General features: G+C 46.7%; 4 protein-coding genes and 1 long non-coding RNA gene across 10 annotated transcripts; 1 reads left to right on the top strand and 4 right to left on the bottom strand.

Moving 5' to 3' along the window:
• Positions 1 to 11,868: 11,868 nt before the first annotated feature.
• Positions 11,869 to 13,384, bottom strand: Inafm1 (InaF motif containing 1). Its single transcript, XM_048431695.3, has one exon. It carries the CDS (start codon positions 13,214 to 13,216, stop codon positions 12,827 to 12,829), a length of 390 nt encoding a protein of 129 aa, XP_048287652.1. The 5' UTR covers positions 13,217 to 13,384; the 3' UTR covers positions 11,869 to 12,826.
• Positions 13,385 to 13,533: 149 nt separating this feature from the next.
• Ccdc9 (coiled-coil domain containing 9) lies at positions 13,534 to 24,773 on the bottom strand. 5 transcript variants are annotated; one of them, XM_087908754.1, is made up of 15 exons: positions 24,646 to 24,773; positions 22,588 to 22,640; positions 22,379 to 22,483; positions 20,981 to 21,079; positions 20,590 to 20,838; positions 19,692 to 19,775; positions 19,431 to 19,604; positions 18,692 to 18,873; positions 16,975 to 17,021; positions 16,735 to 16,870; positions 16,434 to 16,527; positions 15,962 to 16,343; positions 15,423 to 15,539; positions 14,552 to 14,601; positions 13,534 to 14,071 (listed from the first exon to the last, which is right to left on the bottom strand). In XM_087908754.1, exons 2-15 carry the CDS (start codon positions 22,588 to 22,590, stop codon positions 14,054 to 14,056), a joined length of 1,740 nt encoding a protein of 579 aa, XP_087764880.1. In that variant the 5' UTR covers positions 22,591 to 22,640; positions 24,646 to 24,773; the 3' UTR covers positions 13,534 to 14,053. The 5 variants fall into 5 exon arrangements, with proteins under 5 accessions (XP_087764880.1, XP_087764888.1, XP_087764886.1 ...); XM_087908762.1 differs by having other exon boundaries at positions 15,447 to 15,539; XM_087908760.1 differs by having other exon boundaries at positions 15,962 to 16,340; positions 24,646 to 24,772.
• Positions 24,774 to 35,621: 10,848 nt separating this feature from the next.
• Positions 35,622 to 43,703, bottom strand: LOC146895965 (uncharacterized). The gene is made up of 4 exons (XR_015002995.2): positions 43,248 to 43,703; positions 41,811 to 41,870; positions 36,914 to 36,955; positions 35,622 to 36,083 (listed from the first exon to the last, which is right to left on the bottom strand). It is a non-coding gene; the product is annotated as an uncharacterized LOC146895965 (long non-coding RNA).
• Bbc3 (BCL2 binding component 3) lies at positions 42,948 to 51,195 on the top strand. Of its 2 annotated transcripts, none has more exons than XM_085692790.2 (4): positions 42,948 to 43,235; positions 45,426 to 45,714; positions 46,947 to 47,137; positions 50,122 to 51,195. In XM_085692790.2, the coding sequence occupies exons 2-4, from the start codon at positions 45,441 to 45,443 to the stop codon at positions 50,236 to 50,238; spliced, it is 582 nt and encodes a 193-aa protein (XP_085548916.1). In that variant the 5' UTR covers positions 42,948 to 43,235; positions 45,426 to 45,440; the 3' UTR covers positions 50,239 to 51,195. The 2 variants fall into 2 exon arrangements, with proteins under 2 accessions (XP_085548916.1, XP_087764877.1); XM_087908751.1 differs by lacking the exon at positions 42,948 to 43,235 and adding an exon at positions 43,776 to 43,907.
• A 5,602-nt stretch (positions 51,196 to 56,797) lies between these two features.
• On the bottom strand, positions 56,798 to 112,228 carry Sae1 (SUMO1 activating enzyme subunit 1). The gene is made up of 9 exons (XM_048431688.3): positions 112,051 to 112,228; positions 100,877 to 100,988; positions 95,040 to 95,213; positions 93,150 to 93,292; positions 91,274 to 91,373; positions 83,368 to 83,473; positions 65,793 to 65,937; positions 60,294 to 60,363; positions 56,798 to 57,710 (listed from the first exon to the last, which is right to left on the bottom strand). The coding sequence occupies exons 1-9, from the start codon at positions 112,149 to 112,151 to the stop codon at positions 57,618 to 57,620; spliced, it is 1,044 nt and encodes a 347-aa protein (XP_048287645.2). The 5' UTR covers positions 112,152 to 112,228; the 3' UTR covers positions 56,798 to 57,617.
• Between the last annotated feature and the right edge of the window lie 2,506 nt (positions 112,229 to 114,734).

Genomic DNA, 114,734 nt, shown 5'->3' with positions numbered 1-114,734 from the left:
TAGATAGAATGAACCTCCAGAATGGGAACCAAAAAACTGATACCTTAGTGAAATTACTAGAAACATGGGTAGGTCAGGAGATTCAGGATTTAAGGGATACAATGATAAAAAGATTAGAAATGATTGAAGAAACTATTGGAGCTGGTGAACAGAGTAAGAAGGCACAAGGACAGGATACAATGCCACCACCAGCTGTTAGAACTGGCTTACCCAGGGTCCTAACAACATACCCTGTAATTTATTCTGACAAAGGGTTAACTTCCAAAGGCTCAAAGGGAGTTAAAGAAGCTAGATGGACACCAATAGCAATGAATGATTTAAAAGAAATTAAGCAAGCTGTCGTTAATTTTGGCTTGCACTCTGCATTTGTTAAGGAAATGATAAGGACTTGGGCTTCTAATGTCAGAGCTACCCCCCATGATTTCTCTCAGCTAGTGTCTGCAGTTTTAGATGATGGGCCTTCCTTGATGTTTGGAATTTATTTCAGAGAAGAATCCAAACATATGGAACAGCAAGGAAGAGCAAAAGGTGTGGAGGTTTCCCAAGATCAAATTCTTGGTGTAGGAGCATATGCTGATCCACAGGTCCAAGCTCTTTATGATGAAGAAGTGCTGTCCTTATGTCACAAAGCAGCCTTGAATGCTTTGAATAGAATACAAGATCCAGCAAAAAGGGTCGAATCATATACCAGGGTTAGGCAGGGACAGAGAGAACCCTTTACTGACTTTGTGCAAAGATTAATTAAGGCTCTGGACATAGGGGTAACAGACCCAGAAGCTAGACGAATACTTCTTGAATCTCTAGCTTTTGAAAATGCAAATACTGAATGTAAAAAGATAATTGGGCCTTTAAGATCTAGATCAGCACCAATGGAAGAATGGATACAGCATACAATGAATGTTGAGATGTTTAGCTATAATGATGAATCTTGGGTAGGAGAAGCGATTTCCAAAGCTATGAGGAGACATCAAACTACCAGGTGTTTTAATTGTGGTAAATTAGGACATCTGAAAAGGGATTGCAGGCAAAGAAATCCTAGGAATAATATCTCCTCTGGGAATGACAAAAGTAGGAGATCTCAGCCTTCAGGTATATGCAGGAGATGCGGTAAAGGCCGACATTGGTCCAACGAATGCAGGTCAACAACAGACAGACAAGGCAACCCGATACCATCGGGAAACTCCTTGAGGGGCCTCTCGCAGGCCCCCAAGCCAAAAGTGGCCCAGTCATTCCCAGTTACAGTCGAAAATGTGTCTCACCAAGAAAATTAAAAACTCCAATGTCTGCCGTAAAAGGTAATACTGGTCTAAATGATGAATTACATGTGGAGAATGAGTCAAAAAATTCAAGAGGACAGAGTAAACGTATATTTTGGCAAACGTATATTAACGATCAAAGGCCAAAGCTAAGAGTCTGTATAAATGGCATTTTTATTGAAGGCTTATTAGACACAGGTGCGGATGTAAGTATAATTACTCCAGAATCCTGGCATCCGAATTGGCCTCTTCATGAGGTAGATGTTCAGTTCCTGGGAATTGGAACCCTATCTCGTGTAAAACAAAGCACAAGATGGGTGGAATGCATAGGGCCTGAAGGGCAAATAGGAAGATTAAGGCCATATATAGCAAATATTGCAATAAATTTATGGGGCCGTGACCTGCTACAGCAATGGAATACCCAGATTAACATTCCTGTAGTTCCAGGAACTCACAATTCTGGGAAGGATATAATGAGGTATTATGGAAAAAGGTCACCAGCCATTCAGGCTGTACAAGAACACACAGCCAATAGCAAACCTTTAGAGGTACCAACAGCCCTACCTTTAAAATGGCTAACTGAGAAGCCAATATGGATCAAGCAGTGGCCTCTAGCTGAAGTTAAGTTACAGGCTTTGGAACAGCTGGTACAAGAGCAACTAGATGCTAACCATATTGAAGAATCAACCAGCCCTTGGAATTCTCCTGTGTTTGTTGTAAAAAAGAAATCTGGTAAATGGAGAATGGTGACAGATCTAAGAGCTGTCAACAAGGTAATTCAGCCTATGGGTCCGCTACAATCTGGAATTCCTTTGCCTTCTCTATTACCAAGAGGATGGCCTCTTATAGTTATTGATTTGAAAGATTGTTTTTTCACTATACCTTTGCAAAAAATGGATAGAGAAAAGTTTGCCTTCACAGTGCCTACCTATAATAACTCTCAGCCTGCAAGGAGGTACCAGTGGACCGTCCTCCCACAGGGAATGTTGAACTCTCCCACCCTGTGCCAATATTTTGTAAGCCAACCATTGAAAATTATACGCAAACAATTTCCTAAGTCCATAATATACCACTATATGGATGATATCCTGATATCTGATCAAAACAAAGATACCTTAGAAAGGCTGTTTGAAGAAGTAAAACTAGTATTACCTAAATGGGGATTGCAAATTGCTCCTGAAAATATTCAGAGAGGAGATTCTGTTAATTATTTAGGTTATAAAATAGGCTTACAAAGAATTAAGACTCAAAAGGCACAAATCAGGAGAGACCGGTTACGAACGCTTAACGACTTTCAAAGATTATTAGGAGACATTTCCAGTCTACGACCAGCTGTTGGGATAACACCTGATCTAATAATTCATTTAAACAAAACCTTAGATGGTGACAAAGATTTGAATAGTCCCAGAGAGTTAACAGCTGAAGCAGAAAAGGAACTGATGATGGTTGAGGAAAAATTACAGGAGGCACATGTAGATAGGGTGGATCCAAATTTTAGTTGCGTTCTAGTTATATTGCCTTCCAGAATTTCTCCTACAGGAATTTTAATGCAGAGGGAAGATACTATTTTAGAATGGATTTTTTTACCACACAAACCAAGTAAAAAATTAAAAACTTATGTGGAAAAAGTCTCTGAATTGATTATAAAAGGAAAATTGAGACTTCGTCAATTTGCAGGTATAGACCCATCAGAAATTATAGTGCCTTTCACTGCTGATGAGATAAAAAAGTTGTGGGAAGACAATGAACCATGGCAAAGAGCTTGTGCTAATTTTTTGGGAGAAATCAATAACAATTACCCAAAAAGCAAGAGACTTAACTTTATAAAGAGAACTTCTTGGATCCTCCCTCGAATTGTCCGTGATGCTCCAATAACCGGAGCCCATACATTTTATACCGATGCTAATAAATCAGAGAAAGCAGGTTACAAATCAGAAGAATTGAGTAAAGTGGAACAAAGTCCTTATGATTCTGTCCAGAAAGCAGAATTATATGCCATCCTTATGGTGCTTAGGGATTTTAAAGAACCTCTTAATATAATTACTGACTCACAATATGCAGAAAGAGTTATTTTGCATATTGAAACTGCTGAATTTATACCTGATGATACAGAACTGACCTCATTGTTTATCCAGGTACAAGACATGATCAGAAACAGGCTCTGCCCTATGTATATAACGCATATCCGATCCCATACAGGTCTGCCAGGTCCTCTAGCACAAGGTAATGCAGATATTGATCAATTATTGATTGGTAGTGTGCTGGAGGCATCTGAATTTCATAAAAAACATCATGTCAATAGCAAAGGCTTGAAAAAAGAGTTTTCTATTACATGGCAACAAGCTAAGGAGATTGTAAAGAAATGCCCTACCTGCTCTTTTTATAACCAAACACCATTGCCTGCAGGGACTAATCCAAAGGGTATTAAAAGGAATGAAATTTGGCAGATGGATGTGTTTCACTTTCCAGAATTTGGCAAGTTAAAATATGTACATCACACCATTGACACTTATTCAGGCTTTCAGTGGGCAACCGCTTTAAGCTCAGAAAAAGCTGACTCAGTAATCACACATTTATTAGAAGTTATGGCCATTATGGGTATACCTGCACAAATAAAAACAGATAATGGTCCAGCTTATGTATCTAAGAAAATGAAACGCTTCTTTGCTTATTATAATATAAAACACGTTACAGGTATACCAAATAATCCTACAGGTCAGGCAGTTATAGAAAGATCAAATCGTACTATAAAGGATATGCTAAACAAACAGAAAGGGACGAAAGATACCCCCAGAAATAGATTGCATAATGCTTTATTAACCTTGAATTTTCTTAATGCTAATGAGAAAGGAACAACAGCAGCAGAGAGGCATTGGATAATGGAAAAAACTTCTGAACTAAACCAACCTGTTTATTTCAAAGACGTGCTGACCTCTCAATGGAAGCCAGGAGATGTGCTACGTTGGGGAAGGGGTTTTGCTCTTGTTTCCACAGGAGAAGAAAAATTGTGGATACCATCAAAATTAATAAAGGTTCGATTTGAAGAGGAGAAACCTCTTGGAAAGGAGAAATGACAGCATCTACAATGATGATAACCATACAGGTGGTAAGAAAAGCATATAGAATGGGGGCAGGGTTCTGTTCTTATCTCCACAGGAAAACACTGATCTTTGAAAAGTTCAAGGGACCCTGGATATTTGAATACTGACAGATGGAAAATAACGGCCCAATAGGGACTATCAAGAAAACTGAATAGGTTCTGTAAGTACCATACTAAATTATATTTCTAAATTTATAGAGCTGGTTTTAGAGTTGGACTCTGGCTCAGTCCCTCTCTAATTCCAAGCCTGTTGTTTAAAGAAAAACCCAGAGTTTCTGGAGTTTCTGTCTCATGTCAAGAGCCATGATATGGGACAGAAAGAAATATGAGTTTAGAAAACATCTTTACTTTTCTTCATATCTATCATACCTTCATTAAATATATCTATCATGTCTCTCATTGAATATAGGTATTCATGTATATGTCTATATAATTAATGTTTAATTTTTCCACAATGAACAATAAGTTTTTCCTGCAGTGACATTTGAAGTTTCCAGGAAGAAGATGGGGCCCCATAACAACAACTCCACCTGGTTGATATGACATCATGATACTGATAGCGCTACTACAAGACCTGTTTTGGGTACCAGCTGCACAAGACGATGCCAACGTGGTTAGCTGAAATGATGCACATCTTGTACAACATTCTGGCCAGACCTCCACAAAATACTCAGAGACTATTTGCAATTTTAAAAGACATTGATCTTGAAATTTAACCATCATTTTACTTTCACAGGATCCCCCAGAAAGAACGTCGCCCCCATGACAGCTGGAAGTAATTCTAGAGAACGACGTCCCCTCTCCCAGTAAAGTTTGTCCTTGGGTTTAGGGACATCATTTAGGGGTTGGTTATAATTAGTATAGGGTTGAGGGCTGGGGGAGGAATTTTATAAGCGCAGGAATCAAAAAAAAAAAAAGAGGGATAATTGGATTATGGGATAATAGCTTTGTACTTGTGAGTTATTGTTTTTGACAAATATATTGGTATTGATTCTTATATATTGATACAAAGTTAAATTATGTTGACTATTTTATGCATACATGCTTCTACCTCTGTTTAAAACATTTTTATGTATTGACATATATATATTGTATTGATATATGTATATTTTACCATATTGCATTGTACACTTCTACCTCTGATTAAGATACTTATATATTGTTTATGTATTAATATATATTTACCATATTGTAATGTATACTTGCACATTGTTTATATTTGGAGGTCACATTGTCCTCATTTATTGCACAGTTGTTTATTATCTCAGTCTTTAAGTTAGACAGATATTGAGAATTATATAGATCAACAGTCATCTAAGTTTGTCATTTATAATTAGACTAATCAGGTTCTTTAGATATATAGAGATTATATTCAGTATAGATAGATAATCTTCAACCTCTTCAAAGAGCTGTAGAAAATGGCCTTTAATCTAATTCAGAGTTCTATGGTAGGGAGACACAATCACTCCTGGCAACACTGATCTATGCCCGAGAGAATGTTGAGCACCAAAGACACTCCACCTGGAGCCTTTCTTCTTGGCAGAACTGGCCTTTGGGTAAAGAAATGCTCATACCTCAATTACTGACAGAGTTACAGAATATCCGTAAATGGATAAAACAAGACTGTCATATCCTGCCAAGACAGGGTAAGATAGTTTTGAAGTTTCTTGCCTTTGAAAATGGTATGTCAGTTACATCAGGCCTTAGCCAAAGTTGGTTGCTTCAACGCTGCAAATGTGACTTTGGGTGTTTGTCCAGGTAGCCAGTCGTCTCTGCGATTTGTTATATGTTCTGGAAGTTGTTTGATTGCACTTCCTAATTACTCAGATAACATTATTTCCCTTCTCAGATCTTCGATGGGATTGAAGATTATATAAATGTAGTTACTTTCCTTTCATGACTTGGCCAAGTTATTTGTTATACAAGACTTAAGCTAGTTAGAATAGGATATTTGTATTTATTGTATATAATTTCGTAGGTTTGTACTTATTGTATATAATTGCGTAGTAGGCTTAGAACTCTCTTACTTAAACAAAAGGGGGAGATGCTGTGGGAGTTCCTTCAGCTCCTTCAGCCAATTGCCGCTGAGTTACCAGCCCATTGGGGCGTGGTCTCTCTCCCTTTAAAAAAAGCAGCGGCTGTCCTCCACTCTGTCTTTGTCTTCCGGCTCCGTTTCCGGCTCCTGGACTCCTTTCCTGTTCGCGTGGAGGGGCTGTTGTCTGGGACGGTAATCTGTAAGTTTTTTCCCCTTTGAATAAATAACCATTCTATTAATCATAATTCCAAACTGGTGTGGGATTGTCTGTGACTTACGCCTTCATTTAGCATTTGTGTTTGTGTGAGTATAACTACACACATGCCACATCATGCATAGAGGACACTGAAGATTGTCAGTTCTCTCCTTCCATCGTGTGGGTAACTGACTCTTTAATAACAGATTTATGGCTGGGTAGTGGTGGTGCACACCTTTAATCCCAGTACCTGGGAGGCAGAGACAGGTGGATCTCTGTAAGTTCAAGGCCAGCATGGTCTACAGAGAGAGTTCCAGAACAGACAGGGCTACAAAAAGAAACCCTCTCTTCAAAAAAAATTTAAGTATTTATTTTTCAATTATGTATATTTATGTATGCCTCTCCTTGTGTGTATATGACAAGTGTGCGCAGTGCCCAAAGAAGCCAGAAGAGGGCGTCAGATCTCCTGGAACTACAGGCAATTGTGAGTCACCTGAGTTGATTGACTTTCCTCAGCGAGGGAACTGTGATCGGGACTCATAAACCAAATAAACCTTTTCTTCCTCAAGTTGATTCTGCTCGTGGTGTTTGTCACAGCAATAGGGAGCAAACTAGTACGGGCAATGTGGAGTCTCACTACACAGCCCCGGGTGGCCTTGAGCTCAGGGATTCTGTTGTGCCTGCCTTGCAAGTGGCAAGGCGTCTGCTGCCATAACTAGCTTCTGGATACCATTTTGGAGGAGATAAACATTCAAATCCTGGAGGCCTCCAATGAGGGTTTTTTTATCCCCAACACAGGGCCGATCTGTGCAGCTCCGGCTGTCCTGGAACTCACTCTATAGACCAGAGATCCACCTGCCTCTGCCTACAGAGTGCTGGGATTAAAGGTGTGTGCCACCACCACCCAGTTTCCCAATCCAGATTTAAGCAGCATGGGCTACAGCCATTCCCAGAAAGATTCCGCTAGCCTTAATTAAATAGCATCCTCTTTGCAGGAGGAAGATTTTTCTGGTATCATTTTCATATTTACTTATTGAAATTAAGATGGCATTTTCCCCTTTTTTAAATTATTCAAGTGGTTTAAAAACATCTCTTGTGAACAATTTCAACAATGCAGAGTTGAAAGACTAATTTTGTTCTGTCTTGGTCTGAGTTTTGAGACAAGGTCTTACATAATCTAAGATGGCCTCAAAACTCAGCAGTGTATGCTGGATGGTGGTGGCACATGCCTTTGATCCCAGCACTACAGAGGCAGAGACGGGTAGATCTCTGGGAGTTCGAGGCACAGCCTGGTCCCACCTGTGCCCACGGATATTCAGTCCCAAAGAAACACACAGAGGCTCACATTAATTATAAACTGTTTGACCTATTAGTTGAGGTTTATTATTAAGTAACTCTTACAACTTAAATTCCATAATTCTTATCTATATTTAGCTATGTGGCATGGTACCTTTTCTCAGTAAGACTTTCTCATCTTGCTTCCTCTGTATCTGTCTAGTAAACAACTCTCTGCCTTTCCTCTTCCCAGAATTCTCTTAGTCTGGTTGCCACACCTATACTTCTTGCCTGGGTACTGGCCAATCAGCATTTTATTAAACAAAAATGAGTGACAAATCTTTACAGTCTACAGAGTTAGCTCCAGGACAGCCAGGGCTTCACAGAGAAACCCTGTCTCAAAAAACAAAGACGAAGCCGGGTGTGGCTCACGCCTTTAATTTCAGTACTTGGGCAACTTGAAGAAGGAAGAGTTAACTGGAGAACAGTCCATCGGGGCCGCAGGAGCTTGAGGCAGCTGATCACACCGTGTTCCCATTCAGGTTGTTGAGATGAATGACGCGTTCAGCTTGCTTTCTCCTTCATGTTCAGTCCAGGATCCCACACCATGGGATGGTGTCCCCCACAGTGTGAGGGTCTTCCCACCTCAGGTCATCTAGATGATCCCCCACATATATGCCCAGGGCTTGTCTCTTAGGCAACTCCAGATCTCATCAAGCTGAGTTACGGAAATGAACACCGCGGTTGTGTGCGTGCTAGGTGAGCGCTGAGTTACGGCAGCCCTGCTTTGTTGTTTGCTTTTCCTTTACAGACAAAGTCTCCTCTGTAAGCCAGTCTGTCCTGTCCCATTGGATTAACCCTCACAGGATGAGGCAAGGACACTCACTTCTCCACCTAGACATAGCTTCCATTCTTTATGGCATGGGGTGGCGGTGTGTCTCCTTGCCAAAAGTGGTGGTCTTATGATCCCAGACGGTTGACAGGCTACGGAACCAAGGCGGAAAATCCCATGGTGGCTGTTTTTTCTTAACGTGGTATGAAGAGGCGTCCTGAATGGATGAGTGGTGTCCACTGCCTGAGGATGAAGTCACCGAACGTGGCTGTAGGAACAGGCTTAGCCTAAACCACTATGGCCATTGTGTGACCACGTTAGCCCCTGACTTGGCAGGTGGGCTAGCCTCTGATACGTCAGAGTAAACCTGATACAAGAGACAGGATGAGATGAAGGAGCTGGGATGCCATGTTTTCTGGCTAGAGCAGCAAACGTGTACAGGTGAGATGGGTGCTTAGGGTTGCTGGAACTGGGAACGCATCAAAAGAAACAAGAATGGGAAAGAGGGCAAAGGCAGTAACAGGAGCCAGCCCCTGAGCCCAGCGTTTAATAGAGAGAAACAGAATCTGGGATTCAACACATAAGAATGGACGATCCAAGGGGACGACAGGCAGGGAACACTCTGCACTCTAAACAAACTGGCAAAGACTTAAACATGCAAGGAAAGAGCCTATCACTGCTAGCGCTAGCTTGTGAGACTGTGAGACGTGGGGGCGTGCGGACTCAGTCTGGCTGCTGTGGAGGCAGAAAAAAAAACTGAGCAATGGAGCTATCCATCCCTCTTCCAGACAAAGGCTGCATAAGCTGAGCATCCTGTGAGGCTGGCTTCTATTGGGACATTAGGGACACATGTCCTCATGGGCATCAGAGACCGAGGAATGGTTGGTACTGATGAGAGAACGTGGCATGAGAAGAGCAACATCTGATGCTCAGTTCTCCAGGCCAGAGAACTATAGGAGACTTAAGAAAGATGAGCCTGGGGCTGGAGAGATGGCTCAGTGGTTGAGAGCACTGGTTGCTCTTCCAGAGGTCCCGGGTTCAATTCCCAGCAACCACATGACAGCTCACAACTGTCTGTAACTCCAGTTCCAGCAGACCTGGCACCCTCACACTGACACACATGCAGGCAAAACACCAATGCACATAAAGTAAATAAATAAATGTAAAAAAAGAAAGAATAAAAGAGAGAAAGAAAAATGATCCTGCCAGCTCGAAAGGAAACTCCACCTCCCTAAATTCTGGTGGTTAGACAAAGGCCATCATTCCTCAGGAACTTATGAAGCAGGTTTCCAAAAGAAATCATTTTCCATATCACTAGCAAAAGGGACAAATGGCTATCTGTGGTGCCTGTTAGACACCAAAGCACATGCTGGCCTCCAGGTTCCTCGGTACCACAAACGCCTGCTCCACATTTCAGAGTTCATGCTAGCATGCTGACTCTGATCGTCTCACCTCCTCTCCTACCCTAAACTCCCTCTGCTCATGAGCTTCCTTCCCCCAGCTACTCACTCTCCTTATAGCCCTATTTTGATTATTGCCCTCTCTCTTGTCTGAACTGTCTTCCTCTCCTGCTCTCCTCCCCCACCTCATCTCTTTGCCCTGCACTGGCCTGGCTTCCTGCTTCTCTCATGGCCAGGTCCAGTCAGCTGGCCATGTTCAGTCTTATTCTCTCTGCTCTGGACTCTTCCAGAGGCCTCTGGCTATGTTCCCCACCACCACCTATCTAAAAAACCTCCTTCCCCCTTAATCACACCATGGAGCAATCATGACATCATGGCATTTATACAGATCCAGGACATGGCTCACTGAGTAAAGAGGTCTGTGGCATAAACCCGAGGGCCTGAGTTCAATGCCTGGGTACCATAGTGGCAGGAGAAAAAAACTTGCTAAAAGGCATCCTCTAACTCCCACACGCTGTGCACACACGATCACTAATAAACAGCAAGAGAGTGATTCCCCACGGGTCTTGGGACGATACAGGTCCTAAGCGCCTCTCTGAGGCCCATGGTATGATCTTCAAGGCATGAGCAGCTCTGGAAAATCTGAATGACCTTGACCAGCATGTGAATTGGGCTCAAAGTGTGGCAACATGAGACTGGCCTGCTCAGCTGCTGTGGGCCATCCAGAGGGGCTCCAGAACTCCCCTCATGAACTGTCAGTCACCCGCCAGAATGGGCTTTTCAGTGGGGTAGCTGCCTTTAAGTCACCCACTCTCCTGTACTTGAGGCCCCCTCCCCCAAAATTCACTTGACAGTGCCCTGTTTGGGGTGAGTAGACATGTGCTCGTTAAGTAATCCCTCTGCTACACAGCAAGTTCAAGAACAACTTGGGCTGTATGAGACCAAAAAAAAAAAAAATGGAAAATTAGGGTTTTTTTTCCAAAACCATTAAATAAATGTTGAACTAGTAATTAAGATAAATACAGATTTGACAGTATGCCAAACTGCAGGTCACCAGTCCCTTAGCTGAGGTCTTCAGGGACAGATGCATTTCAGAACTCAAGGTTGATCCAATTTTAGAGAGGCTGTTCTCCACCTATCATGCAAACCTCCAGGGGCCTGAGGCAGGCACTGTCCATGCCCTCCATCAGACATGGTAATATTTTTTTGCAGCAAATGTGTGAACACACTAGAAGGGATAAATTTTTAAAAAAACACAAAAAGCTTGGCATGAGTTATTTGTGACCATGTGAGAGTGAGGTAAAACACTACCCCCCCACACACACAAAATGTTTAAATTCATCAAAGTTGGTCAGAATTCAAAATCCACAAGCTGGACATAGTGGCACACATCTGTAATTCCAGAACTTAGAAGGAGAACTGCTGAGAACACAAGGACAGCTGGAGCTACAGCAGTGAGAGCTTGCCTCACATCCAAGGGTTAAGTCACGAGACAACAGAAGCACAATGACAATATATGGAGACCCTCTGGAAACAGAAAAAAGGGAAAAGCAGGGAGAAGATAGTGGAGGGAGACAAGAAGAAAGGCTCAGGAGCATGGAGTTGGAAGAAGAAATTGGAAAACAGAAAAGGAAGTACAGAGGGACAGAAAGGAGGGCCTCTCCTCCCAACTCACGACTTACTGGTGTGTGGCACTTTGGGCTGAAATGTAAGCGGTGACTCTGAGAGGGCTGAAGGACGAGGTGGAGACAGGGAGCAAGTCAAAACACTGTCCTCAGGTTTGGATCACTAGTTTAATTCTCTGAGCAACATTGGGCTATCTTCATTTTACAAGACCAGAGAGGTTAAGTACATCGCTGTACATCATCGTCCTGAAGGGAATGCTGGTGGAACAGAAGGGAACCCGTAGGGCAGATGACATACTCCCAGCTGACACCAGGCTCGGTTCCTGGGATGCTGTCCAGCTCAAGGGGAAAGAAGGTCATACAGGAAAACCCCTTCTTGCAGCAGGGTATCCCAGCCTGCCTAAGGCCAGGCTGCAGTAACAGGTAAAGGAAAATGGACTCAATCGCCTGACTTCTTTATCAGACGCTATACCAGCTTTTCAGTCAAAGCACCAGCAGCAGTGTAGCCCAGAGGCTGTACCCACATCTTTTTTTTGGTTCAGTTATATACTCTACACTTCCCAAAGCAGCAAATGTGTCCTGTCACCACCCAAACCCCAGGTTCATCTCTCTGACCCCAGGAAAAACAACTACAGCATCAATGGCTGGGGCCTAAGAACACAAGTGACAGCTTCTATTCTTGCCACTGCAAACTATACCAACAGCAGTTCCCAGCACGCATGATTGTCTCCAACACAAGGGCCCAGGTCCCTGACACCAAAAACTGATAAGGCCTTCACAGTATCTGACCTTCAACAGCCCTGAAACTGCCAAGCCGCTTTCCCCCCATTCCAACCTAAAATTTACATGTTAGCAATGAAGAGAAAAGCCTCTAAGGCTGAGAGACTACAGGGTTAGAGAGGGGACCAGCGCGCGCTGCAGACGACCACAGACCACAGAAGCGCAGCTGTGGCTGGAGTTCATTGCGGATGAACGCTGAGTCCTGGGGAAGAACGTGGTGGGTGGAAGTCGGGCTGGATCAGGACCACGGCCAGGGGAGAGGAGGCCGCAGGCGAGGCCCAGTGGTGCAGAGGGAGCTGGCGCAAGCCGCGGTGGGGGCGGGCCAAGTTATCCAGGCGCTCGGTGCATGGTCTCGGGCGTCGCTCCCGGCGCTGGGCGGCGGCTGTGGCGGCGGCTCCGTGGCAGTCCCGGCGGCTGTAGTCTTGGCCCGCCGGAGGCTCCGAGCAAGCAGGAGGCGGCAGGAGGTGGGGCGGGTGGCGCTGCACGGGCACAAGGAGCGGCAGGCGCACTGGGCAGGGGGTCGGAGGGGCCGGCGGGCGGCCGCGTGGGTACCCAGATAAGCCCGTAGTACACGGCAAGCAGCACGGCGGCCAAGGACACACACAGGAAGTAGGCGCAGACAGGAGCAAGGCGCAGCCATCGGCCGCGGGGAGCCTCGCTCAATCCCGCGCTGCCCGGGCTCTCGCCACCGCCGCCCACACAGCTCGAGCCCCGCATCGCGCTGCCCACTCCGCCCGCGCTGGCCCCGCCCCCACCCCCGTATCGCCCCACGGAGGTTCTGGCCCCGCCTTAGACCACATCATGCAAACCACGCCCCTTCTAGGACCACACTCCATAAGAGCTTCCCACCTGCTCTAAAACATCACCCCAGGCCCCGACCAAGTCTGGCCACACCCTAGACACGCCCCTACCGCCTTTGGCCAACCACTATCAAGAAAACTCTTAGCCACACCCCCTCTCAGCCACACCCGCTTATTCGTCTAGCGCCCTGAGACTCCTGTTCCCCACTCTGAGCTCCTCACCGCTCATCGGAACCCTGTCCCCCATTTTTTTTTTTTTTGGTTTTTCGAGACAAGGTTTCTCTGTGGCTTTGGTGCCTGTCCTAGAACTAGCTCATGTAGACCAGGCTGGCCTCGAACTCACAAAGATCTGCCTGCCTCTGCCTCCCGAGTGCTGGGATTAAAGGCATGCGCCACCACCGCCCGGCGGAACCCTCCCTTCTTGCGTCGATTGCAACTCCCCGCACATAAGTCACCCTCCGCCTGTCGGAGGTCAGGTTCCCAGTCTTTTGGAGCAGAAGGCCGCCTAAAGAGCGCTAGAACCGCCAACCGAGCCTCAGCCCCGCCCCTCCCTGTTTTACAGCACTGGGCCGCCTACACCAGTTTGGAGGACCCAGCTCAGGCCCTTCCCAGCTGGCCCCTACCCCAGTAACTTCGCACCAGTGTAACTTCTCCCGCTCCCTAGAGGCGCAGGGTCCAGAGTGGGCTGCAGGGACGAAAGCAGCCAGCTCGGGAGCCAGGCAAACCTGCGCTGCCGCCCCTCCCAGCAGCGTCTTCAGGATTGAGGGATAGCCTGTGGGGTGGGAGGGGAGAGGTGTCAGGATGGCGGAGAAACCCTCGTCCCGCCTCTTCCGCCACAGCAAAGCCCGCCAAGCACAGCAGCCCAGCCTGTCCTGCCAGCAGCACAGTTCAAAGGTTGGCGAGAGCACGCATTTAATTCAAGTCTTCCAGGGAGCCTCAGGCCCTAGCTGCAGAGTCCTGCACAGCCAGCCTCACAAGGGCTGACTCAGTGGCTTCCACCAGCCAGATATCATAGGCATTCAGGTCGCCTAGACCAGTCCTCAGAGAATTTAGAAGACTCCCCGGGTCCCGGCCGTCCACCTGGCTCCTCCCACCCCCCCTACGTTTAACCCTGTCCTGGCCGGAGTGTAGCAGAAGCAAAGGAGCGAAGTAGCTGGAGGTTAGTGCAGAGCGCCAAGACCCCTGTTTGCTGGCGCTGTCAGCAGGCAGCCCCCGGCGGCGGAGCGGCCGCCACCACCTTGCAGAAACGCACCCTCTGGAAGTCTGTGATCTCCGCTGTCTCCTGGCCCTCCGGGCCTACCTCTGAGGAAATAAAAAGTGGTAAATGGAAGACCAGCCTGCCCGACCCGCCCTGTCCTGCACCTCAGTTGCAGCTTGGCCTTCAGTTTACTCAAATCTCAGGAGGCCCACGAAGCAGAGGCCCTTCCAACCCAGCCCCATCGACTACTGAGAAGCGCTGGTATAATGAAATAACCATCACCTTCCTAGGGCCACAAACTGTTTTCTAGCCCGGTCCCTCGGTCTCCATCTCCACCACTCATTTGACTGTCAGTTTCTAGGCTCTGCTCCACAGACCCCCTATCTCGCTGCAGGGGAACGGAAAGAGGTGCACAGGCAAGAAACCTAGTCCACCACGTTAAGGCGCTAAGATCAGCCTCTTGCTTCTACTCTGTGGGGTCCAAAATTCCACTCCGGTCTGCTCCAAAATGCTAACCCTGACCTCAGTAAATCTAACAGTTGACCCCGTTCATTCGTTCGTTCCTAGCTTTTGCTTTTACAAAAGTAGTCTCGAGCTCAAGATTGTAGGGAATCAGCCTCTTCCCTCTGGGTATGTTCAGACTTTGAATCCCGCCTTTAGCTCCCTCCCTAAACCTAGCCTCAACCCTTTACCTTAATGAGCTTCCCCATTCCAGCTTCCTGGTCCAGCTATTCACAATTTCTATCGGCTGGAGCCTTACAGCCCACCCTCTGCACCGACCTAGGCCTGACTCCAGGCCCACTGGAGTAGGCATGGAACAGCATCTGACTCACTTCATGCCCTGTCCCCCCCCACCATCCCACAGGTCCCACTCACTTTGTCCCCAAGCCCTTCCCAGCCCCCAGAAGGCAAGAAGACCACCCACCTCCACCAGCTTCATGCACCCCACCTGGAGATGCCTCAGGCCCCTCTTCTTCAGACTTCGGGGCTCTTGCCAAGGTTGGCCCACTCTCCAAGGAGGCAAGGGCTGGCTGGTCACCTCCTGGAGAAGGGGAGGCTCAGTCAAGCCCCTCCTTTTCCAAACACCTCCCAGCGTGAGGGGAACAAGGGAGGGGGCTCAAGGACACAGTGGGGGGTGTGTCATTTAAGGAAATGAACTTTTTATTGGAGAGAGGCTCTGAACCAGCAAGAGCAGGCTCTAGGAAATGGGCTAATGGGCTAAGGCATGGAGTAGCCACCAATTGCCCTTCCCTGCCACAGAGCTTAAGGGAGGTGTGAGCACAGCCACACCCTTGTGAGCTCACAGAAGCATGAGCACACACATGTGCGCGCTCGCACGCGCACACACACACACACACACACAGCACAGCTGGTTTCACGCATTCCCAAAAGGCCAGGCCTCACCCGCAGAGTGGGCACCAGGAGAGTGGGCAGTGCTGGGAGAATTCAATTCCATCTCCTCACCCCAGTCAGACACGGGCTGGTGGTCCCCAGTGGGCGACAAGGGGCTGGGAGGTTCAACAGGGACTGGGGACAATGACTCCTGGGGCCTGGCAGGTGCAGGGTCCGCCTGCTCACAGGTGGGCTTCTGAGCTGGCTCAGCCTCTCCAGGCTGGTGATCAGGAACAGCTGGGGCCTCCTGCTCCTTAGGACACTCTTCCTCCTCCTCAAACTCCTCTTCTTCCTCTTCCTCTTCCTCCTCCTCCTCAGTGATATCTTCACTCACATCCTCCCATTCTTCATCCTCATCATCTTCCCTCTCCTCTTCTCCCTCCTCTTCCCCCTCATCTTCCTCACCATCCTCTTCAGGAGGCCGGTGGGCTGGCGCTGGGGTCTCTGGAGTCTGCTGGGAACACAGGCAGATCAGGGAAAAGCTTGGGGCTGAACCCCCACCCCACCCATACACACACCCTACCTTCTCCCTGCTCTGCCTTACCTGTGTGGGTGTCTCCTCCAGGGACAAGGATTGAGAGGACTCAGGGGCTGAGGACACAGCTTCCTCTTTTGTCTCCCAGCGATTATCATGGTCACTGGGGAGGAGAGAGCACAGGGGTAGGGCCTAGGTGAGGGGATGGACTTCTCAGAGAGCATCTGTTCTGCTGCATTGATGGCAAAGAAGACAGCAGACACAAACAGAGCCGAGACAGATCAGTGTGTCCTCAAACTCAAGCCACAGAGAAGGACTTCACACACCCAAACACAACAAGAAAGAATTTCCCATGGGAGGGGCACCCCACCTATAGGCATGAGGGGCCACCTTGGCCTGGGGCCGGCTGTTCTTTCTCCTCCTGCGACTCTTGACTTCTGCTTTGTGCTGAGAAAGGAACTCTCCAAAGGTGGGGGGCTTAGGGGGCCTTGCCCAAGTTTGGTCATCTACAATAGAAGCCCAGATCCAAAAACTTAGGGGATGGAGACACAGCACATGTCACACTCAAACCCCACTGCTTAACCCTAACCCCTTCCAAGATACTACTTACCATAGCGGTGGGACAGTTCGTGGGTAGGAGCTGGCTCATCCTTGAACCTAAAAAAAGAGAGCAGAGCAAGCAATAGCTGAGGAAAGTAGGGAGAGGCAAGAGAAAGCAGGGGAGATGGAGGCAGGGCCAGATCAAACTGAAGAGGCCCCCCAAGGAGGCCACAGGTTAGAATGGGATCAGACAGAATGAGGGATGAGAGGCAAACCCAACTTCCTAGTTTCAAAAGCAGACAAAGAAACAAATAAAGCCTCTGAAATAAAAATGTGGGGGCTAGAGAAATTGTTCACTTCCCCACTGACGTCTGCACCTTGTGAATGGAGCAGCACAAGATAGGCAAGTCCCTTGGGGTTGCTGCCCTCAGTTTGCACCCCAGAATGAACACTCAAGTACATGTTCAAAACAGAGGAAGGACGTAACTGTGGGTCAGGCATGGTACCACATATCTGGGATCCTAGCATTGAAGAGATGGAGGCAGAAGACTCAGGGTCAGGCTGTCCTTGACTCCACAGGAAATTCAAGATCAGCCTTGGTTATATGAGGTCTTGTCTCAAATAAACACAAAGTAAACAAGGAAACTCTGTCACTACCAACAACTCCAATCTATAGGTAAGCAGAAGGTTCTGAATGAGTCCAAGTCAGCCAGCCACTTGGGATGGGCAGTTGTGGGTTTTTCCTATCCCTTAGCCTTTGCTGGCTGAGCAGGGAGATACAGAGCCTGAGTGGCTGAGAGTTTTATGCTAGTCTAGGTTAACATAGCCCAGGAGGCCTGTAAGCAAATGACAAAGAGTTTCCTATACAAAAAAAAAAAGTTTTTCCTGGGCATTCTGTGAGGCTCAATTTCATGCCCATTGGAGCTGCACACCCAGGTCTACATGGTAGAACTGAGAAGTTGTCCTCTCTGGCCTCTCTCAATAAAAGGATAGATATGGATATAGACATAGATACAGATATAGATGTATGTATACACACAGACACACACACACACACACATATATATATATGTGTATATATATATATATATATATACACATATATATATATGGAGACATAGACATGGCTCAGAGGACCCACTATCCACATGGCAGTTCACAACTGTCTGTTAACTCCAGGATCCAACAGGCAGGAAGACAAAAATAAAGCCACCCCAGGTAACATTGTCACAAAAAGGAAAAAGAGGTGAAAGGGCAAAAGAGACGGCTCTGTCAGCTCTGGCTGCTCTTCCAGAGGACCCAGGTTCATTTCCCAGTGCCAACATTGTAGCTCACAAACCTTTGTAACTCCAGTTCCAGGGGATCTGACACCCTCTTATAGCATTCATGGGCACCATGCAGACAAAACACTCAATACACATAAATGTTTTTAAAAATTTTAAAGGTGGGGAATGGGAGCTACGGAGATGGCTCAGTGGTAGAACACCTCAGGAATCCGCCAGTGAGGGGCTGGGGAGTGTGGCTGAGTGGTAGAGCCCCACTAGAATCCACCAGTGAAAGGCTGGGGTGTGGCTGAGTGGTAGAGCACCTCTAAAATCTACTAGTGAAGGGCTGGGGTGTGGCTCTAAGGTACAGCACCTGTCTAGAATCCCCCGACATGCAAAAAGCCATAGGTTCAATCCCCAGTACCACAGGGAGAAAAGGAAGACAAGTTCCCATACACCACTGAGACCCGGCATGCTGTGGACAGCACCTGGAGCCAAGACCCAGCAGGAAGATCAACTCACATGCCATCGGTCTTCTCGGCATCCCATTCCCGCCGCCACTGCCCAGTCGGCTTGCGGTGTCGCTGCAGGCGCTCTTGGTCGATCTTCTCCCTCTCCTGCTTCCAGCGCAGGTACTCTGACCGCTCTCGGCCGGTCATGGACATTGTCATGTCGCCCCCACAGCCCAGGCCAGCCCTGCGGCCCTACAGGCACCACAGGCAATCAGACCCCAGTTCTACACCCTCTCGCCCCAGACACAAATAGGGCTACTGTTCAGGGCACACAGGGCAGAACTGACAAGCAGCAAGCAAGTGGGTGGCTGAGGCTCTATGTCCTATTTATTTTTGGTTTCAGACAAGGTCTCAGGCCAGGGTGACTGCCTCAAAGTCACTGTAACACTAAGGATAAACTGGGTGATGACAGCGCACACCTATAATCCAGCACTCAGGAGGCAGAGGCAGGCGGGTCTCTGTGAGTTTGAGGCCAGTCTGGTCTATAAGAGCTAGTTCCAGGACAGGCTCCAAAGCTACAGAGAAACGCTGTCTCGAAAAACCAAAAAAGAAAAAGAAGAGAAAACACTGACCAGGCATGGTGACCTAAATGCTTGAACTACATAGTGAGATCCAAACCAGCCTGAGTCCCTATCTCAAAAGCCCCTAAATCAAGCAAGGGCTAACAACTCCACACAGAAAGCAGCACCTGCTCAGTCCATCCCCACCAGCCCAAAGCACAATTCCTGAGAAGCTGTAGCAGCACCCACCTGTCTCTCATGTTCCAAGCCAGAGCGTACCCTGTCGAAGTCGGAACCTCCCCAGTTGCGGCCGTGCCGGCGGCTGCCCTCCCGGCGATCCCTCTCAGGCTCCTCCAGGGGTCCACCCCGACGCCGGGGATCATCCAGGAAGTTGCGTACTGGGTTGGGCTCCAGTACTCCTTCCTGCAGCAGAAGAGCGGACAGGTGGGCAGGCTAGGAAGCACAGGGTATCTATCCACTCAGCCCATCCCCAGGCAACCCAGTGCTGACCCGCTGGTTGCGCTCGTACTCAGCGATCTTCTCCATCTCCTCATTCATCTTCTCAATGTTCTGCCTGCGCCGCTCCTCCCACTCCTGGGGAAACAAGATGTGACATGACTGTCAGAGAGAACCACATAACCAGCTGTGCAGAAATCACAGGGCAGCCCAAACTCTCCAAGGACAAGCAGGTGACAAGGGGTGCCTGGCCTGGAACTTGTTTGGATGTAGGAAATCCTGGCATACCTCAGTCACCATACAAATGATGCACGGAGATAGTAACTCGGCAAGCAACTAATAACTACCACAATCTTTACCCATCCCATCTGCAACACTAAGCGTTTACAAAGAACAGCCAAGTGGACAGAACTCTCATTCTCCAGCCTCCACTGCTGGTGGGATGGCCAAGTGCTTCCCAACAAAAATGAAAGAAAATGTGTTTTCTCTGTCAGTGTCCCACTAGTCACCTTGTGGAAACAATCCACACAGAGAGGCAGGCGGATCTCTGTGAGTTTTAGGCCAGCCTAGTCTACAAGAGCTAGTTCCAGGATATGCTCCAAAACTACAGAGAAACCCTGTCTCAGGGGAAAGGAAAAAAAAAAACCAACAACAAAAAGAATGGAAAAAAGGCAAAGGGAAAGAAATGAACTAGCTGGACACAGCAGTGCAGTCTGTTTTCCCAACCACCGAGGAGGCTAAGGAGAAAAACACCAAGTCCAAGGCCAGCCTGAGCAACCTAGTTGATGAGATCCTGTCTCAGAGTAAAAGCTAAGGGCTGAGAATGTAGTTCAATGCTAAAGCACTCATCTAATATACACAAGGCCCAAGACCAGAAAAAAGAATGAATGAATGAATGAAAACCAGGGAACAGAAACCTTGGCGCAAGCTTCATGGCCTGCTTGCTGTCTACCTTGGACTTGCGATCAGAGGTTGAGTTGTCTCCTGCCACTAGGAGATGAGGGGATCCCCGGCCCCGGCCTCTCCGGCCCCGGCTTCCAGTTCCTCCTCGAAGTTGTTCCCCAGCACCATTCTCCCAGCCTCGGGATGCCCGGCTTACTCCTGCCCGGCCTCCCTGCTGGGGGTGGGTCCGGCCCCCTCTGTTGGCTCCTGAGGGCCGGGGGGTCCCAGGAGTCCTCCGAGAGGGACCCAGGCTCTTCTCCTGAAAAGGGGAAGGAGGGGAAGTCAGCCAAAGGAAAGGCAGACTGGGGCAGCCTAGGCCCAGAGCAGGCAGTTCTGGGTCCCGGGCCTCAGCCCTCTCCCTCCTCTCCATCCTGAGAATTCAGACATGCTGGACTCTCCACCTCCACTGCCACATTCTCCTTCTCCATGGAACGGCTTTTCCGGGGAGCTGTCACTGCCACACCCTCTAATTCAGCTTTTTTCCGGTCTTCCTCGATCTCCTAGGAGCAAATATCCAGGGCAATGGAGTGTTAGGGTCCTGTCCACCAGTTGGACTCCCACAGTCCTCTACAGTCTCCCTGTACTTCCAACTCAGGCTTCTCTCCAGAGCTTCAGACAGTGGTCACAGCATCTTCCATCAAACCCCGTATGTTGCTCTGCTGCTCTAAAGCCCCCACTGTAAGCCCATCTGTAAGAGCCAAATCCCGCCACACCATGGGGCTCTCTCCTGCACGCACTCTGGTCTTCCTGCTCTTCCCCAGGGCTCAGACGTGCCCTGGGCTCCGACCCCAGGGTTTCTATACCAGCTGCTCCTCTGCTAGAGTAACCCTGGAAGTCCTCACCACCTACCTGCCACTCTCTCTGTTCTCATCCCCTGCTTGGTAAAACATGGGGATACCTGTTAAACTGTTCGCTGATGCACCCACACACACACTTCCCAGCCTACAGGGCCGCCTGGCAAACAATCAAACCCAGTTATTTTTTTTAATAAATGAATGCATGAAGAATGAATCAATGAGGACCACCCTCCTCCCAGGTCCCTTCATAAAGACAGCCCCACTGTTTCCTCTTGGGCCCTGCTCTGGACCCTTCCTCCCCCTCCCATTCTAGCCCCAACAACCCAGCCCTGAGCCAGGCCTGTCCTCTCCAACTAGGCCCTGCCCCAGCTTTCCCTACTACCTGGACCTCCTCTCCCTCTCATCTAGCACCACTGTCAAGAGCTATTCTGACCAGGTCTCACTCCATTCAACATCCTCCATGGCTCCCTAGTGCTCTTAGGCATTTTTCAGCCTACATGAGTGGCCCCTGATTGATTCCCAGATCAATTCTTCACCAACTTTCCAAGCCCTCTCCACATCCAAACAATTGCCCGAGCTGTTTGTCTTGTGAGAAACATAACCCATCTCCTTCCCAATTAGCTAATGTCTAGACATCCTTCAGTTCTCAGAATCCCCTCTACCAGAAAGCTCTCACTAATGTCCTCAGATTAATTCCCCCATCCCAACCTTGTCTAATCTGGGCCATCACAGAGGACAACCATGTCCCAAACTGGACTGTGAACCCTAAGAACAGGGACTAAGAGCAGGCACATCCCTAGCACCACACCACTTAGATGAGCACAATGTGAATAAATGATGAATGAATGAATGATGGATGGATGGAGGAAGGAAGGCCAGACTAAGGCCTTTGGCTTTTGTCCTGTGAGTGAAGGGGAAACATGAGAAAGCTTGAAGGGAGAGGTGGGAAAAACTCACTGCGGGGGAGAGGGGATGGGGTCTCCCAGGGCAGGGCTAGGGCACCTGGTAGCGCCGGATGAGAGCCTCATTCTTCCGACGCAGAGCCTCGATCCTCTTGTCCAACTCAGCATCTTTCTCCTCCTTTGACTTCAAATCTAGTGTGGTAGCCTGCAGTGGGGAGACAGTTGAGGGGGAAAGAATGATCTTTCTGCCAAGGGCATTTTACCCAGGATCCCACCTTCCTCACTCCCTTCCCCCACTCTGCAGCTCACCATCTCATCAGCTGTGATCTCCTCACAGAAAAGGAATGGAGCACTGGGGGTTCCTGGGGGAAGAGAACAGTTCTAAAATGCTGGCTCCTCTCCTTTACTGAGGGTTCTGAAAACAGAGACTCACAGAAAAATACACTTGTACTTCATCAAGGGAATTCTCAAGACTGGCCTCGCCTTTCCTGAAGAAATAGAAACCCTGCCCTTCAGTTTTAGATCCACCCATGCAATTAGTCAGACCCACCTTGGGAAAAGTCTGGCCCCACCCTTATACCTAATACTAATTCCTCCAAAGATGCCAGTCCAGGTTCCACAGCCTATTATTTTAGCCAGGACCGGGATCTCAGACGGCTGGCTACAATCAGCAAAAGTAACTTCTAGAGGGCCAGCGGGAAGGCTTGGAAGATAAAAGTGCTTGCCGCCAAGCCTGTGAACCTGAGATCAATTCCCAGGACCCATAAAATGGAAGGAGAAAAACGATTCCCACCAGTTGTGCTCTGACCTCCGTGTGATCACACATACATGCACAAAGTAAATAAAACATAATGAAAAACAGTCCCAACTCTCCGAGAACTTTAATCCATGTCTTCCCATGTCAGCCCAGGCCCCAGCATTCTGAAAAGGCACTTGTCATTTCCTACCAAGCCAGAAACGATTCTGCAAGCAGGCCCAGGATCCACTTCCGCGGGCTTCCTAGACCGGACTTGACCTCCATAGTGATACTCAGTCCAAAAGACTACGGATGCTTACAAGAAAAAACTGCCAGCGCACCCACGCCCCTAACCTCCACAAAACTCACTGGTCCCGCCCTGACCGGGATAAAACTTCAGGCCTCACCTTTCCCCACAAGACTTTTGGCCCCTCCCATTCAAAAAATTATACAATCAAGCTGGCTCCGCCTCCAACTTAACCCTGCTCCCCACGCGCCGGGAAACATTCTGGCCACGCCTCTGAGTCCTGCCCCATCTTCCCTCCCCCCCCCCCCCCCCGGCTTCGGATGCATTTATGTTTAAGAAAAAAACTTTTTGGCTCCACCCGCACCGTTCTTCCCTCCCCTTCGCCCCCCCCCCACAGCACCCCAACTCCACCGGCAAAATCCCTGACATTTTGGCCCCGCCTCTACCCAGTTTACCCAGTTTAAGAGAGTCTCTGGAGCCTCCCCTAGCTTCTGAGCAACGACCAGGACCGACTTCCAAAACCAAGAAACTTTACTGGCTTGCCCAGGGCGTCTCCGCCCCAAACCCTGGCCCCACCCCCTAAATACTACGCCCTAACAAAACTATCAACGCGAAAACCCGCCCCCTACGGAGAGCATCACTCTGGCCCGCCCCCAGCTTCTTAGCCACACGCAGCACAAACTCCAGCTCAGTCACCGCCTCTTCACCCAACCAACGCCCAAACCCTGCCCCTTTCCCCACACCCCTTTCCCCACGCCCCTCAAAACCTTGGCTCCGCCCCTAGCTCTCATGGACACGCCCCCACGACACTCCTCACAACTTAGACCCTGACCTTTGAAATACCCTGGCTCTGCCTCCAGACGCTCCGCCCTCCTTTATCCCGCCCCGTTGCGTCTTGGCCCTGCCCCCTGTTTTCCCGCCCACAGCCCAAACCCCATCCCCTTCGGCCCCGGCAATACTCTAGCCCCGCCCCCACCTCCTCCGGCACCCCCCCATTCTGACCTTTATCCCCGCCCCACGCTAGTTTGTCCCGCCCCCAAGATCCCCTCCCAACGTCCCGGGCCTGCCCACTAGTACTCCAGCCAAGACTCCGGCCCCGCCCCAGCCCGGACCCAACTCTAACGCCCCGCCCCGTCATGGCAGCTACACGGACTCAGGACCCGCCCGCACCCGCCCGGCCGGCCCTGCCCACATGCTCACGGCCCACCCCACAGCGCCCCTCCGGAGACCCATGTGGGCGTCGTGTCCCCGCCCCCCGCAGAGTAGCCTGACCCCGCCCCCGCCGGCCGCTCGCCTCCCCGCCCGCGCGCGCTCCCGCACCCCTCACGTGGGCGAACAGGCCCCGCCCTCTCCGGGCGCGCTCCCAGCCCCCTCCCCCGGTCACCTGTCCCGGAGACCCCGAGCCTTCTGCGACTCCGACTCCGTCCGCCTCCTCGTCCGCAGCTCCCGGGCCTCACACGTCACTTCTGGTCCGCTCCACGTGAGAAGAGGAAATAAAGAGGGATACTTCCGGTCCGGACAGCCCATTTCCGGACGCCTTAAAGGGGCCGCACCCCCTAAGGCTCTGAAGAACGTGGCCGGAGTATGTTTCTTCCGGAAATGGACCTATATAGCCCTCAATCTCTGTACTCCAGTCCTTTTTCGCTCAGACCATTTAGCCACTGATTCTCTATTTTAGTAAGTAAAAGCCAGATATCATACAGTAACCCCTGGAAACGTAAATTAAATCAGTTTACGTCTTGCCAATGAAACCTTAGTTTTAGAAACTAACCAATTCATAAAAATATATTTAAAACCTTTAGGAAACAACTGTATAACCAAAGCTGGGCATGGTGGCACGTCTCTAATTTCAGTACATGGGAGGCTGAGGCAGGAGAATTGCCTCAAAGCCAAGAACAGCGTGAAATATATATCTATATCTATCTATATAGATATATACAATTCCAGGCCAGCCAGGACTATGTAGACCCTGACTCAAAAAAAAAAAAAAAAAAAAAAAAAAGAAAAGAAAAGAAACGCACTTGCTGGGGCTGGAGAGATGGCTCAAAGGTTAAGAGCATTGCCTGCTCTTCCAGAGATCCTGAGTTCAATTCCCAGCAACCACATGGTGGCTCACAACCATCTGTGGTGGGGTCTGGTGCCCTCTTCTGGCCTGCAGGCACGCACACAGACAGAATGTTATATACATAATAAATAAATAAATATTTTTAAAAAAAACGCACTTGCTGCCAATCATGATGACCTCAGTGTGACCCCAGGACTATCAGGTGCACCAGCTCCTTTACCTGTTAAGCAACTTGCTGGCACTTTGTTTTGTTTTGTTTTGTTTTTACGATCTCATGTGAGATTGGCTAAAACTCCTGGTTCTGCTTCAGCCTCTTCAGGACTGAGGTGGATTCCAGACCTGCAGGGGCTATGACCACCAAATTGGCCATCTCAAACTGCTGTGAGGTATTCCGTCTGGGGATGGCCACAATTCGTCCAACTGGGTCTCATGGATGCTAGGATTATTTCAGTTTCAGTTAGCAGGAATTGTCAACAGTATTTCACTGAACTTCCACAGGGACGTGTGTGTGTGTGTGTGTGTGTGTGTGTGTGTGTGTGTGTGTGGTGTAGAAGACGCAGGCTTGTGCCCAGGTTTTGTCACTTTGTTGTTTGCTTTAAATTGAAAAAATTTGCCTGCTGGGTGATGGTGGCACACGCCTTTAATCCCAGCACTCAGGAGGCAGAGGCAGACAGATCTCTGTTAGTTTGAGGCTAGCCTGGTCTACAAGAGCTAGTTCCAGAACAGGCTCCAAAAGCTACAGAGAAACCCTGTCTCAAAAAACCAAAAGAAAAAAAAAAAAGAAAGAAAAAATATGCCAGCCTAGGCAGTGGTGGCACATGCCTTTAATCCCAGCACTCAGAAAGGTTTACACAGATCAATCTCTGTGAGTTCAAGGTCATTGTAGTCTACATAGTAAGTTCCAAGACAGCCATAACTACATTATGAGACCCTGTCTCAAAAAATAAAAATTAACATATTAATTTTTATATATTATATATATACATACATACACACACACACACACATATATATATATATATATATATATAATTTTATGTGTACAGGGTTTTTGCCTGCATGTAGTCCTGTGTATGGCATGACTGCCTGAAGACTTCAGAAACCAAAGGGCAGATGGTCCCCAAAACTGGAATTACATGCAATTGTGAGCCTCTATGTAGGTGCTGGGAGCTAAACCTGGTTTCTCTGCAAAAGTATTAAGCACTCTTAACCACTAAGCTAATATGTACACTTTTTTAAGTTTTTTGAGACAGTCTCTTCCTGTGTATCTAAGCTGTCCCAAACCCCTGGTGATTCTCCAGTCTCTGTCTCCTGAATGCTGGGGTTTACAGATGTGAACTATTCTGTCATTCCAGCTTTTTCACTGGTCCAGTTTTGGGGAGGGAAGGGAGCATGCACGCTGTGACACACATGTGGAGCCCAGAGAAGAACCTGCAGAAACTGGTCACCTCAGCCAAGGCAGTGGTGGCGCACGCCTTTAATCCCAGCACTCAGGAGGCAGAGGCAGGTAGATCTCTGTAAATTTGAGGCCAGCCTGGTCTACAGAGAGAGTTCCAGGACAGGCTCCAAAGCTACAGAGACACTCTGTCTCAAAAATAAAAAAGAAGAAAAAATTTGTTATCTGCTACCACATAAGTTAGAGGGATTAAACGGGTACAGAGGCTTGCCAGAAGACTCATGTACCTACCAAGTCATTTGGAAGTGGGATATAAAACATTTTAATTATTTTTGACATCTAGTCTCCACAGTGTAGCACTGACTGACCTGGAACTCTCTATTGTAAGCCAGTCTGTCCTCAAATCTATCCATTGAGAGATTCACCTGCCTCTGCCTTCTGCATGCTGGGATTTTGCTATTGTTGTTTTGCTTTGCTTTGTTTTGTTTTTTGAGACAGGATTTCTCTGTGTAGCTTTGGAGACTGTCCTGGAACTCACTCTGCAGACCAGGCTGGCATCAAACTCAGGGAGCTGCCTGCCTCTGCCTTCTAAGTACTGGGATTAAAGGTATCACCACCATGGGGTCACTTTCTTTGTGTCACGAATATTCACATTTTTCTCTATTAAATACCTGAAAAATGCAATGTTTTTATTAGAGACACATGTAGGCAGGGCATAGTGGCAATTACCTATAATCCCAACACACAGGTGGCAGAAGCAGGTAGATTTCTGTGAGTTCAAGGCCAACCTGGTCTACACAGAGAGTTTCAGGTCAGCCAGGGCTACATAGTGAGACACTGGCTCAATTAAAAAAAAAAAAAGAAAAGTCAAAGGCAAATTCTCAACGGCTGAACACCATTATTATTACTTCCAAGCATACAAATTTCTGGATTGTTTACTTGACAGTAAAATGACCCAACGCAGACCCAGGCAGATTACTGGGAGCCAGGAATTGACACCAATTTTAAAAGGGAAAGGAAAATGTTAAATATAAAAAAGTCACAAAGTGGGCTGGAGAGATGGCATAATGGTTAAGAGCACTGACTACTCTTCCAGAGGACCAGGGTTCAATTCCCAGCACCCACATGGTGGCTCACAATATAATGCGATCTGATGCCCTGTTCTGTCATGCAAGCACACATGCAGGTAAAGCACTCACATAAGTAAATAAATTTAAAAAGAAAAGAAAATGAAAACAACCAGGCAGTGGTGGTGCACACCTTTAATCCCAGCATTGGGGAGGCTGAGACAGGCAAATCTCTGTGAGTTCAAGGCCAGCCTGGTCTACAAATAAAGTTCCAGGACTGCTAGGGCTGTTACACAGAGAAGCCCTGTCTCAAAAACTAAAAACAAGCCAGGTAGTGGTGGTGCACGCCTGTAATCCCAGCACTTGGGAGGCCGAGGCAGGCAGATCTCTGTGAGTTTGAGGCCAGACTGGTGTACAAGAGCTAGTTCCAGGACAGGTTCCAAAACTACATAGAAACCCTGTCTCAAAAAACCAAACAAACAAATAAAAAGTCACAAAGTATAACAGGACAGGGTAGTACTGTGATCCCAGACACTGAGAGTGAGCCAAGAGGATTGAAATTTCAAGGATGCCCTGCTATTTAAAAAAAAAAAAAAAAGTAAAAAAGTGAGCTGAGATGTAACTTAGTACTAAGAGTTCATGATCTACGTTCTAATACTGCAGAGACACACACACTCACACACACCACACATAAAAAATGTTCAAGAACAATCAGAGAATTCTTTGTGGAAGGCTTAGTTGTTTACTGAGTTGCCAACAGGTTGACAAGATGTATGGGGAACTTGAGAACCTTGCAAGTGTTGCCTCTCACTCACCACCAGGGGGCGATGCCTGTAGTTAGAAACCTGACTCCATTCTGCTAGTCATTACTCTGGAAGGCTGGCAGGGTCCCAGATCGACAGACAGGAGGTGCTGAGCTTCAAGACTAGCTTTTGTCTATGTAACAAGTTCAAGGTCAACCTGAGTTACATGAGACCCTGTCTGGCTCTTGTTTCTCCTATCCCTCTATCAGTCTGCCTACCTCTTTCATGTTCCCAATCTGACATACTGACATGGCCTTTTGCTCTTTCACTCTCTCCCTCTGCCTCCTTACACTAGCTCTAAAAAAAAAAAAAAAAAAAAAAAAAAAAAAAAAACAGGGCTGGAGAGATGGCTCAGTGGTTAAGAGCTTTGCCTGCTTTTCTAAAAAGGTCCTGAGTTCAGTTCCCAGCAACCACATGGTGGTTTACAACCATCTGTAATGAGATCTGGTGCTCCCTTCTGGCCTGCAGGCATGCAAGCAGGCAGGATGCTATATACACAATAAATAGATCTTTAAATAAATAAATAAAAATTAAAAAGCAAAGTGGGGGGGGGGGGAGTCTGGCTGGGCAGTGATGGCCCACACCTTTAATCCCAGCACTCTGAAGGCAATAGCAGGCGGATGTCTGTAAATTCAAGGCAAGTTCCAGGATAGCCAGGGCTGTTACACATAGAAACCGTGTCTCAAAAAACAAGCAAAAACAAAAACTAGGGGCCTACAGGATGGATCAATCAGTAAAGTTAAGATTCCCCCCACACTAGGACCCTGGTAAAAGCCAAACATTACATCACACATCTCTAATCCCCAAACTAGAAAGGCAAAGACAGGTAGGTCCTGGAGGTGATCTCTAGATTCTTGAAAAGACCCTGATGAAAAAGTTAGGTAGAGGGCCAGGAAAGTTGCTCCATGAGCAAAAGTGCTGTCACCAAGACTGGTAACTTGAGTCAGAGCCCTGCAACACACGTGGTGGGAAGTGGAAAACCTAGAAATTGTTCTTGAACCCCCCCCCACACACATCTTGACATTCACAAGTGTTATTGTGTGACCACACACATAAATGTAGGACTAAGGTGGAAAGCAATTGAGGTAGGAAGATGGCAAATTCAAGGCCTGCTGGGCTACGCGGTGAATTCACGGTGGTTCCCAGCACCCACAAAGAGCAGCTCACCACAGCCTGTACCTCCAGTTCCAGGGGATACAACTACCTCGCATGGCCATATGCACAGAGACACACATACATACACACACGAGACTTTTTTTAAGTTTTAAAAAGCGTTTTATTATTTTATGTATGTGGTTTTGCCTGCACATATGTCTTGTATGCAGTGCCTGAACAGGCCAGAAGTGGGAGTCAGATCCCCAGGACTAAAGTTATAAATGAGCTCCCTTGAGGGTCCTAGAAAGCCAACCCTGAAAGATCAGTCAGTACTCTTACCCACTAAGCCATATCTCCAACCTTTACAAACAATTTTACTTTATTTTTATTTTTAATGGGCTAGGATTTATCCAGATGTGTGAAGTCCTAAATACACACACACACACACACCCTCAACCACACCACATAGTCAATTCAGGACCAGTAGTGCATTTCAGTGGTAGGAGTTCTGGGTTCTAGACCCAGCACGCAGAACCAAGTCTAAATCCCAAGGTTGTGAGGACTCAGGTTCCCCGGCGCGGTCAGGAGGCCCTTGTGCTTTCACCTTACGCCGCTAGGTGGCAGCAGACGCACGATGGATTCGCGGCTCAGGACCAGCGCGGGGGCAACTCAGGCAGAGGAAGCTGATGAAATCCTAGCCAACTTGCAGTGAGCTCATCCCGCCCGGGCGCCTCCGGAAGCCACGGGGCCGCCTGGCCGGACCGATAACGCTCTGGTTTGGAACCAGGGCGGGAAGTCCTTCCTGAAGTCTGCCTTGTATAGGACCTGTTGCCAGAAGCCTGGGCATGCGGGGAGGGGAGGGGGAAAGGTGGGGAAAGGTACCCGCTGGCTGTCTCTACACAATAAAAAAGAAAGTGAATTCTGAGCCTAGCGGTGGGATGGAGAGCAAGACGGGAGGGAAGGAAGAAAAGGAGGAGAAGAGAGATGGATGCGTATGGGAGAGACTTTTGGGAGCGACAAAGATAGGGAAACTGAGGTAGAGGTGGGGGAGACAGAGGCAGGCTCAAGGAAAAGCAAAGATAGAAAAAAGGCGGGACGTGCGAGACAGAACTAGGGAGAGACCCCCGGCAACAGGGACCAAGAGAGTGGCAGGAATACTGAGGCAGAACGGGCTGTTATCACATTGGAGACGGGAGGGACCAGGCCCTGCGGGATGGGGCGCATTGTGGGCCCGCCCAGCCCCCCAGCCCCGCGGCAGCGCGGGCCAGTTACCAAGTTACCAAATTACCGCAGGATTCCGGAGCTTCTGACTGGCGAGGCCGCAACCAATCAGCGAGCAGCGCCGCTGTTCTCGGGCAGGAGGCCTGGAGACACGCGCACCTTCCCACACCCAGGAAGCCGCTGACACAGGCTCGGTGGCGCGCGCCTCCACTGTCCCGCGGCCACGCGGTGTTCCTCTCCACTGTAACACACACACGGAGACCATACACAGACACACACGCGCGCGTGCACATGTATACGCATTCGTACATGTACACACATTCACACGTGCACACACAGACAACACAGATAGGCATATGCACACATGCACATACATATAAACGCACAAGTGCATACATTCTCTTATACACATGCACATACACAAATGCACACATGCACATACACACAAACATACACCATACATGCATATATACACAATCACACACACTACAGGCATGCACAATCCCCAAAACACAGACATGCACGACCTGGGATACTCAGCACTACACAGCATTCTGAGGTCAGTAGAGCAATGCACAGTCCACACACACCTCTTCACTGACACACAATGGCCTTGTCACAGGTAACAGTGACACAGCCATAAGCCCCTACCCGCACTATCACAACCATACACAAGAGTGAGACATAATAATCTACACAATCTCACTAATGTGTACACAGTTCCAGGGACAAACCCCCCAACCTGAAGGTGTAACCATAGTGACATAATCAATGACACGTGGCATTGTATAGATAACATATATGTGTACCATGTAAACACGCCTCATCACTATGACACACATACAGTCGTACTGGTGCTTTGCATGACGGACACCATCAGAGGGACACACAACCACACTGACATCAGTACAGGGATACAACATGTCCACAAACCTTCCACACACACGTGGCTGTGACACAATTCCAGTGTTACCCAAACACAACCCCACACCGGTACCATTACATTAACATATATATGCTGGCCCCACTGCCTATATCTGCACACTTGTCACATGAGAGCATCCCATAGTAGCTCAAGGACTCACAACTATTTTGTCACAACAGCCTGTAAATACATATCACCATACTTAGCATGCTGACAGGAACCATCACACTGACACACTAACCCCCTGACATAACTTCCTGACACACTGGCCACACACCTAGAGAAAACTGTCACTCACACAAACACACACATCATCCCTGTCCTGGTCCCTGGAAGCTAAATGCACGTGGGATGCTGGGAGAGAGATGCAGGGAGGACGTGTGTTTGTGTATTTGTGTGCAGTTCCTCCCTCTTCCTGCACTTCCTGGGGGCGGGGCCAAGCGGCTGCCGCTGTTACCGGGTAAACTTCCCCGCCTCCCCGCAGTGAGGCCATTAGTCACCCCCCCCAGGATGATGTCATCGCCTCATTCTGGAGGCTGAGTAATCCTAGTCCCCGCCCCCTCCCCCCAGGTACCAGGGAAGGGGTGGACCGCACCTGGGCTCCGCGGAGGACTGGAGCTGGGGTCCGGAGCTAAAGGCTCGCGCCTTGGCTGTCCCTGGGGTGGGGACTGAGGAATCTGGGTCTCTCTAAAGTGACTTAAGAACGCGTATTAGGGTCCCTGGAGACTGGGCTTCCAGCCCTGGATCGGGCCTAGCAGACCCCTGGATCTTCTTTTTCTTAATGCTCACTCATTTGCTTTGTGTTTGATGTGGGGTTTGCTTTTTATTTATTTATTTATTTATTTATTTAGCAGTGCTGGGGCTTCACCCATGCTAGGCAAGGTATCCACCAATGAGCTACATCCACATCCCAATTCCCTCCCCCCCCCGCGCACGCCTTTTTGTGAGACAGAGTGACAGAGTTGCCACCTAAGGACAGAATTGTCACTAAGTCAGCAGGCTGGCCTTGAAGTCATTCTGTAGTCTATGCACACTATAAACTTTCTATCCTCCTGCCTCAGCTTCCCAAGTAGCAGGGAATACAGGCCTGTATCAGTGTGCTCTGCTTATTTGTGTTCTTATGAAAATAGAATCTTGCTGGAAGTTGTTGGAGCAAGCCTTTAATTCCAGCACTCGAGAGACAGAGGCAAGTGGATCTCTATGAGTTCGAGGCCTGCCTGGACTATAAGAGCTAGTTCCAGGACAGGCTCCAAAGCTACAGAGAAACCCTGTCTTGAAAAATCAAAAACGAAAAAAGAAAGGAAAACAGAGTCTTACACTGTAGCCTAGTGTGACCTGGAACTCTTAGCAATCCTCCTGCCTCAGCCTCCTGGATGTTAGAATGGCAGGCATGAGCCATCACATCTGTTTGGTGCTAAAGTCTTGATTACTCCAAGATACTCCCCACATCCACTTTAAGGGTTGGATTTGCTCTCTCTCACCCATGTTTGGGGGTGAGCCTGCTCAGGGTGTGTGATGTTCTGAGGTCTGGGACCCTAGCACCGGATGGATCGGGTGCTAAGGAATATACTAAGCTGTGAGGGCAGAAATCCCGCTGCTGGGAGATCAACAAGATGGACCCTCGGAACAAGTGTTCACAGGAGAGAGCAAACAGGCAGACTTTGAGGGTGGGCACGAGATTAAATGGATGGAACTAGATACCTGGCAGTCTGGTGATCCATGTGAGCTAACTGTGGCATCACAGGGTCTGTTTCCCAAATGCCTGAGTCTCTATGCCCTGTGGAGTGAGACATGAGTCCTTATTTTCAAAGGATCATTCAGATGTGTCTGGCTCCCCCTCCCTCCCCAGTTTTTCCTGACAGGGTCTCATATAGTCCAGGCTGGCCCCCAAAACTTACTGTGTAGCCTTGAACTCATAACTGTCCTGACTCTACCTCCCTATATTTGGTATTACAAGGATGGATCTCTATCCTCAACTTTACAGGGTGCTGTGGATGGACCTCTGGACTTCATGGACACCTGGCAAGCTCTTGACAAACTGAACCTCATCCCCAGCCTGGCAGCCTTTTCAAGAGGACACAAGGCCTTGTCTCCTGGGCTAGTTTTCCCTGGGAAGAAGGGATTATATACTTGTCTTGTAGCCCAAGCTATGCTTAAACTTCCCACTTAGCCCATGCTGGCCTTGAATCTCTGATCCTCCTGCCCCCTCCTTCCAGATACTGGGATAAGCTGGGATAAAGGGGTGCACCACCATTTCTGACTCGTGTCCTTTTTTTCTTTTTTCTCTGTGTTGTTTGTTTTTGTTTTTGAGAAAGGGTCTCACTATGCAGCTCAGGCCATCCTGAAACTCTCAATGCAGACCATGCTGGCCTTGAATGTACAGAGACTCGTCCTGCCTCTGCCTCATCTTGCCAAGGGTTGAACTAAAAATATCCACCACCATGCCGGTCAATGTCCTTGTTTTTATGATTCCAGACATAGCTGAGTTCATTGTGTGTGTTTGGAGGGAGGGTGTTGCCTGTCTGTTTTTGAGAGTTTTGATATGTGATCCAGGGTGGCCTCAAACTCCTGGCAATCCTCCTGCCTCAGCCTCTGAAGTGCTGGGATGACAGACCAGCATTGCCATATCTTGTGTACCAGTGTTTTTGTGAGAACACAGATGCGTTTCTTTTCTGGAAAATCTTCCAACTTATTTTCCACGGCCAGGACTCTGAATTCTGTTACGAGTGTGGGTTGAGTCACTCCCTGCCTCCGTGGGGTCACCACGAAAAGGTCTCTTTATGGAAGGGACATACTTGGTGACTGTTTTCCTAAGACCAACTCCATGGGACTCTCCAGCAATGCGTGTGGCGGGGGGGGGGGGGGGCGACTTTGAACATCTGCCGTCCCCACTCCATCTTAACTGCACATCCTTGCTCTGTAAAGGTGCAGGACAGTATGGAGAGCAGAGGACTCACCCCAACCGGTCCGAGCAGACCGCTGCTCCCCGGGGCCCGGCTCCTCCACACTCCCACCCAGCACCGAGGGCTCCCCCAGATCCGGGAGGACTTTGGCGGCGACCAATGAGCGCTCTCGCCGTCTCCGGGAGCCGGGCCGGCTCTGCCCGCCTGGCATTGGGCACGCGATGGGCAGCGGCGGGCGGGGCCTGGGGGCTCCTCGCGCCTGGTTGGGCCAGGCTTGTTGCTGGGTAACGGGGCGGCGAGTTTCCCCTGGCAACGGCGGCGGGTACCGCTCACTGGCTGGCCGAGATGGAGGCAGGGCACAGGCAGGCAGGCCCCGCAGACCCCAGCAACAGCGCGGCCCCCGCCCCGCGCTGAGCTGTAACCTTCACACGCACAGCTCGGACCCTGCGGACGCTGGGACGCCCCGCCGCCCCCTGCATCCTGGCCCCATTTGGGGACCCAGGATATCACTCCCCATCCGGACCAGGGTCCTTCGGTGGAAAGTTAAGTCCTTCCCAACTCCTGAGCTGCAGTTTCCTGCTTTAATTTTTTTTTTTCTCCCTTATATTTTAGACAAGCTCTTACTATGGAGCCCAGGGTCGCCTCCAACACACAACAATCCTCTAGCCGCAGTCTTTCAAGTACTGGGATGACAAGTGTGTACCACACTGAGCTAACAACTGCTTATCTTATTCTTTTTTGTTGTTGTTGTTTTTGTGAGACAGGCTCACAACATACCCCTGCCAGACCTGAACCTCACTATGTAAACCAGGTTGCCCTCAAACTCACAGAGATCTGCTCACCTCTGCCGCCTGAGTGTTGAGATTAAAGACCTTCATCATCACGTCCGACTTGTTTAACTTTATTCTTGAAACAGTCTCATACAACCCAAGGCTGGCCTCTAACTTACAGCAATTCTCCTGCCTCAGCCTCTCGAGTGCTGGGATGACAGGGATGAACCGCCATACGGGGCTGACATCTGTTTATTTATTTCATTTAAAATATTTTTTTTCTTGAGACAGAGTGGTCTAAGACTTGCTACATAAATCCAGATGACCTTGAACTTCTGACCCTATTTTCTCCATTTCCCAGTTCAGGGACTACAGGCCGGCACCACAACATCCAGTCATACAGGGTACTTGGGACCGAACTCAGTGCCTTGTAAATGCTTAGCAGACACTACAACAGAGTTGCATCCTCGGCGCTGACATCTGAATTTTGGAGCCAGCATCTTCCTGGGAAAGTGTGACTCCTGGAGCAGTCCTCAATCTCAACATGCTGCTGCACTCCATCCAGACCTTTGTTCAGCTTTGGGACAGATGGGGAAAGAGAGACAAAGAGAGGCAGAAATACTTCATTGAGTGTTTTGGAAAGCTGACTTCAGAGTCTGGGGCCTTATCCACTGCACTATGCAGGAGGCCCTTGAAGGAGCTTTAACATTCAGAATGAGAAACACAACGGATGTGTGGAACACAGTTGGAAACATAGCATTTGGGAGACTGGGGCAGAAAGAGGTCTCAAGTTCTTGGCCAACCTGGACTACATAGTAAAACTCTTTCTCAAAGAAAAAAATAAATAAATAAACTTTAAAAATCTATGCATGGGGAACTGGAGAGATAGCTTAGCAGTTAAGAGCACTACAAGCCAGGTGTGATGATGAGCACCCTTATCCCAGCACTCAGGAAGCAGAGGCTGCAGAATCTCTGAGAAAAGGCTGATTGGCCGGTAGGCAGGTGGGACAACCAAACTAGGAGAGTGATGGGAAGAAGGGCGGAGTCAAAGGAGACAGCCTGCTACCGAGGAGAAAATGAGGTAACAAGGCATGAGCCACATGACAAAGCATAGATGAGAAATATGGGTAATTTAAATGTAAGAGTTAGCTAGTAACAAGCCTGAGCTCTCAGCTGAGCATTTATAATTCATATTAAGGCTCTGAGTGATTATTTGAGAGTGGCTACGGCACAGGAAAACTCTGCCTACAGATGTCTGTCATTTCGAGGCCAGCCTGATCTACGTTCCAGGACAGCCAGGATTGTCATACAAAAAAACCCTGTCACATTAAAAAATAAATTAAAAATGCACTTGGATGCTCTTCCAGAGAAGCAGGTTCAATTCCTTGTACCCACTTTGCAGCTCACCTCACAACTGTAACTCCAGTTCTGAGAATCCAAAGTGAGACCCTGTATCAGAAAATGAAAACCTAATGAACAAAAAGTTTTAATAAAGACTGGGGGTATAACTGAGCAACACTATGTCTGTCTAGACTAGTCTACACACAGCCCTAAGTTCGGTACCCAACGGAACAAAAAGGGAGGTCAGCCTAACATCTGAGCTTCTTGCCTCAGCCTCCATAGTGTTGGAATTGCAGAGGTGCACCGGGGACTGCACTAACTTTTCAGTTTAACTCACTGGGAGATTCTAGGCAGCGTCTCTACCACTGAGCCACACCCCAGCCCCTCACTGGGGGATTCTAGGCAAGGGTTCTACCATTGAGTCACACCCTAGCCCCTCTCTGGGGGATTCTAGGCAGGGGTTCTACCACTGAGCCACACCTCCACTCACTCTAGGGAACATTCTGCCTTGTTGGAAAGGTACTGTGGCATCCTGTGGACAAAGAGGTCAGATGTTACTCAGTATGCTAAAATGGCTGACAACAAAAACTTATTTAGTCCTAAATGCCAATGGAGCTGAGGAGAAGAAATCTGGGTCTAGAATGACTCTCTGCCCTACCACTATATTCCCACCCCTCATGGCCACTCTATCCCCACCCCTCATGGCCACTCTATCCCCACCCCTCATGGCCACTCTATCCCCACCCCTCAGGACCACTCTATCCCCACCCCTCAGGACCACTCTATCCCCATCCCTCATGGCCACTCTATCCCCACCCCTCATGACCACTCTATCCCCACCCCTCAATTCTTCCCATTTGGCCTCTTGTGTTCCCTACACTTCCATGACATTGGACTCTGCCAGTCAGCTGTGTGGGTGCCTCACCTCTGTCTCTCATCTATGACTCCTTCAAGCTTCAGAGCCTCCCCAAAGATGGTTTCAGGAGCTTAGGCAGGGAGTCCTGCCAGAATGTCTGAAGACAATATCAACATGAAAATGGAGGTGGGGTCTATACAATCTCTGTCACCCTAGAGCAGTGGTCCTCAACCTTCCTACTGCCGTGACCCTTCTATACGTTTTCTCATATTGTGGTGACTCCCAACCATAAAATGATCTTCATAGCTACTTTAAAATGCAATTTTGATGCCAGGCGGAGGTGGCACAGGCCTTTAATCCCAGCACTTGGGAGACAGAGGCAGGTGGATCTTTGTGAGTTCAAGGCCTAGTCTACAAGAGCTAGTTCCAGGACAGGCTCCAAAGCTACAGAGAAACCCCATCTCAAAAAAACCCAAAATGCAATTTTGATATTGTTATGAATGTAATGTAAACATCTGTGTTTTCTGATGGTCTTAGGTAACCCCTGTGAAAGGGTCATTCAACCCCCAAAGGGGTTGCGATCCACAGGCTGATAGTCACTGCCCTAGATTAAAGGGGTCTCAAAACACAGTCCTTCCTAGCTGGGGAGATGGTTCAGTGGGTAAAGTATTTGTCACATGAGGATGACGACCCAAGTTCAGTCCCAGCACCTGCGAATAAAGCTAGGCATTGTGGTGTGGGTCTGTAACTCAGGCGTTGAGAGGCAGAGACAAGAGGACCCCAGGCTCACTAACCAGCTACTGTAGCCAATACCTGAGCTTCAGGTTCAGTGTGAGCTCTTGACCCTCGGGTTTGGGGTGACAGGAGGGTAGACTTTAGAGGTGCCTTTGAGAGATGCTGAAGCCTGGCTCTACACAGCATCTCCACCCACAGATTCCCACGCCTTCATACTTAATTCCAGTCAGTCAGGTTGCTGCTGGGTCTTATGTTGGTGCCTGAGGTCACTGGATGGTGACAGGGACCCAGGCTGACCAACAGGCAGAAGGCAAGAGCCTGTCCCCTTCCCAGTTACTTCACTGTGAGGCCCAGAGCAAACACTGTTCCTAATTAGTCCCACTAATGACAACAGCAAATACTGATTAGGTCTTCGTGTCAGACACTGTGTTTAATGACTTCCGAGAAACATCTCATTTAATAAGCCGAAAGCAGGGCTGTGCTTGTGCCTCTAAGCTTGACCTACTATCAGAAATCCACCTTTACAGCTGACACAGTGGCACACACCTTTAATCCCAGCCCTTGGGAGGCAGAGGCAGGTGGATCTCTGAGTTCGAGGCTAGTCTGCTCTACAGAGTGAGTTCCAGGACAGCCAGGGATATATAAAGAAAACCTGTCTTAAAAAAAGGAGGGGGGAGTTAGAGAGATGATGGTTCAGCAATTAAAAACACTGCTCTTCCACAGGATCTGGGTTTAATTTGTAGCACCTACATGGCAGTTCACAACTGTCTGTAACAGTTCTAGGGGATCTGACACCTTCACACCAATGCACATAAAATGAATTTAAATAAATAAACAAACAAATAGAAAACAAAGAAATACAGCCATCTTTGCATCTGCTGTGCCTTCACTGTGGTTTGCTGGTTGGTGGTTTTGGATCTCATATATCCTACTCAAATTCGCTGTGCAGGGGCTGGAGAGATGGCTCAGTGGTTAAGAGCATTACCTGCTCTTCCAAAGGTCCTGAGTTCAATTCCCGGCAACCACATGGTGGCTCACAACCATCTCTAATGAGGTCTGGTGCCCTCTTCTGGCCTGCAGGCATACACGCAGACTGAACATTGCATACATAATAAATAAATAAATAAATATTTAAAAAATAAAAAAATAAAAAAAAACAAATTAGCTGTGCAGCTGTTAATGGCCTTATCCTGACTCAGCCTTGCATGGGCTGGGATTGCAGGTGTACACCACCATGACTGGTTTTATGCTGTGCTGAGGATGGAACCCAGGGTTTTATGCATGCTAGCCAAGTACTCAGCCACATTTGGGTGGGATTTTTGTTTTAATTAATTTATTAATTTAAATTAATTAGTTTAATTTATTAATTTAGTTATTTTGTATATGTGTGGTGCTGGAGATGGACCCCAGGACCTTATGCCTATTAGGCAAGTATTCTCTTTGTTTTTGAAACATGGTCTCCCCAGGCAGGCCTCCTCTGCAGCCCCAAACTTATTGTTGTACCCAAAAGCTGTATTTTATTGCCTGTAAATGTTTATCAATGAGTTGCACTACAAGTTGGTGAGCTGGGGGCTGGGGGCTGGGGTGGGGGTTCAGTGATAAAGGATTGGAGTGATATCCCTCTAAGCCCTGTGCCCTGCACTAGTCCCCAGGGCCAAAACAAAAAACCCTGGGAGAAAGATAGGATGAAGCAGGAAGGAATGGAGGAAGGGGTCTAGAAGTCAATAACAGTCTCAGATATTTGAAACAGTAAGATCTCTCCTGAGATTTTGACCCTTATTTTGCTAGATCTAAGTTCCTGGTCACTGGGCAGGTCATGTTTGAGAACCTAGCCTCTCTTTTTCTCTCTCTCTGTTCCTTTTTGCTATTGCCCCCCCCCCCCCCCCCGCCACAAGCTGTTATTATTTTGAGATAGGATTTCTTTATATAGCTGTCTGGGCTAGAAGTGCTATATAGATGAAGCTGACTTCAAATTCACAGAGATCCTCCTGCCACATCCTCTAGTGTTGGGATTAAAGGCATATGCCACCATACCTAGCTATTTCTATGTATTCATTTTTTTCTTGCTAGATGCTTTGATCACATCCTTCCCCTCCCCCAATTCCTCCCACCTTTTTACTCACCCAGCTTCATATTCTTTCTTTCTGCCTTAGCAAAACAAAACCCAAAAACAGAAAATCAAAACAACCCAAAAAACCAATAAGACTACAGACTGTGGTAGCACACTCTATTAATCCCAGTTCTAGGCCAGCCTTGGGCTCTTACTTTCTCAAAAAGCAGGTGCTGGAGGGATGGACCAGTGTTTTCTGCACCAGGTGGCAGTGGCAAATGCCTTTAATCCCAGCACTTTGTAGGAGGAGGCAGGAGGATCTCTGTGAGTCCAAGGCCAGACTGGCTCCATAAACTAATGGAAACCCTGCCTCGAAATACCCAAACAAACAAACAAAAACTAACAAACAAATAAACAAAACTAGACTAAACTAAGTAAAAAAGCACACACAAAAAACCCATGGAGCCTGTTTGTGTTGGCCAGTGGTATTCCACTGAAGGAAACTGCAGGTCAGCAGATATCAACTGTAAATAGCTTCTCGGGTAGAGGTGACACTTGGCGCCCACTTTCCCTTGTCAGTGCTGAGATTTTGTGGGTGGCATGTGTGCATGGGTGGTATTACAGCCCTGTTGTGTCTGGAAGACACTGTTCCTTTGGAGTTATCATCGCAGCTGACTCTTAGAATCTCTCTATCTCCTCTTCTGCCTTCTGAGCCTTCAGGAGGGTTTGTGCACACAAATGCAGGTGTATAAGGAGGCCACCTGGAGCTGGAGTTACAGGCTGTTGTGACATCTGCTGGGAATGTAACACAAGTCCCCTGGAGGAGCAATAAGCACTCTTTTTTTTTTTTTGTATGTTTGTTTTGTTTTGATTTTCAGGACAGGGTTTCTCTGTGTAACAGCTCTGGTTATCCTGGAACTCACTCTGTAGATCAAGCTGGTCTCGAACTCACAGAGATCCACCTGCTTCTGCCTTCCAAGTGCTGGGTAAAGGTGTGGGCCACCACCACCTGGTGCAGTAACCATTTGGCCATCCTTCCAACACCTGCATCACTTTTTGAGAAAGTGAAAGCCCAAGCTGGCCCGGAATTCGCTATAACTCAGGCTGGCTCCAACCTTACAATCAACCTCCTGCTTCAGCCTCCTGAAGAACTGGGAAAACAGGTGTAGTTGTCAACCGGGTTTCTCTGTAGTTTTGGAGTCTGTCCTGGAAGTAACCTAGGCTGGCCGCGAACTCACAGTGATCTGCCTGCCTCTGCCTCCCGAGTGCTGGGACTAATGGTGTGCACCACCACCGCCTGGCTTGTAGTTGTCAATACTTACAAGGGTCTTTTCTCACATGTCTCTGTGACATTCTTCATAGGTCATCCTAGTGCTGGGCATCTGCAGGTGAGTTATATACTTGGTGAGTTGATTGGATTTGGGCAAAACCCGGACAGTCTGTCAGGTACCAGACAGAATGATGTCCAAGGCTCCGGAGGGGGAACGGTCACTCTGTTTTATAAGGGGAGGGAAATGACAGCTAGAAACAGAAAGGGGAAAGGGAACAGAAACAGCAGACAAGATGAAATAGGGTGCAGGGGGCTGCCCGGGCATGTCAGTGCCAGTAGCTCAGGGCTGCCTCCTCCCAACGGGTCCAGTGCCAGACTGGTGGGAAGCTGGGCCAGGTGTGCGTGTTCATGAGCGTATCCCACCATCGGGCCACTTAGCAGGACAGGAACCTGTCACAGGAGTGACTTTGTGAGCACAGGTCAGGGGTCAGTTTCTTCTGGGTCGGATTTAGTCTGTGGAGCGTCACTCTCCTAACCAGCTAGAGCAATCTTGTGGGTGTGCTTTAGGGATGTCAGTCTGGGGGTGCCGTGTGTGTGTCTGGCGGGACCTGGCAGGAAGCTGTTCTGAGGTGTGGTGTGACTGTTGTAGGCACCTTGGGACAGGGTTTGTGAGTCTGAGCCGGCTGGAGCATTGTTTGTGAAACTATGTGTGGGGCTGTCCCTGTCCCTGTGTGTCCCTGTGAGCTTGTGTGTGTGTGGGCGCTTAATCTGGGTATCTGGGGCCGGGGGTGATGAGCTTGTGAGTCCAGGCCCTTGTCCCACGTGTGCATCTATGCCTGTGGCCAGGTATCTGACTTTGTGTCCCTGTGACTCAGTCAGCAGTAAGGTGCACCCGTGGGTCAGCCTGAGAGCGTACTCCTTGGGTGTGGGTGTGGGTCCCAGTCAGTGTGTCAGTGTGTCAAGTGTGTGTCTGGCCACCCAGGGTCTGGGCTGTCCCCACGGTGCTCCTCCTGCCCTGGTCAGGCCTTGCCCCGCCTCTCGGCTGCAGGGAAACCCCCCGCGCGGAGGTAGGGGGCGCGGCGCCCGCCTGCAAGCCCCGACTTGTCCCCGGCCGCGGGCGGGGCCCCGGCGTCACGCGGGGGCGGGGCGTGGGAGCGAGCGAGAGGCGGGGCGGGGCGGGGCTGCCGCCGAGCAAGCTGGGCCCGGGGAATCGCCGGGCGGCCTGAGACGCGGCGCGGAGCCACATGCGAGCGGGGCACCCGGGAGGCGGCGGCGACACCAGCGAGTAAGCAGCAGTGGTGATCCGGCCGCAGAAGCGGACGCGCCAGTAACAGCAACAGCAGCAGTCACTGCAGTTAGAGCAGCAGCAGCAGCAGCTAGGACTCTTAGTAGCAAGCCACTCGGCGGGCGCGCCCTCCAGAAGGCAGCGGCCCGCCACCCAATCGCCGCCCTCCTCTGGCGTGTTCATGCCCCCGGGGTGAGTACGCACCCCGATCCCTGACGCTGCTCACAAGCGACAAGGCCGGGAGGGCTCCCTGGAGGAGGTGACAGGATGCACGGGCAGAGCGACTGTCTCCTTGCATTCCCGCTGCCCGTGCCCCAATTTTCGTCACTGGGATCAAAGCTGGGTCGGCTGGGCCGGAAGGAAGCACCTGGGACTCGGGGCGCCCGGTCTGGGCGCACAGGTGCCACAGCGGTCTGGCGGGTTTGTTTACAAACAATGGGGTTCGGGCTCGCCCGCGCCCCCTGGTGGCCAGTGAGGTCGGGGAGGAGCATGGTCCCGGGCTCGCTCGGGTCCCCCGAGTCCCGCTACGGGAGGGTCAGGGTGGGGGGTGGCACCGATGATCGGCCACACCCAGGGCGCGCGCCCGCCGGGGGCGGCGACAGGGGGCGGCGGAGGCTGCGGCTCCCGCGGGCGGGGGCTGCGCCCCAGCAACAGCCGGTTATTGGCCCCGCGCGCGCTGGGCGGGCGGGGCGGGCGCACGTGGCGGCGTGGGGGGGGCTGTGACAGCGGAGGGGTGGCGGGGACCGCGCGTGCGGGGCTGTGGATCTGCAGGTGTCTCGCCTGGGTGTGTGTGCTCGTGTCTGGCTCCCGAGTTTGTGTCCCTACACCGAGATGTTGGCGTTTGTCACCCGGAGGGGTGTCTGCGTGAGTCCTTGCCCGTGTGTCTGCGGGGTGGGGTGCACCTGTCCGTTTATGGGGTGTGGGTGGCCACCCCACACACATCAGAGTTGTGTGCGTGTGCTCTTGAGGGGTGACTAGGGGGGAAAAGCTGTCGCCTGCCTGGTCGTTTTGATGGTGGTGCGGGCGATGTGGGGGGGATACTTGAGCTGTGTTTGTGTGTCGCTTGAGTGAGCTGTGTTGGTGTGCAGGGGTCTCTTCCGAGTGTGTTGCGTGTGTGTGTGTGTGTGTGTGTGCGCGCGCGCGTGCTGTCTCTGGATGTCTCCAAGACATTCATCTGCTGCACCCAGCATTTGGGATAGGGTGCCACCCAATGCTTGATCGCTCCCTGGGTGACTTCTGAGTGTCAAGGAGGCACAAGGCTATCTCCTGGCTGAGGATGGATGGTTCTGGGGGGATGATTTAGTCAGCGCAGTTGCAGCCTCTCTGCATGGTGTGTGTGTGTGTGTGTTGGGTCTGAGGGGCTTGTCACTGTGATCCGTGGCTCATATGTGTCATGTGGCTCTCTCCCTCTCTCTGTAGTGTTTATACCAGTCACGTGAGGCTAGTGTTTTCTGTCTCTGCTTTAGGTGTGTGCTGCTGGTGTGTGTGTGTGTGTGTGTGTGTCTGTGTGCGTGTGTTCTGGGACTGACAGTTGGCTATGGTGTTTTGGGGCTGGGAGAAGAGGTTGGACTTCTCCCAGCTGGGTCTGGTCCTCCCCGTGTTGCTGCCCCGCATGCGAGGTGGGGGGAGAGATGATGTATCCGGTTGTGATGACATGTGTCTCTGTGTAGCTGTTGTATCCCGGGAGCTCAGAGTTGGGGGTGGGGGTGGGTGTTGCACATTCAGGTGTGTTTTGGGATGATGGGTGTGCGCGCTAAGGTGTAATAGGGGTGTCTGTGTGTATGCATGAGAAGCACGTTGAAGACTTCTGTTTTGTTTCTGTGTGTGAAGGCTGCATTGTGGATGGGTGAGTGCGGACTTGTCAGCATTGGGTCAGTGTGAGACTGATGTAAATATGTCTAAGGCAGGAGGAGGGCTCCGGATGACTGTGCGTGCATGTCTAAGTGTGTCCCCTTGTGTTTCTGAGTGGACCACCTCACTGGGTCGGGTGGGGTGGAGGTCAAGTTGGACACTTCCGTGAGTTCTCTGATGTCTGAGTTGTGTTCCCATCACACATATGCACAGACACACACACTGATCCTGTGTCAGTCCTGTGTGTCCTGGGAGCCTTAGCACTCCTGCTGCGCTCCTCTCTGTTGGGAAAGTTCTCCCTGGCCCAAACCCTGAGAGTCCTAGGCAGTTTGCTTGGAGGGCTTGCCTCTAGCCCCAGACGCATGTGCCCCCCACCCCAACCCATGCGTCCATCACCATGTGTTCCGGCCAGGCTGCCCTCTGGGGTCACCCCCTCGTGGGCGTGAGTGACCTCCAGGCGGGGTGTCTGCAGGGTGGGGTCCTGCAGCCCCCCTGCAGTCGCCCCGCTGACCTCCCCGCTGTGCCCCGCAGGCTCCAGGGAGCGCCATGGCCCGCGCACGTCAGGAGGGCAGCTCTCCGGAGCCGGTAGAGGGCCTGGCCCGCGACGGTCCGCGCCCCTTCCCGCTTGGCCGCCTGGTACCCTCCGCTGTGTCCTGCGGCCTCTGCGAGCCCGGCCTGCCCGCCGCCCCAGCTGCCCCCGCCCTGCTGCCGGCCGCCTACCTCTGCGCCCCCACCGCCCCGCCTGCCGTCACCGCCGCCCTGGGGGGCCCCCGCTGGCCTGGGGGTCCTCGCAGCCGGCCCCGAGGCCCACGCCCGGACGGTGAGTACCCACCCCGCACCCGGGGAAGCTGAAGCGGGAATCGAGCTGAGTGGGGCCACCGGGAGGGTGTGGCCAGTGTGGTCTTTGTGTAGCAAGAAGCAGGAAGACTGAGTGGGAGACAGGGATGGAAGGGCCAGGTCGAGTGGGAAGTCCCTCTAGGAATCTGACTGCAGTTCCCCGAGTTGTAGCCCTCATCCCTTCCAGGGCCTCGGGCAACAGCTGTTTCTCAGCTCCCCTCCCCCATCCCGGGTCCCCGGGCGCCCCCCACCCCCTGCGAGAATTGCAGTAGGAAGGAGTGTGGCCAGTGGGAGGACCGTCACCTCAGTACTTGGGGAGGGCTCGAAGGCCTTTCCCTTTTATTTGAGTCTCTTTGGCACTAGCAGGGCTAGCCCGCAGTCCCCGGGGAGGAAGGGGAGGGGGAGGGGCCATTGTGTTGGGAAAGTCCCCCTCGGGGAGAGGGTGAGGCTCAGGGAGGGAAGGGTTAAAGGTCCCCTGCCTGATGGGCTGTTAACCCTGTGGTGCCCGGCTGCGGGGAATGACCATCTGGGTTTCCCTTCCCATCTCCCCCAACGCCCCCATACAGTCTCCTGAACCCAGGGTTAAAGAGAGAAAAACTTTACAACTTTCCCCGGATTTCAGGACGAGATTGAGAGATGATGGAAACTGAGGCCCAGGACCTGGTGTGACAGAACCAGAGGGGGCGGGGCAGAAAGATTTAATCTTAGTACCCCTGCCACCCTCACCCCACCCCCAGTCCTCTTGGGCAGCCCCAGTCTGGCCTTCTGGTCTTCAGGCCAATACCACATCCGGGGGTGTGGCCTCACTGTGGTTGGGCAGGAGTGAGCTGGAGACCTGGGAGTAGTGACTGGGTGGGGTCAGTGGCAGTAGCCCTGTGTGACCTTGGCCACTTCTCTGGGTAGGACCTCAGTTTCCCTGTGGGTCAAATAGAGCAGGCTAGATTTGACTGGGTTTTAGAAGAGTACTTAGGTCGGATTAGTTGAGGAACTTCCGCACTGATATGGGGTTTAGTAGGGGACTGGCCAGCCAGGTGACCCCAGAGCCACTTCCTCAAGACCCCTTTCTGGGGCTTAGGAGGGGAGTAAGAAAAAGGAATTCTACAGCGTGTCGGAGGAGGAGAAGGGGAGAAAATCAGGCCTTAGCTACCTAGGTGCCCTCGAGACGCCTAGGGGCCCGCAGGGTGGATGATGACCACGCCCCTTCCCCTCTCCCAGGTCCTCAGCCCTCGCTGTCACCAGCCCAGCAGCACCTAGAATCTCCCGTGCCCAGCGCCCCGGAGGCCCTGGCGGGCGGCCCCACCCAGGCAGCCCCGGGAGTGCGTGGGGAGGAGGAGGAGTGGGCCCGGGAGATCGGGGCCCAGCTGCGGCGGATGGCGGACGACCTCAACGCGCAGTACGAGCGGCGGGTGAGTGCAGGGCGGCGGGCAGGTGGGGAGGGGTACCGCACGCCCCCGCCAGATGTGCCGCAGCTGCTGGCCCAGGAAGCGCGAGGTCGCGCCGGGGACAGGCAGATGGGGGGTGTGTGCGGGGGAGGAATCGGATGGAAGCTGGGTTCCGGGATGGGACGGATCGGGAGTGGAGCCCCAGGCCTGGTCGGAGAAAGCTGCTCGGAGCTGCTGCGCGGCCCGGAGTCCGCGGCCGCGGGGACTGAGGGCGGCGCTCGGCGCGGCGGCTCCTATATCCCAGGCTATTTATAGCCGGTGAGTCAGCAACGCGCCGCACCCGCCCCGCCCGCCCCCGCCGAGCTGCGCCCTGCAGCGCCCCCCGCCGGCTGCTCCGAGCCCGCACTCCCGGGCCAGGCCTGCCACTCGGTGTTCCGTGCCCCCCCCAGTCCCTAATGGAACCCCCCAGTCATCCGCGCTCGCCCCCTCCCATCCCCAGCGCTGTGCTCTCTGCACATGGCCCTTGCATTGTTTGGTGATTGCTACAGGAAGGCGAAAACAGAGGAGAGAGCCCACTGATGTTGGTTGGAGGCAGACCCCTCTCTCGCTCTGCCCCCGGGCCTTGTCCCCAACCTCCTTGTCCTCCTCCCAGCCGCGGCTCACTCCCAGCATTTTTTTTCACCCGCTTACTTGCAGTTAGGGGCGTTGTTTTTAGCTTCCATCCTGGCTCTGGCGTCTTCTAACTGGAGGTTTCTAAAGTCCTCCAACCCCATTATTGGTTACCACTGAGGACATATGAAGTCAAGTAGCTTGGCTTGGTGGCAGCTTCCTGTAATCCCACTTACTCAGGGAGGGAGAAAGAAAGTTCAAAGCCAGACTGGACAACCTAGTGAAACCCTGCCTCAAAATGAAGAGGAAAGAGCCTTTGAGATGGCTCAGAGGAGAAAGGCTCTTGCTACCCAAACTGATGAACTGAGTTCAATTCCCAGGACCCACATAGTGGAAGGACAGAGTCAACTCCTGCAGTGTTCTTTGACCTCTCATGTACTGTTCACACATAAATAAATATGACACACAATTATATATATGTATGTATGTATGTATAGTATGTATGTATATATGTACATGCACACATGTATATATGCATACCTACTTAGTGTGTGTATGTGTTAAGAAGTGCTCAGTGGTTAAGAGCACTCTTGCAGAGGACTATGGCTTGTCTCCTAGCTCACAACTGTCTGTAAATCCAGTTGGGGGAGATATCTGACTCCCTGTGGTCTCCAAGGGCACACACACATTAAATAAAACTTTTTTAAAGTTTATGGGAGGCTGATATAGCTCAGTTGGTAGAGTGTTTACCTAGCAGACACTAAGCAGTGGGCTCCTTCCGCAGCCCAGAGCGTGATGGCAGCTTTGTTGGAGGCCTTAGGATCTGTGGGTCAAGGTCATCCTCAACTACATAATATAGTTCCAGAGAAGTCTAAGCTACATGAGATCAGGTCCCAAAAATAAGTTTTGGGAATTTTTGTTTGTTTGTTTGTTCTTGTTTTTCAAGACAGAGTTTTTGCCCTGTGAACCAGGCTGGCCTCAAACTCACAGAGATCCACCTGCCTCTGCCTCCCAAGTGCTGGGACTAAAGGCATGCACCACTCCCAACAGGCTTCATCATCAGGAATTCATCAGTGATGGGCAGGAGGAGTGTCTTTCCAGGAAGCCATTTTCTAGCATTATTGACTTTTGTCCTTTCTAAGAGACATCCATCTCTGACGTGGCCCAGAGTGAACACTGAGTGCTCTAAGCTCCCCCTAATTTAGATATGATTAAATAGGGCCACTAGTGAGCTCACAAGGTGAGACCCACCACCTTCACCTTCTCCCAGATGCAAGGGTGAGGAGGAGGGCTCAGGATGCCCCAGCTAGTTGTGGGCATGGACTTCACTGGGTCATCAATCTGACATCTGCGAAGTGGATTGTATTCTCCTCTGCAACCAAGGGGGTGAGCCAGCTGCACCTGTTTGGCCATGTACCCAGTAGAGGAACCAAATAAAAGCACCTTTTTTTGTGTTTTAGTTTTTTTTTTTGTTTTTTTGGTTTTTTTTTTGAGTCAGGGTTTCACTAAGAAGCCTTGGCTGTCCTGGAATTCACTATGTAGACCACCAAGCTGGTCTTGAACTCTCAGAGGTCTGCCTGCCTCTGCCACCCAAATTCTGGGATTAAAGATGTAAGGCATCATACCCAGCTTTCTTTCCTTTTCTCTTTTCGTTCTTTTGAGACTGGGTCTTACTAAATTGTCCAGACTGGCTTTGGACTCATGCTGTAGCCCAGGCAGGCCCCCAACTTTCTATCCTCCTGTCTCAGCCTCCAGAGTAGCTGAGGTTACAGGCCTGTGCCATCACAGAGGATTCTAGAAGCTGTGTCACGTTTTTATTCTGCCACAAGGTCTCACTGAACCCAGCCCTCCTAGAGGCACCTTCTCTAAGCCTTGCAAAGACAGCAGGCTGTTCTTCGCTCTAGGTTGTTCTAGAAATGCTAAGGGCCCCATTGCTCTACTCTTCCATGCCCCGCCAGCATTTTGCTTGTTTGATTTGGTTTGTTTGATAACTAACAACCTTAGTTATCCTCCAGCCTCATGAAGGTGCTAGGGTTTAGGAACGTGAGCCACCTGTGAGCCACCATTCCCACCTTGAACAGGCTGCAATTCAGCCTGCCCCTCAGTGTCCTGTGACTGGCAGGGTGACTTTATTTGAGCAACAGGAGGTGGGTATGGGTGTGGATGTCCCAGCAAGCCAGAGCCATTGGCTGCTTTGTGCTAGGCTCTATGCTGTGATGATTCTGCCACTGTCCTTCCCCTTCCTGTCCTGGGAGAGTGTGTCTTGGTGGATGGGATCTGGAACAAGGCTGGGAAGAGGGTTGCAATCAGTCTTGGGACCAACCCCAGAATCCACACCTTTTCCCCCTCACCATACTGTCCGCAGGTCCAAGCTAATTTCCCCTTCTCTCTCTCCCCAGAGACAAGAAGAGCAGCATCGACACCGCCCCTCACCCTGGAGGGTCATGTACAATCTCTTCATGGGACTCCTCCCCTTACCCAGGGATCCTGGAGCCCCCGAAATGGAGCCCAACTAGGTGCCTACACCCGCCCGGGGGACGTCGGGGACTTGGGGGGCAGGACCCCCTCCGCCTTCTGACACCCTGGCCAGCGCGGGGGACTTTTTCTGCACCATGTAGCATACTGGACTGCCAGCCTTGCCTGTCCCAGGGACGCGCAAGGGAAGCCACTCGAGCCCAGGCAGCCTGGGTGCACTGATGGAGACTTAGGGGACCCTGGCCTCCTGAAAGCCAGGGGAGGGAGGGCTGACGGACTCATGGTGACCTAGGGGGTGGGGACCGAGCCGCCTGCCTCTGCCGCCCACCACCATCTCAGGAAAGGCTGCTGGTGCTGGCTGCCCGTTCCAGCTGCAGGGGGGACCCTTGGGGTGTCCCCAGTGCGCCTTCACTTTGGGCCTGGCCTCAGGCCCCTGGTGCTTCCCCCCCTCCTCTTGCGGAGGGGGCCTGTGAAGAGCATATGAGCCAAACCTGACCACTAGCCTCCTGGAGCCAGAGAATGGGGGGCATGTGACAGCCTTCTCAACCCAGTGCCCAGCCATCTTCCCTGAACCGCCGGCGGGCGGTGACCGATGCCTGCCTCACCTTCATCTGGGGGTGTCCAGGAGGGGTCCAGACTGTGAATCCTGTGCTCTACCCGGGACCACCCCCCCCAGTCCCCATCCATCCCATTGCATAGGTTTAGAGAGAGCACGTGTGACCACTGGCATTCATTTGGGGGGTGGGAGATAGTGGCGGAAGCCACCTCAGCCTTAGTCCCCAGGGCAAAGCGCTGGGGGGGAAGATGGGGAGTCAGGGAGGGGGGAAATCTCAGAAGAGGGAGGAGTCTGGGAGCGGGGAGGGACGGCCCAGCTTGTAAAATACTGTACATGCACTGCTGTAGATATACCGGAATGGATTTTCTGTACATGTTTGGTTAATTTTTTTTGTACATGATTTTTGTATGTTTCCTTTTCAATAAAATCAGATTGAACAGTGGAGACTTTTTTTTTTGCTAGTCTTACCTGTGAGGATACAAAAGAGATAGGAGACTCTTGAGCTCTTCAGGGGTACTCATACTAAAAAGCAAGCTGGTAGCTACTTAAAAGGCCTGAGCAACTGAGAGATAACAAGTCTTAAAAAATGTAATGGGAGTCAGGCAGTGGTGGTACACAACTTTAATCCCAGCCCTCGGAAGGCAGAGGCAGGTGGATCTCTGAGTTTGAGGCCAGCCTGGTCTACAGAGTGAGTTCCAGGACAACCAGGACTGTTCAATAGAGAAACCCTGTCTTGAAAAACCAAAAAAAGTAATGGGGAGGGGAGGGGCAGCTGGAGAGATGGCCCAGCAGTTAAGAGCACTGACTGCTCTTCAAGAGGATCTGCATTCAGTTTGCAGCACCCACACGACAGCTCACCACGATCTGTAACTCAAGTTCCAAGAGAGCTCTGACATCTAGCCCTGTGGATACTTGGCACGCACACAGTGCACATTACCTGCAGACTAAACACCCATAGACAAAGTTTAGAAAGTAGTAGGAAGGCTGCGGCGTGGCTCAGTGGTAAAGCCCCTGCCTAGAATCCCTAGTGAGGGGCTGGGGCGCTGACTCAACAGTGCACAAACATCTGGGTTCAATTACCCATACCAAGAAAAAGAAAGGCAGGTTGAGAGAGGCAGACAAGTTGTAGCTACAGAGCTGTAGCCTTAAAAGGGTAATAAGGGTAAGCTCCAGCCAGCTGGGCGGTTGTGGTGGTGCACACACCTTTAATCCCAGCATCTGGGAGGCAGAGGCAGGTGGATATCTATCTTAGTTTGAGGTCAGCCTGGTCTACAAAGTGAATTACAGGACAGCCAGGGCTACACAGAGAAACACTGACTCTAAAAAAAGACAGAAAGAAAATAGAGCAAGATCCTTGAGGGCAAAGGGTCTAATGCTCTATCCTTATTTATTGCACCAGGTGAATGATGTAGTTGGTCTTGAGATTTACTCCATGAATGAATGAATGGCCTATAATTTAGAAGTCTCTGTTTCAAGAGCTGGGGCTCATAGGTTAGGAGACAGTCCCTATCTGTCCTGGACAAAGTGGGAATAAACTTCCTGTGGGGCTGGGAGTGACCTTGATTTTAGCTTGCACCACTGCCCTAAGGCCAAGCACGCTGCCCGAGTTGTCTGGGAGCCCTCTCCTGTTTCAGCAGATGTGCAATGCATAACGTTGCTGAACGGGGCTGCTGGCACAGTCCCTTTCTGGTGGCCAAGGACAGTAAAGGAAATTCGCAGAAAATGGATCTCCTAGGGGGCTGTGGACACAGGAGGGGGTCTGAGGAAACCACAAAAGCCCTGAGTCTGATCTAGTCACACAAGAGAATAATCCCACATTTCAAGAATGTTCAACCGTCTGAACATGTTCAGCAGATAAAGAAACTTGCCACCAGGCTCGCTGACCTGAGTCCAGCCCCTGATCCGTACGGTGGAAAGAGAACCAATGTCCACAAGTTGTCCTCTGACCTTCACAAGAGCACTGTGCCTTTAAAACTTTTTTTTTTTTTTTAAATTTCCAATTTCCAAGACAGGGTTTCTCTATGGAGTCGTGGCTGTCCTGGAACTCACTCTGTAGATGAGGCTGTCCTGGAACTCAGAGATTCGCCCGCCTCTGCCTCCCGACTAAAGGAGTACACCATCACCGCCTCATGTTGGTTCAATTTTTAACCACCACACTTGACATCCCTTACAGACACAGGTCTGTTAAGTTTTTTATTTATAGTTTTAGTTTGAGATAGGGTTTCTTTGTATAACCTGGCTATCCTGGAACTCACTCTGTAGACCAGACTGGCCTCGAACTCACAGAGATTCGTCTGCCTCTGCCTTTTGAGTACTGGGATTAAAGACATGTTCCAGGCCAGGCTCTAAAGCTACAGAGAGAAACCCTGTCTTAAAAAACAAAACAAAACAAAGAGTAGTTCTTGTTCTTGGGTTCAGTTGGCAGCTCACAACCAGGGGATCAGACTTCCGACCTCTGCACACTGTACACACGATACACAGACAAACCTGTAGGCATCACATTCAGACACACAAAAATGAATCTTTTTTTTTTTTTCCCCCTGAGACAGGGTTTCTCTGTAGTTTTTGGTGTCTGTCCTGGAACTAGCTCTTGTAGACCAAGCTGGCTTCGAACTCAGAGAAATCCACCTGCCTTACTGCTGGGTAAACAAGATCAGCCCTGGTTGAGCTTAACTGTGTGGTCCTAGGTCCTAGCAAGACACCCTATCTAAAAAAAAAAAAAAAAAAAGAAAGAAAAAAAAAAAGAGCAAGAGTCCAACATGGTAACATTTTTTGTTGTTGTTTGGTCCCCCCACCCCTCCAGGAACTCACTTTGTAGACGGACTGGCCTCGAACTCAGAGATCTGTGTGCCTCTGCCTCCTGAGTGCTGGGACTAAAGGCATGTGCCACCACTACCTAGCAGTAATGCACTTCTTTATTGCAGCCCTAGGGAGGCAGAGGCAAGCAGATCTCTGTGAGTTCAAGACCAACCTGGGAACACAGTGGGCTTCAGGCCAGCTGGGGTTGTGTAGTGATGCTGTCACAAACACACACTCTCCAAGACAAGGTAGTGGCTGATATAAACCCAAATACCTGATGATGATCTCTGGATCCCCAAACTGTCTCCTGACCTGCAGAAATATGACATGCTATGTGCATGCTCTACCACTGTCCTATTTCTCCTATGAAAGCATAAAAATAGATGATCCTACTTGAGGAATGACACACAAAGGCAACCTCGGGCCCCCACACATGCACATACACAAACAGGCTGACACACCTTCACATACACACACATAACAGGCTGACACACCTTTACACACATGCGCGCACACACACACACACACGAACAGGCTGACACACCTTCACACACACACACACACACACACGAACAGGCTGACACACCTTCACACACATGGCATTTCACAAGTTGCTGGACTGCTATTTTTCCTTCTCTGAGGCTCCAATTGCATGCACTTAAGATGTTTGGGCACTGAGAATTAAGCCCCTGGCCTTGTGCACCAGTTTGCTTCCTTGAATGGTGTTTCACAAGCTGTTAGGTTCTTTTTCACACTTGTGTGTGAACAACTTGTAGGATTCAGTTTCTGTGCTCTGCCATGTGGCCATGGGGGAACAAATTCAGATCTTTAAGCTTGGCTGCAAGCCCCTTTACCAGTCAAGCCATTTTGCTAGTCCTTCTCATACTTTTTCTGGCTGCAGAATTTCAACTCAATGGTTCTCACCTCCATCCTGTTATGTCTACCGAGTACATTTTTTATTTTTATTTTTGGTTTTTTGACACAGGTTTCCCAGTAGCTATGAAGTCAATCCTGGAACTCGCTTTGTAGACCAGACTGGCGGGAACTCACAGAGATCCATCTCAACTGACAGGGACCCAATTCATCAGCTTGGCTGCGCATAACTTTACCTGTTGGCCTATCTTGCTGGCCCTAATTTTATTTTTTAAATGTACTCAAAACATATTTTGCCTATATGTCTGTCTGTACATCACATGCATGCCTGGTATTTGTATGTTAGGGCTCAGATCCTCTGGAACTGGCTGGAGTTACAGATGATTGCGAGCCACTATGTAGGTGCTGGAAAATCAAATCCAGGTCCTTAGCAAGAGCCAGTTTGTTAACTCCTGAGCCATTTCTCCAGCCCGATAATTAACATATTCTTAAACCCATCACGCAAAGTGAATGAGGCATAATAAGTCATTTGTCCATGGTCGAGTCGGGGTGAGTGGAACTTGGCTATCTAGACGGCTTCCCTCTCAACAGTTAGGAGGGTAACCTGGGTGGGGTGGGGGAAGTGTGTGCAGCTAATACATCCAGAAAGCATCTCATGTTTCTCTTCAAAATCCTGAGTTTAGCCCTGAGGACAGCTGTTGGACTTATGAACCCAACAGGCTGCCAGTGCCTGCCCGATGTAGCAGGTTTATTTTGATTATTCTTTGAGATGGGTTCTCACTATGTAGCCCAAGCTGACTTTGAACTCATGATCCTGATGTCTCGGGAGCTGCTAGAAATATAGGACTATACTAACACATGGGGCTTCCACCGAGAGTTTGAAGACAGAGCTTGTGAAATGACTTGGGAAGGTAAGGTGCTTGCTGCCAATCCTGATGATCTGAGTTAATTCCAGTACTCAAAAAGGGGAAGAGTTGACCCAACTGCCACTAGAAGGGGTGGCTCAGATAAAGGTGTGTCTTCCCACTTAAATGCTTCAATTAGGTAAAGTGCCCCACAAAGATACCCAGTTGCCTGGGTTTTAGTTAATTCTAGATGTACTCAAGTTGACAACTAAGAATAGTCAACTTGACACACAATTCTATCTCATGTCAGGTTTAACTTCCAAATGAAAACAATAACCAAGTCATAATTACACCTATCCTCCCAAACAACTGAAAAAGCATAAATCTTATGGCGTTTTTTGATACAGGGTCTCACTGTGTATTCCCGTCCTGGCTGTCCTGGCACTATGTATATCAGGCTGACCTCTAACTCAGAGGTCCACCTATCTACACAGATAGGTGCTGGGATTGAAGGTGTGTGCCACCATGCCCAGCTACATTATAAATTTTAGTTTGTCTGACCTCAGAAAGAGCACTGAGGCATGTGTGCCTACATACTTAACACTCAGAAAAATGCATAAAAAGTATCTTTAAAAAGTAGATAGCTAAGTCTGAGCATACAGGTGATAGTTTTTGCTTTATTATTTTTGTTTCTTTCGAGACAAGTTCTAAGTAATTGTCTTGGAACTCATGATTCTGCTTCCACTTTCCGGGTTCTGGGAGTAAAGGCACACACTATCATGTCCAGTCCTGTGGGTGTACACATTCTGGGCAGCTGACCCCCTCATTCCCGCTCCCATGCCTCCCATCATCAGATCTTCTGTCCCACGAGAGTTGTGCACCTTCCAGAGGTTCTAGAAGCCACCACTTTACTGAAAACCTTTCTAGAAACTTAAGGAAATCCACTTCTACAATGTACTTGTAATCTAGAGGTATGTACACAGAATTTGAAACATTAGTAATATTTCTTGCCTGGGGCTGGCAGTGTTAGATTCCCCAGAGGGCCTCTTGAGTGACTCAGTCCGTTATCTAGAGGCACAACCTAGAAAGTTTGTTTCACTAAGTTCAAGAGTATCTCTGCTCCCCCTTGTGACCAAAGCTATACACTGCAACTGGAAAAGTGTCATTTGTCTTTCATGAAGCAGCCCAGCAACTTGGCTGCACTAATTAATGGTGCTCCAACAGGGTCCCACCGCACCAGGCACGAGTAAGAGGGGCAGGTGGAATTGTGTTTTGTACTCAGGATCACCCGCTTGACCTCACCATTACCACCGAGAGCAGCCACCATACAGCTGAGATCCTCAACACAGAGGCAGAAATGTAAGCCAGCTGCGCGTCCTGCCTGCACAGTCCAATTGCTGCATTATCAAGAGGATGCTGAAAAAGGACCGAAAGGACCTCTGAAGTATGAGAGTGAGATCCTTCAGGTTTGGGGAAAGAGGGAGACTAGCCAACCACAAATTTCTAGAACAGAGGAAACAGGCAAGCTTGACAGAGTTATGACTTTATTATCATTCCCCACAAACACCAAGGGAATCTACAAACTAGAGACAATAAGCTGTCCCACCCCCAAGAAGACCAAACCAACTCAATCCTCCCAGCGGAGGACCTGGGTGCCCAAGATGAGGGACAGTCACCTAACTCTGGAACACAACTTTTATTATATTTGAGACAGGTTCTTAGTACACTTTGTAGACCAGCTTGGCCTTGAAACTTGCAGCAATCCTCCTGGCCCTGCAACCCATTTTATAGGATTACAGGCTTACATCATGCCCCTGGTACCAAATCTGCCTTTTTAGAAATAAAAATTTGGGCTGAGAGATGGCTCAGCTATTAAAGGTCAGGTTCATAGGCTCACAACCAAAAGATAAGAAATGAACAGTTCCACTAAGGTTTATCTTATAAGAAAGCTGGGTGACAAGAAAGGCTCCCTTTCCAAAGCCCAGGCTACCCTGATGAAGGCTCAGTAACCAAGGGTTGTTCTCCCTCCTTCAGGCTTTGGCAGAAGAACACTTGCACTGAGTTTCAAAAGCTCTGGGCCTCATACCCCTGCTGAAGGCCTTCTCCTTTCTGTTGACCTACGGAAGGGACTAAATCCAGAAGATTCTAAGAAGCTCCGACAACACGAAGCATGCCGCTCTTTGATGGTGATGGTGATGTTACGGAGCCGGCAGGTCCCTGAAAGCTGCTAGGACGGAAGCAGGACACAGTCCGGCCTACTTGTTCTAGGAAAATCTTTGTCATCCAGAAATGCCTTCTTGGGAAGACAGCAGGTGGCAGGTGGGCTTGGAGCACACACATCGCTGGCTCACTTGGGACCCAGACACTCCACAACTCCACTCCCCTTCATGCCATCAAAAAAGAAGAAGTTGTTATGAGGAGGGTCCCGTTGAGACAGGGCCTGAGGAGAGACAAGAAGGCTCAGCTTCAGTGTTAAGAGACACACCAGAGGGCTGGAGAGATGGCTCAGAGGTTAAGAGCACTGATTGCTCTTCCAGAGGTCCTGAGTTCAATTCCCAGCAACCACATGGTGGCTTGCAGCCATCTGTAATGAGATCTGGCGCCCTCTTCTGGCATGCAAGCATACATGGAAGGAATGTTGTATACATAATAAATAAATAAATTAAAAAAAAAAAAAAAAAAAAAGAGACACACCAGAACAACAACAACAATAACAAATTGACAGGCCTTCTAAAAGTGGACTGAGTAAAATTAAATAAAAATTATAAAATAAGGACCAAGAGGACTCTGGGTAAAAGCTTCCGCTAAGCCTGATACCCTAAGTTCAACCCCTGGAACGCCCATGCGAGAGAGAACCAATTCCTGCAAGCTGTCCTGTGACTGCCACATGTGTCTTCACGCACCATTAAAAAAGAAAAAAAGTGCTTCAACAGCCATGGCACAGGCCTCAAACCTTAGCACTCAGATCTGTGAGTTCAAGGCCAGCTAGGTCTACATAGAACAGTCTGACACAGTGAAACTGTGCCCTAAACAAAACAAAACAAATATAAGCTTTTTAAAGCAGTGTTCCTCAACTGTGGCCTGGCCCTCTTTGTTCCAGGAGTCACTGGCATGTCTGGAAACACTTCTGACTGCCACCCCTTTCTTGGCCCCTCCTCAGGGTCCATTCTCAGTAACAAACAGGAGCTGTTGCTACCAAGGGCATGTGTGTGTGTGTGGCGGGGGCGGGGGCGAGCACTATCTGAGGATGCCATAAACAGAACACTAAACCCAAGGTAGGGGTGACCCATATGTTTAGGCTGGTCTCAGTCTCCTGTGCTCCCTGGGTCAGTGGTTCAGCCTCCTGAGCAGGTGGAATTGCAGATGCTGGTGCTGACTTGACTCATTCTAATACCGGGTTAGCTGTGGCTGCTGCTTTCACTACTGTCTCTACCAGGGATGACTGAAGGCTAAAGTCTGCCAGGACAGTGATGGAAAGACGGAAGGAAGGAAGGGAGAAAGGAAAGAACAGAAGGAGGGAGGGAGGGAGGAAGGGGAAGCTGATCTACAGGACTTTCACACTTGCCCTCTAACTCCTCCTATGTACTTTTTATAGGTGTTCAGAGAGAGGGCCTCAGATGCAGGCCCTCCTGCCAGCTGGCCGAAGTGCTGTAAGCAGAGGGAGTGGAGGGGATGAAGGGACAGGGCATAGGGTGAACATGGGGCAAAAGGTAAAAGTGCTTCCCTAGCAAGATGGGGTACGAGATTCCAAACACACCCAGCAACCAAGAATGTGGAGTGCACTGACTGTCTGGGGTAAACAGAAACAAGATGCTGAGCAACAGCTGTGCCAGCAGGCAGGAAGGAGGGGGCAGCACTAAGACAGGGGTGTACAGAAACCATCATCAACAATGGCTCCAGGCCACCTCCCCCAACCTCTATTCTCCACTCAACAGGACAAACAGTGCCAAGCTAGTCTCTGGAGAAGCGTTGTTAGGGCGCCATCTGCAGGATAACATCTGAAGAGACGCTGAACTCCCCTGCTTCTAGGGCAGCCTGGAGTGTAGAACCAACTTCTGCAAGCTCTCTCTGTCTAGAGTGTAGAAGCAGGTGAGATTTGAGCAAGAGTTAAGCCCAGAGAGCCAGTCAGTGGGAATGAAAAAGCTTACATCTTCCTTGATCTGAACTTTACTTGCAGAGATGTGGGCAAGTCAGCCAGCCAGGCATACCTCTGTGCACAGCAGATAAAGATGAGCAGCTACCAGAGACTGCCATGACAGCTCTTGCCTGCAATCCCAGCACTCAAGAGGCTGAGGCACAAGTACTGCTAGTTCAAGGTTAACCTGAGTGATAGATTGAGACCCTGTCTGGGGGAAAAACAAACAAACAAACAAAAAAAACCCAAGCCAATAGTTTCTAGGTAACTGACACAGAGGTCTTGGGAGTGATAAGCACACACTTTATACCACTGAGCCCTAAAAAAAGACAAATTTAACAAAGTCTGGCAAATATTGAAGTCTCCAAAGAAAATAAAATCCACTTCAAAGTTTGCCAATGTTTTAGCAACCCAAACATTCCAGAAAGGCTATATTAGTTCCCAGACCTAGTGCTTCTTTGTAAGGTATTAACTGCCCATAACTGGAAGTCACAGATCACTGTAGAGCCTCATGTAGGTGCTGGCAGAGTATATGCCCCACAGACACTGAACTTTGCTACAGATACCCACAGCATTTGGAATAAACAGGGGGTGCCCAGACACCACTGTAATGGATGCAGGTTAAGAGCTCAGGTGTTGGGAGTCTCTTCTGTTTTCCTCTTAGATTGGGATCTCGATCTAACCACACAACTGATAGAGCAGACAAAGTGGCAACAATAGAAAGCATCCGAGGCCACTAGCCGGCTGGCCCGTGGATGAGTTGAGTAGAAAGCCAGGGTATGCATCAAGGCTGAGGGCAAGAGATCAGGCAGGTCTGAGACAGCCCTTGGCTCTGTTAGTGTGCAGTCAGGGTGCTGGGGTCAGCGAAGGGCTCCATAATGATTTTACCTTCACAATTTCCTGTGCCAAGATCCCTCCAACCACAGCACATACTGGAGCCATCTCAGAGAAGCAGTACCTAGAAGACAGAGAAGTATAACATAGCACCAGGGCAAAGGGTAGGGGGTGTCAGTCCGGGGCTGTCCTGGATAAAAGTTCTAGCCAGAGGTAAGTGCTAGAACTGGCATCCAGGCGTGAAAATTAAATCTGACCCCAGGGGCTCCTAAAAGGGTGGGAAAGACCTTTACTTTGGGAAGCAAGAATTCCTTCACATGATTTTTTAAAGTTCAAGGAAAGACTATATCTGTGCTTCCTAAAATAAGGCCCTACAAATACCAGATGTGTGAATGCCCCTGCACATTCTCGCAATTCTCTCAGCACATGGGCTGCGTATTCTTCTGCATGCTATTCCCAGAAGCATGGGCAAGCGGGCTGTGTTAACATGTTGGAAGATGGGAAACACAGGGTGTAGCATGAAACCAGTATGACCCTCCTAGAAAGCAGCTTGGGCACTCAGAGGACAGATCTCAGAGAAGACTGTCAGCTAACCTCCCAAATTAGCATTCGTGTCCAAAACACCTTCAGTCATAGGCTCCTAAAGGATGCTGCCCAGCTAGTTGCCAGACCACAACAGTCAGTTAAAAGAGCAAACTGAGGTAGCAAACCCTGCCTTTTACAAAAAGATAAACATGCCTTCTAGACATCTTTAAAGGCATACCACTAACATAAATATAATGTAAACTCAACTACCAACAACCATTTTGTGATCTGTTAAGGTATTTTGTTGTTGCTTTTGGTTTTTTGAGACAGGGTTTTTCTGCAGTTTTGGAGTCTGTCCTGCAACTAGCTCTTGTAGATAAGGCTGGCCTCAAACTCACAGAGATCCACCTGCCTGTCTCCTGAGTGCTGGGATTAAAGGCACGCACCACCGCCACCCAGCCAATCAGTGCTCTTAACCATTGAGCCATCTCTTCGTCCCCCCTTTTAAGTGTTTTGAGACGACAAAGTGTGCTAAGTTGTCCAGGGTGGTCTTAAACTTGCCATCTTCCTGCCTTTGTCTCCTGAGCAACTGACATTAGAAGACATGCTACCACACTCAGCCTGTTACAAACAAAAAACACTCACACACCTATATTCTGCATGTTAACACTTTACAGTATTTTGCTTTTTTCCTTCTTCAAAAAGTACTGTTTCTGGCTGAGTTTGGTGGTGCATGTCTTTAGTTCTAGCAATGGGAGGCAGAGGCAGGTGGATCTCTGTGAGTTCTAGAAGTCAGGTCTACATAAAGAGCACAGAGACATGAAGACCCGAGTTTAATCCCTAGCAACCGTGTGAAAGCTGGGCATGGTGAAGATGAGAAGACACCTAAGGTTTTCTGACAAGCTAGTTTAACCAATCAGCAAGTTCTAGGTTCAGTGAGAGACCCTGTCTTAGAAACATTAGGTGGAGAATGACCGAGGAAGAGATCCCAATTCAACCACTGGTCTCTACATCCAAGTGAAGGCATAGGTATGACATCTACCCATAGACATACAAACCTGTCAGTTGGGGCTGGAGCTGTGTGTTTAGTGTATTTGAGCCCTTTAAGTCAGTCTCCAGTACCAAAAAGAAAAACAAAACAAAATAAACAACAACAAAAACAAAAGCAAAAAACAAACAGAAAATTCTGAAAAAGTTCACATAGGATAGTCCAGGCTGTTAAGATGTTGAAATAGTCACTCTCGAGTCCTAGTCAGCCTAGAAATCAAGGCAGTGCTCTTCCCTCTGCCTCAAAGTTATGTGCTGAGATGTCTGATGACAAGAACAAATACTGCACAGTTCCACTTACATGAGAGTTTTAGGGCACAGTGCACTTGAGGCCCCAGGAGCTAGAGGAATAGAATAGGGAATCAATGATGATGGTTGTACAACAAAGAGAAAAGAACTAACGCCAAGGAATAGCACACCCATAAATGGTTAAAAAAAGAGTTGGGAGAACACTTGCTGCCCTTTCAGAGGAACTGGGTTCTATTTCCGCACCACACAATGGCTTATAACTATTGTTTATGGAGGAAAAACAACAACAACAACAACAACAACAACAACAACAACAACAACAACAACAACAACAACAACCTGTTATTCCCAGTTCGAGAGCATCTGGCACCCTCTTCTGGCTTGTGTGCTCCTGCACACATGGTACAGACCATACATGCAGATAAAACATCCATATGCACGAAGTATAAGTAAATAAAAAAAAATACTAAAACAAAACAAAGGTTAGAATGAGGACCAGGATGATGGCTCTGGGTAAAGGCACAAACCTGCTGACCTTGAGTTCAATCCCTGGAACCCATGTAAGGGTGGAAAAAGAACATCCTCGACAAGTATACTCTAATCCCCATAGACACACTATGGCACAAGTACCCTACGCTTCCAGCACCACATATTAACACACCTGAAATAAATTATTAAAATGGCCAAACCAAAAACAAAATTACTATCAATTTTACTTACTCCCATTTTTATTTAATAATGTGGCATGCCACAGCATCAAGTGGAGGTCAGGGGACAACTTGCAGCCATAGGGACTGACTCAGGTTGACATAACTGGTGGCAAGTGCTTTACCTGCTGAGATGGCTAACTTTGTCATGCATACTTTACTATAAATTTGTTTTGAGACAGATCTCATATATAACTCAGGCTAGCTTCAAATACACCACATAGTGGAAGATGGCTCTGAACTCCTGATCCCTTTGCCTCTGCCCACTAGAGTGCTCTGCCCATTATTTTCTTCTGGCTTTTTGAGACAAAGTTTCTCTGTTTAACATTCCTGACTGTCCTGGAACTTGTTCTGTAGGCCAGACTGGCTTTAAACTCACAGCAATTTGCCTGCCTCTGTTTCCCAAGGACTTCGGGATTAAAGGTGTGAGCTACCACTGCCTGGCCAGAGCAATAATTTTTTTTTTAAAAAAAAATACAATATAGGTTATTTTATACATAAAGTTATGAATGCTTGTTTATGAAATGCTGACACTATAAACACATCCTAATAAACTAGGTGAAAGTTAACAGCTAAACATCCAGGCAGCACAACACCACCTTGATGTACAAGTAACATAGATCTGTTTAGTACCATAAACAGGTCGTATTATGGGCTGGAGAGATGGCTCAGCATTAAGAGCCTTGACTGCTCTTCAGAGGACCCACTTCCCAGCACCCACATGGCAGCTCATAACTGTCTGTAAATCCAGTTCTAGGGAATCTGACACCTTCACACCAATGCACATAAAATAAAGTTAAATCAATCATAAAAAAATCTTTAAAAAATAGCTTGTATTACGATATACTGCAAAGGGGCAGTCAAGAATATCCACCATAATATTTAAACAGTAGAAGAAAAATCTGTGAGGCCAGACCCAGAGATGTCAGCAGCAGCTGAAATGGGTCATCTTTTCTCATCAGAAAAGCAGTAAGTCTCTTTAAGGAGACAGCACTCAAAACAAGATGGTGAATGGCACAGACCAGATGAAGGACAGAGACAAGCATAGCTGTCTCTGCTCAGCAGTATCAAGCAATCTGCAAGGGGTAGTTTAGTTGAGAGCATGAGATCCACTTTTTCACTCGCAGCCCTATCCTATCCCCCTGGCCGCCAGTAGACAGGCTTCAAGAGGCCTCTGAACATCTCTTACTTAGAAGGCAATAGAAGCAGCTGAACACAGAGAACCTAGACAGGGAATGTGGTTTCCACAGCGGGTAGACGGAGCAGAGAAGAGCTAGCCAATAGCTCATTAGGTCATGTATGGCCTGTCCATTCTGGGAAGTAGAGCCTTTAATTCCATTGCCTAGTGAGCAGCCAGTTCATCATCCTAAATGCTCAAATTAGTCAATTGGCTGTATGTTCATGGTCCAGCACCAAACTTGCCACTGACTGCCTGGGTCAGGCACATCTCCAACTGTTTGTTAGAGAAGCTTGGTGGGATCGAGTATTCCTCAGGTTGTGAAGTACAGAGCAACACCTGCTCCTTCCCGGAGCAGAAGCAGAGTACCAAGCTTGTGGTGCTGCCAGCCCTGTTCTTATAGTCTCACTCTTGCAAAAGTCCCTCAAAGACTGTTTCCTAGCTTTGGAGGATAGCCTTTCAGTCCATGGTTACGTAAGGAGTTAAAGACTTCCTACATGGGTGATGCTGGCTAGAATGGATATAAGAAGCCCAGGAAAAGAGAAGGCACTAGGAAGAAGGAACCTTCTGACCAACTGTATTGCTGGGAAGAACCTGAAAGCAGTATGGGCTACCATGGTGAGATATGGGGTGACACCAAAACTATTACTGACACAGACCTTGGGCAGAGCCACACACTGTGGCACACACCTTCCATCTAAGCACTCACAAAGTCACATCTCAAAAGAGAGTAACAAGCTGGGTGGTGGTGGCAGCACTCAAGAGGTAGAGGCAAGCGGATCTCTGGGAGTTTGAGGCCAGTCTGGTTTACCAAATGAGTTCCAGGACAGGCTCCAAAGCTTCACAGAGAAACCCTGTCTCGAAAAACTAAAAGAGGGTAACAATGACAACAAAATGTGAGGCATGTGACTGTATCTCTATAGATCATTTCTTCACTTAAATAATGGGGAAATAATCTACAATCAAGAGACCTCAGTGACAAACAGAGTTGAGCAGAAGAAAAACCTCTGTGCATGGATGCTGTGACGGCACTTCTCTGAGCTTCCATCCCCTCACCTACAAACTGCATTGCTTTGAGGATTAAGGCAGATTATGAGCTCACTGAGCAACTGCCCTGTTGTCAAGAGCTGTTCAGAAACTGCAGCAAATAAACTGTGCTCACAATTCCTAGGGCTACAGATTGAAGGCTCGGGGGTTGGGGGGGTCAGGGGGGCAGCAGCTCAAGTATGCAGAAGACAGCAGAGCTACCTGGAAGGAACTCAGGGTCACTTGTCTACAACATCTCAAGCCTGGCTGTGTAAGAGCAGGAGACTGCCAGGGCTAGAGCATTCCAGAGCCTGGGCACTAGACCTGAGGTTTCTGCTGATATACTACTACTGCTGAATGATAAATAACTACCACAATATCTACCAAGTGACCAAACACACCTTTAGACCCAGCAACTCCCTCCTTATTTATCCAGGGGCTGAATCTGGACAGTGTATGACTCAAGGAGACACAGTACAGCATTACATAGCTAAGGCTAAACACAAGGCCAGCAAGCAGGGGGGCTGCTGGGATCTCCCACCCTGTGACAGGTGAGGAAATGATGCACCAACCAATGTCTCACACAGGACATAGGTGAGACAGAAAGGCACAGAATACACTAACAAACCACATGGCACTCAAATTTCAAACCACATGAAAACCAAACCTACAAGTCTTCACTTCTCTCATAGTGTTGGTTATAACACTGGCAGGTGGTTTATGCAGCTGGCAGGCAAATGTGGCACAGGATTCCCCTTTGAGGCTTTGGGTCTCCATAAAGACAAACACCAAAACCAGATGGCTGTCTGTTCTGATACCAACCTGACAAAGTCATCGGGAAGTAAGTCAGGACTGACACCCAGCGAGTCAAGCACATCATTTCGTATCTGCAGCAGTAGCTCTGCATCCTCGCTGTAGCTATCACAACTGGGATCTCTCCCTTTATCTGTGCGGAATTTCAGCAGCACTGGGGAAGGAAAAGGAGGAAAGGAAGGTTAGAGAGCCAATCTTATAATGAATGCTCTGACCTCACTTCAAAACCTCAAACAGAAGGAAAACCCCAAATGTCTTTTCTTCTTGTATTCACCAATAGGAAATAATAATCAAAATGTGGGCCGAATGAAAGGTAATACACATTTCATCCACCAAACAAGTGAGTCAGAAAGGCAACTACAGCATTACAACAACTAAATTTTCTGTGACAAGTGCTTGGAAAGTAAAATGGGATCTGACCCAGGTCAGGTCAGGTAAGGCTTTCCTGAGGAGGAAATAAGTAAAATGGGCGTGGGCAGAAGAGGCCAGCACAGAGCCTTATTACGGAGAAGTCAGGGTGGGAGGCCTGCATTCTAGGCATCAGTTCAAAGGACTGCTTCAGCCAGAAAGAATAGCCAAATACTCACTCCACAGAAAGGCAGGTTACTGCAAACCTCCCTCCCTTAATACAAGAACCATATCAACCTCCAGGAACCAAGGAAGCAGGGGAAAGGTCCCAACCATGTCTTGACGCCAGGTTTATGTACAAGGCTAGAACTTAGTCCAAATGAAGCACCAACGACAGGAGCACTTTCTGCTGCTGCTGTACCTGGTCCCATTATCACCTGCACACTTCTTCAAGGGAGAGTGTGATCACAGGGAGTCACAGTTTGCTCCAAACCACACAGAGTATGTCAGAGTGGAGGTAAAAACATATGAATTTGCTTCTTAGACTCAGTTCTGGGTGCTCTGGTAGCACTTACATGGACAGGCACTTTACTATTTGCTAAGTACACACATTTAAGTCTTAGCCTTTGTACACCATGGAAGAGATTGGTGAATTAGCCCTGCAGAATCAGGGGCTCTTCCCTAAGATTAACGAGACTAGAAAGCTGAGCTATTTCAAATTGTTCTGGGCTCTTAAAAATACAAGCATTTGGAACTTGCCCCAACTAAAGAACTATTCCTCTTTTTTAAAAAATTAAGATTTTTAGTGATGTATAGGTATGTATGTGTATCTGCACGTGGGTATGTACATGTGAGTGCTGGCTCCTGTGGAAGCTAGAGGTGTCAGATCCCCTGGAGTTAGAGGGCAGAGTCACCTGAATTGGGTGCTGGGAACCAAAACTCTGCTCCTCTGATAGAGCAGCAAGTACTCTTAGACCCTGAGCCATTTCTCTAGCCCCAGGTATTTTGATTTTCCTTTTTAAGCTCATTCTATTATCCTGAGACTGACAAACAGCTTGACAAATGAACACCCATGACTAGAGCCAGTTTCCAAGTAGCACAAACTCTATTTGACCAGCCTCAGAGGCACTTATTTGGTGCCAGGCAGACCTGGGTATGAAAGTACACTAGTGGGTATCTGGAAAGCTTATGGCTGGGGCAACATTCATGACAGAAAATTCACAAAGCCAATGGTCTTCCACCAATGTTGAAGCAGAATTTGGAAATGCGTTCCAAGTTTTCCAAGAAAATCAAAAACTATAAGAGACCAGGTAGAAGAAAAGACTATGGTTTCTGGGATATTTCCACTGAAGAAAATATCAAGTTTCCATTTCTCTGGCAACTCTCATGGAATTATTTCTTGCTCAGGGTATTGTTTGTGGTCTGTCTGGTATGTCAGCCTCTCCAAGGGCATCATTAGACCCCTTAGTGCTATCAGAACACTTGACAAGTTAGAGGCCAGCCACCACGCACTGCTACTCTGTGAGCTTGGTTTCTAACTACACATCAGATGTGCAATGAAAGCACTGAGTGGGCACCTGAAGTCTGGCTGGAGTGGCAGCTACAATCTGTTGGACAGAAAGCCCCTTTCCCAACATCCCGAGAAAACAGAGAAACCCAGACACTAGACAGCCTAGCCTCAGCAATTTCTCTGGGTGGCCCTTGCACAATGCCAGTGACTCCTGAAAATTCAAGACACCAACATCCAGAGTGGATAGTGGGTGCTGTTGGCACAGAAGATGGATGTGATGTCAGATAGCTAGATGAGGCCCAGTGGCTCATGGCAGAAAGAGGAAGCCAGACTGCAAGCTCCTGGACAGGGGAAGCAGACCTACATTTCTGGCCTCCTACACAGTCCTCTCCTTTCTATCACCAGGAATACCAACTTTCACAAGTGTCCAGGAAATTATCAGTTCTGGGAACAAACTCTAAATAGTGATAGACCTGCTATATGTAGAAGCCATGTTGAACATGCTACATGTATGAGTAACTTCACAATAATAACAGGAAAGGACGGTGATAACCATCACCCATCTACTTTTAGAGGAAGAAACACTCAACTGCTCAACTGCTAAGGGGAAAGGAGCGGGCGTGTAAACGCAGTTCTGCTTCTGGAACCCAAAAGTGGCAGAACCATGCAGGAACTTGGCACCAAAGGTGCCACATGGTCTGGCCCCTCGCTGCACTGGACTACATTTTTGCAAGACACATTTCCCAGATGGTCTTGAAGGTTCACAAAGGTAACATCGACTGCAAGCTACTAGATCAGAGGGTGAGTAGAGGAAGCAGAAACCCTTGTCCATCTGTCTGCAGAGAGTAACACCAGCTTCGTCTCAGAAAGAAACCAGGTGGCACCAATAGGAAGAGCAAAGGCAATGGCCTGGCTGTACTGGGTGCAGTCTGCCTGGAAGATGCCGGCAGGCTGGCACCATGCACATACCTCACTGACCACATCTGAGGTGCTCTCAGGGCCACTGGGAAGGTGGCCAACAGCAGGGCCACTTATTTGCAGGAAAGTAAACAGAAGCAGTCTTTCCCCCCTCTTTTTAGAATGTCAGCACTCATTAGCAGAAGTGAAAGGGGTGGGAAGAAACTCATGTTCCAGAAATGCAGCGGCCTCAGGACTGACCCCAGCCCTGGCAAGTTCTTACTACATTCTGCTCTTTGTTCTGCTCTCAAACAGCCAGTCACACATGGGCACAGCTGTTGACTCTGCATTTCTAAAGCGCACCTCCTCACCAGTTTGGGTTGTAATGTGCTCAGATCAAACACTGGGATGGAGAACTGCTTTACCAAATGATGACTTATAGGATAATATAAAATACTACAAAATGAGAGTTCCAAACTTGATTAACCTCATCTGAACTATTTAACTCAGGTTGTCTAAGTCTAGGGGGATGATGAGATCTCTGATGAAGATGTACTGATCAATGTTTCTCTGCCTAAGTTTATGACTAGTCAATGTAATGGGAAAGACAAACTATGAAAATAAGTATCTTCTCGGCAATGGTGGTGCATGCCTCTAATCCTACCATTCAGGGAGACAGAGAAGTGTAATTTCTGAGTTCGAGGCCAGTCTGATCTACAAAGTGAGTTCCAGGACAGTTAGGGCTAAACAGAGAAACCCTGTCTGGAAAAGCAAAACAAAACAAAACAAATAAACAAAACAAAATAAAATACAACACACAACAATTTTTTTTATATTTCAAAGAGACCCTGTGCATATGTGAACATAACACAACCTCTGCAAAAATACCTAAATATACTCAAATTTCATCTAAATTCAGAATATCAGCTCAGTGCTGACACAGGTAGAAGGTCACTTATAAGTTTACATACAAGTCTAGTTTTGGCTACACAGTGAGATACTGTCTCAAAAGCCAAAAAATAAACAAAATATTATTATGATGGGGCTAGGGATGTACCCAGTAATGGTGTACTTATCCAGTAGGAGCAAGGCCCTGGGTTCTATCTCCAGCACACAAGCAAGAACCAGTCAGTCAAATACTGTAGTATTTAATGTGACACCAAAGCCACCCAAAACAAAGCAACAAAAATAGAAGACAATTAAGCTGACGGGGAATGGCATAGTCCCTGGAGGTTACCATAAAGTGGCTCTCAGACTCTTATGGCTCATGGCATTTCTTCATCTGCTCAGATCAGTGCCCAGTGTTTCCCTATTGGCCTCAAGTCCAGTCTCAGTCCATGCATATGATACTTCTTTCATGATACTCCCTGAGCCCAGGTCTTTACCCCAGGCCTGAGATGGGGACCCTACAAACCACAAATGACATATTTACAAGTCCAGCTTGATGGCAAAGCCACAGTGGTCTTCCTGAAGACTCTCAGATGCCCTGTATGAGGTCCAAGTCCTGTCTACAACTTTCATAAATGTTTACATAACAAAACCTTGGTTCCTAGCTTGTATGACTGGGAGGTCTGAAGGCTGTTGAAGGTATACTCGATAGGGATTATGGAATCCAAATCTTCTCTTCCTTTGTTTCCTGACTATTGGCATAGGTGAATGGTTCTGCTCAACTATGTACATACACAGTGGTATTCTCAGGCAGTTCCAAGACACTGGACCCCCTCAACACACACATATTTTTATTTTTGGTTTGTTTGTTCGCTTTTTGAGATGATCACATTTGGCAGCCCCAGTGGTCTCAAACTGGCACTGGCTCAGAACTTGCAGCTATCCTCCTGCATATACCTCCCCAGTGCCACCATACTGGGATCTTGTTCTCTATAGTTTACTGCCTCAACTTATTTGTTATAACAACAGAAAGTAAGCACTTCACCCTTTCATCTCTTCAATAAAACTTCATCAATGGCCTTATGATGAATCAGCTCAAAAAAGAGAAAGACACTATCATTCACTTGCTTCTGAAAAACTCCCAGGCAGCCACATGAAAGCTGTTGATGGGTTAAGGAGAAGACCAATTCTCAGAAATGACTCAAAATAAGATGCCTTTTTGCCTATCAAATTACACTGAGATTACTCAAGCAAAAGACAGAGAACCTGCATCTCATCTATTGCTCAGAAGAGGCAGGAACGTTCAGTGAATCACAGAACGTATGAATAAATACCTACAATCGAAGCTCTAGGATCATCACAAGCTAAAGGCCTTGCCTACACTGAGGTCTAAGCTAGTCAGGGGTATACAACAAAACTTTTAAAAAGATTCTTCATACAAGGTAATGTAATAACACTTAACTGATTATGCACAAATGTTCACCACCATGTTATTTATACCACAGTAAACCTGGGATTACTCTCAGTAATAGGATGGTAACTATGAACAGAACAGAATATCCTGCAGCTACTAAAATCTTCAAGCTAATTTTTAGTCACATTTCTTTCATTAATTGGATTAAAATCTATGACACTCCCATTCAGATTCCAGTCTCTGCCAGAAAGTCTATTTTCCATCTATGAATGATTCTAGGGTGACTCTTTCCTTTAATGGGGACATTATAACTAGCATAAAATGTTGGTAATTAATGAAGGAAAACAAAACAGATACAAATCACAAAGGGGCATAGTGTGAGCCATGGGCCATGTCTAGCCTGGTCAGCACATGAAAGTCACACAACTACTATGACAGGCCTCTGCACTCAGCCCACTCTGCCTGGTCACAAGCAGCAGGGAAAGAGAGTCTTTTCTCCAACCCAGCACTTGAGTGGCACGTGGCCTTGAATCTGGGCATCTGCTGCTCTCTGCCAACCACACTTGAGAGGGAAGATGGCACAGGACATTCCCGTGACTGCTATCTGACAGTCAGAGAAAAGATGTGAGGCTCTAACAACAACTGCAGCTGGGACTGGGGCTTGTCAACAGCTCATAGGCAGATGCTGGAAGTGGGGGCAGGGGACATAACCTGCAAAGTAAAAAAACAAGGCAAGTGGTTGACATTATTGTATCTGATTGTGGTGGGTCTCAGTTTTCCCATCTTTGAAAGCAGAGTAAGACAAGGTTCCCAGAGTTCCTAAAGTTCAGATAAAAGAAGAGTTCCTTCCATTAGCACCATTCAGAGTCTCACAATCAGGGCCATCGAACAGTCTCAGTGCTTTTGGGGTGATGTTTTGCTCAGTTTAACTCTGACAGTGCCCAGTCATTCAGATGCAGATGTCTCTGTGTAAGAAATGAATGAGATCTGCCCTTGTGTGGGGATGAAGGTAATAGTCACTGGTGAAGCATGCTGCCAGGACCTATTCGGACACTCCATGAAGCACCCAGTCTGAGCCTGTGGCTCTGGGTCTGTTTTCCTGCACTAGGCACCTGCCTTCTCACCACTGAGGCTGGTGGAGGATCACCCCCTCTTCCCTGGATAGTAATGCCTTCCTCTTTTCTCAATGACTGTGGTCTCTCAAGTCTACCACTGATAACAAAGTGCTGCACAGACACAAACACCACCACTGCTTTTGCCTACAAATTATTTTTAAACATCTGTGGTCACGACGACAGTAAATCAACAAGTAGTTGCTACTCCATTATTACAGATGTCTCCTATGGCTAGCTGCCGCTCCTTTGGAGCTCTTGTCCTTGCTGGGCACCAAAAACCCTCTGGGCAGCACCATGCTCAAATAGTGCTGATTAACTATATGGCCTGTTTGGCAAAGGTTATGAGTTTTAAAATAAGAAATTTCTTCTAAAGAGGATCCATCTCTACATCACTTAGGTGGAGATCTAAGAAACACGATTTGAAACCGAAAAAAACAAGTAGCAGTTTCCTTTAAGGAATTAAACACTAAAATATTTTTTTTAGAAACCAAAGAGAGAATAGAACAATTTCTAAGATGAAAATTGTGAGTGACAGACTACCGTGGTCCTTCTCATTATGAAAGGAAAAAGTAGGACCCATGAAAAGCAACAAAACTTGCTTGTTCAATGGCAGGAAGCCCTGATCTAGTATACAGCAAAGTGTAGACCCAAACATCTTTCAAATACAAACAAAGTAGAAAAAAAAAAAAAAAACCAACCAAACAAAAAACACGCCAGGTGGTGGTGGCATACGCCTTTAATTTCAGGACTCAGGAGGCAGAGGCAGGCGGATCTTTGTGAGTTCGAGGCCAACCTGGTCTACAAGATCTAGTTCCAGGACAGGCTCTAAAGCTACAGAGAAACCCTGTCTTGAAAAGCCAAAAAACAAACAAACAAACAAAAACCCCACCTAACTGTTTGCTTAATATGGGTGTTTTGCCTTTATGTATGTGTGCAACATGTATGTACATGCCTGGTACCCACTGAGGTCAGAAGAAGGTATCAGATCCCCCAGGGCTGGAATTACAGGAGTTTGTAAGCCACCATGTAGGTGCTGGGAATCAAATCCAGGTTCTTGGAAGAGCAGGCAGTGCTTTCAATCGCTGAGCCATCGTCTCCCCAGCACCAACTTCAAGTACTTCTATGGGAATAAAGTAGCTGTGAGCCCCAGACTTGGTTGGCTAAGTTCAGAAACCAAGAACAAGCAGCTGCTTTAGAAAGACATTATCATCCCCACAGGCCAGTGCCCAGAACAGCCAAAGTTCCTAGCTGTTTGATGGTGCCTGAGTGTAGGTAGCCAGGCCACTAGCAGTAGCTGTCTTCCAAAAGGGCACAGCTCTGCACTTTGAGGCTTAGATGCATTTCTTGGCTGTGACATAGTGGGAAAATGGCCAAGAGTCTATTATGTAAATTACCTCTTCTAGACTGCTTCACAAGGGCCTAGAATAAACTAATGCAGCAACAGAGTAAGAATTAGTTAGAATCTCCAAATTTGGGACAGGTGCCAAGAGACCTCAACTAGCCCCCATTTAGCAAGCAGACTGTATCAGACCAGTGCTAGACAAGCAAGGGGGGAGGAAGTCTCATCTAATTAGATCTTGTCCAGAGGTGCTATCGGATCAGAGGAGGGAAACCTAACTCAAACACAAGGAAAGGGAAATGGGAAGTTGAGCAGTGAGGGCAAGTATTCAGGACTATGGACAAGAGCACAAGAACAGGAACAATTACAGCATGGGCTGGCAGATGCCTCCTGGGGAGAAAAGATGTTTAAGTAGGACAGAGGTGCAGATCTTCAGAACAGGGAGCAGAAAGAGAGAATGGCCAGCAGATAACAGCTGTGGGTGCCAGTATGTACTGTTTTCTAAAGAAAAGTTGAAGGGTGGAGCTAGGGCCATGCTGTAGTGGTAGAATGTCTACCAATACCAGTAATTGGGCAGTGGTGACTTTTGGGGGATTGTGGAACTATCTGGATAACTAGATGGACCAATGTGGTGACCAGGGGGTGGTCAGCCCAGTCCTCTGGAAGTAAGTGAGAGAAGGGAACTCACTTAGGATAGGCTCCAACTTTGTCCACATAGTTCATGCTGCTGCTCACCAGTTGTGTGGAGGGGCTGCCAATGTCAATCTTTTTGAGACAAGGTCTTACTTACTATGTATCTCTGACTAGCCGGGTCTACACAACAAGTTCTAGGATAGAAAAGGGTATACAGAGATACTGTCTTCAAAAGAAAAGAGAATATAGTAAATGGGTTAGAACTCAGGCACAATCCAGAGCATACTGCTTTTTTATTTTTTATATTAATTGGGTGTTTTGCCATGGGTTGTCAGATCCCCTGGAACTGGAGTTACAGTTGTGGGTTGCCACGTGGGCCCTGGGAATTAAACCCAGGTCCTCTGGAAGTGCAGTGCTGTGCTCTTAACCACCGAGTCATCTCTCCAATCCGCATACTGATTTTTAACAGATTGAGTAGGGATAAATTCTCCCCTCCCTCATTAAGATTCAAAAAAAGTTTTCTCTGTCATTTGGGGCTGGAGAGATGGCTCAATGTTTTTTTGAGACAGGATTTTTGTGTAGTCCTGCTGTCCTGGAACTCATTATGTAAATCTGTCTGGCCTTGAACTCAAGAGATCCTGCCTCTGCCTCCCTGGTACACCACCACCACCCGCCCAGGAGAACACTTGCTGTTCTTGCAGAGAATCCTGAGTATGATTCCTCTAGCACCCATGTTGGGCTATATCATCCTTAAATCTAGTTCCAGAGGCTCCAATTACCCTTCTGGCCTCCAAGGACATCAGACATGAATTCATATGCATATATGTACACGGAGATAAAACACTCAAACACATAAAATAACAGCAATATATCTTTTTGTTGTTGCTGTTTCCAGATGGAGTTTCTCTATGTAACAGCTCTGAATGCCCTGGAACTCTGTAGACCAGGCTGGCCTTGAACTACTCACAGAGATCTGCCTGCCTCTGCCTCCCAAGTGCTGGGACTAAGCATGCACCATCACCGCCCTGCTTACAACAATATTTTTTTTAAAGATTTAATTTATTATGTACACAGTGTTCAACTTCCATGTATGTCTGCAGGCCAGAAGAGGGCACCAGATCTCATTACAGATGGTTGTGAGCCACCATGTGGTTGCCGGGAATTGAACTCAGGACCTTTGGAAGAGCAGGCAATGCTCTTAACCACTGAGCCATCTCTCCAGCCCCCCCCCCCCCGGGTCTTTAAGGGTCTTACACCACTTTTTAAAGGTTTTTAAATTTTAATTACGTATCTGTTTATCTATGCAGGTGGGGAGGAGTGTGTGCTTGTACACCCTGATACCAGAACTCAAAACTGTTGGATCACCTGAAGCTGGAGTTAGATTTGATTGACAAGCCACCTCTCCAGTCTTCTCTCTCTCTCTCTCTCTCTCTCTCTCTCGACTAGTTCTTGCACCACAGCCTAGACTAGACTTGATCTTATGGCAAGACCTGGCTTGAAAACGAAAGGAGAACAAGCGATCTTCATGCCTCCATCTCTCCTGTAATGTAGAAGCATAACACTGCCCAGCTCAAGGATTTTTCTCTTTTTAAATTGTTTTACTTATTTGTGTGTGTTGAAATTTGAACTTGAGATCCTCATAAATAATTGGAAAGAAAGTGCAATCATCCACTGAGACATCTGATCAGTCCCAGTTTTTTAAATGTCTATCACCCCTCCTACAGGCACTGGGTATTAGTCGTGTTCTTCTGACAGGAGCCACCATTCTTTCTGGCACAGTAGGATGTTACGAGCTCACCTGTAATTTTCCTATCCCAGCTCTGGAATCACCCATTTCTCAAGAAACCATGGTTCCACTTAGTGGGAAAAGACAGCAACTACTACTGTGATTTAAGTGAGCAAGGGCAGTCCTTCTAAGGTGCCTTTGCATTTAAGCCTTTTTGACTCATAGGTCTAAGAAACACACTTCTAAGGTTGTAGAAGAGACAACACACACACACACACACACACACAGGTCCACTTTCAGACCTGCAGATGATAAGCCACAAGCTACCTCCAATCCACTCACACAAGGCGCCTTCTAGACCGTTCTGCCTTTTATACAGAGCTCTGCTAAAAAGGAAGCATGACTGTCCTCCTACTTGCTCACTCCTGAACATGTATAAACACCATATTAAAACCAAACATGCCTATGTGTTATATCCTAGGTCTGTAACCTCAGTACCTATTGGGAAGAAGCAGGAAGATGAAAATTTCAGGGCCAGCTTTAGCTACATAGGGAGTTCTGAGGCGATGGTGGTTTACCCTGGTTGAGATCCTGTTTCAACAAAACAATAAACCCACCGCACAAGAAGTATTCCAGGAGCTTCCTTTTGTTCCTGATTCAGCACAATACTGTTAGTTAAAAAACAAATACTAAGAACATGTTTAGATTAAAACTGAGGTGACCAAGACTTTGATTTGAGGCATGGTTTCTTTCCCTACTGTAGCAGTCTCTCTCTTGAGAACTTTAAAAAACATCAGTAAGCAAGTCACCCTGTTATTCTGAGCTAGCAGCAGGAGAGATGATTTTGTACTTCCTGAAGGTCTCTGGTTCTGATTCCCTATCCAATGGGAAGCATGGACATTAGACCCTACTTTGGCCTCCAGATGCTGTGTACTATCTTTCTCTTTACCTCTTAGCAAAACCTGTTCAAGACAGTATATATCTGCAGAGGTGCCTACACTTCCAGTTCCTGGAATGCTCTTAAAAGTCTGCTTTGATAGTTGTGGAGTAATTCAGTCATGCTGAACGCCAACAACACAGAGCAATTTTTTTCTACAGCCTACATTAAGGCTTTCCTCACAAGGTTAGTGTGAATTCACAGCTAAAGTGATCAATTCTTCCTCTTCTGATTTTCTGCAAGAAATCTTGCAAATACCAGATGCACCCCAAATGTTTGATCTTAGGTTACTTGTCTTCAGTTCTAAGGCTGGAATACATGCTAAGTATTTTTCCACAGCTTATTAGAACTGACTGAGAAAGTGGGGACAGTAGGACCCTAGGATAGTAACTCATCATGAGATGTGGTCCTGTTCCGTCCTGCTCTCAGCTAAGCCTGCATGTTACTGTCCATGTTGGTAAAAGAACAGTTTCCATAAGAGAGATGCTATTTTTAGCACTCCTGTTATGATAAACTCACAGTAACCTCAAAAAGAACAAATCAAAGTCAACTTTTTGCCACAGGAAACCAGCTCACACTTGATGTTTTGCAATAGACCATGGGGGATAAGAAGATGAGCTCTCTCTGCACACAGACGGAGAGGACGACATCTTTCCAGGTAGTAGGAAAATGCAGCAAGAAGCATTCAGTCTGACCACTATTGTCTTAGACAAACTGGAAAAACACCTAATTCCCAAACATGACAAGCACATACAAAAAGACAGCAAAGCAGCATGAAACTTTGTAAGCAACCAGCCAAGATTACACAAGACATCACCCTGGTGTTAGGCTTGACTGTGTTATTACATTAGGGAAGGGGGCAGGAGGATCACAACTTCAGGAATACCTTAAGACAACCTAGTATGTCAAAATTAATTGGGGAGGGGGCTGGAGAAATGGCTCAGTGATTAAAAGCACTGACTGCTCTTCCAGGGGTCCCAGGTTCAATTCCCAGTACTCACATGGCAGCTCCTAAGTGTCTGTAAATCTAGTTTCAGGGTGATCTGACACCTTCACATCAATGCACATAAAGTTAAATAAACCCTAAAAAATAAAAACTAATATTTTAAATTTTAAAAATTATTTTATATGTATGGGTGTCTTGACTGCATTTATGCCTGTACCATGTGTATGCCTAACGCCCTCAGAGGTCAGAAGAGCATCTGATTTCCTGGAACTGGAGTAATAGACAGTTATGAGTTGCCACGTGGGTGCTAGAAATTGAACCCAGGGCCTCTGCAAGAGCAGTCAGTGCTCTTAGCTGCTGAGTCATCTTTCCAGCTCCTAGAAATATTTTTTAAAGGGCCAGAACAGTGTTGAAAAACACTTATACACATAAGGCTGGCCCTAGTTTCAACATCAAATGGGGGTGGGAGGTACAAAGAAAAAGAAAGAAAAAAAAAAAAGAAACTTTGCCAGAACCCAGAGAGCAGACAGCAAGAGGACACTGCAGGGATACCAGCATGCAGACAGTTCTCATTCTGAAGTCCGAAGTGGAACAAATGAGCCAACAAGCAATAACCAGTCACTCATACAAAAATAGTCACTTATCTAGCAACCAGCGTTTTCCACTAGGCATGGGGGAAATGAGGTCAGGTTCTTTTTTTCTCAGGGGTGCATCATAGCCAAGCTCCCTGTCTGCCCTCACTGGGCACTGTCAGGTGACATGAAGTCATCACCAGCTCATATAGGCCACATTTTTCAGGTCTAGAAAAACCCAAAACTACTTACACATCATTCCAGATCAGCTGGGCATAAATGATGGTATGTCATCTAGCCAACAGAAGAACAAGGCCACTAATAGGTCCAAAGATCCTTCAGTATCATTTAAACTATCACATAAAAATAACAAATTAGCTGGGTGTGGTGGAAGCAGGAGGACCAGGAGCTCAAGGCCAACTTTGCTATAGAGTTTGACTAAGGCACTGAACTACAAGCACCACTCTTCCAGAGGGGTTAACTCCAGCACTGGGGTAGTGTTGGGGGAGGGAGAGAGGCTCAAAACCCACCTGTTAACTTCAGCTCAAGGGGATGTAACACTCTTCTGGCCTCTTAGGGCAGTCAATAAGTCTAACCACTGAGCCACGTCTCCAGTCCCCAACCATGAGACTCTCGTGTATACTTTTCAGGGCAGCATAGCAGCTTGTGTGTGTATACTGGCTTTATGCTAAGCATCTTACCATTAACTGTGGTTGGAATCTTGAATAAGGAAGTCAACTTGCAGCTGAAGTGGTGGCGCACACCTTTAATCCCAGCACTCAGGAGGCAGAGGCAGGTGGATCTCCAAGTTCAAGGCAGGTGGATCTCCAAATTCACCACAGAGTGAATTTCAGGACAGTCAAGGCTACAGAGGAACCCTGCTTGGGGGAGGACGACACACACACAATTAGCCTTTTGGGGAGTTTGTTTACTCAGCTATGAGATGACAGGAAGAAATTAACTGATCAGTCTCTTAAATCTGAATTCTAAATAATCTAGTGAAATGAGTTCATTTGTGTATATTTATCTTTGTATATTTTTATACTTCAAACAACTCTGCTGATGTATGATTTATTAGGTCATGTATTTTTTGGCTTTGAGAGATATGGTCTGTGTTAATTTCTCCTTCCTTCCTTCTTCCCTCTCTTCCTCTCGTCAAGACAGGATTTCTCTGTGTAGCTCTGGGTGTCCTGGAATTCACTCTATAGACTACGCTAGTCTTGAACCTGCCTCTGCCTCTCAAAGGCATGCGCTACCACCCCCTGCGTTAGTTTCTTTTCAATGTTGCTTAAGGATTCAAAGGCACAGGTGAGATGGACACTCTAACCACTGAGGTGCACCCTCCAGTCCTTTTCTATTCCTTGCTTTGAGACAGGGTTTCATTAAGTTGCTAGGATGACCTTGAGATTATGCTATCAAAGACTATGAATTTACTATCCTGCTATTTACTATCCTTTGGAATTTACTATTCCGAAGAACCAGAATTGCTGTCTAGGGTCACCAGGTCTAGTTTTACTAAGAATACATCTCAAGAACAAAACAAAACAAAATGAAGGGCTGGAAGATGTACTTAGTAGTAAAGAGCTTGCCTATTATAAGGTCATGGGTTGAATATTCAATACCATAAATACAAAAAATTTACATAACACAGTTCTATTAATTCAATACAGATCTTTCAGCTAGTTGGAGAATTTCATTATTATTAGAATCAATTTTCTGCTCAATCTAGTTTTTTATTTTTGTTTTCCTCTGTAGGTACAGTTGACTTTGAAGAAACAGCAATCCTCTAGCCTCTGCTTGCTGAGTGCTTGAATTTTAGCTGTGTCCCACACCTGGCTACTCGCTGTTTAAACTGCCAATGAAGTAGTTAACAGTACTGTAACATGGAAAAGGAACAGGCTTTGGTGACCAACAGCCAGTCCCTAAGATCACTGCCCTTATCTCACTCACTCAGGTGTGCACTCTGCACAATGGCTCTAAAGTTTTCAGAAGCTGAGGGTGAACTGCTTCAGGAAAGGCAGTGAGGTGGTATTACTATTCTTTGCTCTCTACCAAAAGCTTCCCTTCTCTATGGTTCTAGGGATTGACCATGAAAATCTTGTATATGTTAGGCAAGTGCTCTCAATACTGAGGTACACCCTTAACCCTTTAGAGAACTTGTAGTCCCTTGGAATGTAAGGATCACTCACCTCAGAAAAATGACAGAATAAGCCAGAAATGTCAGGTCAGATTTATTCCAATCTAGTCTCAAAAATTGTAACTCATTAATTCCAGCACTCAGGAAGCAGAGGCAGGTGGATCTCTGTGGGTTCAAAGTCGGCCTGGCCAATATAGTGAGTTCCCGGACAGTCAGAGTTACATAGTGAGATCCTGTCTCAAACAAACAAACAAAAATAAAAAACCTGCCAGATGATCATGACATTATTTTAAATGGAGATGTCTCTGTCTTGCCCTGCCTAAATCATCACTCAGAGACTTAATATTAATTACAAACTGTTTGGCCTATAGTTCAGGCTTATACTAACTAGCTCTTACTTTTAAATTAAATTTATCCATTCCTATTAATCTATGTATTGTCACGTGGTCATGGCTTTTACTGGTCTGCTAGCACCTTGTTTCTTAGGCAGCTGGTTTCTCCCTCAACTCCATCCACCCTTCTTTCTCCCTGTATTCAGTTTGGCTTTCCCACCTAGCTATATTCTGCCATGCTACAGACCAAAGCAGTTTTTATTATCAACCAATGAGAGCAACATATATTCTCAGCATACAGAAGGGTTATCCCCCAGCATATTATAGTTAATACCAGGTATAGATAGTACATATACTTGGAATACCAGCACCTGGAAAGCTGAAGCAGTACTGCAAGGTGGTGGTCAGCATGGCTTATGCAGCTATCTAAAAACAACAACAAAACAAAACAAACAAACAAACCAGGAAGCTTTTGCCCCTCCAAGACAAGCCACCTGAATGCTCTTGGTATCCAGGTCTGCGCATGGCTGGACCAAGCTGGTAGTGCTTGTCCAGAATGGATAAAGCCCTGGGTTCAGCCCTACTACCACACGGAGGCACATGCCCATAATCCCACGATCTGAGAAAACTCAGAGAGATAAGGAGTTCTAGATCATCCTCAACTACATGAATACTTTGAGGCCAGCAAGGGCTAACATAAGATGCCTTTGTCAAGAAAAAAACAAAACAAAACATTAGACATGGCCTTTAATCCCAGTATTATTGAGGAGGAGGCAGGAAGATCTGAGTTCAATGCTACCCTGGTCTACATGTCGAGTTCCAGGACAGTCAGGGCTACAAAGAGAAACCTGTCTTGAATGAATGAATAAATACAAATGAAAACCAAAACGAGGACATCTATGTACTTTAGGAGACTGCTGTGATATTGAGATAGATGAAAAAAATCCCATAAATTGCATTCTCAGACATGACATCCTTTTCACTTATTCTTTTCTTTGAGACACAGTCTCCCTGTTTTTGAGGCTAGCCTTGAACTTGTTACAACTCTCCCATCTCAGCATCCCTGAACTAGGACTATGGGTGTGAGGCTAGAGCTTGCATTGACATTTCCAGTGGCTCAACTTCTGCCAAGGGCGCTGCTGTGGGCATTTTTCCCACTAGATGCCAGGAATGCTCCCCACTGAGTCCTAATCACCAGAACTAGAACCACACACCAGACAGACATTCCAGGTCAGACTCAGTGGTTTCTTCATAAGCAATTGTTAGAAAGGGTTTCACCATTTCCAAAAATGCTGCAAACTAGTGGCTACTGTTTCATATGCCAGACCCAGGACTTGCTGAGAACCCTGGTCCAGAGGAGCAGGTGCTCCTCACAGTACAGCTGACACTTCTTCCATGCAGGCTCCCACAGTCCTTAGGGGAGGCATTTCTCACATGCCTAACACTCATTCCTACTTAACCCACTTAAATATTTCTGTATGAATGGACACCAGGGTTTTAAAATAGTTCACCCCCTGAAATTCCCTACTCTGTCCTTTTTCTGATTTTGAGACACCATTTCACGTAGCTGAGGCTGTCATCGAACTCACTAGGTAGCCTGAGACAAGTCTGAAGATCCTCCTATGTCTCAATTCCAAGTGCTAGGATTATAGGCAAATGTCACCATGTCCTAACAATTATTTTTTAAATGGCATTTTAAAAACTGAGCCTCAAGCCAGGCGATGGTGGCGCACATCTTTAATCCCAGAACTCAAGAGGCAGAGGCAGACAGACACCTCTGTAAGTCTGAGGCCAGTCTTGTCTACAAAGCAAGTTCTAGGACAGTCAGAAAAACCTTGTCTCAAAAAAGCAAAACAAAAAACCAAACAAACATCAAGCCTAACTAAACTGAAGCTCAATGGAGCTGGAGAGATGGCTCAGCAGTTACAAGCATTTTCTGCACTTGCAGAGGGCTCAGGTTTGGTTCTTAGCACTGACAAGATGGCTTATGACCACCCGTAACTACAGCTTCAGTACTTACACAAACAGTGCACATATACATACACCAGCAAACACTCATATACATAAAAGAGGAAACAAAAAATAAATAAATGATTGAGACTGGGAGGTGTGGAGTATGCCTAGAGGTAGAGGAAAGAAGACCTCTGAGTTCAAGGCCAGTGAGGTCTACAAAGAGTTTTAGGTCAGCCAAGGCTGTTAACAGAAACCTTGTCAAGGGTTGGGTGTGGTGGGGTGATTGTGTGGAGCCTGATATCGTGATGCAGGCCATTATTATTATTATTATTATTATTATTATTATTATTATTATTATTATTATTATCCCAGCACTCAAGTACAGAGGCAGGTGGATCTCTGTGAGTTCAAGTCCTGCTCAGTCTAAACAGATAGTTTCAGGATAAAACTATACAGTAAAACTCTGTCTCAACAATAGATAGGCATGGGCTCTACTGTGAGGCCTCACTGCAATAAGTAAAAAGTAAACAACTCAACTCAAAGACAAGAAAAAACTCAAAACTCTTGTCAGGAGAATGAAGGTTTGAGACCAGGCCATAGTTACAAAGGGAAAATGGAGAAGATACTGGGGAGTTGACAGTCACCAGGCCTAACGGTGCACAATAAGTCATTTTGACAGATTTAGAAAAGTTATCAGAAACCAGACCTCAGTGAGGCTGCATCTCACCACCCTATGTTGAGAAGGAGACAGGGAAACCCATATAGCATCAACACTGGGCCACAGTGCAGTAGTCAAAGCTGGAGCCTGCCTGGGGTGGCTCCAACTCCAGGTCTTACCTTGCAGCAGAAAGTAGTCTGGGGCTGTGCGCTTCAGAGCGGCCTTGGCTTTCTCTCCACTCCAATCCACTTCCAGTGCCTCTTTTACAGGGCAGAAAAGCACTTTCTGTTGGAAACGGCAGAGTGTTTTTAGGAACAAGCATGCTGGTTTGAATCGAAGCAGAAACTCTTTTCCAGCTCAGACAAATTTCAATATTAAAAGTCTTATTATAAAAAGTCAACACCCACTAAAACCTAAGAAATACTTCCTGCATAGTCTGGAGACAAAAGGACGGGTATGTGTCATCTTCCCTGTGTGGGAAGATGACACAGCCAGTCTCCTAGGACTTGCCTCATTCTTTGGTCTCACTGTGTAGCTCAGGGTGAAACTATGTAGACCAGGCTGGCCTCAAACTTGCAGAGATTCTCCTGTTTCAGCCTCCCAAAGACTCAGACTCAACTGGATGAGGCGGTGGTACATAGGGTTTTAATTCCAGAACCCAGGGGATTGAGGCACAAGTATGGTAAGTTTGAACCCAGCCAGCTTGAGCTACTATTCAGTAAGACTCAATCTCAAAAACTAAAAAAGTTACTAATAAAGTATTCTTTTCAATTATATACAAGAAAACCAATATTTAGCCAGGCTGTGGCGGTGCCTGCCTTTAATCCCAGCACTCAGGTGGCAGATGGATCTCTATGAGATCCACTAGACCAGGCTAGCATACAAAGCGAGTTCCAGGCCAACTAGGTCTGTTAACACAGAGAAACCCTGTCTAGACAAGACAAAAAGAGTATATATAGGTTAGAGAGACAGCATAGCAGTTAAGAGCATATAGTGTTCTTGCAGACGAACTAAGTTCAATTCCCAGTACCCATGTCCAGGTCCTATAACCTCCATTCCAAGAGAACTGAAGCCTCTCTGGACTGCACCTGCACAGGGATCTAAACATACCAACACACATACATGCAATTAAAGATAATTAAAATCAACTGTTTTGGCTCCAAGACAGGGTTTGTGTAGCCCTGGCTGTCCTGGAACTCACTCTGTAGACAAGGCTGGGCTTGAACTCAGAACCTCCCTCTGCCTTCCGCATACTGGGATTAAAGACATGCACCACCATACTCAGCTAAAAAAATCAACATTTTTTTTTAAAAAAAAACTCAAACATCACTTACTTTTCCCTGAGTAATACAGTAAAAAAGTTGAACCCTTCCACCCTCACACAAAGATATTTTCTGGGAAGCGAATTTCTAAGCAAGGATGCAGGAGATGGGTGTCCTGGGCGAAAGATCTAAGCAAATATTGTAAGAAGGCTATCCCCATAGGAACAGTAACAGGACATTGGTTCCATCCAGTGGTTGACACAAGAAAATACTGGAATCTTGGGAGTCAGGCTTGCTTATTAGAAGAGAATTAATTAACACACAAAACATTTAAGAAAACAGAATGAGCATTGTGCTGAAAGGTGTTGGTGTGGACTCACTAGCAATATACAGAGAAATAAATGCAGCTGGTCACTGGTCAGGCATGTTGTAGGCTTGTAATCCCAGCACTTGAGGAGCAAACTGGCTATGTGAACTAGCTGAACTGAAGGGCTCTGGGTTTGAGCAAGACACTCTATCTCATTATATAAATCAAACAAACACAGCAATCAAGACAACCTTAGGTGGCCTCTAGGTACAACTTTTACCTGTACACATGTATAACCCATATATGAATAAGCACAAATGGCATAAATGTGGAGTATCTACTCATCCAGATTTAAAACTGATTACAAGTTGGTGGGAACTGAGATAGAGTTGGCTCAGTGGCAAAGAGCACTGGCTGCTCTTGCACCAGACCTGGACTCGATTCTCACCATCCACAGGGCAGTTCACAACCACTTGTAACTCCAGTCCCAACGAATTCAACCCCTCTTCAGGCCTCCATAAAAACTGCATGCATGTAGAAGATGTATATTCATGTAGGCATAACACCCATACACATATAAAATAAAGGTCGAAAGTTTTATTTTGGCTTTTTGAGACAGGGTAGCCCTGGCTGTGCCAGAACTTAATGAGGACCAGGCTGTCCTGAAATTTGGATATCCTCCTGACTCCCAAAGGGCTAGGATTAAAATCTAACAACAACAACAAAAATCCCCAGCCCATTATGGTGATACATATGTATAATCCCAGTATGTGGAAGGTAGAGAAAGAATGTCAACTTCAAGGCCAGCATGGGCTATATAGTGAGATCTTGCCTGAAAAGAAAAAAAGTATTCTAACAAATGACAACTACAAACTGGACAATTTTCACTCAATAGCATAGTTGAAACAAAGGCCGAGGCTATCAAGTGTTACTGTTACATGCTATTGGCCATTGAATGTAAATTGGTAAAAATACTTGAGAGTCATTTAACAGAATCTGAGAAAATTTAAGGTGCCCTTAACCTAATTTTACCCTACAGAAACGAACACAATTGCCCAAGTAGATTATAGATTACAGTCTCGCATATACAAATAGAGGCTTACTGCAGCACAACTTCTAATAGGAAAAGTTTGCACAGATACATAAACAGTAATCTATTCATTCACACACAGAAGTCATGCAGTGCTATCCAAGAGGACTTGTTATAATGGGGTAGGTCATGTATACATGCTGCGCAACTCCCATACCAGCAGCTATGGGTACTTATTAAGCATTAAATGAATCTGTTTCTACACTGTATTTAATATCATATAGCTGCATGTGGCTAGTAACTACCATAAAGGACAGCAAAGCTCCACAAAGATACACAAACAGATGGCCTCACCAACATAATGTTGCTCTTACAAAGCAGGTGGCAGCACACATGTAACATGAAACCAGTTCTGAAGTGGTGAAGAAACACGGAGAGCAAGCCTAGTACACAGGCAGACATGAGAAGAAACACATGGGAAGAAGGACAAACTGTTAACAGCTATTACTTACACTGTCAGAGCAAAAAGGCTCAGTTATACCGGAGATGTCTGTTACTTTAACTTAGTAATACATATGGTGGTAGCTAAGAGTCTTACTTTATGCTTAAACTCCTGTACAGAAGGTTGCTTGTTAAAAAAGTAACTTTAAAAACAAACCATTTATTTATTTACTTCAAGCATGAATGTTGTGTACCACATGCAAGCCCGTTGGATCCTCTGGAACTGGGGTCCTCTGTAAGAGCAACATATACTCTTGACACTGAGCCACTTCTCTAGACCCCAAAATTGAGTTCTTTGCATCTATAAATACATGATTAAACTCAAAGGCAAGTAAGGATGACTGGGAGCCTGTCCCCTTCAGGTGTCTTTTTAATTCATTCACACAGTCTAATAGTCCCAGAGTAACCTGTCCAATAATAAAGCCAAAAATACAGAAAAGAGTGACAGGTTAGTATGCTGACACTGAGAATGTGAGTGTTTAATGAACAGTGTTTGTTCTTTAATACAGATAATCTGCAAGGATGTGGCATGTACCTGTACACGATATATACAGTAACATATTATACATGTATCAGAAACAGTGGCAACAGATATTTTAGTGCATTCCTATACACTCAGCATTCTGAACCAAGACATGAAAGGACAAGGCCTCTTTGGGCTACAGACCGAGTTTACAACCAGCTGGGGTATCTTTGAACTATGGAGAGAGGAAAGGAGAGAGAAATGGAGGGGATGGATAGACAACCAGATAATCCCCTCCTCCAGCCACAATTACTAAGATGATAAGGGCTAAGCCCTTTTCTGTTCACTTCATTAGAAGTTAGAAATTTTTCCTCACAAGACACAACTCCCCATCTGAGCTAACTGTCCTCTCTGGAAAACCTGGAATCAACATCCCTCCAAACCCCCCACTCCCACCCCACAGATACCAGAGCACTGCATGCCTCTAAACCAGCGGTTCCCAGCCTTCCTAATGCTGCAACCCTTTAGTACAGTTCCTCATGCTGTTGTGACCCCAACCATAAAACTATTTTCTTTTTTCTTTTCTTTTTCCAAGACAGGGTTTCTCTATGTAGCCTTGGCTGTCCTGGAGGAACTGGCTCTATAGATCAGGCTGACCTTAACTCAGAGATCCACCTGCCTCTGGTGTGCTGGGATTAAAGGTTTGTACCATGACAATCCAGCCATAAAACTATTTTCATTGCTATTTCACTACTGTAATTTGGTCACTGCTAATTTGCAATGCAAATATCTGTGTTTTCTGATGGTTTAAGGAAACCCCTTGTGGAAAGGTCATTCAACCCCCACAGGTTAAGAACCTCTGTTCTAAACCAAGTGGATCTTGACACCTGGAAGGGCCATAACTTTTACTGGCCTGGAGGTTCCTGTCTTAACAATTCAGTGACTGTTTCTGGGCAAATTCTTTATCTTCTTTGGAATTCTAGTCTGATCAAGTACAAAAACTAATGTACTGAACACAGTCCATTCCATAATCTAGGTTTAAAATGACAAAGATCTCCTTCCTGCTACAGGAAGTGCCACTACTCTGACCTGTATCTCCTGACTATGACTGTGCTTAAGCAGCAGCCTAGGAATATGGCAATAAACAAAAACTTCCCTGCCCTTAGAGACTAAAATCTAAAATTCATTTACTCGTTAGTTTGTTTACTTATCTATTAGGTGTGTACACACATAGACACATGGAAGTCAGAGGCCAATTTATAGGAGTTGATTTTTCTCCTCCCACTATGTGTGTCCTAGAGATCCAATTTAGGTCATCTGGCTTAATGACAAGTCTCTTTATCAACTGCACGGATATCTCACCAGCCAGCCCAGAGATGAAAATCTAAAGGGAGCATTAGGGCTGTGGCTCAGTGGTAAAGGAACTGCCTAAAGCACTTAAAAGGTCACAGACAAAGCATGCACACAGAATAAATGTAATTTAAAAACCAAAACATCCCCCCCCCCCCCCCGCGCCAAAAAAAGGTGACAAACTCCTGGATGCCAGCTGCCTCCAGTCAGACCTTCCTACTGCCTTATTTATCAGAGGCACATGTGTGCTAGAAAGGCCTGAGCTTCCTAGATGTGCGAAAACCACAAGCTCTGTTTTTCCTCTTTGTTTTTTGAAGTTTCTAATTTAGGAGCACACCATGTACCTTGAACCCAGAGTGGTTTTACAACATTTGATTGAACCTAGGACAAGTGGGAGGAGAGAGAGACTCTGACAGACACCTTTCACAGGAAACAGGAAGTAGCTGCTTCCCCCACCCCATCCTGCAATCTCTGGGTAGAGCCCAACTAGTTATTCTGTACAATTTAGGAAACCTTAAAACCTAGGTGGAGAAACTTCTTAACTGGAAAGAGCTTCAAAATCCCAGGGCTGCCTGGCCTAAGCCCAGCACTCAGTCAGGCAGGAAGATCTGGGTAAGCATGGTCTATATTCTACATTCTGAGTTCCAGGTCAGTCAGGGTTGCAACAGTGAGAATCTGTCTCAAAAAATTATAAATAAAATAAAATCCTAAGGCCCTCTTGGGCCAGATGGAGAAGTTGTTACTACCAGGTGGCAAAGTCACAGGCCCAAACACTGCCACACCCTGCCCTGCACTGTGTTCTAGTGAGACACACAAAGCCAAGGTCTGGAATCCAGGGGGTTGTCAGAAGGAATGTGCTGCATGCCGTGCACCCTCAAGGGCTCAGGGCTGGAATCCTAGCTCAACATCCCATTGTAACAGCTGACTAACAATGTCAGCTGGAGAATATTTTGATATCTTCAATTTCTGCCCCCTGTAAGGAAGACACTGCACAAAAGGCAAAGTGCCGGCAGAGCCCTCAGGAATGGCACATAAGACTGCCAAGTACTGGCCTGGGCTCCACACATTCTCCTCATAGTGAGATAAAGTGGCTCCCAAAGAGGCTTCCATACCCAGCCCAGTGGACTCTATCAGAAGTGACTCCAGGGAAACTTCCAGCTGTGAATGGCTAACAAAGTAAGGGCTTTTTCCATTTGAATGCAAAAAGTGGGCCTCAACCAGAGAAGGCCCTTAAGCCATAAAACCCTTCACACCAGGGCCAAGTGTCACACTTGTAAGAGGGTGTGATTTATAAACTGACAGAGCCGCCCACAAAGCCCCTTTTGTGCCTCACCATTTGTTAACAATGTCTCTCCCCACCAAACTCAGGCAGCCATGCAGAGAAAGCCTGACTGGGCCTCAAAAAGAAAGGACCCCAGTTTGGCCCAAACTCTAATGTTCACTCTGGGTAATTACAGTCCTGTGAATAGACACTAAAATTAGAGTTTAATAATTCCTTTCCATCAGGCTCACAGATAAAGCTATCCCAACACAAAAACCAAAGTAAGGGAAAGAAAATACACAGCTCTGCCTTAGTCCCACTTCTGTGAATCCTGTACTTTGCAGACCCTTAACCTCCAAAGCAACTTTAACTGGACATTCCCACTAGTTGGTTTACTTCCTCAACATTTAAATCTATAAGATAAAGAGTAAATATGGGCTTGGTTGCATCATTTCTCAGTTTAACAAAACCAACACCAGCCACTTTAAATTGTTTTCTCCAGTACAAGATTCCCTTTCCTAACACCAGCTAGAGACATCACTGCGCTTTGACCCCTTTCCCAACTGCTTTCTCTAAAACGAGAAGAAACATGGCACCACACCCAAATACTGGCCAAACTCCTAATGGCCCTGAAGTTCAGTTGTAGAGCACTTGCTTTACTCAGCAAGTGCAAACCCCTAGGTTCCATACCCAATACTGGGAGGGAAGTGTGGGAGGGGGTACCACACATAACAACAACGATTATTACACACATATCAAAGAAAACCTTTGTTTGTTTTGAAACAAAGTCTAGTGTAGCCCAGGCTAACCTGGAACTGGGGCAAATGGCTTTGAGCTTCTAACCCAGAGTCTCTACTTCCCAAAATCTGGGATTACAGGCATGAGCTGCCATACTGAGTTTATAGGCCACAAGGAATTAAACCCAAGACCTAACAAGGGTGAGCTCCAGTCCCACTCTTTATCTTAAGAGACAGGATCTGGGGCTGGAGAGATGGCTCAGTGGTTAAGAGCACCGCCTGCTCATCCAAAGGTCCTGAGTTCAATTCCCAGAAACCACATGGTGGCTCACAGCCACCTATAATGAGATCTGGTGCCCTCTTCTGGCCTGTAGGCACACATGGAAGGAATGTGGATACATAATAAATAAGTAAATCTTTAAAAAAAAAACAGGATCTGTCACACTGAACCTGGAACTCACTTCACTGACTGGCCAGCAAGCCCCAAGAATCCTCTTGTCTCCATCTCCCTGGCACTGGGTTTAAATACAGGTATGAGCTGTCATGCCCAGTCACCCGCCCGACATCTAGGAATGGACTTTGTCATCATGCTTGTAGAGCAAACACTATAGAGACTGAACACCTCCCCAGGTCACATGGTGGCTCACAACAGTCTGTAATTCCAATCCCAAGAGGTCTGGGGGCACTGTTACATGGCACACACACAACACACAACAAGGCTTAAAAAAAAAAAAAAAAAAAGAACCCTTGGCCTACACCCAGGTACACAGTTACTAGGGAAGGGGAAAAAAAAAACAAATTTAAACTGGCTCCTGTCCAGTTAGGACCTGGATACCAATCTAAAAAAGAAAATGATTAGAAGGGAGTGCATGGTAAGGGAAGGGAAAATATAGTAACTTCTGGTCCAGACACCAGAGGTTAAATCTTCTGTGTGGCAAATAATTAAACAAGCTTGCTATGCCTGGCCACCATGGTGCTACACCAGAACAGTACCTGAAGCAATTTGAATAGGCTCCCAGAATTGTAAGGGAATATAAACTCATTTTCTTTGGGGGGAAAGAACAGGTTAGATAGGTGGAGTCCAGTCTTGGACCTCCCCTCAAGGTTTACCTCATGTGCAGTTATGAAGGCCCCTCCCCATGCCCCAGGGTTTGACTTCAGCTCTTTACATTACCTTTTTGACCATGGTTGTCTCAGGTGAATCAAGTTTTGCTCTCTTGGTATCAGGCCCATCTTCTACTCCTTGACCAACTTTGGCAACTTTGGTTTTCTCTCTAGAGAGTAACAAGAGAAGGAAATCACATTTGAGCTACAAGTCACATGTCTGGAATATGAATTTTAAAAAAATGCTATCAGCTTACAGGATATAAATGTAAAAGAGCAAAATGACTGAGTTCGAGGCCAGCCTGGTCTACAGAGTGAGTTCCAGGACATCCAGGTCTACACAGAGAAACCCTGCCTAGGAAAAAAAGTGCAAAACAGCTTTGGAGTCAAAGAGGCCTGGGTTCAAATGTCACCTCAGCTACTGAAGACCTGGTGAGTCAGTTACCCACTCTTGGAGGGTGTAAGCAAACTCCCTAGCATAAACAAACTTCCATAAACAAAAGAGACTGTTTTGCAAACATTGTCAAGGAATCATGACCTGAAGAACCAAATCTGGGCAGGCATGATCGCTCACTTTTAACCCCAGCAGAGCAAGACGGATCTTTGTGATTTCTGGGCCAGATCGGTCTACAAAGTGAGTTCCAGGCAAGCCAGGGCTGTTACATAGATAAACGTTGTCTCAAAAAATAATAAATAAAAATAAAAATAAAATAAAGCAAAACAAAGAGCCAAACCTAATTCCTCCTTCTGTTGTGGGAATCTCATGCTAGAACAGTCCAGCCTGTTTTTGTTATAATCATTCAGTGTTTAACATTTCTAGAACCAGGTCTTTCTAAAACGTTTGCATGGCTAGGAGAGGAAATGGTGAGAACATGTTGAACATGTTTGTCCCTTTCAAAGTTTCTTCTTTTTCATCCAAGACAGGGTTTCTCTGTGTAACCCTGGAACTCACTTTTTAGACCTTAAACTCAGAGATCCACCTAACCCTGCCTCCCAAGTACTAGGATTAAGGGCATCACCATCCAGCTCATATTTTCATTTTACAGGCAAGAAACCTGTGGGCCAGAGAAATACCAATGACTTGCTGGAGAGGCTGAACAATGAGAGTCCTGTTTAGTGGAAGTTCTGCCCAATCAGGTCTAGGCCTCTCTGTATCACTACTTATTGACAAGGTAGGCTTCAGAAGCTGAGTGCGTGCATGGAGAAAGAGAACGAAAATTTAATGAATGGTGGCCAAATACCCAGCATATAGTTTTTTATAGTACTCTACCGTCTGCCATCTTTCACTTACTGAGGCTGTAAATAAAAAACACTACAGGTCTTGTCATGTGAGAATTACTAAGCTCTGCAGCTTTATGTTCAAAGTTGGGGATAAGGTCTGTCTGCTCCACTACCGTAAGCTCTGGATCTTGGAGCTTTTTCAAGGCAGGCTGAATGTGTCCAAAGGACTACCCAATTAACTCTCCATCACCTCTCAACATGCAAGCACAAACTAGGGAAACAAGCTCACCTTCCAAGGACAGCATATCTGGGTTCCAGCCCTTAAGTTCAGGAGGCTGGGATACCCATATGATGCACTTTGTCCACAACTCTGCCTGCTTGTGCTTCAGATGACATCATAAGTTTTAAACAGTGGCGCCCACATATCTCCTAAAATTCTAAACCTCAAGAGGCAGGATTAGATGGATCTCTGAGTTAAAAACCAGCCTGATTTACAGCATAGTTCCAAGACAGTCAGACAGAGAGAGAAAAACCCTGTCTTTAAAAAACAACAAAAATGTGACTCCCACAAAGCACTCTACTTAGTGATCTGTTTATCACTTGTTTCAGAATGTTCTAAGTATTGTAGCAAAGTAAGCTACTTCATAAGGGCAGTTCATTTCCTGCCATAAATTCTATTCCAACTGTGGAAACATTCCCTACAAGCCTCTCCTCCCAGCACTTACTCTACAAACTCATGCTCTCCCAGATTTGCAAAGGTGTACCCATGGTACCCAAAGACATCCCCTGTGAAGAACTTGATGCTGTTTCTGTGACAGATCTGGTCAACTTTAACGATGACATCCCTGGAGCAGCAAGTCAGGCACACCTGCAAAAAGACAGGAACTGACTGGTAAGAGCTGAAAACTGTGACTCACTGCCCTGCTGTCTACATAAACCTTAAATTAACTGTCTCTCTGGCAAGGTTAAGACCAGTTTCAACAGGTACAACAGGTTGTTTGGGTTCTATGATTAAAAGACAAAAGAGAAGTTGCAGGTTTCAGGGTGTAGAAAATGTAAATGATATGATGGTCACTTTTGTCAACTAAAGGACTAGCTGGAAAGAAAAACCACTTGACAATCTGTTCCCTTAATCCAAGAACATATAAACTGTACTTCATAGTTACCAAAAAGACAGCAATATCAAAATAATCTAAATTATTATCTAATCTGTTAAAAATCAAGCAAGACTAGTTTTTTTTTTAACAAACCCAAAGGTCATGTTTGAGAAAAACCTCTCTGACACACACATAAATTTTTTAAAAAAATTTTATTTTATTTACTTTATTTTTTGAGACAAAGTTCTTTCAGTGTAGCCTTGCAGGCCTCGAACTCATTCTTATAGATCAGGTCTGCCTCTACCTCCCAAGCACTAGGACTAAATGTACACACCACCACAACTGGCTATTTTATTTATTAATTATGAGTGTGACCAGATGTAGTAGTGCACAACTATAATCCCAGCACTCAAGAGGCAGAGACAAGCAGATCTCTGAGAGTTTGAGGTCAGCCTGGTCTACAGAGTGAGTTCCAGGACATTCAGGGCTTTGTTAGAGATCCGGTCTCAAAAAAAGAGAAAGTCATATGCCCTAACACAGAATTCAGCTTTTCCTTTCACCTCTACATAGTCTTGGCATTGTGTAGATGAGGTTAAATAAGCCTCATTTGGTTTATCATTGTAGTTATTCTGTCAAGTCCATGGCCAAAATAGTTGTGTAAAAAAAGGTACAGACACATTAAGATCAGACAGATGTTGCCTTCTGGTTATCTTTAGTTTTTTTTTTTTAGATAAAGTCAGCCAGGCATGGTGGCACACGCCTTTAATCCCAGCACTTGGGAGGCAGAGGAAGGCAGATCTTGTAGTTTAAGACCAGCTTGGTTTACAGAGCCAAGCCACAGGACAGCCAGAACTTAACAAGAAACCCTGCTAAGAACACCCCCCACCCCAAGACAGTCTTATGTAGCCCAGGCTGGCCTCAAACTCAGTCTTTATTTCTTTCCTATTCCTCCTGCCTCCATCTGCCATATGCTGGGATTTAGGCATGTGCCACCAAGCTTGGCTAGGTATGCTCTTTTTTAACACAAAACACAAGCTTCAGCTCCATTATTTCTAACATATAAGTCCAGCTGGCAACAAAAAATCAACAACTTAAGATTTCAACATGAGTGAGATTCTAAAAGAAGATAAAATACTAATACTAATGCTGAAACCTAGTCTGGGAGAACATAAACCAAGATAGAGAAGCAACCAGTAGACAGCGGGCACCTCACAACCAACCACAATAGGTCCAACAGACTGGACCTACACAGAAACATACTGAATGTGTCAAACCTAAAGATCAGAAGTTTATAAATGTACGTGAGAGGAAAACTCAGAATGTGTTACTTGAAAGGTCTAGTAAACCTACAGTTAATCTTATTATGTTGTCCAGGCTGGCCTCAAGTCTGAAGCAGTGAACAGTCCTCCTTCCTGCCTCTGTTCCAAAGCACTGGGGTTACAGGAATGAACCCACACTGGGCTTCCACTACTACCTGAACTTGCTGACTCACAGCAGGCTTAATACTAAGAGACTCACCGCATCAAACTGAGTGAAGAATGCCTCTGGCTTCTTCTCTATCCCCTCCGTATCCACCTTTACATCCACCATGGGGTTGAGATTCTGGGCTCGTTCCAAAGACGCCTCAGCCCTATTTTGGCCCACAGACCCAGTTCGAATCAAGAACTGAGCTCCATGATCTTCTGAAGATACCTAAGGGGGGAAAAAATTTCCTTAATTCTTGAATCTTTCTGGAATGAAAATCTCAAAGACATTGAGCCTATAAGGACACTAAAATGCCCACAACCAACTGCTATTATTGTTCCTACAGAAATTTATTTGTCTAAACTGGGTGTGGTGACACACACCCTTATCACTCAGGAGATTGAGGCAGATCTCTGAGTTCAAGGCCAGTCTGACCTACAAAAGTCCAGGATAGTCAGGGCTGTTACACAGAGAAACTCTGTCTCAGGAAAGAAAAGAGAGAGAGACAGACAGACAGACAGACACTAGCTGGTCATGGTGATGCATGCATTTAGTGCTGGCACTAGAGAAACAGAAGCAGACAAATCTCTGAGTGCAACACCAGGCTGGTCTGTTTAGACCCAGCACACGCCAAGGCTATACAGAGAAACCCTGTCTCAGAAAACAACAACAACGGGTGTGTGTGTGTGTGTGTGTGTGTGTGTGTGTGACGTGTCTTTAATCCCAGCACTCAGGAGGCAGAGGCAGGCGGATCTCTATGTGTTCGAGGCCAACCTGGTCTGGTCTACAAGAGCTAGTTCCAGGACAGGCTCCAAAAGCTACAGAGAAGCCCTGTTTCGAAAAACCAAAAAAGTAAATAAATAAATAAAATAAAGTAAAATAAAAAAATTAAAAATTAAAAAAGCAAAAAGAAACTACAGTGAAACTCTGTCTCAAACACACACACACACACACACACACACACACACAAAGACAAAACAAACAAAAAAACAGATATCAGTCAATATCACTGAGGCAAAAACTTCTAGGAAATGTTTGTTCAGGGTCAGCACACAGTAGCTGTAGTCTGGAGGCGGCCAAAACCAAACACTGTGCTGGCAGCCAAACTCAACAATGTATAAGAGTCCTCCAGAGATACTGCTTTTGAAAACATGAAGGAATTGTGGAGAGCAACTGAGGTACGACAGGGCCAGTGTGCCTGAGGGAAGTCTAGGAGGGGCCCGTGTTGGGAAAGTCCAAGAGGGTCTTGTGGTCAATGTGCAGTCCTGCTGCCACAGAGACGCCAGGACCAAGGACAGCAGCAGCTGTGGCATGGAGCACCTCAAGATCTTTGAAGTCCAGAAGAGCCTGAGTCAAAGAAGCAAAGCTTTACACTGTTGGATTTTGGGTTTGTTGTGACTATACTACAGTAGGAAGCATTTAGTCTCTTTCTTTTTTTGCCCAAGCACACAGTTTAGCAACTTTAGGTATTTTAGAGAAACCTTGAAAGGTATTTTGGAAGTGTAATGAATCTGAACTTTTAAAATGTTTGAAATTTTAACTACTGTACGACTTTTATTAAAAAATTACGGTATTAAACCAAGCACAGGCCTTTAATCCCAGCACTAGGGAGGCAGAGGCAGGCAGATCTCTGAGTTTGAGGCCAGCCTGGCGTACAAAGCAAGGCTATTACAGAGAAATGGTTGACTATTACAGAGAAACCCTGTCTTGAAAAAAAATCAAAAAAACAAAACAAAAACAAAAAAATCAAAGTTGGGATGGGGACAAATCAGGCAAGAAAAGTTATAGTTGAATAGTGGTATTAAATTTTGAGGTTTCAGTTTGGTTTTTTGGGGTTTTTTTTGGTCAACATGACACAAGCTAGAATTATTAGGGAAGAAGAAATTCAAAGTGCGAAAAGGCCCTCATTGCGCAGCTCGCTGTGAGTAGTGGCCCCTGGGCAGGTGGTCCTAGATGCTCTAAACAAGCAAGCTGAGTAAGCCAGCAGGCAGTACTCCCTACAGCCTGTCTCTGTTCCCGCGCCGAGCTCCTGCGCTGACTTCCCTTGGTCACTGAATGTGACCTCAAGGGTTGCGAGCTGAAATAAAATGTTTTCTTCCCAAGCTGCTCTTGGTCAAGTGTTTATCACAGCGACAGAAACTCTAACACCAACTCCAGTTCTTCCTTCTGAGTTTTAAACTTCTCATTGGTTTAAAACTGGCCATTGATGATTAAACAGCACCCCCTTGTGCTTACAAGAGAAACTCTCTCCAAAGTCTAATGTCCCCTCTATTTAAATTTGTTCTGATTCTTTTCTCTTTGTTTGTTTTTTGAGGCAGGGTTTCTATGTGTAACAGCCCTAGCTGTCCTGGAACTCACTCTGTAGACCAGGATGGTCTTGAGCTCTCCTGCCTCTGCCTTCTTTAAATTTGTTCAGATTTTTAATTGCTAACAAAACGACTGGCTACTAATGCTCAGTAGTAAATTGTTTCCCAGCCAGACAAACACCTTTAATCCCAGCACTTGGAAGGCAGGGGCAGGTGGATCTTTTGAGTTCGAGGTTAGCCTGGTCTACAAAGCGAGTTCTAAGACAGGCTCCAAAGCCACACAGAGAACTGTCTGGAAAAGCGGAACAAAACACAGGACCCTTAGTCTGACCTCCCTGTCAGATGCTGGAATGAAAACAAGCACCTCAAAGACCAGGACTACTAGTAAACAGATTCCATATCTCTCTGTAGGCCCATATTTCTATATGGTGTGTCAGTCAAGCTATCAAGCCATAGGCCACACCTGAGAAGGGTTACAGAAAGGCTTTCACTAACCTAACAAAATGTCAGGATGTGGTTTTGTTCCTTTCTTTGTAATTTGGAGGATGCCTGGTAGAGATGCTAATTCAAACCTAAGTGACAGCTAGCATACACAGCAGACAGGTAGTTGTGGACATGACTGAAAGCCATTCACCTGGTTACCTAGGAAACAGAATGCTAATGTATTTTCCTCTTGGTTAAGTTTTGGTATAGAGACTGGAGAATAAACGAAAGGAATTCTTCAGGATGTAAACTCAGGTCTTCATGAGGGACCACTGAGAATCTCCCTCCCGATAAAGCCATGTGAGTTATGTCGTTATTTTCACATTTCCACGCTGGTCCAGAGAGAAATAGTTTATGTTGGGGTCTGGTCAAAAGAAATAACTTATGGTCCAGGCTAGCACCAAACCCCGATATCTCTCAAAGTATTTCACACAAAAAACATCTAATTTAGCAAATCACTTTACCACCTCACTAGAGCTAGTAAGTTATCTTCCCCTATTATGACCACCCCAATTACCTACCAACTATCTTAAGACCAAATTCTTCCTTAGTATCAAGAAAATGAATGAACTTTTCAAACCAACCTTCTACAGGGGCATGTTTTTTAAGTTAGCACATCCTGTTCTTCAGGGATCATTCCCTACTGCAAGGCTGGAATCTGTGATTAAGTGCAATTCAGGTTAGAGTCAAATCCCCAATTCAAATCTTGGTTCAACCACTGATTGTTGTTACCTACATGTACAGAAACATGTGATATAGATGCTTATCAATCCACAGATAACACCTACCACACAATGTTCTACTTCCCTCAGCTCTCGGATCCCGGCTCCTCTCTTCCCTTGATGAACCTTCCCTCAACAAGGTTCTCTGAAGTACAGCTGTGTATAAAAGTCTAGCTCAGAGCCATTCACTTCACAATGCAAAATTCCATGAAACAACTTATTGACCCTCTAGCCAAGTCCACAAGGTTCCACAAGGTTCCACAGTCTTCTGAACTATTTTGCATCACTGCCTACCAGGAGTGCTCTTAGGGAAATTGCAGGAGGAAAAGCATGGTATATTTATGGATTGTTAAATTTATCTGTTGGGGGTTGAGCTAGTTAAGCTGACCAGTATTAGACTACAGAAAGTACATTAGAAACCACCATACCTAACTTAACCCTGAGAAGATTTTATATTACCACTGCCCAGGTTCTCCCCAGTGTAGCTGGGGTTGAGGACCACTACACTTCAAGAAAGAAGGCACTGAGGCCCTCCAAGTGAGTAGGGGAAGAAAATCAGCCTATGCCTTAGCACTCTTCTGACATAGCATCAGAACCACATCACACACATGCTGGTATAGGATGGACCCACTGGAGTCTCACAGTCAGATGACGGCTTGTGAAATCCCATTAGCATTCTTGATACCAAGAGCTACCAATTACAAAGTGTTTTGGTGGCAGGTGTACTAATTCTCCTCTGTGTGCTCCTGCCTCTAGAGGGCACTGTAGTCTTAGACAAGTCCTCTGTCCCGACAGCTTGCTCACAAAAATTTCCTTAGGTTTCTTTCATTTTTAAATGTTTGTTGTCTGAGAGTTTTGATATGTTACCCAAGATGACCTCAAACCCGCAGCAATCCTCCTGCCTCTGCTTCTTCAATGTTGGGATTTACAGGCATGTACTGCAATGCTACTCTCCCCTTAGGTTTAACTTAAAAATCAATTTTTAGGTAGGGATAATAGCCTAGCTGGCATTGTATTTGTCTAGCAAGCATGAAGCCCTGCGTTTGACCTCTAGTGTTTCATAAATAGAGTACAGTGGCTCATGTCTGTAATGATAGCACTGGAAAAGTGGAGGCAAGATCAGAAGTTCAAGGTGACCATCAGCTGAAGTTTGAAGACAGTTCTGGTAACTGAAATTCTATCACAGTAACAGTAAAGATGCCAAGAGCAATGGTGCATTCCTTTAATCTCGGCACTATGGAGGCAGAGGCTAGCTGATTGATCACTACAAGTTTGAGGTCAGCTTGGTCTACGTATAAAGTTCCAAGCCAGTACCTACAGAGTAAAGAGCTAGTCTTAAGGAGTTACAGCTGCCTGTTATATATAGTGAAACATGCCTTCAGTCCCAGCACTCAGGAGGCAGAGGGAGGTTGGTCTACATAGAGAGAACCTGTCTTAAAAGAAACAAAACTTGTGGCTGTGACACTAAGTAAATGAAGCCCAACTTCTTCATATTGCAGTAGAAAGTTCTAGATTTTTGAGACTAGATCTCATATAGCTTTCCAAGGCAGCTTAAACTAGTGAGTTCCTGCCTCAAAACACAGAGAAGCAAGCAAACAAACAAAAAATTGTTAGAGAATACAGATGCCACTGAGGCTTGGAGATGTGTACAGAAATACGTACACCCTGAACGAAAGACAGGCTGGAGAAAGCTACACTGCAACCAGGCACTGCTGTAGTACCTCCATATGTTTCTCACATTCTCCTCTGTGTAAGCAGTCTATATATACAAATAAATACACACACACACACACACACACACACACACACACACACACACCCCTTCTCTCTGACTCGGTGTTTTTCAAAGTAATGTCAGTGATCATTTACATCAAGATTATTTTGACTTTAAAAAAAATATTTATTTATTTATTCATTATGGATACAATATTCTGTGTGTATGTCTGCAGGCCAGAAGAGGGCACCAGACCTCATTACAGATGGTTGTGAGCCACCATGTGGTTGCCGGGAATTGAACTCAGGACCTTTGGAAGAGCAGGCAATGCTCTTAACCACTGAGCCATCTCTCCAGCCCCCGACTTTTTTTTTTTTAAAGAGTCTCACTTATGTAGCAAAATCTAGGCTTGAACTCGCAACTCTGACTCAATCTCCTGAGTGTTGGGATTATAGGCATATGATATCACATCGAACTGAGACTCTTTTAAATGTACCCATTCCTGAACCACCCCAGAATTTGTGAATCAGTAACTTAGGAATGAAGGGTAAAATAAGCCTCAAGGCCTCAGTCTCCCAACTACTGTAGCACTGAACCTGGGTTTGTACTGCCAAACTCACAGCACTGCATCTTGAGGGGAGACAGGGCGAGTAGAGGGATACATACCTGTTCGTGATCCAGCATGGTCAGTCCTTTCACTCCGGCCAGGATAAGATTCTTGGCAATCTCAGTCCCAAGTCCTTTCATGCCGACAATCAACACCCGGGAAGCTCGAAGCCTGTAAGACACCTGCTATGTTAACTTGATGACCCCAACTAGTGGGACTTGCTCAATTACAGGACGATTAAAAAATAAAATAAAAGAATATTTTCACTATATTCACTGGAATACCACCAAACCTTCAGATCTAGAAAATAGGTCCCAAACTATCCTGTACAGAAAGCCTACCATGATATGTACTCTCTCTACAGTGTGCAAACAGCAATGGATAATAAGGTAGCTCCTCAAGCAAAAGACCTGAAGAGTCTAATGGGGTTGGGGATATAGTTCAGGTGGTAGAATTTTGCCTTCCACATATAAGGTCCTGCATGAATTCCCCAGAACCACAAAAAAAAAAAATAAAAAGATGACAAAAGCACACGCCTTTAACCTCAGCACTTAAGAGGTAAAGGTAGCCGGTTCTCTATGAGTTCAAGGCCAGCCTGGTCTACAGAGTTCCAGGACAGTCAAGGCTACACAGAGAAATCCTGTTCCGAAAAACAAATCAACAGCAACGAATGAAAAATTTAAACAGTACAGTGATAATGATGAAAACCTCCAACTGAGACAAGAGAGATCTCCAAAAGTTCAAGTCCAAGACTTGATTACAAAGACCTTGTCTCAACAACGACAAAAAATAAAAAAAAAACCTGATGTTTTTTAATCAAAAGGAAATAAACAACAAATCAACATAGAGACAGTTGAAAAGAAAGCATTCCAACAATAGAAAACTAAACCTGTAAATACACAAGCTCAGGAAACGGACACCTGGTTTAACATTTTTCAGATACAGCAAGAACACAGAGGCTACAAAGCAGTGCACAAGGGACATAAGCCAGGTAAGAGAATGAGGGGAAAGGCATGAAGGCTTGGTGGGCATTAAAAGATTACTGGACTCAAGTCTAAGCCAAATGGTGAGATGATATCACAGTTAACAGAAGACCGGGGTGGTTATGTGTGCAAATCTACTCAGACTAGTATGATAACCAAAAAGGGCAAATATATTTACTGTGGAACTAGGGACTGAACTCAGGGGCTCTTGCAAGTGCTTTATCAATGAGGTATAACTCCAACTCAGCAAAAGAACATTATTTAATCTGGAGTCACATGCAAAACACGTGGTAGCATTAAAGTATGTTTAAGAATGAGGTACAGGCACACACCTGCAATCCCAGCACGGGGGGGGGGGGAATAAGGGATCAGTTCTGAGTCATGCATTGATCCACAGTTTCATGCCAGCCTGAGCACAACAAAAACAATGGCTAGGGGAATTGCTTTGATCTGTCAAGAGAAAAAAAATGAGACAAAAAACAAAAGCAAAACAAAAAAGTAACCCAGTTGTGAGAGGCAGGATGTTGTTTCACAGCATCCTGAAAGTCTTGATCCACATCTAAAGTCAGAATTTATAAAGCCTGAGAAGCAATTCAGACCTTGCTCCTGCACTATGGACAAAGTCCTAAGAGCCAGGCAGTGCAGTCCATCACAGCCACACTGAGGGCTGGTCACTCAAAAGCTTCTAGCAGGTGCTGGAGAGATGGCTCAGAGGTTAAGGGTATTGCCTGCTCTTCCAAAGGTCCTGAGTTCAAGTCCCATCAACCACATGGTGGCTCACAACCATCTGTAATGGGGTCTGGTGCTCTCTTCTGGCCTGCAGGCATACACACAGACAGAATATTGTATACATAATAAATAAATAAATAAATATTAAAAAAAAAAGCTTCTAGCAATCCTAGTGCTGCTGCTGTCCTGGGTCTGCCAAACAGTAGGCCAGTTCTGTCCAGGTACCAGCACCTGGAGAACACTAAGGGGTCTTCAAAATTACTCCAATGATCATGAGTGCTTACACAGAATTACATTTAGGAGCCTTTAATAAGCACAGGGACCATTAGGGTGCTGGAGTGCGTCCCTAATCCCAGCACTCAAGAGCCTAAGGCAGAAGGATTGGGAGTTTGAAGCCAGCCTAGGTTATAGCACTATAAAATTAAAAAGCTAAAAACAAAAACAAAGCTGGTGGGGGGAGGGGGTGAGCTCTATAATCCCAAGCACTTGTATCAGAAACTCAAGGTGCTTGAGGTCAGCCTGAGCTTTGAAACCCTTTCTAAACAAAAAAATAACCAGCCAGGCATGCTGATGCCTATCACTCTAGTTTATATGAAAACAAACTTTATGACTATATAATAGAAATACTAAAAAGGAAACTTTAAGAAGTTATCATTTAGGAAGGGAAGCAGAGAAAAATGTATAGCTCAATAAAATCAATAAAAAAAAAGATTAAAAAAAAAAAGGAAGTTTAGCCGGGCATGGTGGCACATACCTTCAATCTCAGCACTCAGGAGGCAGAGGCAGGCCATCTCTGTGCGTTTGAGGACAGCCTTATCTACAGAGTGAGTTCCAGGACAGCCAGAGCTACATAGTGAGTCCCTGTCTCCAAATCACCAAAATAAATAAAATAAATAAATGTAAATAAAAAAATAAAATAAAATTTGTGTGATGTGTACACAAATGAGTGAGATCACAGGAAACTTTTAGAAGTTGGTTGGCTCTCTCCTTCCCCCATGGTTTCCAAACAAGCACAAATCTCTGAGTTTGAGGCGCAGGCATGATCTACGGAGTAAGTTCCAGCACAGCCAGGCCTACACAGAGAAACCCTGTCTCAAAAAACAAAAAGAGGGGCAGATAAACGTAGGCTCGTAACTGCAAATGTGACGTCATATGGTTATCAGAGTTTCAAGCTTGTCAGGACCACAAGTAAAAACATCATCTACATTCTTGTGCAATACCTGGCATGTAACAAAAGCTCCACAGACTTACCCAACTCTTCAGCCCCAACCACCTTCATTATCAAAGCCTGTCTAGCCAAACACTTGAATCTGGAACTTCAACACCCACTCTCAAAAAGAATTGAGACTTGGTCTCATACATCCCAGGTTGCTCTAAAACTTTGTAGCAGAGCAAATCTCCAGTGTACTGATAGATGTGCACCTTCTTGCCCAGTATATGTGGTACTAGGATCAAACCCAGGGCTCCGTGCGTATGAGGAAGGCAAGCAACTGAGTTACATTCCCATTTGATAAAATCTACAGCTCACACGTAGTTCAGAACTTATCTACACTACTTTACTAATTTATCTCCTATTAGTATCTGATTACTTACCATCAAACATGCCCTCAGCTTTCCATCTCCAGACTTCACAATCAGAGGCACTTAAACACAACACCTCTTCCTCCCTGGCCTACTCAAGCTCTCACCCTAATGCCATTTCCCCAGAGCCCACGGTGATTAATATTCATTGTCAACTTGATTAGATTTAGAATCACCATATACACACAGGTCTGGGTATGTTCTATGACAGTGTTTATAGAAAGGTTCAATGGGTTGGGCAACGATGGTGGCACACACTTTTAATCCCAGCATTCAGGAGGCAGAGGCAGGTAGATCTCTGTGAGTTCAGGCTAGCCTGGTCTACATAGTTAGTTCCAGGACAGTCAAAGCTACACAAAGAAACCCTGTATCAAAAAACAAAAAGAAAGGTTCAATAGAAGAGGGAGGACCTACCCTGACTGTGACACCATCAATGGAGTGGATCCACATTCAGGAAAAAAAGAGAAAGAGTCCAAAAGAAAAGTGCTTGCTGCCTAAGGATGGAAGCCTGAGGACAAGCATTCCATTATCAGAAGACACGAAAGTTAATAGAGAACCAAGTTCACAAAGCTGTCTTCTGACACACATGCCAAGATATGCAACCCCAACAAACACTCAATAAGTAAAATTCCCAGCACTCAGGAGGCAGCAGCAGGCATACCTCTACGAGTTCAAGACCAGTCTGGTCTATAGAGCTACTTCCTAAACGAGTAAACAAAATAATAAAGCTTATTTTTAATTTTTTAAGGGTTTATTTAACTTTATTTTATGTGCATTAGTGTGAAGGTGTCAGATCCCCTGGAACTGGATTTTCAGACAGTTGTGAACTGACATGCGGGTGCTGGGAATTGAATCCGGGTCCTCGGGAAGAACAGTCAGTGCTATTAACAGCTGAGCCATCTCTCCAGCCCCCAAAATAATCAAGTTTAAAAAGGGGGCCGGGAGCAGAGCATGGATTGTTCACCTCTCTTTCCTGACCAACTGCAATGCGACCAGCTGTCTAACACACAACGCTGTTGCCTGGCTTTCTTGCCACAATGGACTGTACCCTCAAAATAAATCACAGCAATGAGAAAAGTATTAACATACAGGCCTTTCTTTTCAAATTTTTATTAAATTATTTTGTGTGAATGCATGCCATGGCCATATGTGGAGGTCAGAGAAAACTCAAGAGTCCATTCTGTTCTTCCACTATGTGGGTCCCTGAGACTGAAGCCATGATGTCAGGCTTTGCAGCAAATGCCTTTACCTGCCAAACCATCCTGCCAGTTCCAGGGGTCTTTCCTACCATAGCACACTCAAGGAAGAATGACCTCTCCAGAACTTTCCGCGCAACAGCAATATTAAGGTCTCTAACAGGTCTTATGAAGCAGGTTTATCATCCCAGCTGCTCAGGAGGATGAGGCAGGAGGATCAAAAGTACAGAATGAAGCTAGCTGGGAGAGGTGGCTCACACCTGTAATCCCAGCACACCAAAGGAAGTTCCAGACCAGTTTGGGTTGCAGTTGAGACCCTGTCTCAAAACACACACAGAGAACTGAAAACACTAAAAAGAGGGCTGCTGTGTGTACAAATTTACAAAAAGAAAAGGGTTCTGCCCAGTCTCAGGTATAGGGCTTCTCCTGTTCCCCACAACCATTACAACATAGTTCTTTACAATGAGTGGTTTGGAATTGCTCACTTTATTCAGCAACAACCAAAAATGAGTATCATATTTTTAATCTTTTTTTTTTTGGGGGGGATTTTCAAGACAGGGTTTCTCTGCAGCTTTTGGAGCCTGTCATGGAATTAGCTCTCTTGTAGACCAGGCTGGCCTCGAACTCACATAGATCCGCCTGCCTCTGCCTCCCAATTGCTGGGATTAAAGGTGTGCGCCGCTACCACCCGGCCATACTTTTAATCTTAACCACACATGACAGAGCCCCAGAGACTAAAGCTTACTTATGGCTCAATTATATAAAAAGGGCTAAAACAGTGAAGTAGCCATTATTCATATTTTCTGAAGTAGCAATTCCCCTTTTAGGAATCAATCCTACAGAAGTACATGAACATAAAAATTATATACAAGCTTTCACAAAAGAAATGCTGTAGTCAATGAAGTTTGGTTAGAGGCACAATTATTTTGAGTTGAAAAAATATGCACAACATACAAAACAATGTGGTTTATCCACCTTCTTTCATGTGCCCAAACTGGACCCTAACCTATGCAATCATCAGTTCTCACCCACAAAATTCAACTGGACACAGGAGTAAGAAAGCACACGTAGTTCCAGTTAAGTAGGAAGCTGAGGCAGAAAGGTAATTACTCTAACCTAGCAAGAACAAGCAAGACCCTGTTTCTTTCTAAAAAAAAAAAAAAATCATTATTTATTTTGTTGTATTTGTTTGCATTGCAAGCATTTTTTTGTGTCAGGAACCACAAAAGCTAGATCACCTGAAAGCAGAGCTGGAGGAAGTTGGAGGCTGCCATATAGGTACTAGAAACCAAATTCCAGACTCCTGAGAGAGCAGTTAACCCTGTTTTTCTTTTTTTGGTTTTTTGAGACAATTTCTCTGTGCAGCCCTGGCTATCCTGGAACTCTGTAAATGCAGCTGTCCTCGAACTCAGGGAGCTTCATCTGCCTCCCCTCCAGAATGCTGGGATTAAAGGTGTGCACCATGACCTGGCCCTGTTTCTTAAAAGCACAAAAACAAAGGAGCTGTGGCTAAACTCAGTTGGCAAAGAACTTGCCAGGCATGCACAAAACACTGGATTCCATCCCCAGCACAGCATAATTGGGGTGTGGCACACACTGGAATCCAAGCACTTCAGAGACAGAAGTAGTAGAGGCAAAGAGGATCAAAAGTTTAAGGTGATCAGAGTAAAAGGCCAAGATGGGTTGCAGGAGATCCTGTTGAGATACATTTGTCCTTCTGCCTCCATTTGTCCCTTACAACGTTCTGTCCCCATTTCAAAGACATATTTTCTTTGCCCTACACGGGGGGATAACTCAGGGATTCATATACTAGGCCCCTTCTCTAACCACTGATCAGTCCAGACACATCTTACAATGTGAGCTACATCTTATACTGTTCGAAGCTTTGAAAGATCTCTCTGCAAGCTCCTTACTGTACCCAGTACTGTGGATCCTCTCACTTCAGTTCATTCTACATTCCTGTAGTAGTAGAAGGGGAAGCGGGCAGCATCCTGTCACCTGGCTAGCTTAACCCCCGAAATAACCACACGGAAATTGTATTAATTAACCACTGCCTGGCCCATTAGTTCTAGCCTCTTATTAGTTAACTCTCACATCTTGATTCAACCCATTTCTAATAATCTGTATCGCCACTTGACTGTGGCTTACTGGGATGAGTCTAACCAGCGTCCATCTCGGGCAGGAAAAGCATGGCATCTGCCACACTTCCCTTCTTCCAAGCATTCTGTTCTGTCTACTCCGCCCACCACTTGACTGTGGCTTACTGGGATGAGTCTAACCAGCGTCCATCTCGGGCAGGAAAAGCATGGTATCTGCCAGACTTCCCTTCTTCCAAGCATTCTGTTCTGTCTACTCTGCCCACCTAAGGGCTGCCCTATCAAAAGGTCAAGGCAGTTTTCTTTATTCAACCAATGAAAGCAACACATAGAAAGAAGACCCTCCTACACCATTTCCCCTTTTTCTGTTTAAACAAAAAGGCTTTCACTTTAACACAGTAAAATTACATATAAAAAAAGTTATCAAGCAAGAATTACAGTTATAATATTTATATCTATTTTATCTTTTATCATAACAAAGGAAAACTATAACTATCTATTCTTCAACTCTATCAAAGACTCCAGAAGGATATAATATTACCTAAGTAAATGAGAAGTAAGCAACTTCTAAAACTCTAGAAATGACAGAGACATCTTGCTGCCTGGACAGTCACCCAAAGTTTTTCTGTACCATTGGGGCATCCTTCTTCAGCCTACAGGCCCATAGTATCCAGCAGACATTTTCATGAAGCAGGAAACTTCAAAGACAGTTCAGTCACTTTCTTCTGTGTCCTGCAGAAATGTCTCGCAAACTCTTTCATGAAGCAGAACCCCGAAAGACTATCTCACCTTTAGGCAAAGCAAGTTCAGCAGTCCTCTCTCTGCAGGTTCTTCATGTCCAGTTTATGCAACAGTCCAGGCAAGAGCAGTTTCTTGCCCACATGGCTAATAAACTCCATAAGGAGCCTCTTCGAGTCCCATCTTTCTCTTGAAGTAGATTGGTGCTGCCAGGAGCAGACGTGTCTCATTGTCATGAAAAGCCCTAAGTTATTAAAACATTAAAATACCATATCCTGTAGTCTTTGAAAGATATGAAGAATGCCTATCTAACTGAAATATATCTCTCTATTAGAAAATCTAACATGACTACAAGCTTGACTATTATCAATGATTATCCATTAACAACCTATATTTCCTAATTATACATTACATTTTTAAATGAACTACACAATCACAATACCTTAATCAAGATCAGAAATACATATACATATAATAAAATTGACCTTAAATTTATATCAATAAAGCAAAATTTATGTCAATGTAAATTATTCTTATCTATATCACATTCCTTCCCCTGCTAACCTGCTAAGACTAAACTGGGTTCCCTTCTCAGGAACTAAAGCTGCTTCTAACAAAGGACCCTGGCATTAAAGGATCCCATTCACCCCCCTCCAAATTTAAACAAATGTCTGATACCAAAACATTAGGTATCAGACAAAATGCTAACTTTCCTAGAAGCCCATAATGACTTTCTAATCTTTGTGGGGTGTTTTTTTTTCTTTCTTTTTTTTTTTTTTAAGGAAGGAGAAATGGGGTTGAGATTATGGAGATGAGCTACTGAGCCCTATTTTATGCAGTGCTAGAGAGGGAACCTGGGCTGTGTATACGCTAAGCAAGCACTCTACCACATGTCCAGCTAATGAGTGGGTTGTCACATAGGTCAACCCATGAGGAAGTCTGAAACACCAAGCTAAGTGACTTGCCCAAATACAAGACACATTGAATTTCAGCAAAAGAACATAAAGCTCTGTTTCATAATAAAATCCTCAGAAGGAAAATGCTTAGCAAAATAGAAATTACTTGTTTTATTTTTGAGAAAGTCTCGTGTAGCCCAGGCTGACCTTGAACTCCTGGTCCTCCGACAGCCACCTTAGAGGCACAGGGTTTATAAGAATCTTCAATACACTGATGAGCCAGCACTCCTATCAATGGGCAGGAGGGCTGTTCCAAGTTTGATAACAGCCTAGTCTAGAACAAAACATTGTCTCAAAGGAAAAATTAACAATTTGCTGAGATACACTAGGAGGCTAAAGTGTTGGTACCCCAGGTGAAACATACAAGCCTAGTATATGATTCTATCCCTAACACTGAAACTCTCTGTAACTGTTCTTAACTCTTGGGGATATCAGTGGTTCAATACTCTTCCTATCCCCCAAGACAAGGTTTCTTTGTAGCTTTGTAGACCAGGCTGGCCTCAAACTCACAGAGATCCGCCTGCCTCTGCCTCCCAAGTGCTGGGATTAAAGGCCAGTGCCACCACCGCCAGGCTTCAATAGTCTTTTGTTTTTGTTTTTTGCTTTGCAAGACAAGGTTTTTCTGTAGCTTTGAAGCCTGTCCTGGAACTCAATTTGTAGGTCAGGCTGGCCTTGAACTGACAGTGATCCTCCTGTCTCTGCCTCCCAAGTGCTGGGATTAAAGGAGTGTGCCACCACCACCCAACTTGGTGGCACACTCTTAATACTTTCCCCTCTTTTGTTGCTGGTTATCTAGAGTTGTCTAATAATGTATAAAATTCACAAATGTCTTCTGAGTATAAGAGTTACTTATATGCTATCTCATTTACTTCAATCTCAGAGATTTATTCCTCTTTTCTTCAGAGATGTTATGTGTATGTGTGCGAACATCTGAGTTATGTATGTGCAATACATGTGTGCAATACCCATAGAGACCAGAAGAGGATGTCAGATTCCCTGAAACTGGAATTACACGTGGTTGTAAGGAACCAAATCTGGTCTACTGCAAGAATAGCCAGCTCTCTTAACAGATAGATGATATACCTCTTCAGTCTCCAGCCCACCCTACCCCCACTTTTTTAAGAGAGTTTCACTATGTAGCAGTGGTTGGCCTGGAATTCATAATGTAGACCAGCTGGCTTCAAGCTCACTGGGAAGAAAGGTATATGCCACTATGCCAAGGCTAGCCTTGAACTTCTGATCTTCCTGCATCTACCTATTGAGTGCTACAATTATAGACATTCACCCACAGATCTAGTTTATGGCACCTCCCTCCCTCCTCAACCTGGAATTACAAGTGAGAGCCACCTCATCAATGTAAAGTTTCTGGTTTATTTTGAGGGTATGTATGTAGCCCTGTCCTGCCAAGCCTGGCAGTGTTTTTGAATTTTGAGGTAAGGTGTCACTATATAGCACAGAATGGCATCAAACTCACTACGTACTGCAGGCTATCCTTGAGCCCACTCCTCTATCCTCAGCATCCTAAGTGCTGGGATTTCAGGCGTGCCACTACCATGGAGCCTTATTAGTTTGTAACCTTATTATATGAATATTGTTCTCAGTCCCCATCAGAACATAAGCTTCAAGTGGGAAGGGGCCTATTTTGCTCCATAAAAAGTGTTCAGGGAGTCCAAGCACGACGCCTCATCAAGCAAACTGCCTGTCTTGAAGGTCTTGGGGAAGCCTAGCAATCTGAGTTCAAACCTCAGAATCCACATAAAGGTGAAATAGAACTGACTGCACAAAGCTGTCCTTTGGCGTCGACCGCTACACCATAGAACACATACACATAAATACAGAAAATTTAAAACTCCCCCAAAAATGCTTAGAAAACCAAGGTGTGGTGGTGCATGCATGTACCCCAGCACTTGGGAGGCTAAGAGGATCTCTCTGCAAGTTAAAGTCAGTCTGGGCTATAAAAACAACAACTGGTTTTGAGACACGATCTCACATTATAGCCCTGGCTGTCCTGAAGTTATATAGAACAGGCTTTCCTCGAACTCACGGAGAACCGTCAGCCTCAGTCTCGAGAAGGCCGGAATTAACGATATGCAAAACTATGCCCAGCAATAATAATGATAACAACAACTTGAAAAAGAGAAAGTCGGGGGCTGGAGAGATGGCTCAGAGGTTAAGAGCATTGCCTGTTCTTCCAGAGGTCCTGAGTTCAATTCCCAGCAACCACATGGTGGCTCAAACCATCTGTAAAGGGGTCTGGTGCCCTCTTCTGGCCTGCAGGCATACACACAGGCAGAATATTGTACACATAATAAATATTAAAGAAAAAAAAGAAAAAGAGAAAGTCGTCCGTGGTGGCACACTAATCCCAGCTCACTCGGGAGGCTGAGGCAGGCAGATCTCGAGTTCTAGGACAGCCAGGGCTACACCGAGAAACCCTGTCTTTGGGGCGGAGGAGGGAGGGGCGGGGACCAGAACCCTTGGCAATGTGCTCAATAAATTCGACCACTCTGAGCCTCTGCAGGTGTCCCTTTTTCAGGACTTGCACCCAAACCCTCCCCAGAGGAGCCTGTGGGGTTTGCCAGGTACCAAGGGCGTCGAATACAGGTTCCCACCAAACGAAGTAAATGAGTTCACCCCGCCCCCACCCTCCGCACGCATGCCCGCCCCCTTACGATCTAAAAAGCCTCCTGAGACACAACCATCACCCATCACACCGGGGGATTCGAGTTCGAATCCTCCCTCTTCTCCACCTCCTCCGAGGACACGCGCACTACCACCTGGGGGACGTCTCCACCTCCCATTCTTTCCAGAAACATCCTCCATTCGTCCTTTCCGAGACACTAGGGAACCCAGGTGCATCAATCCCGCCGGGGCTCTACAAACAAGCCCCACCCGCTCCCTCCACCCGCTCCCTCAGGGCCCACACGCCGGCCCGGGCCCGCCGCGCCCCTCACCGCTTCTGAGCCTCCAGCCCCCACAGGCGGATCTGTCGGTCATACTGCGCCGCCTCCTCCTCGCTGATACCGCCGCCGCTGGCCTCTTCCTTCTCCACCATGGCGCCGGCTTTTACCTCACACGCTCGCGCTCTTGCCAACCGCCAGCAGAGCCCTGCGCCGGGGCAGCGTCTGCGCCCGCGCAGAAAGCCGCGTCTGCGCAATGGCCGCCTTCGTGCGTTCCAAGGGACCACGTGGGTGCCCGAGACGCCAAAGCCCGGTAGCTGCCGGGGGTCACGTGAGGGAGAAGCCGCTCAATCCCGGAGAGGAAAAGAGAAAAGAAAAAAGTGGCGGGCATTTTGGCTCCGTGGGGATGTCCTCATGGTCATTTATAAAGCTGTTCTTGCGTTTATCGAGTTCTTGCGGGGATTTCAGGATCGATGGTATGAAAAATAAAATAAATATTTTAAAATAACGGCCTGCTTTCTTAGAGCTCACCACGTATTGTCGGAAAAAAACTAAATTAAAACAGACATATTTCTGCTGGAGGTAACGGAGGTGGGAGGGAATGGAAGGGAGTCTCTACCCTCTCCCGATAATGAATTCTGTAGATCCTCAAACCCTTACATAAAATGCAGTACTAAACTGAACATTTAAGACCATGCCTGTGATCACAGCTTTTAAGCAAAAGAATAGAAAGAATTCAAAAGTTCAAGGCTGGGGGGTTGGTGGTGGCGCACGTTTACTAGGTAGTCTGTTAAATTGAGGAGGAAAGAAGGAAAACAGCTCCCGTGGAAATGAGAGTACCAGTAAGTCTTTGAGATGCTGCCGTGGTTTTCTTTACGTATACCCCCAGGGGGGCGAGGGCTGGTGAAGGTTGCTTTTAGACTATTAATTTTAACAGTTTAAACAACAGTTTTTAGGCTGTTGTTTTTAAACTGTTAATCGGAATAGTTGCCAAATTAAGGCTCTGTACCTTAAAGAGGGGGAGAGCAGTTATTCAGTAGTTTAGGCCCCTGGGTTTAAACATTGAGAAATTACCTCCGCCCACATGACTGCTCACCACTCACTACAGTGGGAATTCTCTCAATCGCACCTGCATATTAGCATCACCTAGGGATCTTTGCAACAGATGCACTACCAATTCACCTTCATAGATTCCTTTAATTGGTCTGGAGTGGAGCTGAGATGCCGGGAATTTTACAAACCCTTCCCCTGGTGGTTCTGAAAGGCAGTCCCTACAATAACAGCACTGAAATGTCTGGCTGTGCTGATGCATTTACTCCTAGTACTCAGGAGGCAGAGGCAGGCAGACATCAAAGTTCCAGTACAGCCAAAGCTTCAAGGAGAAACCATGTCTCAAAACAAACAAATGGGGTTGGAGAGACAACTCAGTGGTTTAGAGGACTGGCTACTTTTTCAGAGAACCCAGGTTCAATTCCTAGCACCCAAATGGCAGCTTACAACTGTCTGTGACTCCAGTTCCGGGGGATCCAACATCCTCATACAGACATTCACACAAGCAAACACCAATGCACATAAAAATGAATAAAACAGGGCTGGAGAGATGGCTCAGAGGTTAAGAGCACTGGCTCTTCTTCCAGAGGTCCTGAGTTCAATTCCCAACAACCACATGATGGCTCACAGTCATCTGTAATGAGATCTGGTACCCTCTTCTGGCCTGTAGGCATTCATGCAGACAGGACACTCTATGCTTGCTAAATAAAGAAATCTTTAATAAATAAATAAACTAAATGAACTAAGAAAAAAAGAAAGAATATAACAGGCTGGAGGGATGGCTCAGTGGATAAGAACACTGTTCCAACCCTTCACAATAGCCACAAATATCATAAAATATTTCGGAGTAACTCTAACCAAACAAGTGGAAGACTTGTATGACAAGAACTTTAAATCTTTGAAGAAAGAAATTGAAGAAGACACCAAAAAGTGAAAAGATCACCCATGCTCTTGGGTAGGCAGAATTAGTATAGTAAAAATGGCAATCTTGGGGCTGGAGAAACGGCTCAGCAGTTGAGAACACTGACTGCTCTTCCGGAGGATCCAGGTTCACTTCCCAGCACCCACAAGGCAGCTCACAACTATCTGAAAATCCAGTTCCAGGGGACCTGACACCTTCACACCAATGCACATAAAATAAAAGATAAATAAATCATAAATTAAAAAAACAGCGATCTCACCAAAAGCAATCTAGAAATTCGACGCAATGCCCACCAAAATCCCAGCAAAATTCTTCAAAGACTTCGAAAGAACATTATTCAACTTCATTTGGAAAAGCAAAAAACCCAGGATAGTCAAAACAATCTTGGGCAATAAAAGAACTTCTGGAGGCATCACAATCCCTGACTTCAAACCCTACTATAGAGCTAGAGTACTGAAAACAGCCTGGGACTGGCATAAAAACAGACAGGAGGACCAATGGAACCGAATAGAAGGTCCGGATATCAATCCACACACACATATCTTCGAACACCTGATCTTTGATACAGAAGCAAAAGATATCAAATGAAAAAAAGAAAGCATATTTAACAAGTGGTGCTGGCATAGCTGGATATCAACATGTAGAAGAATGAAAATAGACCCATATCTATCACCATGCACAAAACTCAAGTGCAAACGGATCAAAGTCCTCAACATAAAGCCAGCCACACTGAACCTTATAGAAGAGAAAGTGGGAAGTACACTTG

This window comes from Myodes glareolus, chromosome 1, assembly GCF_982192425.1.
Source record: "Myodes glareolus chromosome 1, mMyoGla1.1, whole genome shotgun sequence".
In the NCBI taxonomy this organism is placed as follows: domain Eukaryota; kingdom Metazoa; phylum Chordata; class Mammalia; order Rodentia; family Cricetidae; genus Myodes; species Myodes glareolus.
The sequence above is the reverse complement of the archived record's forward strand: the minus strand, read 5'-3'. Positions and strand labels throughout refer to the sequence as shown.

Bases quoted from the DNA above. Each gene is read 5' to 3' on its own strand.
- Inafm1 (XM_048431695.3), bottom strand. From the start codon at position 13,216: ATGCGGGGCTCGAGCTGTGTGGGCGGCGGTGGCGAGAGCCCGGGCAGC.
- Ccdc9 (XM_087908754.1), bottom strand. The intron at 20,839-20,980 runs GTGGAGAGTCCA...TCCCCTTTTCAG, and splicing joins AGGAGAATGTGGCAGTGGAG to GAGAAGAGCCTGGGTCCCTC. The intron at 16,528-16,734 runs GTGGGGTGCCCC...TCTCCTCCCCAG, and splicing joins GTGGCCCCTCATGCCTATAG to TGACCATGATAATCGCTGGG.
- Bbc3 (XM_087908751.1), top strand. From the start codon at position 43,875: ATGTTGGCGTTTGTCACCCGGAGGGGTGTCTGC. The intron at 43,908-45,425 runs GTGAGTCCTTGC...TGTGCCCCGCAG, and splicing joins TCACCCGGAGGGGTGTCTGC to GCTCCAGGGAGCGCCATGGC. The intron at 47,138-50,121 runs GTGAGTGCAGGG...CTCTCTCCCCAG, and splicing joins ACGCGCAGTACGAGCGGCGG to AGACAAGAAGAGCAGCATCG.
- Sae1 (XM_048431688.3), bottom strand. From the start codon at position 112,151: ATGGTGGAGAAGGAAGAGGCCAGCGGCGGCGGTATCAGCGAGGAGGAG. The intron at 95,214-100,876 runs GTATGTATCCCT...TTCCCCCCTTAG, and splicing joins CCATGCTGGATCACGAACAG to GTATCTTCAGAAGATCATGG. The intron at 65,938-83,367 runs GTAAGACCTGGA...TTCCTTCCCCAG, and splicing joins AGACTACTTTCTGCTGCAAG to TGCTGCTGAAATTCCGCACA.